The following is a 119329-nucleotide window of genomic DNA, read 5'->3' as shown; positions in this document are numbered from 1 at the left end:
GTACTATATTTGTGTATATAAAAAATACTTTTGCAGGGCTTTGCTTCAAGCACATTTTTGTTTTTTGTAAGATTTTATATTCATCTGTTGTGTGTCAACACAATGCCACCACTAAGCTACAACGCTGACACAAGTAATCTTAGTGTGTCCCTTTAAAGATACTGCCCCATAGAGGGAGCTATGGCTGTTCACTGGTGTAGCTAAAGCCCCGTGGATGAAAAGCTGTTTATGATTTAAGTAATGTTAACAAGGTTAAAGATGAAGATAGCGGATTTACTCCACCTCAGGTCTACTGGATTAAGTACGTCTGTCACACATTTCCCCAAGTATAGAGGCACTCTGAAGTGAATGTTTTGCCATTAATGTAAAAAATACTGCATTAAGCTGCATTTTCCTTGAGGTAGGGTAAACAGATACGCAATGTACAGTATGTTGCCTTTGCTGTCATACGTTGAGTTGTACCAGAGCTACAAAGAGATGACTGGGCAGAGGTGTATATCATTATCATGCTGAGTGGGCACAAAGCGGGGAGTGAGGCAGGAAGAGATAGAGATCGGAAGAAACGGACAACAGACAGCTGTGCTGAGGTATGCAGCACTGCAAAGTCAGGCTGTGGGTTGTCAGTGGGGCGGAGGTGTGTCTGCTGCCTCTGTAAGAGGACATGGAGACATATAAAGTTGATTATCAAACAAATGGCACATCACAGATCAGTTGGAATCCACACGTTGAAGAGGTACGTCGCAAGACCTGCAAACAACCTCTGAGGTGTCAAAGAAGTTCCCTCTTTTTTTTGCATTTTTAAAAATAGTTTTTAGTGGAAACTCATTGCATTGGTAGTATATACTACATCTAAATCAAATTGAATGATCCAGAGCTAAAACTAACAATTATCAGCAAGAAACAGCAGCAGACACTGAACTGAAATTAAAGAGAGTAGATATACATAACATAACTAAAATACTTCATGCATAAATCACATGCTTTGTGTTTTAAAGCCTGTATATAAAATATAAATGTAGTCACCAAGTTAAGCCAATTAGCAAGTTCCTTTAAGTAGGCACATTACCTCCAATAACCACTGATCTGATTTATCCTTTGGTGAAAATAACGATAATAATCATTTCATTAATTTATCTTTGTGTTTTAAAGTGGGATAATCACGTCTCTCTCTTTTTTACAATTCTTATTTATTTTGGGGGGTAGTCTGCTATGTCATCTCCCTTTTACACTGCATTATGTGAGGTCACTTGTGTGAAGGGACTTAGATGCTGTAATGTGCACACGCAGCTGTAACAAGCTTTTTGATTATGGCAGACACCGAGGGTGTGACTTTACTGTCAAAGAATACCTTCTTTCCATAACAAATGGCTGTTTGCTGCTATTTTATGTTAAAAATCTCATGGATGATTAAACATTTCAGAAAAACACCTTCAACTTTTTCTTTGGGGGTACTGAGGGTATTTCCTGTGTCTGGCCTGTGCTTTTGTGGCTATGAGCTGGTTTAGTGTTCAAATTACTGATGATCCAGCCTTCCTGTTGCTCTCACAGCAGCAAATTACCTTGATAAAGTGTCTTTTACAAACATGTAGTAGCTATCTTTCCTTTCATGTATTTACTAAAATCCGAAGTTCTTAAATTTGCCTTTTTCTTCTTCTAGCCAATGGAGATTTCATGAAAAGATCTGATGCTGTTAAATGACATTCTTACACTGGGAAGCAACACATTTCTTAGTTTCATTGTAAGCTTTTCTTTATTTCTCTTTTCTTTAACTGAGCACAGGGTTCTCCCTCGCTCTTGCTGTATTTCCTCAAACTGTTGCACGTTAAGAAAAAGGAAGATGAGAAATAGCTGGAAGGAGCAGATGGGACAAAAGGGAACTGGAGTGGAGAAAAGCTGAATATAGGGCAGTGAAGGGAAGACAGGCAATATCTTTTTGCTTGATTCCTTAGTTCATTTCAGGTTAATTGAATCCTTTAAAAGTGCAAAGACACGTGAAAGAGGAGAGCGGGAGGTGTGGGTAAAGAGAGTAAGAGAACCACCCATCACTGGTAATGGCCTGGTTTGTTTGTTTTCATACCCACGGTGGAGATTGTGACCCAAAAATAAACTTGGGTCAGATGCAGCGGCATTACCCTGACAGCCAAATGTCTCTGTTAGTGCTGCATGCAAACGAAAATATGCTCATTCCCAAGCTATATCTCCCTAGCAGAAGGCCACTTATGAAAACCTGTCCAGTCTTAATTGTGCTGAACTTTTGCTTGTCGATGCTTTATTGAAGTTGAGGAGTTGAAGTGATATCAGTCACTCTGCCCTATGAATTCAGTCATGCCTCAGTTCCTTCTCTGTTTGCATATTTCCCATTCTATTGATGCATCCTGTTTTCTTTCTTCACTTTCCTATTACGCTCCCTCCTCTCCCGTCCACTTGTGTTGCAGTTAGCTGATAAGGGAATTACTCCTTTCATTGATGGATCCTTTCATTCTCTTCTTTTAATCAAGCCTGTTAGTACTTCTTAATTAAGACATCACAGCAGCGTTTGATCACTTTTGCTTTTCTGTGAGAGAGAGAGGGGGAGGGAGGGAGAAAGACAGTGAAAGAGATCATGAAAAAGAGTGGGTATACTCCACCAGTCCCTATTCTGTGTGTGAAGATGACTGAACAGCTTCAATTGGGGCATACACACTTCCTTCAACTCTGTTCTGCCAGCCCTTGAGGCTTGTGGTGTGTACATCTCCCAAGCCAACAGACGTCAACCTCCAGAGATCCATAGTAGACAGATGGTATTGGAGGCTGGGTCGGATGGCTATCGAGCTCCCTACTGTCAGTTTGTTGTGATGATCACACACAGCAGGCTGTCAATACTCACAGTCCACTAATCAAAGAGTTTTAAAAAAGAACTAACAAAACTAACATACTAAAAGTTATGCTTGTATAGCTTGTGTTGAAACAGGGTATGGGACATTAGCCTATCTTTGGTCGTAGTTCCCACTCCCCCTCCTAAAGGCAGTGAACAGAGTGAGTGCTTCTTTCCTCTAATGGAACGGGTGGGTGAGATGTGCATTGGGTGTGAGGTCTCTACTGTACATACAGTACACTTACTGAGGGTCCAAATGGACGAGGTATGGGAACTCAACCCTCAGGCAAGGAGTGATGGAGAAAGGAGGAAGGGTGAGGGCTGATGACAGAATCCTTAGTCTGACAGCCATGACCTATATCGCTTTGAGTGTAAGAGAAAGACGTAATGCATAATTGGAAGATGCACATTTGCTCAGTTTTTGCTGAAAGTCTATCAACCCAAACTAATCTTGATTTCTCAGTGATATCCTAACATAATCGTAACACACGCATAGAAATCTGATGCAGTATATACACCTCTTGCACTCAAACGCACACACCCACATTCACATATATACAGTGTGTGTCTGTCTTTCTCGCTAACTGTCAGTTAATTAGTGAGTTGATGTGTGCTTGTGAGTCAGGGAGAATAAGGTACTCTCATTGTGCGTATGTGTATGTGCCTGTGTATGTGGTCCCCCTGGCATGTCCTGGATCCCGTAGCGGGATACGCAGCCCTTTCTGCCTGGTTTACTGATGGGAGCTGTTTGGCTTCCACACAATTTAGCAAAGGAAACTCTGTACAACAAACATAAACAGACAGAAGCTGATCCTGGCAATAACAGTGAGAGCATACACAAAGAAACACACAAACACACACACAGATGGGACACGTGTAGTCACGTTGGTGTCACATAAAAAGCTCGGATGTCATTCACCAGAGCAGCTTTGCAACTTTCTGTGTTGATAATTCTTCAAACTAAGAAGCAAACTCACGAGTCCTGTCTCGTTTCTCTGCGATGGCTCTCTGCTGCTTCACCCCTTTTCCATCTACGAGCTGACGATTCTCCTCTTCGGAGCTTGCAGCCTTTCTTTCTCTCAACAAGTAGTCCATTTGCCCCTAAGGTACATGAGGGTAGGAGCAACAAAGGGAGGGGACAAAGAAAGAGGAACTTAGATCCTTAGAGCGGGGCATGGGCCCGAGTGGTGATGGAGAGCTGGCATGGGGAAGCAGAGCATTGCGTGCGTGTGTGTTTGTGTTCCTCTTTGGTCACTGTAGTTCAAAAGCTGAACTGCATCCAAGCCTTGGTAATGATGCAGCCGTCCACAACAGACTACAATAACCAACAGTCTGTTGCTGGCCAATTACTGTCCGCAACAATTATATTTCCAATTCAGAGGTAACAAGGGAAAGTGGCCCAACTCAACTAATCATTTCGAGCAATTACTTTTAAAACTAATTAGAATGTCAGGTTTGGCTGTGCGTGCCTGAGCTTGGGGGAGGTTTTTGTTTGTGTTTTTGTTGCTGTTTTCACTTTGTCAAATGGGTGGACTTGAAAGGAGAGAGCAGGGGGAGGGGGCAATATCAGCAACAGTGCAAGCCAAACATCAACCATCACCATGGGTTGAGAGACTTGGTCATTACGGCAGTTCTGTGAGTTTGGGGAATCCATTGTGTATGAGAAAATGCTGTGTTCGTTCTGTCGATGCCAGGCACTTTGCTAGACTGGTAAAATGAGTTCTTGGTGATGTCAGCTGAAACGCTGTGAGAGACCTAACGGACCACAGATCTCTGGAGCCTCTAAGCTGAAAGAGGGGGATGTGAAGGGGCACAAGCTATTGAAGGCTAAAAGCTGAATGTAAAAATGCTGTTTCGATGAGCTGTGGCGAATAAGACATGTTTCTAGAAAGGATGAGAGAAGACAGGCTAGCCAATATCATTTGAGTGCTGAATTACATACTACATCCTCTCTTTCCTTTCCTTTGAACACAGGTTAACTGATTTTGTGTGATTTAATGTACTCTCCCAATATTGTGATTATTTTCTGTTGTATAAGATAAGATTTAAATTACTATTGTGATAATAATTCTTGCAGAAACATTAAACAGTCACAATCATTGTCACAATCAGGAAGTCAAGGTCAGTACTAATGCTATCTGTAATAGGCATATTTACAAAAGTGAGGAATAAAACTCACGTCTTGATCTGATGCATTAATCCTGATCCCTAAAGGGGTATTACACATTTTTAAAATGCATTTAACCAAGGGATACCTTGTGCAGAAAACAGGGTGTATATTTCAATAAATAATTTAGGTAACACTTAAATCAAATGAACCATCTCATGTCGCACAACTAAGGAATGTGACATAAAATGGAACAACAGACTCAAACGGTCGAATTTATAAAACTTGTTCTTAAATACATGATGGTGCAGCAGCATGTGAGAGCGCGTGGAGTTTGTGTGCACCAATGTTTCCAATTGGAAAATCTGCAAGATGGGCTGTGTTATATATTTTATGAGACCTGGGGGTTTCTTTTTATACCATACCGTTGTTAGACACGCAAATACCTTATGTATGTACAGCTGGTTAAGACGCACACACACGCACACGCTGACTTGTAAATGTAAAACGTTCGCCTTTAAAAGAAGCAGATTAGTCACATCAGTGGGACTGGTTAATGCATAGCAGGGTTACGGCAACTCACACGAGTCTGGTGAGAGTTTTTTCTCTTTGTGTGACACTTTTCTTCCCTATGATTGTTTCATTTGTCAATAAATGTAGGGTAATGTGCTAACTATTCCCGTTCTTTGCAATAAAATTTTCATGCGCATCACTGCAAATGTACTACAGGCCTTAAAAAAAATAAATCCTAGAAATTTGCATTATTCAGTGTTGGCTTTGGGTCACGAGTGTCCAAATATATGCAGACATGTGTTGTACACAACCACACACATACAAAAAAAAAACACTAAAATGCCTCTAGTAGTTGTCATAACACACCACCCCTGATGGAGTGACGTCTCATTACTAGACAGCTTGCAGCAGCAGCATGGCGTTACCTCTCCCACTTTTACAGGGCCATGGTGACAGTTGTGATTTTATCAACAAGCCCAATGAATGTGACATGAGTCAGTAAGTTTCTATTAAAGATTTTATAGAGTAGGCAGTTAAAGGTATTTGTAGCAAGCTGTCTTCATTTAGTGAGAATAAATTTGTTTTATTCTGCAAAGAAAACAGCTAGTTCCAGCTTCTATATCAAAAGTCACACCCTAATTGCCAGGACATTTAGAGAATGAAACCATACAGTAGGGAAAAATAAACGGTTTAAGAAGCATATGTCCAATTGCAGGCTTCAAGCAATGCTGGATGAAACATGCTGCACAGTATGAAGTGAGTTCTCTGAGGGAAGTGGACATTTGTGAAATGATACATTTCCACAAATGAGCCTAATTATATTGAGCTACTGGCCCTGCAATTATTTAGCTTCTGTACTTTGGCCTAAATAAAAAGAAATTAAATAAAGAAGAAAATACTGTATCACTTCAATTGATATCTTTGGATTTAAGATGTCTTGGGAAATTAATTCAAATTACCACTGCAAATTGAGTGGTTTGTTACTAAAACCCAAATGCATTTTCGCTCAAATTGTTGTTTAATCACCACTTAGATTACGCTTTTTTTAATGTACACACACACACACACAAAAAAAAAAGACAACAACAACATCTTTTGCACTAAGGCAGCATAAAATGGCAAAGACAGGATGATAACAGGTAAAGCTGTAGCTGGAACCATAGTGTACATGCACATTCAGGATGCCATAAAAGGGCTGTCTGATGACAGAAAACAAATCCTGTAGCACTAGGAGATAAGATAAAGAGTTGAAGCTACCAATGGGCATTTAATGCTCTGGTGCACTTATTGCACATGCAGTGGATTAAAACCTGTAACTAGACTCTGTAATGCTCACATATTCTGAAACCTACAACTCTAACTTCCCCAAGGAAGGAAATACATTGTAGTTAATCTGGGAAAAGGGAAATAGTAATGTATATGTTTTCCACAATCTCCTGCAGTCTGCAGGTAGGCGTTTTCAAAAACTGTTTATTCATCATACAGTTGATTTTTTTCTTCTTTTTTCTTTTTTTTCCCTATTTGCTATTTTCCTCCAAGTGAATAATTTAATTCTTAAAACATTTTTATGATTAAGTCTTGTATGAAACACAAGACTTTTTCCCTTTCTGCAAGGCAATGTGACTGCGTTGTTGTTTTTGGCGGGGGTTTTTTTGGGGGGGGGGGCTGACTCGTTTTCTTTCTGCTTGAATAATGCGCACACATTTCTTCGTTTTATTTTTTAAGCATTAATATCTGGATGATACAGACTCAGAGATACAAATTAAATTGAGAGGGGGAATGCACTTTATTCTCACAACAATTTGTTTCATGCCAAACAAGCACAGTCATGTAATTATCATCGTGGTAATTACTAATTAGGTAAAAAGAGATTCACAATGGTTGATTGTTATTTGTTATCTACGGCACTAAGGGACGAGATTAAAAAAAATCTTTGCAGAGTATATTCCAGTGTTTGTTTTCAGTTTTTGCGTAACTTTCTCATACATAATTAGCTGACCCCTTTAAAAGCCTGATTATTTACAATTACACATCTGTAATTGGTGTTTTTCCTTTGGTTTCCCCAAACACTCCTTGTCAGAACATCATGCCCATTATGTTCACTGTGATGATATCCAGGCTGGAGATTTAGTCCAGAATTTCCTTCAGTGGGCCTACTGCGAAGGAGAGAGACCAAGATGGTCAAAACAGAGGCACGTAGAGAGGAGGGGCTGTTGCCACCGAATGTGGAAAAAAGAGGAGAGTTACTTTGATTGACAGTTGTCTGGCCTGGTGCCTGCAGAGGTTGTTCCCCCCGCCGACTGCTATTATCAGCAGAAGGACTTCCCCATCGCCTTGGCAGCAACTGTGTCACCCCTCTCCCTTGGAGGATGCTATCCCATTTGGGAGGAGATGAATAGGGGTCCCCTCACCCCATATGAGGTCTCTGTGGACAGAATCTTTACAGAGGAAGCACAGTGGAGTAAACAGACTTTATGTCAACACCAACATCTTCAACATCTTTGAACACAGATGCACTCACACACACACACACACACACACACACACACACACACACACACACACACACACACACACACACACACACACACACACACACACCTGCACACAGAGAGAGAAAGAGAGAAAAAATGGTCTTCCAGTACTTGGGCTTCAAAATAGCAAATTTGGGAAATATTTGTTTTTCCCAAATATGATATCGATATTCTTGCTGTAAAAGGGAGACCTATCTAAATTATTGCCTTCCACTTAAATATGTATGATTTGAATGCATTGGGCTATTCAAATATAACAAATGTGAGTTTCTGGACTGATGTTAATGTTTAAAGATTCTCCACCTGTGGATTAACAGCAGTTGTTCAGAAACCGCTGTCTGTCACCACGATTTATTTCTTATTTTGTTTTTTACATTTTTTTTTAGAACATCTTGATATAAATCTTAAGTTTAAACTACAGTGAGGTTGCATGACAATAGCTAGCAGCCGAGCTGCTCTATATTCATTTGCGCACTCTGTGATGAATCACTGAGGTATAAATTTAACATCTTTTTGAAAATTCTGAGCATTAGTCATTCCCTCATGTTAATTAAATACCATCTCAGTGAGTCTGACATGTAACTGATGGAACAGCTTGTCGTGACATTTGTCCCCACTTTAGCATTTAAAGCTGCATGTCTGAGAGTGTTTTAGGTGCACAGTTAATTTCTAAAGGAATGCAGACAGCTCACAGACAACACACAGACAGCTGCAATGCTAGGTGATTGGCATGTTCAATGTACTGTGTGTAATGCAAGTAAATCCTTCACTTAGGCAGGTGTGTGTGTGTGATAGAGAGAAAGAGAAAGCACCAGGAGACGCAGAAAGAAAGAAAGTGTGTGTGCAGGTGTCATGGACAGGTTTTATTAAATTTTGTTCTTTTGACAACATTCCTGCAGCTGTGGGCATGGAGAGCCTCTTGACTCGCACTTAAATATACATGTATTGTTCTTTCTTACTTTTGGATCAGACGCGAACAGGCCGTGAGAGGGTAGATGCCTACATTTTTAAGTCCATGTCCAACATTATCTTATCATTCTCCTCCATTAAAGAGCCATCTGGGTAAATAGTAATGCTTTTATCAGTCGCGACTGTAATAAGTACAGACGACAGTATCCATGGTGAGAAACTGCAGGTGTATTGTGTACCTTATGTATATCAGTACACCTGAACTCACTCACCTGTGCTGTCATTCCAGCTGCCAGCCTATAGCTGACCATATTTGGCTCACACAAAAACCTTTATTCTTAGCCAGCCACACGCACACACACGCACACACACACAATCACACATCACTTCCTCACTCTCAATTTAACCTTAGTGTGATGGGGCCCATGTTTAGGCTCCTTGCGGGTGTTAATGGCCAATGGAGCAGATATCGTAATGAGTGATCAATCTAGTTGCTCACCGTCACAGCAACACATTAGCCATTCATACAAATTCAGTCCACTCGCCCAAGCAGAAGATCTGGATGCATATTTAATGTTTATCTTTTACAGATCTCATTTAAGCAGACCTGTTTGTGAAGCTTTGAAAAGGTGGCAAAGTCCATACATAGTCTGCTCCTACCTGACAGAATCAAACAAGTGTGTCTTGCATCCACGCAAGTGATGCTCTTTTTTAATGAAGACCCTGGAAACGCTGCATCTGTGAATAATAACTTGATGATTATTGTGATCAGTTGAAGCCATTTTACAATTAACACTCGTGCTTGGAAAAGAGGCATCACATCAATTAAACAAGAGCCAAAAACTAAATAAATAAAAATGGTCCAGAGATGAAAGAGAGCTGATGCATACAGTATAATGTCAGGATATAAAACGCAGCAACCCTGGAGATGGAGAGAGAGGAGGACAGTCACTAAGAGTGTCTGCTTTTAAGTACCTCAATCATGCACCTGTCACTCCGTTTCCTCACATAGACATCAGTGTTTACCAAAATGAGGGCTGACAGAAGACATCAGTGCTGGTTTGTGTGCAAACAGCTTGTTTGGACAGCCTCGTGGAGCCTGCCTGGTCTAGCACACGGATGCATTTTTCTTAAGATCAAATAATAATCCATTTAAAGTGTTTAGAGTAGGAGAAGCAGATAAGACGAGCATTAAGAACCAATGTTGTATTAGCTTTCTGAGACAGTATTTATATAGCTTATATATGAGATATATAAGCTCTTTCTCTGTCTTTATAGATAGATAGATAGATAGATAGATAGATAGATAGATAGATAGATAGATAGATAGATAGATAGATGACATTGTATATACATGCTAATATGTGCAGCAGCACTGTATTTCAATAGGCAGTGAAATGAAGAGTGAGGCACAGTCATGAATCACACTGAGTATTTGCGCAAGTTAAAATAACCCTGAATTCATTTGCAATGGATCTCCCGTTTCTAAAAGCTCAACAATTGCAGCATCATGCATCCCAAGTCACCCGAGCAAAGTCTGAAAGCAGGTTTCAGGCAAGGCTGGTTCCAATTCAACTGTGATAAATGGGCAGATAAGACAATCAGTGCGCACTGTGACATAGTGCAGCGTCAGACCAGCACTCTGCTCGGGAGTTCAGGTGCAGCCATGGTCCTGCAGCCAAGAAAGGAGGGAAAAGCATAGGCACAAGGAGATGTCTTGTACCTTGTGTGTATAAATACCCAAACTACAGTATTAAAGGTGACTATTAGTTTCATCTTGTTTGTCTATTCTACTGCCAGCTATGTGGTACTAAGGCCTCTAAACGTGAAGATTCACCTTTTTTGGGAATTAAAACAAGTATCTTAAGGACTTGTATCAACTCAAGCAGGAAATCACTGTGTCCTCAAGCCAGCATGGAAAACGAGTCTGCAGTTGAGAAACTTGTACCTGTGTGAAGTGGTGAGTTGGCCAGATACATAAATACCATTTGCTAGTTACTGATAAATGAAAACTGTGTTCTTGGCTGACTAAAGAATGTATGAGACTGTTTGACGTGTTTCTGTTGTCTTGTGCTGGGAAATGTGTACACGTGTACATGATTCACTGTCTCCAAAGGGTGCCAAGTCACAGCAGGGGAATGCCTGCATTGCATTTCCCTCATCCCTAGGATAAAATAATGAATCTAATTGTGTGTTGCTCACTTGTACAAATCATGAGACTATTATGGCTTCTCTTTCCAGCTTATTCTCAGGGTTGGAATGAATGCTGCTCCGCACGCATAGATCCCACCCACCCAGAGCAACACACCTCCATATAACATCCGTGCACACAAACTAGACCCTGAACAAAATACGTCAATGAGATGAATTCCTGGTTGTAAAGATTCTCCCTTTATTGTCTTCATTTCTGTGATCAGCTTTGTGTTGTTGTGGTTTGTACAATGACTGAGGAACCCTCTTGAACCAACTGAAAAGGTTTTTGTAATTGAAAAAAAAGATTTTAGACTGGATAGGTGAATGCAGGAGTAACCCAGGGAGGAAAAAAGATCCCTTTAATGTGTTTTTTATATACATGTTAAGTCATGGGTTTAATGTATTCCCTTTTTCAATAGCTTAAGCAAAATCTGCATTTTAAGCAGGAGGAAAAACACACAGGGAGATTACTTTATATACATATCAAGGAAGTGCAGCAGTTGTCCAAGTATACAGTGTGTTCAGATATCTGTGGATGTTGAAAGCTTGAGCATAGAGAGGTTGACATGGTGAAGTGAATATGGCAATACTGCCACCTAGAGGTGTGTGTGTGGGGGAGAGGAACGAGGTATAAGGACAGGACTGTTAACTCCAAGCTCACTTAGTTACAGTTGATGACAAAGTACTAAGTATAAGAGCAGATTCCATTTTACAGTATAAATCCTGGGTCACCAAAACGAATGCAAAGCCTTTATGTGCCTGCGTGCATTTGTGTGCACCAGCATGTGTTCACCTCTCGTCTGTGACTATCAAAAGAATAGAAAAAGCAATTCTGGCTACATTATGGTTACATCAGATGGGCCATCCACCGAATCCCATCTCCACTGAATCCCATCTGTCCTGCAGAAGTAACCCAGCACATGCTGACCTGCTCTCATTTGCTGTCAGAGAGACTGAGATGCGGGGCAGGACTATAAAGAAAAGACGAGGCAGTGAAAGAGAGAGGGCTCACCTGTGAACCAGAAATGCCCTGTTCAGGTGGGACCTGTTTTGACCTGTTGCCACAGGGACCCTAATGTAAAGGGTGAGGGGGGAGTGGCCATCTGGTGTGCGTTTGTGAGTGTATATGTGTGTGTGCTTTTGTTTATGTGCCAAAAGGCATTAATAGGCCAGTGGATGTCTCAAACAGCTGTTACCATAAACAACATGAAAGCATATTAAACATTTTCAAATGCTGTTGTCTACAATGTGAGAATTTGCTTTCAGTCACACATGACATAACACATACATCAAATTAAGAAATCTCCATTCCAGGGCATTGAGTACATTTGAAATATTCTTTTTGACGTGTGCAACTCAGCTAATGTGGAAACAGAGCAGACAGCAAAAAAAAACTATGTTACTCTATGTAGAGTCCATCTTACAAACTGTTTTAACACAAATATTGTCATCATCCAGTTATGTTGCGCATGTTAATATTTTCTGTTTCAATGGGGAAAGGAGAGGCTATAAAAACTCCTCTATATTCTGCTTGTCTAATAATTGGACGTTAAGTGTTTTTTTCTGGAATTATATACTTTATTTATTGATGTACGCTGTATAATTTCACGATCAGTTCTGACTTGCCATAAAAAATGAAATTGCCTGACAATGACAATAATGTGATCTTCTATCTTTTACAGTCAAAGGTCAGCTGTTTCTACAGTTGTAACAATAACAGTCAAAACAAAATCACACACACTAATCGGAAAAATGACATGCAACGACTCAGACGTGGAATGACCTTTGTTGTTTATAGAAGAGCTGGTTCTCTTACAATCCACGCTCATGCATGTGAACATACGCTAAAGCATTCAGGAGTAAATATGGACACACACTCACCTCTTGAGAGACTGAAAAATCTAATTGGGATTTAAATTGGTTAGAGGCCTGGGGCCTTGTTTGGCTGTGTGGCTCGTGTGTGTCTTATTCGTTGCTCTCTAAGGTCATTTAGAAAGCGCTTGTTTAGGGATGAGTGATTAGCAGAGATGTCCAGGGGCTTCCAACTCATAGGAGGCTTCCTGGAAAGGCGGGATAGACCTGCTACAGTGACATGGCTGAACAGTAAGGGCTCCAGGGCTTTGCCATCCAGTACAGTGGGGATTTTTGCTGCGGTTGTGAATCAGCGTAATGGATACTTATCTGTTTGAGCTGCATGTGTGAAATTACATATCAAAGGTGAGTTGCAGGATTCCTGAAGTGAAGGTATTTCACCCGTTTTATATTATTTCTGTGACCCGAACCCTTAACACCAAGAGACAACATGTTACCACATTTAAATGACAGCACTGAACATATTTATGTGCGCGTAGGGTGGCACATGCACACAAACAGACGAGCATTCAATGTAACAAAGTCCTCTGTTGAACCTGACATCCAATTTAACAAACACCAGTTTAAAGTCCTGTTGACAAGAAGCAGGAAGCGAGAAGAGAAAGAGGATATGACATGAGGAGAAATCGGCTCCTTCTGTTCCTTGTCACTCCAGATTATTGAAGACTTACCCAACATGCACCTGGGGGAATCAGTGTCTGTCCACCCAAGTCTCTCAGTCTCATGTTGCTCTGCTTCTCTCTAACACACAGACACATACACAAAACACACACATACTCTCTATCTGTCCTCCTCCCTCCTTTCCTCCTTATCAAACACGGGCCTACTGTACACCCTTATTTGCATTTTTTCCCTTTGTCTTTAAAAAAAATATATTATTCTATTTTTTTTCCAACCAAGTGTTTCCAAAGGGTTCAACGTGGGCATGTATGTCAGCCTTGGTATCCTTATACATATGTGTACATGTGTGAGCAGATGTTCGCTTGAGGCAGTCTTGCATGCTTGTCCCTGATAGCTCAATAGAAATATGGGACAAACTTGAAATCACAAAAGAACTTTGCGTCAAGACGTATTCGGCATACAAACTGAATAACTAATAGGAGTGAAATCAGTTCATCTCCATCAAATCGCACTGTCCACATTTTTGGCCTGACTATTCATTACAAGACAATTTATTATAATTTGTATTATTTCTACGTGTTCAAGGAGGAGGAAAAATACATCTGTTAATAGCGTGAATCCCTTGATAACGTCCCCGCAGAATAGGCTTCGGCTCTCCATCTGATATTAATAGGTCTTCGAAACACCGCTGTAGTTATTACAGTTATTTATACATTTTACTTCACAAAGCCAGCATACCTCAGTGAGCACCAAATACATTTTGTCAAACTCTTTAATGGTAATTTAATGAACCGTGACCTTTGGATGACAATTAATGCCAGATGTATTTCCACAATATTCATTTATTACTGGCTAATTTTACCTTGCCTGCGTTTTCTCCTGTGCAGATATTCATGCAAGTCTTGTTTAAATGAGCTTTTCATCATTAGTTAGCCTCACTGGGACAAAGACTTGCCTGTCCACTTGCTGGAACTGGATTTGAAAATCTACCTATCAGTCCTTAATGAATATGTTTATAAAACGCAGAAGCTCGTGCATTAGCTGCCCTTTCATCATGAGTGGTTTTGATAAAGATGATAGATCCAAATGGGTGCGTTCATTATTGGGGTACAAACAATTTCGAGCTGGACTTTGAGATGCGTGTCACAGAGCTTCTAAGAGCATCTAATGAACAAATGTCCCCTATTGATCGGGTTATTGACAGGATTGATGCAGAATCCAACAGACTCATGAAGTGCTTTTAATTTAAACCTTATAAGTCTGCAACATTTTTTTGGGATCAAGTGAGATAATAATCACAAGATCTCAGAAATATCTAGTTTCCTCTTGTTCTTTTTTTCTCCTTCTACCCCTTCTCACTATGTTTCCAGTCTATCATACATCCCCCCCTTACTGGGATCAGTGGGGCCATCACGCGCACACCTTTGATGTCTCCCAGAGTTAAGCTGGTTTTGAAGTCAGATTAGTGAATTGTAAACACCCTTTTAGACCTTCAGACTCTCTCCACAGAATGAGGGAGAGAGCGCGAGGGAGAGAAAGTGAAAGAGTTGTGGGATTAACCCATACGCCACAGCTCAAAGGTTAGCCGATCCAAAACCACGCTCCATATTGCCATGTGCACAAACACGAATTGAGGTGTTCAACTCATTTATCATCTGCTTTTCTCCCCCGTCTCACCCTTTTTCATTTCGTTTTATTTTGGTGAAGCTACGGAAAAGGCTGGATTGAAGCAGACAGTAGATTTGTGTGGGAGGAAGAGTGCCCTCTCTGCTCACACACACACACACACTGACGTGCATGCGCACACATATATACACACGTGTACGGAGAGAGGGCAGTGTTTTTCAGAGGAGAAGCCCGTCTGTCTCTTTCACATTCCATTAGTTCCTGGAGCTACATCAGAGGGCAGAGGGAGCACACAGACATTCCTGCAAGACGCAGATGTCAGGATCAAAAGTCAGACTGACTCCTGTACGCAGCAGGGGAGAAAGACAGAGAGGAAGAAAAGAGAGGGAGAGAGCAAAGGAAGAAAAAGAATTTATGCTGGGTACGGCGAGAAAGTGCGGCCGCATCTTTTTGAACATCCTGTGTGCTGAAACCCAGAAAGAATTATTCGCTCCTTCAACAAATTCTCCAATTTTCTGCAAACAAAGGCCCTATCCACTACCACGTGTTTCCATCTACACCTGTAATGCTTTGTGTATTTACTGTTCTCAGGGCTATAGTTGCTATTGTTACTTACTGCTCTCTTGCTGCCAGGCTGATGGGAAACCATGCACCATGCTGCCTACATCTTGTGCCTTGTTTCAGTTATTAAAAGGCACGGGACCAGATGGTGCGTGTGTGCCTGTGTTTTGTGCGTGTGTGTGTGTGTGTGTGTGTGTGTGTCTCCAGGTCTACACTTTGGCTCCAGGCTCTCCCAGAACTGGCACAAGCCCAAGTGGGTCATCCATGCAAAGATTCTCTCTCTCTCGCCTCCTCACCGAGAGCGCATCTGTGTAGGCCTTTACATAGGGAATGCAGGCGTGTGTGTTTGTTTATGTGTGCTTCTTGTGAGGATACATTATGGGTTATAGAAAGGATGTGGGTGCTGGGCAAACAAAACATAATTTCTGTTCTGCATATGTCCACCTCTCCTCCTGGGTCTTTCAGTTTCTCTCTTCTCTCTGTCTGTTTTCCATCTCATTTGTTGTTGTTTTTTTTATCTCTTCCTTTCTCTAATCTCTAGCCAGCAGAGAAACCAGGTGAACATTCAGTCAAGTGATCAAGGGATGTTTTTTTTTCTTTCTTTCCTTCCTTTTTTCCTGCTATTTTCACACGATAACCCTAGTATGAGAAAAAGAAAGAGAGAAAATAAATAACCTCGCCCTCAAGAGACTAAGAGAGGAAGCAAAGCAAGCCAAGGTGGGTAACGGTGAACTGCAGACATATGTGCAGGGACACTGAAGTAAATGGCAGAGGATGGGAGGGTAAAAGGAAGACAGAAGGAGTTAAGAAGAGCCATGGGCCTAGTAGAGCTGTCAAGACGGCCAGGGAGCTGCAAAACTACAGACTGTCAAGAAACATTGTGTCCCTCCAAGATCAACCAGAACTTGTCTCGGCTTACAGTGCAGTTGTGATTTCACAGATACGTCTTTAAGTAGACAAGCACTGTTTTTAATGCGCTCAGAGATTCCACTCCTTTTTTTTTCTCTAACATGTCACTATTACATTAAGCAGACTTGAGATCCAGCATCAGAGGTTAGGATTCAGCTTAGAGCATCGCTGCAGAATCTTCATCTATCATGTTGTGTGCATTTCTGTTACAAAACAAAGATTTTGTCAAGTGGGAGATTTTCTGTATTTGCTTGAAGAAATGCTTTCACTCTGTGTAACCTCAAAAGAAGAAGGAAATTTATGTCTAAATCTGTGCTGAATCTGTTTCCCCTCATGTTCTCACCTTGCATAATAGATTGTATTAACTGCAAATGTATCTTAAATACTTAAGAGATCCCCCACCGTTTCCCTCCATCCTTCTTTTTTCCCCCACCTGTCTCACTGCTATTCTTGCTGCTCACCACCTGCCTTTCAGCTTGCAGCGGCAGAGGGCACTGATTACATTAGTCCTCAGAGAGCTGCCCGGATCAATACAGAGCCACTGTTCAATCCCGTGCAATCACAGCCACTCGCTAATGAGAGAGGGAAAAGTACAGACGGAGAAAAGAAAGAAAAGAAAACTGACGTTCGCTTCTGTTTTCATCAAAGTGGAATTGTATTATAGATTTGTCCTTTGACGACCACACATAGTGGAAACTTCCTTGATCAATACTGCATCAGGGTTTTTCCACATGTAGGTGACTGTAACAAGACCTCATTTTGTTCCATCAGGTTTCTTTCATACGAAGTGCCCGCCCATCTTCCATTCTGCTTCCCCATTGTGTATCACACGCTCTCGTTTTTTGACTCCCTCTTTCTCTCTCTTGCACATCGCTGTTTAATGATGGTAATTTTCCACCCAGGTCCGAGTGTGAGCTGATGTGGTGAGGCTCTTGGCCCCCCGCTGTTCCTGATGAGGCATGATGGGAAATTACCCAGAGCTCTCTGTTGTCAGATTGTAACTCACTGTTTGGTTGTAATAAGCAGGCAAACCCCTGCATGTGTGTTCTCACACACACGTGCGCAGACACCTCTGATTGTGTGCATTAATTACACTGTGTGAGATCACCACAGTGACCACAGCTGTGTGGGCCATGCCTTGCTTTCCAGGTCACTTGGGTCATCGGCTCCCTATAACAGCTACAGCACTGTCACTGCCAGACACAACAGCACATAATGAGACTTCTCCTTGCTGCGCTCGCTGTTCAGATACCAGTGAAACGTTCTTCTCCATCAATCCATCACTTCCTTTCTATCACCTTCCCTACACTGTCATGTCGCTCCCCTTAACATGGTGATGTGAGTGCGTGTGCGCGGCTGCCTGCGGTTTATTGATGGACACGAGGGAGGTACAGGGCTCACTGGGGCACCACCGCTGGGTTAGAGTGGATGGTGGTGGAGAGTGTGGAGTGGGGGGGCTGCCCCTGTCACTGTGGTGTGTCACCTCTGCAGCAGCGCTGTCACCAACAAATGGCGCTTTAGTGGAACCCTGTAAAGAGAGTCCTGCTGAGGTACTGTTTGAATCAGCTTGGGGCCAGTGGGGGACTGCAGGTTCTGTTTGATCAACATCAGCGGATGTTGGGAGGATGTCCACTGTCAGCCTAACTACAGATGACCATCCACAGTCAATAGAGACAGTGGGTATATATTTTTTTTTATCACTGTATATTTTTCAAGATTTAACAGGACACAATATAAAAACAAAGGGAAAATCAGAGGTCAATAATCTCATATGTTATATACTGCATAGTCTTTCTCTGGCATTACAAAAATCCAGCATACATGAAACTGATACAATTTTAATTTCATTTCTGGGCGCAAAATATCTATTACTTTTAATTCAAAGTCAATTTTCAATTGACTTCAACTGAAAATTGACTCAATTCAAAAACTGAGTCAATTCAAAGTCAATTTTCAATTGACAATTTGCAGTGAGTTGGAGTAAGTGTGTTTAATTTTGGAACCATTGTTTTCCAAATGAGTGAACATACATGTCTTACCTCCACACCGAAGGTAAGTGGAGGCTTTAACAGATGGATTTGATAGGAGCTAACATAATTTTGCATGATGTGGATGAAACATACATGAAACACGACAATAAGCATTTGTGACTGGAGGCGAAAATGATTTTGTACATTTTTACTCCCCTAAACCTGTTTATGTTACACTTCATCCCTGCTGGGCACCAATGTTTCCTCACTGGATTTCAGTTTAAATGTAAAACACTTTATTTCCAAAACATATGCACATTTATATACTTCAGATCAATTGCTTTCGATGGCCAGCAAGTTTTAAACAATCAAAACAGCTCAAAGGAGACAAATCAAATCTAAGTTATTAATGGATATGATAAAAGTACTTACAATATGATACGCTGAGGCATACGAAGTCCAGTGATGTTAAACATTCTAACACACTAATTTCTCGAAATATGGAATAACTGGGGTCATAATGTGCTATATTGGCCAATGTGAGCAGAAGTCAGGATGTTCATTATATAATTATAATTATAACCAGTGTGCTGTCATTTTTTATGATAATTTCAAAGATTATTATTGTATATTGTATTTGGTATATTTAAATGACCATAATAGAGTATGGTATGTATTCAGTAAATTGGGATTAAGGATGATGGAATGATCCCCATCAGATTACCCGTTTAGTAGATACCCACATCAGATCTTTAAGATATCTCTGATCGCTATATCATATTGAGGGCATTGTAATTACTTTTCTCCCTGCAGCGCTTGCTGCTGTGCCGAGCACCTCCTTGCACTGCCGAGGAGATACCCTTCTAAGAGAAGCTTTTGCTAATGGATAACAGTCAGCCTTACCACTATCATAGTGCCGCTGGCGGAATGTGGGCAAAATGGCAAGGCCCAACTAAACTGGTGTGACTGAAAACATTCTCAGATAGGGCACAATCCATCCATATACACACATATAATTGCACAGCAACACACACACCCAGAGGCCAGGAGCTGACAGTAAATAAAACCACAGTCCCTCCTTAATTAGCTCTCTGCCTGAGGGTGAAAACACAGAGAGAAAGTGTGTCAGTCTCTCCCTGTGTTGGACGCTAAGCTGCCACTGCATTCCTCTGTCCATGTTTGCTAAGAAAAATGGCATTTCAGCACAATGATTTGGGTACAGATGTAATTGCACAGCCCTTTGTGTACAAAAATATCAAGCGATTGTTTTAAAGTTAGTTGTTCCTTACCTAATTTTTATCAATTCATTTTTAATGGTCTATTTTGGGACAATACAAATAGATAGTTAGACATTTACTCTAATTAATAGCAGTGAATTTGCATTAATAAAGTAAATGGAAATTTAGGTCATGAACGTCACGAGGCATGTGAGTGCAGTGATGCCTCACCCTTTTACTTGTGTCCTCATTATAATTTAAAGATTTGTGCTCTCCTTTCAATAGCTGACCCTAACCCACATATTAAATAGGTGCTGTAAGCATGAAATTATTATTATTGAACTGCATCTTATTTATTTTTCATTATTGCAACAGAATACGGAATATGATGTAAAGCCATGGAAATTTTTTTTTATATAATTTAAATCATCAGTGTAGTAATGGACAATTTTCCTGGTTTGAATGAAAGGCAGTCAGAAACTAGGATAACAGTGCACTACTGACCCCTGCTGGTGAATTGTTCGCTTGAAGAAAAAGGTGAATGGGACAATCCAAAAATACACAACTATTGACTTAAAATGACCTTTTGCTTTTTCACTATTTTCTCCAGCTCCTACCCACACTTGAAAAGGCAGGTACTGAAAAATACATGACACACAGTCCCTGACAAAATCTATCTATCTATCTATCTATCTATCTATCTATCTATCTATCTATCTATCTATCTATCTATCTATCTATCTATCTATCTATCTATCTATCTATCTATCTATCTATCTATCTATCTATCTATCTATCTATTATGCAAGCATACATTTTTCGCACATGCTCTCTCAGCACAAAATAATGTATTTGGCAATTTCTCCTCTACCAAACAGGCTTGTGTGTTACACCTGACTTAACTTCTTTAAGGGCAGCGGATTTACACCTCGTTGGCCATCTGATGTCACTAAGCCAGCGGTCAGAGAGAGGAGGAGAGTGCTTGTAAGTAAGACCACTGGGGGAGAGCAGCTTTAGGAGGTTAAGTAAATCTTGTAGTGGACAAAGGCCAAATCAGATGGGACACAGAGGGGGTTTGTTATGACTCACTTCATCATTCAGCAGCTGGAATAAAGGGATGAGGGGGGATGATACCTGCTTGAGAAGCACGAAACATATGTGCATTAGTATTTATCTCCTCCTCTGCCCACAGTTGAGCGTTGTCTAAATTCTTGCAGGACGAGGCCAGCAAGTGTATGAGATCAGACAAGCACAGGACGCACGTCACTAAGAGCGCATGGCAGTGGCCCTGGAGCCATGGCTAACTATGAGTGCACTATCATTCGCCACTGTAAGGAAAGACCCAATTAAGAACATTAATTATGCTTCTTTGGCACTAACTCTATCACTCTCTTTATAGCCTGGAGAGCATTTAAGTCTAAGGCCTTGGCTGCATGCTCCCTCTCATGCTTTAATCCAATCTAGTAGACGAAGTTTGTCATGTTTGGCAGAACTGGACTTTCTGGGATAAGTTGGGATATCCAGATGGACAGAGTAGGAGAGTTGAGCTCATCCACAGGGTAAGGATGTGTAGTCGCACAGAAAATGCAGTGTGATCTCAAAGACTAATTCTACAAGGTTCTCCTAATGCAGTGTGAAAAACCTGTGAGGGAGGCAGATGCAACATGGTTCACGTCAGCATGCCTCACAGCTCTTTGCTGACACAGAAAATGCTAAACTGATACAAGCCTAACGTCAATTAGAATTTCTAAATACAGTAAAAGTGAATGTGTGCATTAATCCTCTGTGTACACTAATATTAATTATAGGGAGTGAAATGTGCTTCCCTTGTTCAAATCTATATACTGCCTGAAGCATGCTGCCTTAATATATAAAGTGTTTTATTTGTGAGGTTTCTTTTTACTTCAGACTCTCTGCCTTTGCTCACTAATTAGTAACATAATTAGAATTACTGACTGTCATACAAAGATTTCTTTTTTCAGCTACATGGTGATGGTTTTAGAAGGGTTTTTCTCAGCAAGTAACCAATTTCCATTGTGACAAAAAACATTAAAATTTTCATACAAATGTGTCTCTGTAAGAGAGGGAATGACGGTCCAATTAAGGACACAAGGTTGTTTGGTTTAAGATTTGATTAAAACTGCTGCAAAAAAGAAAAAGATTTGCTATGAAGGAGATCTGTTTTGAATATGAAATCCTTCATTAGAGCCTGGACGATAGAGATGATACAGCTCTACACTATGTTAGCTGATTTCATGTCCTTGTTCAGTTAGTGCACTATGAAAAATGAATGATAATTGTGAATAGTGTCAGTCAGTGAGCGTTGCGTGTCTCAACCTGATGTTTAGTCTAATTTAGTTGTGAAAGTGGCTTCAGCATGAGCTCCTATTCTGGCCAGACCTGGACAATGTTTCGTTGATTTTATCCATCCAGTTTGTGTTTTACCCAGGCCTACACATTCATGTCTTAACCTCAAATTTGGACACCAATAGCATTAACCTCCTAAGACCCGAACTCTTCCACGGCATACATTTTTAATTTCTCTTTGATATTTGGGCATATTGGGGCCCGATGAATGTAAAAACAAAGAATTACTTTCTTTGTTTGTTTGGGGTTTTTTTTTTTACTGATTTTTTGTTTCTAAGAAAAATGAGAGCCACATATGAGGATATTCGTTTAAAATTTCGATAGACCAGTAGCAGTATAACGTCCTCGTAAGTGAATATCAGGCCCTTGTAGAGCAAAATGGAGTATTTTGGTCTAAATAACCCAAAATGTGATGTCCACATATGTGGACAACAGGTCCTAGGAGGTTAAAGAATAACAATGTGTCAAGCATTAAAAAAATCAGGATCAATAAGTACAAATGTGCTAGACATTAATGTCATCGTTTGTGCCTTTGGCAAAGTATCCTGATGGTCATGGCAAGGTCACGTCTTTAGGACATACCGTGTTATTGTGCTGTTACAGTTTCAGCAGTAATCAAATATCAACATACACTCGGATATTATAAAGTTTATCCAAAAAGTTTATCCAAAACATGTACATGTTCAAGTTCAAACAGTTCTTCTGCTTGCCTTCAGGGCATGCAGAATTGAAGCATTTTATTTCAGAGGTCTGCACTGAGCATTTCTGATATAACCACTGCTGGACGACATGGTACATGGATTTAAACTGTAACATTATCATAAGGAATGTGGTCCCTTAAACACCGCGGACTGAACAAGTTTGTCTTTTAAGAATGAATGAATCTTCTGCTGCCCCGACCTGTAGCTCCGAACCAAACACAACTCTTGAGATGATCCTGCTCATAAAATATTACCAGATTACCAGACCTCAGTTTTCATGGCCAACAGAACATTAACATGCTTATTGCTCTCGCCGATTATCCTCACTATGTACGGTACATTAGTGAACTGTACGATTGGCCAACCCCCTGCCTGTGCAATCAACAGAGAGCGTGAATGAATGATCAGCCATTAGCAGGTCGGGTGTGAACTGTGAAAATGGGCTCTCACACCAATGACTGCAGGAGGCCTTGATTTGCTTTAGCCTAGCTTAGCAACCTGCTAGCAAGGACCGAGCGGTTGTTAACACTGTGGCAGTGCGTGAGCTAGCGTTAGCCTGCCCAATGTAATGCAGTGGAATACGGACTAGTGTAGCGTGTTGAAGCCCAGTCTAGTGGAGTGCTGTGTGCAAGATCATAGTAAGACTCCTTGCTAGCATATGCTTGTGTTTAATGCAGCGACCTGCTTCTGCATGGTGAGTTTACACATACCCTGCAGTGAAGGTAGTGTGTGTGTGCGTGTGCGTGTAATATCAGTAATCAGTGTACCTCACACAGACAGAGTATAACTAAGCCCGGTGTGGTGAGAGTGGCTGAGACCAGCTCTCTGCCAGCCCAAGTTGACTGTTTCAGCCGCTTTGTGTGTGTTTGTGGTCATGGATACTAAGACTGGAGGCTCCACCTTCAGATGCCGTCTAGGCAGCCAAGGCCCCTCAAGGTCCAGGTAATAGGGAGAAGTGTCTTTGTTTGTGCTGTCTTCTCTTCATGGTGCATTTTATTTATTTATTTTAGAGAGTGGGGGGTCCTTTAATACCCCTGTGAGTTCTCTGTGTGTGTGTGTATGTGTGTGTCCTCCTGCCTGTGCAAATGTTAGTTTAATGCATTTATGACCTTTATGCAGTACACATGAGGAAAGCAAAGAGAGGAACTCGGTTATCAGTGTTACAGGAATGCTGCAGAAAGGGTGCACCGAGCTTTGTGTGTGCCTGTGTTTGTGTGGCTCAAGCAGTGTTGGTCTGCTCTCTGTGGATCGGATGCTATTAGAGTTACCAGCATGAAGGCAGCAACATGTCCAGGGTCAAGAGAAGCTTTCTGATGGACAGGGGAAAAAAAGTGCCAAGTGATCCTCGGTTGTGGTTTGTTGAAGTAAATGTAAAAAAAATAAAACACAAGGAAATAGAGAAGGGATTCACTTGTGAGGAAAGTAAAGAAAAATGGGTATTGTGTGAAATGTGACCCTTTTGTTGTATCTAATTGAAATAGAAAATGCTGGGAAAAGTAAGAAGGAACTTATTAAACCAGATTTTTAAAACTGTTTTATTCTTTTTAAACTGCTAGAGATAAAGGAGACGGTAGTTCAAACAAGCCAGAGCCAATGGCACATTAGTCACAATGAAGAAATCAAGAATCATGTACAATTTTCCACTTTATCTTGTTTGACAGTGTTGAGAGACGGGCGTGAGAGGGGTGAGAAAGCGTGATACTGTATTTCAGCATCATGCTTATTTGGTTTTTCCACCTTCACACCCCAGTCAAATTTCACGGCACAGAACCATAGCTGCATGACGGTTCATCGTAGTCCCTCGAATCAGTGGACCAGAGTGGACCCGAGGCCGCTGACTGAGCACACAGCTCGCTGGTATTAGCTCAGCGCGCTGGCGTCTGCAGTGTGCATGGTTAATTCGGCTGTTGTTGTCGCTTATGTGTGTCCCAGTGGAGCCAGGACGCGTTGGTTCGCAAGCCTGGTTTTAGTTCCACTCACTAGTCTACATGCACACATGGAAACTGATGTGAGATCCCTCTGGGCTCTTCCATCACTTCATGTGTGAAAAACCTGAAACTCTTATCTGATACTGACTACATTAGTTTGGTATTTTGTATTTGATTGATGGCGATGATTGAGGCTCAGAATATATATATATATATATATATATATATGCATATTTTGTTTTGTTTTTTTCTTTGCACGAGCTTCCAGGTTTATTTCTGAGTCAAAAATAATTGGCTCATCTATACTACAGGCTAATACATTTCCCTCTACATGAACATATTTTGAGACATAACTCAACTAATTGTAAATTATGCTTATCATTAAACTTTTAAATGATGTGTTTACATTGTATTTGTTTCAGGTGCAATAATAAAAATATGGATGTGTATTTATGGGGGCTGATGCAAGACAGTAAACATGCATATAACCTTACATTTCAAGGTCGAGCAGCTCTTTCTGTTTTCTATAATGATGACCTCTCTGTTCCCTGTCACTGAACAGCTCAAGGACCTCAGATCCAACTGTCATATTCACATCACAGCACTTACCCAGGCTACCCTGTCCATCACCAAAAACAAACATTTCATTATCATTCTAAATCACTGGCAGATCACTAATTTATCCCTCATGCACTCAGATTTAGGCATATTTTTGAATAATTCAGTGTTATTTGTTCATTCAGTGTTCTTCCTTACATTAACATCTCACTTTCTGCATCCTTACTGGCTCATCTTTGTGATGTGACCAGTGGCTGTGTGATAAGAAGGCTAAATAATGAGTAAGCTTTAAAACAAGTAATGGTTGAGCTTTACTATCAAACTCTCACACTGGGGATTTGTAGATTAGTGTTGCTTTTGATTCCACACCCTCAACCCGTTGATGTGGCGTTGCATAGATGTTGTTGCCCTGATCATCATTCAGGCTTGGAGTCATAATAATGAGCAACAGGATGGGTGCAGCAAGAGACGGCGAGACAAATACTGGGTGCATGTGATGTTAAGTGTAAACTCTCTTAACTGGATTCACCTGATTTGCGCCTGTTCATGCCCCAGTGTGCTCAGGCATGCTAGCTGTTCAGCACCCAGGCTCATTATAAGGCCTAATTCAATTGACCTGGGGATGTAAACACATCTGTACGCAAATATAAGCGGGCCAATTTGGAGTGCCGCGACACTGAGCTGCAGTGATTTGTTGTACCGAGAGGATAATCAGCACAGAGCCTGAAAAGTAATAGTGAGGAGGCAGTAGCAATAAAGTAGTTACTGTCTGCTCAGGGACAAAAAAAAAAGATTGAGGGGTGGGGGCAGTGCAAGCTCAGCTAGTGTCCCATGCTTACTTGGGTGTAATGACCCATCAGTGGTGACATCTTGTTTCATCAACTTCTGCTTCCTTTCACTTGTCTATCTGGGCTGGGTCTCTCCTTATCTGCTGCCCTTCTCCCCTCCTGCCTACTGAAATCTGTCTTCCTCTCTCGTGTTTTCATTTTCTGTTGGCCTGTATCCACTTCTCCTCTCGGCTAGATGTAAAGGGTTACCCTGAACCACATAGTGGAGGACGTACAGTTTCAGAGCATCTTGTATTCTGTGAGAAGGATCAAAGACCCATTGATTTTTTTTTTTGAAATCGCTGCAGGCATACAATCATTTAGTCAGATTTTGCTAAATTAGCGGGTAATAAATTTGATTGTGTAATTGTTATACAGATCAATTTAGAGCAAATAGCAGTATTTAAAAGTGGAACAAGCTTGATTAAGTTATCACACAATTTTGATAATCCAGTAATCGTGCAATTCTTTTAAAGCAAAATAGCAAAAAAAAAAACAAAACCTGTGGAACTGAAATGGATTGTGAGAAAACAAGAAAATGATTGCCATAATGACCAGTAATTAAAGTAATAGCTTATCAATTATTTGAATTCTAATTATTGCATGGTTTTAATTTAGCAAGCTGGCTTGACCTTCGCTACATGTCGTACCCCTGCTGTCTCTCTCCATGTTTTCTGTCTGTATCTAATACACAATATAAATGCACACTTTTTTATTTTTTAAATATCCTGAACAGACAGAAGTAAGATAGGTGAAGTAAGAGGAAGCAGTGTGAATCAAAAACAGTATAACGACATTGTAACTGTCTTTGTCAGATGTGTGTGTGTGTGTGTGTATGCGCGCACATGTACGCTTGTGTGTGTGAATGTGTGTATGGGAAGAGGCACGGGGGCCGAGCTGACGAGGCCTCTCACTGGGATACTGGCAGGCCTTACTTGCCGCAGGCCCAGCTCTCAGCTCCACCTCTGACAGGCTTCATACTTATTGCTCAATGACATTCGATGTTTTCCTTCAGTTTGCTGTAAGATTGATTTCTCAGATATGTTTGAAATATCTCCAGAGCCCTAGAGCGTGGTGACTGGCACAGTGGCACAGAGAAAGAGAGAGAGACAGAGAGGTGGTGCAATCGGGGAGTAGAGGAGAGGGTGGTGTGTTCGAGGCTAAGGATAAGTTGTAAGGAAGAACAACAATGTAGAATTCTCCAGTTTTGCATGAATGGGAGGACGTCTTTATGATCCTTTTAGCTTTTGAACTTTTTGCCGTCTTTGAAAATTTAGCCAACTGAAAATTTACAACACAACAGAGAAGCATGAGCCTGTTCATTCATTCAGTTCAGTTTTATTTTTATAGCTCCAAATCACAGAAACGGTTGCCTCAAGGCAAAGACAGTAAGGTAAAGACAATAATACAGTGAACACCCCAACAATCAGATGAGCCCCTGTGAACAAGCACTTGATGACAGCGAGAAGGAAGGAGGTTTTAACAGGAAGAAACCTCCAGCAGAAACAGGCACAGTCAGGTCTTGGGGGTAAGGGGAGAAAGACAGGACAAAAGACACACTGTAGGAAAGAGATGATTAATAACTAATGATTAAAGTTTGTGTGTAACCAAATAGTGCATTTGTAAATCTCATCTTATGTTCAGATTGTTCAATTCACATTATTAAATGCCTGAAAAAAGAGGGTGGCCCAGTGGTTGAGTGTCTGGAGCGCATACCTCAGTAGCATTCTCTTAGCAGTGAGCTTTCGGTTTCAGTTTTCACCCATTTTTCCTGCCTGTGTGCACTTCCAGTATCAAATGAATGCCTGAACAATCTTCCTCAAAATAATACCAGAAAACAGTAGAAATGGCTTAAAACATGGAGTCCTAGAGCTGTGGTTGAGGCCACGATGTGAAGTTTCCTTGTAACTAATAAAATGTATGTATTGCCTTTAGGGCTGCCACGATTAGTCGACTAGTCACGATTACGTCGACGATAGTCGACGACTAATTTAATAGTCGACGCATCGTTTGAAGCTTTGTAAGATCACAAAAGACGCAGGAATAAGTAGTAGGATTTAAGAGTGTAATAACGGACTGAAACAGAAGATGGCAGCACTACATGTACAAGGATGCCAGCTGCCGTTAAACCCCGAAGAAGAAGAAGTAACTCTGTCCCAGAATTCATAGCGCAGCCCAGCTCAGTTTCCAACAATGGCGGCAGCTAGTTAGTTTTAATGTTACTCTTATTATTCTTTCTGGGTCACAAAATAAACGTTTAACATATTTTCAGGCGAGAATGTAGCTGTGTAAACCTCAAATATCTGCTCAGTTTATCAAGACACCACATATTTTCAAAAGCGCTCCTACGTTTTCAGAGACGTCTGTTACCCACTAGCTCGATAGCTAGCCGGGGCAAGGCTCACTAGAGCCGTGAGAACACCGGACTCCCGGCTTCAAACCCACCTCCGTCTTTCGCTACTCAGGTTAAACATATATAAGTCACTTAGATAACTTAAAAATGTTATTGTTTGGCTTTTTTTTAGTATTTTATTTCTTCCTGAGTAAATCGGTTTGGCTGAGATCAAAGTTATAGTTTTTACACAGCTGAATACACGTCAGGCAGACAGCTGATTATCAGAAGTGTGAGATGCTCGAGAATTTACTCCGGTGTCCTGTTATATTTTAGATAGCAAGGAGTTTATTAAACTTCACCGAAACAATCTGCAAATTTCATTAAAATTTAATAAACTATCATCTTGTCTTTATTTTTAGTTAGCACCTTAAACACTTAAAGCTGTAAGCTAATGATAGTTATATAAGAGCAGATGCTGCTGGTGCAATAAGCTGTAGTTTTACGTCCAATGGATGATGATCTGATTAGTCGACTAATCGCAAAATTAATCGGTGACTAGTCGACTATCAAAATAATCGTTTGTGGCAGCCCTAATTGCCTTTCATGAAATGAGTGTTTCCATAAAGTTACATGACTGTGGAAAAGGGTGATACTGCAGAAAAATCACAAAAAAAAAAAAACCCATCGCTCTGTAGAGTTTAAAAGTCCTTTGTCTTGCCAAAGTCCAAAAGTTAAATATTTTCAGTGACATAAAACGCACAATAATAGTGGGTTCCTGAATGAATGTGAAGTTGGAATTTCCGAGTTCGAGTTTGGAATATGAATCTTGAACACCTCCTCAACTTGCATTTCCTACTCGGAAAGTTGGAACAGCCCCAGCAACCACGAGTTAACAATCCAAGATGGCGGCAGCAAACATAAACAGTAATGAAGCTGTAAAACTTAGAATCTGTGCTGCTGCTGCTGTGTATTTGTGACTCGCTAAATAAGCCGTACACCTTACTGCAACAAATTCCAAGTTCCGAGGTATTTTGAATCTCTCCATGGAACCTGATACCTGACAGGCAATTAGTCCAAGATCTGGAGAGGCCTGACGGTCCCTTTAGCTTGACCCCTGTTGTGGCATCGTACCTCTCTCTCTTCCAAGGTGTTTATCCTGTTTGCAGAGGGGCCTGTAATGAAATTTTCCCCCTTGTGAAAATGCATCCTCTGTGCATATTGCATTATGTCACATCTCATCAGTGAGCATTTGATCGCATTTACTGCTTTGTTTTCTCTGGAAGAAGGTGGGGGGTTGGGGTGGGGGGGGGCACAGATCAACTGTTTTAAACTCTTTAATGCAATTTAACAATGCCACATATTCTTTTCACGTTTCATTGGGGTCCTTTACGTGTGAAATTACAGAGCCTTGCCTAGCCTGACTGACACAGCGCAGCAGAGGCAGGGTCACACCGAAGCGCCAGATGTGGGAGGGAGAGCGAAATTAATTGCTACACATTGTTCAGTGGGTGTATGTGCACCTTTAGTGAATTAACCGCTCTCTGGGTGTGACTGTTTGAATAAGGGGAATTGGGTACGAGGCCCCTCGCTCACAGCTGAAGCCAACGCTAGGCGCTGCATCCAGTTTGCTTATCTGCCCCCTAAATTCACATGCTTAACTTGTCGTTTGTTAGTGCGTAAAGTAGGAAAATATTTCTATGAACAACTCGTTGCTTAGTTGTTGTTCTCAATTTCTTTGTGTTGCTCTAGCAGTTCATATCTAAAGTACATGTATGTCAAATGAATACTTTAAATCTGTTTTAACATCTTTTTAAAGACAAGGAAAATGGCATTTAAATGCAATTTGAATATTCTAGATACTCTGAATCTCTAAGAAAGAGCCACTTAATTTGCGTGACATATTCAGACAGACAGTTTTAATTGTGATGACCTGAAAGCTGTGCATTAGGTAAAATGGCAAACCAATTAGAGAGAGTGTCAGCATGGGCCCAATAATGTGAATCTTAATGTTGTCTCTACTGACTTGCATTGCTATTAGGTTAGACAATGAGATTGAGAGCACAGATAATGCACATTAATGACAGTTGGATGGCAGACATGAGGAGCATATGGTGCTCTCCTATGGCCATTTACAAAGTTCATACCATGCTTTCACCCATCTGGAGTATGGCAAGAAAGTCAAGTTTATATTTAAGATTTTGTGGTTTCTATAATTCAAAGAATAAAGCTTGAAATATATTTGATCTTGATTTATTTTGCTGCATTGATACCCGATTTTGTGGCAGCCATAAGATCTACAGAAAGGCAGTGCATCATCATGTTCCTCTGAGGTCTGCAATTACCATCTACACAGCAGATACAAGCCCTAACCCACGCTGCCAGCTTCATCCCTATCAAAGGAACTAACAGTGCCCACTGTAATCACGGGCCTGGCATAGTCTCCGGCATGGAGAGTTTCTCGTGGACCATCCCTGCAGAATAGAGTTCCTCTTCCCTCCACCTGGACCCCCCCCCTTCAACCCCCTGTCTCTCTATTTTTCTGGGCAATAGGAGGGTGGAAGGTTTGGGGATTTGATGGAGAGATGGTGGGTGAGGGAGGGATTGGGGAGGTAGTGGAGGTGGCGGGGGCACTCTGCTTCCCCTGGGGCTGCCTGCTGGAGCGAGGTGACCCAGCTTGTCGCTCGGTGACCTGTGAGAGGGACATTATGAAGTGTGAGTGGCTGTCACCCTAACCGCTTGTGACAGCACGGCTCCCGGCACAGCTGTGCCAGCCAGAGACCCAGGGCCCATGGAGAAAGGGGGCGGGAGAGAGGACGCTTTGGAAAAGGTGCGGACTTGGGGCGGGGTGTTCAGAGGGTGTCTGTGGTGGGGCAGGAGGTTGGGAGTAGAAGGAGAAAGAAGGTGAGGGCATCAAGGCTCCGTCTCTCATACTGGTGTAATGACTTCATCCCACTGATTCCGCTACTTAACGGATAGCCCTGCAGCTCTTTCATGTCAAAGCCAGTAGATTTGGGCTTTGAGCTACACTACATTATAGCATAGTGACGAAAGTCATAAGACCAGATGTTGTCCTTTAAGCGACCAGGGTTACATTTGTTCTAAGCCTAACTCTCAAAAACAAGGCGTTCTTTATTAGCGTTCCTATTATTTTCGCAGTTTACACAAAGAGCTTTCATTTTATTGTCTCTATTGTCATTTTCAGTGAATGATTTACTCAGCAAATGTTTTGCCCCATCGACTTCCCTCAGGATGGCACAGAAAGCAAACAAGAGAAAATGTTTTTTTTTTTTTTTTTTATTGTTGTTGTTCTGGCGCTTTCGTCTAAGCTGCTCTTCTTAATGATAGGTTGCAGGACCTTGAAAGGGTTTGTTCAGTGTAGTCCACTGCAAATCTTGAGTAGAAAGGTCAGAGACCTTTGACATGCCTGTGCTGTTATTTACCATCCAGTTAAACTCATTAGTTTGTGACTTGACTCGGGGGAACAAAGGTGTTGCCACCCAAGTCCCAGTCAGGATCATTAAGCTTTACTTCTTTTGATGGAGTAATTGGGCACGTTGAAAGATGAAGCAATGGAATTATACATAAGTTTGATTTCTAAGGTAATGCTTAATATATTCTCAGCACATTTTTTTTGCAATACATCACAGGTGAGTACAGTTCACAAGTAAACAAAGAGTATTTCACACTATAAAATGCAGATAGTATGTATGCGCAGCTTTGAAAGTATTCTGCAAAGGATGGATGTTCTAATAATCGCCCAGCTTTTCCATTAATCACCTTTTAACACCCATGATATCACAGCCCTAATCAAAATTATCTTTAAAAAACTGATGTGATTTGTGTATTGCATTGTGATAGCTTACATTGTTTATATGGCTGACTTCACAAAATCTTGTGAGGCTGTACAAGATAAACTGTGCGGGCCTCTAGGCAAACACTGTGAATAAATGTTGGTGGTCAGAGTCAGGCAGATGACAGTGACTTTAAAAGATGTCTTGCACTGGCGGAATTCTGACTGATTGAAAGAAAAAATTGAAAATGTACTCCTCTTCATTTCAGACCTATGCAGTTTTAAAACATGACTTTGGTTGTTTGACAAGAGTTCAGTAGATTATTGACAGGAAGATAAAAATTTAGGGGAATCAACTGTTAAAAGGGGTTTCACCTTCTGCCTCCCAGGAATATTATCTCATGCCATATGGAAAAGTCCCAAAGCCTAGTGTCAGTGTCTGACAGTTGTAGACAGCAATAACCCTACTTCCTTGTGGCTGAGCACGCAATGTGATTTCCCTCAGCAGGTCTCTAATTTCCCTAATCACTGTACAATGCAAATAGTCTCATTTACACATGGATGAGCAAACCAAGAAACACAGAGCCTCATTGATCTTAAGGCGTTCACAGGAACCAAATGAACTCGTATGTCTTATTTTCTTTTCTTGTGTATATCTTGAACGTGCCAGAATAGAATAGACACATACTTTTTGTTTATAGCTACAATTTGGATATCTTTGCCAACCTTAGTTTATGTCATCTGTTACCGAGAAGACTCATTTGTCACACCTCGCTGCAGGCTGCAAACAAAAAAGATGATATGAAATTGTGCTAATTGAGTAATAGTGCTGGGAAAGAGTCATTATCTCACAGAAACACAGCATCTAGATTAAAATATCCCAAGTGAAGCTCACTTAACCAGTCAGCCTAGTTGACTACAGTGGCTAAAGTTAAAAAAATAAAAAGAATAAAGATTTTGGTAAAAAAAAAAGTTTATCACTTTTTGTTTTTTCTAAAGAACAAAGAGCCTATAAAGAAAGCCATACAAGGCAATACAGCCATGAGATATGATTGTGAAATATCTTGGCAAGTTTTATATAATTTTTTTCTTCACCTTGTAGAATAAATTGTAACCTTAGTAAATTCAAGCAAATACTATACATCTCTCGGGCAGCTGGTCCAAAGTGAATGTATGCACTATTGTGTTGAGAAAAACCTTGTTAATTCATAGTTAATTTTATTTTAGTTGTGTACTATTACCAAACAATGAAATAGTAGTTAACATTTATTAATTGGTTATTAATTGATTTGTAAAAAATGTCTGTTTGAAAAGTTGACACTAATATTTATAGATGTTTCGAAATGGTAATTAAGTGTGGTATAATTTGATAAAATAAAACTAATTTGATAAAAAAAAAATCACATAATCAAGTTTTTACAAGAATTTACAAATTATATTGTAAATTCATTTGACTGTTCTGCCATAATAACCTGGACACCCCAACAAAATGACTGCAGAACCACAGACTGTAATACAATGCCAAGTCCCCTATGCAAATATCAAATGCATCTAAATGATATGTCATTAAAAGAACCAGAAAGGTTACCAACTGTTAGATGGTTAATGCTGACACATCAGATTTTCTCAGAATCCACCTTTTGACATTGGGCAAGTAAAAGTGGAAGTAAATGCTACTTTTCAGGTATAAAATTCAAATTGATGTTCAGAATGTATAAGTGGTTTACATTAAACTATCAGACTTTTGAAGTGAATCCCACCTCACACACATGTCACAGGACAAACACAAAAGGTCATCTTATGCCTATAATGACAACCCATTTTCATCATAATGTCATCGTTTAATAGTAAAATATTTACTAAAATTTAAATATCTTCTTGCTTTGTATTCAGTCTTCTTTTAACTTTCTATGACTATGCTGTATCCCTCTATCCCCGCTCTGTATCTAAACCTTTCCCCTTTACTCCACACCTCCCTCTCTCTGCATCCCTCTGTCACAGCTGACCTGTGTCCTCTCTCTGCAGGGCCTCTCCTGGTAGCGCCCAGCTGGCGCGCTGGGCAGAGGCAGGAGGTAGTGCCAGCTCTACTGGTGCAGAAAGGGGCACACCAGGCAGACAGGCCCAGTGTCAGCAGCAGCAGCAGCATGCTATCCCCCTGGCTGCCATGTTCACAACACACACATATGCCCACATATATCTATATATTGCCGTAGCCTGAATGCATGCACACACCAGCATCAGTGGACCAATGCCAAATGGGTTTGGTCTGACTGGGACCTAGTTAACTGGGACAAAACATTTGTTTACACACTAGACTAGTGAAAACAGGCACAGAGACACATTGAACCACGCACACATTCACATGGGAGGGCATGCAGAGACAATGCTGCATAAAGGAAAACCAGCACTATCTTTTCCAAACTCCTTAATGATTCGTTTGACAGATCTTCAAGTCAGCCTGTGGCCCGTTGTCCCTGGATGAGTGTGAGTTATACGGTGCAAGTAATAGAACACATATTGAACTGTGTGCATGTTATTGACTTGTAGAAGTCTTCAGGGTCAGCACTGGAAGCTGGTTGTAATTAAGAAGATGGGGACTTGGCCTCCTGCCTGTAGTTACCCCTGCAAGACTTCAGCCCAGGGTTTGCCTATGCTCTTACTATTGATTCAACTTGACCTTCTTCTGCCAGCAAGTGTATTAACCCAAGTAAAACCTTACAGCCCTGAGATCAGATCTGCAGTAATTACGATCAGCAGGGAGAGGAGGAAAACATATTGCACCTCGACGTACATCATTTTGAAACTTGCGAGCTCAGGTGGCTTGAATTTAAATGTCAAGATGTATACAGACTAATGTGGCAACACTGTGACATATATAAGTAATGTGAGGTTCGGAATCGTTCATAGTGCAGTGTATTTGTACTCTTAGATTCATATGGCATATTGTTTGTTTCTGCATAGGATTTGGCTGATTTGCATACTGTTTGATTATCAGAGCCTTGTGTATTCAGCCAAACTTCCTTACTGTTGTTTGTATGTGTGTGTATTTTGACCTCTTTCACACAGAGAGGCCCCCAATTGTGCCCCAGCAGCCAGCCGAGCTCAGTCAAGCAAAGCCTATATGCTCACTGGCATTTCACACACCCAAACGCGTGCATGCAAACACACATGAATATCACTTATCCAGCTGGGCTCGAATGCCACACACTCTCTCACTGTCATACACACACACGCGCGCGCACATTACTTTAGATATGGAAATAGTGATTAGGGTGTTATTCCCTAATGTACACCTTGTATAGCACCTCTATCCAACAAAAAAACCCAACCTCAGTCACATCTCCACTCCAATCAGTCCAACTCTTGCTTCACTCTGCAGGTCGGTCCACCCTTTGCCATTACCAGGATTTGAGGCACACTTCCGCATTAAAAGTTGTACACCACTACCTTTGATAATCAAGATGGAACCTAATTGAGCTCACCCATGCAGAAGATGCTCTCGCCTTTTTCGCGCACACACACTTTTTGAGGAGATGGGGGCCTATACTGTTTCAGCTCATCCAACTGTGAGATTCTCCTTTCCCCTTTCCAGTCCTGCCATCATCTCACTAATGGTGTTTCTATCTCTTCTCCATAGGAGGTAAATGAAGCTTTTAAGCAGGGCGGAGGGAAGGGGGACCGCTGAAAAGATTAATTGACTTTCTGCAGAGCTTCACTTATCCTCCTCTGGCACCTTTGACTTGTGAGTGTATTTGTGTTTGGATTACATGATTATATCACCGTCATTGCAGCAATTTGTGGTTTGTTCAAAAACTGTTTGAAAATATCAAACTGTGTCCCATCAGCCATTTCATCCACAGTGGCTACTTGATAACTCTCTGTACAATTAGAGCAAAGATAGGTGGCATTCGTGGTTAAATTGTTTGTGATTATAAATGAAATGAACTTTTCTCCAGTTAAATTTATATGTGAGTGAAGCAATACGTAGAGTAACATCAGTCTGGTATTTCTTATTGTTTCTGTTCCCTTTTAGGACCATAATTCTGGCACAAAACTAGCTACACGAATGGATAAGTGCAGGTTTGATGCCTTGATTTAGCCTGAGTATCCTCAACACTATTAAAAAACTTTAATGCCACTGTAATATAGAATTGAATTAAAGAGCCAGATAACAACCCTGCAGCAGTCCATAAAGTTTGACGTCACATAAAGTATGTACAGAAATATACTGCTGAAGTTGAGCACTTGGGACTGATGGTGGAAAAAATGAATGAACAATGTATATTTTAATTTTAAAACTTCTATAGTAAGACACTAATATAACTGAAGAGTTTATACTTAACCCTGTTGCACCTAAATCTTTTGCTGTGTTGCCTTCATATTGCTGTACTTATTTAATTTCTTAAAATTTGCACAGGATTTCTTACAAATTTAATGGGTATAAAGTGGTAAATATTTTTTCCATTTTTTCCCTCCTTTGATTTAGCTGCTGTGCACCAGACACCATTGCTACAGCAGACATTGTTGTTTTATTCAACACTGTAACATATCCTTCCTTCAGAAGCTAAGTTGGCTTGAAATTGCTTTGATGAGCAGTGCAACAGAAAAAGGCTGTGTGGAGTCTACTGCATAGACTACAGTGTGCCACGTATCGCACCTGTTTGTAACAGAGCTCTGGCATATAGCTGGGAGATGTAATTCGTATTATATTAATTGTAAGCTACAAAGGGTGAATTATAGCATAACACCAATACAAGAAAAGTTCTCACACAGTTTAAAATGACAACAAATCTTACACTTGGACTCCTTCTTATGCAGAACCTCTAATGTACAGTTAACTGATTTTAGAGTCCCTCTCTTCCGGCCTGACACATGTTCATGGACACACACACATGTAATGAAAGGTAATGCATCTGCTACTCATATAGAGAGAATTCTGACTATGTATGCCAGTGTGATGAGAGCGCGAGGGAGAGAGAGCAGAGGAGCCAAATGTGTGAAAGTACTGAGTTCACTCCCTACCCCCATCTTCCTGCTATAAACTCTACCACCCACAGCTGCACACACTTCTCCTGTCACGGTGATAATCTCTTTGTCAGGAGCCGTCTGTTAGAGATTTGTCCGTCTGATTCGGTGAATGTCCGAGTGGCAGGTCGAGCTGTAATGCCACAGGGTGTCCAAGGGTCTGTGTCTCTGTGTGTGTGTGTTTATATGCATGTACGCACATCCAGTGCCATAGGTGGTGGGATATCTGTCCCTGTCAGTGTGTATATCCCTTTTCTTTGGACCTCTGTTTTGTGACAGAAGAGGAATGTTGGAATATAAAGGCAAAGATGTGACTAAAGAGGAAACTGTTATAATGTGAATTATTAGCTGTTCTAACTTTGCTCACTTTTTTACTGTAGGAATCACTTCAATGTGAAGCTCCAATTTGGTGACATACTCGTTTAGCCATGTTATGGCCTCTAACCCTCGTGCTAACACGGTCAATTTGGATTTAACCCAGATGTTAGCGCTACCTACAGATGGCATAACATGTCATCCTTTTCCAAGAGGCTATGGTTATAGCTGCTACCCCAGCAGGACCCCTTCTTGTCAGCCACTAATGCTGTGACTGACATCCATCAACTATGAGCCACCACAAGCTGTGCAAACATGATAGAGGACAAGAACTGGTTGTGTCCCGGCCATTTGAGTGACTCCTCAACTGAAATGAGGGTAACCTGGATGGCGACATCAACACAGACCTCCTCGATTTAGACAAAATGAAGGAGGACAAGGATGACACCACCTTCCAGCAGTTGACCTGGCGTGTATTTACATTTCTCAGGAGGTGCACATCAGAAGAAAGGGTTCCGGTTATGTCGTAAGTTACGATGTACATCTGACGCAGAAGTATAATTTATGTGTTACTGCAGATTGATCTCACTATACAGCAAAGTCAGCATGTTCCCTTAACATTGTCACACTGTTTATCAAGAAAAGACTTGGAAGATATGAATCCAAGCCTTGTACTCTGGTATAAAATGTATGTAGTTCATACACTTATTCCATGCTCTTCCTGGGGAGGAGTCCAAGGCTGTGGGTGAGCCTTGCAGTCTCCGGTGGGACAGTCTTGTGGTTAAACCTGTCAATCATGGACAAAGAAGGCTGGAGTCATGGACGTACCCTGTGTCCCACCAAAGGTCTTTTGTGGCCCAGTCTTGGAGAAAATGAAAGACAGAAAGACGGAGAAGCTTTCATCCTCTGCCTACCACAAAAATCAAATTCACAACCCCACCAGGTGCATAGAGCTAGCATTGCAGCTCCAGCAGTGGCAGTGAGGGATAGGCAAAGTGGAGTTAAAATGCAGAGAGAAGGAGAGTGTGTCCCAATCTGCTCAGGAGGCCAAGGCAGGCAGAAACCACAAGGCTTTGGGGCAAAGCATTTATTTCTAGTGGTGGCTGCAAGAAACTTCTCATGCCCAAAGGAGGGTAAGAAGAAGCGTTTGACCTAACGTTTAATCAGTATTCTGTATCACCTTATGAAGGGATGGAAAGGGTAAACTAACGCCCTCATAGTTTATGATTCAGGTACTTCTGCAGTTCCCAGTTTATCAGGAGGTCTTTCTCATACTGCTTTCCATTTGAATTGGGAAGCCAGAAAGTTCAACTTCTAAATTAGAATTTGCAACTGGAATGCCCCCTCAACTCAGATTTCCAACTCAGAAAGCTGGAGAGCGCTTCCAGCCCTGATTTCACAATCCAAGATGGCAGCAGTGAACATATACAGTAAAACTGTAAAACCTGTAATCTGTGCTCACACTGTTGTGTGTGACTCATTACATAAGCCATGCACAGCCAGCTTCTATCTGTGAGTGCACACACATTGCAAGTTTTGTGATGTATTAGTGGCTCCAACTTGCCTAGGGAGCATAAAAAATATGTTTTTTTTTTTCTTTCTCTTCTGACTACTACTGCTACTACTACTCTTCCCAACTCCAATATCTTACTTAGGTGGATGGAATCCAGCATCAGTCTCCATCCCCTCTAGTTCAAAGAGAGGAGATGCTAGGACAAATGACAGTGCCACCAAGCACCCCTTCAGCATCATCAGTCACTTCGAAATACTTTGTTAGTGTCACCAAGTGTGACCACTTCATTTTGCTCAGGGGGGTAACAAAACAATGAAAGTATTCTGCAGCCAGGCAGTTTGCCAATTGTAGGGTGTCCAACCAAAAACAAAAACATAACAAAAGAAACTCCCTTTCCCTTCATCCCCAGCAGGAGGAGCTCCTGTTCTTTTTAAGGGCAAGGAAATGGAAAAGGCCCCCACTTCTTGGCTTGGCTTGAGCATATGTCATTTCTCATGTCCCAAAAGCACAGACTACAGTTTGCTGTGAAACCACTAAAATGTTTTACTTCAGTAGCCAGCGGCTATATTTCAGACTTCTCTGCATGCAGGTGATCAGCAGAGGTCTCCCAAAGAGGAGGCTCAGAAATGGCATTTAATATTGCCATTTAAAAAAAAAAACAAAAAAAACCACCCCAACTAACTAACAAACAAACAAACAAACAAAAAAACTCTGACAAAAAAAAGGGTTATCTCTCGCTGAATGTATTAAACACTTACAAAAGTACATGTACATTGAGAAAGAGTGCTGGGGCCTGTCAACCCCTCCATCCAGGCTGAAAGCTACACTGGCTCAGCCAACGCTGGAAGTCAGTACCTCAGGTTCGGCCTGAGATCCTAGCATACTGTAGCTCAGCTTCTGGAGGGCTGATGCAGTCTGGTTGTGGGGTACATCTCACATAGAATGAGGATGTGGATCTAGGACTGCAGCTTGACTGGTTTGTCATTAAAAGACATGGTTAAGGTGACTGTACCAGGTGATTTCCTAAGCGGAACACTTCACTTCCCAGGGATTTCATAAAGTAACAGTGTTTCTTGTTTTGTTTTGTTGAGGTTTTTTTTGTTGTTGTTTTGTCTTTGCATCCATCGTGGTCTTCCTCATCTTTATGACAATATGAAATAGCTTTTTTTTTTAAAATAATAATGTAGCAATGAGGCAACCAAAATACTGCAAATATTAATGTCTTAACTTTACCTTTACAGAGAAATGTCCCTTTCAACAACACCACTGTTGGTACTAAATCAGAAAGTTGCTTACATAGGCATTTTAAAACTTGCATATTACAGGGTGCTAACCTATATCAGGTGCTAACCAGTTTTCCAACTCGTGGTTTACTTAAATATCCACAGATTTAAAAAAAAAAAAAAAAAAAAAATATGATATAAAATCCTAAGACCAAAACCAATCATTTGTATTTTTCCATAGTCATAAGGTAAAGGTACAAAGATTTCAATAAATTCAAAATGGCGATATACTCTTAAGATTCTAAGTACATTTTTGAAGTTCTCCCCTTATGAAAAGATAACATAAAATCTGACAAAGCTGTAATTGCCGGGTTGAGTTATTGTTTCTCAAAGCTCTTGTTCTTTCTTTTGCCTTTCATCTCTCCCCTCCCGACACCTTCTCCTTGCTATGTCTGTTGTTTGGTCTCCTCTTGTCACTCCACTGCAATCATCTTCGCAGGGGGGCTTGTCATCTGTATCTACTCATATCCTACAATCCCTTTTGCTCCGAGCACTACTGCACTTAAATGTCAGGGCTGATGAGCCCACCACACCCACCTGACACATCAGCTCAGTGCCTGCTAAAAGCTTTTATGGTGTGCCTGGTGGTTGATATAAATTAAAGAGTTTTCCTTCTTCTTTTTCAGGGATTATGGCTCTAAAGGGACAACTTCAAGTAAGCAGTGGAAAGAGAGCAAAAGGATGGACTATGATTGGTTGCCATCTAGTGGCTTTAACTCTGGCTTGCTGCTGCTGCACCATGAAGGTTTAAAATGTTGGGTTTAGTAGATTTCACTCCTTAAAAAGGCAGGTAATAAGAGATTTCCTGTACCCTTCACAGGCAAGTTGGTGTCAAACATTTTTCTCAGTATTTGTAGATATTAGGAAATAGTTATTAATGACTGGAAAAATAATTTCTTTTGGTGTGACCCTTCTTATTAAATATAAAACTACACTGACTTCACAGCAATTAAATGGAACAGGACCTTTTGTTTATGTTATGAAAATATAGATTTTTTTTTACAAGCCAAATCCTTATTAGGCAATATCTGATTGATTGCATGCAGGTTAATGTCATCGATCACGTTACTGGGAGCGCTTCTGTCACAAGTCAGAATAACAAATCAAACCAGCTCTTTATACACTTCAATGTCATTTTCCGTTCTTTTCCTTTATTTGTAAAACTTTGGCATTCTGGCCAATATCTTCAACAATTGGCTGGGTATAGACAGTATGTACATAGCAATGGATGCACAACACAATGTAATATGTACAGTCCCAATATATTTGCTAAACAATATATCGGTCTTCCTGGTTGCTGACAGTTGTACAACCAAGCCTGCTGATACAACATACTGTTGGTTTTGCACAACAGTACGTACAGTCTAAATTAATAAACAATATATACAACATTACTTTTACGGTTGTACAACACACATACTCATACTGCATACTTATTCATCAGTTCGCCAGCCACACCTTTTGCCGTTGTGCAGTGCAACAAAACCCACAGTTTTTGAATTGGCAAACAAAACTGTGTCCAGAATGTATTGTCTCTACTACAGTGCTTATTTCTTGCACGTCTCAAAACGTTTTACCTCTGATCAGCAAGTATGTTTCTAACTTGTGGAGCATTATAATCTACATTGCTACGGCTTAACTGTACAACACAAAGTGCTACTAGTATCTGCAAAAAACCCTGTTCTATCATACCTCGTCTTTATGAGTGAACATCTCATTAGATAAAATCAGGGCAGCAGCATTAGACAGTATATACAAAAATCTGACACAGTGATTCTCCAATGTTTTGGCTTTCAGATACTAATGGCAAACATAAGCCTACTGATAAACACATTTGAGCACATGCAAATTGATGAATTATGCTGGACGTTGTCTAAAATGTATAGACTGCAGAGTGTGCCATGTTTCTTTTAAAGACTACTCAGTGAATCAAAGGCTGTGGAAGACAATTATGCAAGAAAAATCTTGATCACATTTTCTACCAATAAGACTAAATGGCATTGCTATAGGTTCTGTAAATAGTCACAGTCTTCCTGTGTGTTTTGAAATTTGAGCATAGCTGTTCAGTATCTCAGTAGCTGTATATTCCAGAGGAGCAGAACAGAAGAGACATGGGTAAAGTGGAAATGATGTTACTCCAGTTGAATGACGACTTGCTGAGGACTAAAGTCTCCCAACAAGTGTTGCTCCACCTCAGACATGAACAACACCATATGAAAGCAGCTGAATCTGGCAAAAAAAAAAAAAAAACTGGTACAGAAAGGTGCCAGTGGCCTCTGGTGTTTTTAATTGTACTATACCTCAGCCGTACAATATATATATTTACGCTAGGTTGTTTTGTTCTGCTGGTGCTCGAGTGCAACATCCAGTGGTTCTTAATGTAGATGGCATTTTTAAATAAATAATTCCCTTTGGTATGATATTTACATTTTTAACAGGCGTGAGTCTGAGGATTGGAGTAAAATATGCTAATCTAAGAGAGATGCTGTGTGTATAAGTTACGACTTTGGAACAAGAAACGTTATGCTTTTGTTGACATACAAAAATATATAAACCATACTGCTACTTCTATGTTTGTGGCACCGAATACTCCTTTTTTCAGTCTACTGTTTCTTACTTTGAACTGCAGCCGTTCCTGCAAATATACAGTAATTCAAGGCAGATAAGAGTTTGTCTGTGTGTATTGTAAGACAGCCTTGCCACTTATATGATCAAGGATGTTAACCAACTGAAATCAAGGCCAGCTTCCAAAGGACGGGTAAGTTAGAAGCAAATTTTTAATAAAATGTATGTTTGAATTGAAAATTCTCTTTTCAAAATTAAGAATAATTTATTTTAAGGTCTATTATTTGACTTCCTCAAGCCACTCAGTTTCACAGTTTTCAATGAAGGTGCATGTGATGAATTTTATATCAGTGCATCAAGCTGTTAAAATTGAAACAATTCACCGAGTGACTCGACACTAATCCTGGTGCCAGTACAAGTAGGCCTCTATATTGTCATGTTATAGTTTATTAGATGTGATTTGTGCTTTTTAGAATGCAGGTCTACGATTAAAAGCTAAAATAATATTTGTGCTGCATTCAAATGGTTGAGGCTATTCCTTTTCCTTAGGATCTGAAGTGAGTTTTGGACTCCCGAGTTTCTTCATCCCTCTCCGCTGAGCAAGGCCAGAAGACTGAACAGGCTCCAGGACAGGGGCAGGAGCACAGCGCCTCAGAGCAGAATAGGTGGCAGATAGAGCCCCCTAGTGGAATAAAAGTAGAATGCATTGTATTGGATCAGTGTTTGTGTAATTCAGGTGACACCTTTACTATCAAAAGAGCCATTTTAAAGCAATTCTTGACCAGACAATCTATTTGATGGTTACCCATTTAATTATATTAGATATTAGCTATTAAATATATATAGTTTTTGTAATAATTTTTTACCTGTTATAACAAAAGAATTCCCAAGCTTTAAAATAAAGTGCATCTTCTCTTATGTACCTTAATAGCCTATGTTAAAATGTATACTTAAACTATGTATACTTAATCTATGAGGTTAACCTATTAGAATTACTAATAAATCATTTACTACATGTGGCTACTCTGCAGTGTTTATTTAGTACTTTAACTATGCCTTTTCAATTTAACAATAACAGATTTTTGTGGCATGTATGAAATTATAGAATTATACTTACTAAAATTGTGTACTTATATTTATTATCAACTAATCAGACCTTGAGGACTACTCTGAAACAGTTATAAAGCTATGCATGCAACTTTGAATCCTACTTCTTTTTGTGCAAATTAATCAGTTTAATAGGAGACCACTCTAATACTGAAAATATGGACATACCAGTAAATCAGCACCACTACTGGTAAAAATTTATAAGCTGCATTCCTCTATCCAAATACATCTGATACTTTCAGGTACAATTTAAGTGTTTTTTTCCCCAGATACTTTTTAAGACTACTCTGCATTAAACATCGAAGATGAACCAAACTTCTGTTTTAAGGTAGAATTTCAGTGGGACTTCCTGGTTAAATAAAATGTTAAAGTTTCTTTTACAGTGACCTGATATAGGTAGCAGCCTTACAAACTCAAAACATTAATAGCATAAAATGTAAGAGCTACAGTATAAAAATACCCACCCCAAAAAACTATAAACATCCACTTTTCTTTGGGGGTCTCCTTAGAAGATTTTAGATTGAGCAATAGATGTATAAGTGATTTTTCTATCTATATTAGCACGATACAGGGGATAATATGCTCATCTCTATAGTAATCTGTATTTGTAATTACATACAATACAAAGGGTCTGACCTTGACAATGAGTGGATCTTGTCTGGTGAGACATTTGTCAGAGAGCTGGTCTCTCTCAACAATCCAGGGGTGACGAAGAACCTGAAAAGCATCACAGTGAAACTGATATCAGCTCTGAATGTATATAATGTATATAACGTGGTAACACCACAACCATGATACATTTGTAGGATTGCAAACAGTGTAGGTATATAGTCAAACACATGATATACTGTTGTGGTTTGAACGTCAGGCTCAGTGCACATGTGTACATCTGGGGTAAAGGAAATGATATGTATGTAAAATTTCTGTTTGTATACACTTTTGTAATCTATTGCTTTGTCTAAATTAATAAAATTTATATCTATAGCATATTCATTGGATGATGGACAAAAAACTGTCAAGGTGGGACCTGCACTATACTAATAGCACAATATGCCATATGACAGGCCAGTTTATGTTATGGACTAATGGTACCTGTGGGGCAGTCAGACGCTGGTGGGGATCCACATGGAGCATCTTAACCACGATATCCTGTTAAACAAATGGGGACATGAACAGTTAATATATTTGTTCTGCACTGATACTACGATGCTAGAGGCAAACATTTCCATTTTATGCAAATCAGAAAGCATTAAGATGTTTGAACCTTGGCTGCTTCTGACACCAGCTCCCAGTTTCCTCCTGCGATAATGAATTTCCCACAGCCGATCTGAGCCAGAATCTCCTCTGCTGTGTCCTCGGGACTGCTGGCAAATGGGCTGAAACTGACCAACAACAATGCCCACTTACAGAAAGCAATTCAATCTAATAAAAAATGCATGACTCCAGAAAACCATGACCTCCGATTTGAGACATTTTCTCTTATTGTCTCACTGTTATTTCACCAGGGGGGAGGGGGGTTATTTAGACATCCTGTTTATTGCTGTTGCGGGAGTCTTTGAAGAAAATCGCAACATTGCATACAGTTTACACCTGAACTGTATCACAACCTGTGAGTGTGAGTTGTATAAACTCACCCAGCTATCATAGTGTAGAGCAGGATCCCCAGGCTCCAGATGTCACAGGCTGCATCATAACCCTGTTTCCTCAAAATCTGCACATGTACAAAGAAAGCAAAGAAAACCACTCACAGATATCTGTTAAATAATTTGTATAAGTGATACTGAGATGCATTTTGTAATGACTGCTGATGTACCTCAGGAGCCATGAACGTAGCTGTGTAACAGGGAGTCATCAGCAAACCATTTTCAGCTCTGAGCTGTTTGGCAAAACCAAAGTCGCATATCCTGATGCATTCTGGGAGTCCACTGTCATCTGCATAGCGGATGTTGCTGGGTTTCAAGTCTCGATGTACAACCTGGAAAAAAATAATAACAAGTCACCATTAAGCCTTAATAATGTACATACATATAAATATACTACATGGACATTGCCATTGAAGCTCCTAGCACACAGCTTTTGTGCTGATGTTAATGGCCTCTGAAGTTATGGAGCTTTGGCAATGTATATGCACTATGTTATGGCACTGAGACTGACACCCCCCCCTCCCCCCACCACACACACACACACACCTACCTGAATTCAAAGATTGATTTTTAAGCCCGCCTTTCATCCAGCTTACCCCCTGTGAGTGTAAATATTCCACAGTTTTGGTCAGAGCGCAGATGATGTCTGATGCATCTCTCTCAGTAAAATTTGTGTGCGTCAGAGCTTTGTCCAGCAACTCGTCCCCTCTCAGTAACTCCTGAACCAGATACACACACTGGCCATCGTCAAACACCTATAGGTAAAGGTGAATGCAGAAGACAGATACAAACAAATGTCTTTTAAAAAAGAAAAAATGCTTAGGAAAAATTACATGCAAATTAAAAATCACTATTCTGCAGGCTCATGTGCTGTACTTACATCTTTCAGGGTAATAATATTTGGATGCTGTCCATATCTTAACAGAATCTCAATCTCTTCTGATGGATCTCTCCTTGCTCTGTCAATAATCTGACATAAATGTGCACAGCATATTAGCGTGATGGATCACCAGTGATTTGTAAACATACCTAAAAAATATGTTGTGGTTTTATTATATATTCCCAAGCTGAACTTCTCACAATGACTAACTCTGAGTTACAGCTCAGGAAGCATGCAAGTTTTGTCCAGTTTGACTACATTTTATTTTAATATGTAAGCAGCCCCAAATAGTCATTTCACAAGCTAACAAATAGCCCTGTTTACATTCAACACCATCATAGTAAAGAATATTACTGCTGAGGCTCTAAAGGCAAAGAGTAAATCAATAGTGTATTTAAATAAATTGCAGTTCAGGTTAAGTGTCCCCTACCTTCACACAATACTCCACTGAAGTAATTCTGTGCAGACATCTTTTGCAGACAGAGGTTCCCGTGTGTCCGATTTCTTCTTTCAGATCATAAACATCACCGAAGGCCAGATCACCACAGAGATGCTATGGAGAAAACACATAATCAGGTGCACAAACACTACAACATTACACTTAATGCACATATTATAGAGTCACATATTAAATGACTTGTGTAGTTGCTGACAGGGAATTTATTTGAGGTAATGTTTGGAAAGGTCAGAAACCTAAATACATAAACTGTGTGCTAGTCTGTGATTTAATTAGATGTAGAGTTATACCTGTGCGATGGGGTTGATGTTCAGCTCTTGAGGAGTGGCCGCTACTGTAGCAACACTGGACTCCTGAGTTTGGTTAGTTGCAACGAAGCTAAAACCACGAAACAACTGGTGTGTGTTCGCGCTGGGAGGGATGCCTGGAGAATCTGGATATCCCAAGACACATTGAACCAAACGTCTGCAGAGTGCTTGACAGTGTTTTAGAAATATTAAAGTTTAGTAAAAACGATTGAGCAGTATGGTAGTTTTCTTTTTTTTCTGTTCCTCATTGTACCCAATCGGCTATAACCTATACATTAATTCTGTATTTGCATGCTTTAGTTACCAGTAGGTGTTCTGGAGGTGAACTCAGGGTCAAAATGGAAAGTGTCTTCAGGTCTGCCAACGGTTGGTTTGAAAGGAGGCCTCACTTCCTTCTTGTACAGCTTCTATGAATGAGGACAACAAAAACGAGAAATAGGAATACTGTTACACCAGCAGCTGAATTCAACACAAATGACACATGATCTGTAAAGGAGGTATAAAAGTCAGAAGAAAACGCAATGTAAAAGTTTTGACTATAGCGTGTTTGGGGGGAAAAAAATATTATTTTAGTCAGATCTGATAAAAAATGGCCCACAAGTTTGCTGAGTTTGCACACAAATAAGGCAAATAAGTAAAATGTATTTATTTAAACACGGAAAAATAGTTGTCCAAAGTGCTATACTAAACAATTAAAAGTTGTAATATTACAAATTAAAACAATTTTTTTTAAAAAGAGAACAACAACCAGTTTAAGAGCATTTTCTTTATTTTTTGAATAAGTCTGCCCTGCTCCAGTTCATCACTGTAACCATTAAACTTCCCAGTTTAGCCTACACTTACAGTCAAGTATAAACTTTGATTGACACGGACTTTTCTTTTAATATATTTTCAGAATTGGAAATATCCAGACAATATATGTACAGATCCAATATCCAATTAAAAATATAAAATGATTTAGGACAACTTTATTTTGTCATATTATAATATGACTTGCTAAGGAGTGCTTACCTTAGAAAATAATCTCTCATCTTCCTGTTTTTTCTTATACCTTTCTCTGTCTGGAGTGATATTATCCCACTTTATCATTTTTCCCTCACTGGGTACAGCCACTCTACCATTAGCTAGCAGACAGACACTGTGCAAAACTGTAGCACTTGTTACACCATCCATCCATTCATTCATTCATTCATTCATTCATCCATTCATTCAACTCTTCTGCTTATCCTTGTCAGAGTTGTGGGGTGGGGCTGGAGTCAATCGCAACAGTCATAGGGCAAAACGTCACAAGTCTATCGCAGGGCTAACACAGTGAGACAGACAACCATTCACACTCACATGGGCAACTTCAAATCATCCATTACCCCAATAATTGCATTCCTTGGAGTGTGGGAGAAAACCAGAGAGAGCCCACGGAAACACAAGGAGAACATGCAAACTCCACACAGAGAAGCCCCACCCAGATGGTGGAGCTGAACTCAGGCAACAGTGCTAACCACCACGCAACCATCCATCATACACAATATTTTGTTCTTCACTGCCTATCATATTCAATTATTCATTAACCGAAGTAAAAAAAGAAAAGAAAAAAAAAGTAGAGCAAATTAGAATGTGACAGAATACAACAAAGTCCTTCTAGAAGCAAGCGCTGCAACTTGGCACCTATCTTGAAACACCTCTCAGGACTTCTGAATAAATGTGAATATCCACTAATGGGAAAAAATTCTAAAAAAATAATATGAAGTAAAGACTGGTGGCTGGTTGTATAGCTATCATACAGCAACAGAAAGGCACATGCTGTAATACTGAGTATTGCCTGCAGATGTCACCATTGCAGTGCCCATTAAAGGGAACAATCTTTCTGGGTTCCTATTACTAGCAAAGTAACCAACAGAGACTATTAGAAATTGGGAAGTGTTGATGCATTTGAGTATTTGGTTTTCATTTGATAGTGTTGAGAAAATGAGGCTACAAATCTTTACCATTTCAAAGATCAAGACATTAAAGAAAGGCTAAGACCGCAAAGTCAGAAAAGGTTCTGATGAATGATGTGGAATCATTCTGCCTGATAGAGTACAGTGATTTAATTAGCATAGTGCAGAATAGAGCATAAGCCTCTTACTGACAGTTGTCACATCAAGCCAGCAACACCATGTGTAAATGGGAGCATGTTGTTTGGAAGTGAGCAGGTAGTAATGTAGTGAGGAGGGCAGCAATGGGAACCCGCGGTGAGGGCAGAGATTAGCGAGCATGTAAAGCCGATGATAGTGGATTCTGATAGAAATAAGAGCGCCATAATTCACAAAAGCAGATAAATGAGAGTCCCAAGCCTTCCAAACATCTGTGATTAAAAAGGAAGGGTGCTTTAAGAGATCAGAGCAGATATTTATAGGGAGGATGATTACAATCAATAAAACAAATGAGTCTATGATTGCTTTGCTGAGATTTCTGCTTTTAAAACTGATTTAAAGGAGAGAGAAAAACCAAATCCCCTTTTATGGCAGTCAGCAGGCTTGGTGGTGTGTAACCAACACGAATATGTGTCACTTTTTTAAAGTAATGCTGGATGAATGAAATGGGAATGAAATAGCCCTATTAGAAATGCAATCTTCAAATTTATAAAAATGACATGAATATTTTTTCTGCTTCTGTTGACAAATGTTTCAGCCCACAAATAGTGTAGGAGGGCTTTGTTTTCTAACATGCAATAAGCACAGCTTGCATTTTGAAGAACGCCAAGGGGGCAAATTGTTTTTCACTGTACATCCAAAGGAGCTGAGGTCTCAAGGTTAGATAAAGATAGTTAGGATAAAGACTTTAGTGAAAACATTTGCACATGAGCCAACTTTCTGAGACAAAGGCTATTACAGATAAGAAGATTAGTTGCAAAAAAAGTTAGGCAAGATGGACAGAAAAGGAAGTTAGGGGTTTTGCTGCTAACCAACATCACATGAGCATGTTAAAGTGCCGTGACTGTGGACAACTCTTGAGGAAGTGAAGGAGGAGTTGTCTTGACAAGTCATACCAAGTAAACCTGATCCATGTGATGCTGATTTTAAGTTTAACTCAGGTCAATAATCTCATTACTGCACTTTAAAACTACAACAGCAGTGTAGTTGATGCAGTAAGAAATTATTGTTATTCGTAAATGTGAGAAAGACAGTGGTTATAAGACAATAACGGTATAATACAAGTTTATAGTACCCAAATATCTATATTGCAGAATACTCTTAATAAATTATGCTTACATTCCAGTCTATTGATGCAAAGAAGCGATGCCTTTTTATTTCTTCTACTCCATCTGGTCCTGCACCTATAAGTAACACAGATTAAGAGAATCAGAATCAATCGCAATGCCTTTTATTGTCATTAAATCATAAGATGTAATAAAACTGAAATGCTACATCCACATGTACCTCCAAAATAAAATCAATTCACACAATTCAACAATCATTCACACAGTAAAACAAACCCTTTCAGTTGAAGATAATAAATAATTATGAATATGAAGGAGTAAAAAGTAAAAATAAATAAATAAATCCGCCATGCCATGGTGCATTTAAAAAACTGTTCTTTAATCTATTTATCCTTTATTTTGGTGGAAATGTAACATCTACCACAGGGCAACAGGTCAAACGGCTGTTTCCAGGGCGACGACTGCCCTTAGTGATTTTTTTAAGGCTCTTGAGAGCTATCTCACTCTTGCATTTAAATCACCGTTAAAATGATCATGAATTTAGCAGGTGAATTTCTTGTAAACCATGAATGGACAAAGTATCATTTCTAATGTTATATGTGGTACATTTGTAATATGAATAGATTTTTTTTTTTACCAAATTAGAATCAATTTTGACTTTTACTTTAGATTGCTAATGCAACTACTGGACACATTATTAGGTACACCTTGTTAGTGCTGGTACTTTTCCCTTGAGAATTTTCTTAATGCTTCACACTACAGACTCAACAAGGTGATGGAAACATTCCTCAGAGATTTAGATAGGATCACACAATTGCTCTAAATCTCCCGTCCCACCACATCCCAAAAGTGCTCTATTGGATTGAAATCTGGTGATTATAGAGGCCATTTGAGTACAGTGAACTCATTGTCATGTTCAAGAAACCATTTTTGATTATCTGAGCTTTGCGACATGACACATTATCCTGCCAGAAGCAGCCATCAGAAGATGGGTACACTATAAAGCAGCGGTCCCCAACCCCCGGGCCTCGGACCGGTACCGGTCCGTGAGTCGTTTGGTACCGGGCCGCGAGAGTTGAGGCTCAGGTGTGAAATGTATGGTTTTCAGGGTTTTTATCAGTTTTCAGCGTTATTTTGTTATCGTTTTTATCGTTTACTCGGTTTTCCTTGGTCTTTCCACGTGTGTTATGAATAAATTTTCTTTTTTTCGGTACCGGTACTAGTTTTATTTTGTTGTATTTATCCGCGACACCTTAAAGGCCGGTCCGTGAAAATATTGTCGGGCATAAACCGGTCCGTGGCGCAAAAAAGGTTGGGGACCGCTGCTATAAAGGGATAAAGGGATGTACATGGTCATTAACAATATTCAGGTAAATGTGATATGTTGATACTAAGGGGTCAAAATGTAACAAGAAAATATGCCCCACACTATTACACCATCATAAGCATCCTTAACCCTCCTATAAGGCAGGATGGACCCATGCTTTCATGTGTAAATAAATTTCTGACCCTGTCATCTAAATGTTGCAGCAGAAATTGATACTCATAAGACCTGGAAACTTTTTTCTTCCAGGCTTCTGTTGTCTAGTTGGGTGAGCCCGTGTGAAGTGTAGCCTCAGTTTCCTGTTCTAGCTGACAGGAGCAGCATGAGGTGTGGTCTTCTGCTGCTGTAGCCCATGTGGTTCAGTGTATTGTATATTCATTCATGCTCTTCTACATCAACAGGGCATTTTTGCTCAGAGAGCTGCCACTCACTAAACATGTGGGAAAATCCCAGTAGATCAGAACAGTCTCTGAAATATACAGATCAGCCCATTTGACGCCAACAACCCTGCTACAGTCAAAGTCACTCAGCTCACCTTTCACCCCATTCTAATGCCACATTTGAACTTCAGCAGGTTATCCTGACCATGTCTACATGCCAAACATGTGACACGTGATGCAATTTTCTGCTGAATTGCTAAAATATTTGCCCAAATGAGGTGCTGATTAGGTGTACCTATTACAAGAGACCAGAGAGTGTGTAAAATAAGAAGTGACTTCAAAAGTTAACCAAATGGACACAAACTGCTGATGTTTAAGTTTCTAAATTTATTCTAAAAACACATTTAATTGTCATTGTTCAAGGTTTTTATACATACCAAGTCGATTAGCAGGATTTCTCTTGAAGAGCGCTCTTAATAAACTCTGCACTTCAGGACTGAGGAACTGTGGCATTCCCAGCTTAGCCCTGAACACACAAGCCAAGAAACAGGTTTATGCATGTTTATGTCTGCTGACAGTTTATTTTTATGTTCATTCAGGTATAGTGGATCTCTTGAGGTTAATAATTGCAGATTTATATAAGCAGCTTATCCTATAAAGCAGAAATCAAAGATATAATATAGATAATTGAAATGCAGTTGGAAAATGGGAAACAGATAAGAATTTTTAAACATTACATCCTGTAAAAGATGTGAAGGTTCAATAAAATAGCAACAATAATTAGTCTTACTTTAGAATAAGTGCCATTGTTTCTTTCCGATCTTTTCCTTGAAAGGGTAATGATCCCGTCAACATTTCAAACTGGAAAACACAACATAACAACTGTCAAAACACGTCCGCCCAATAATGGAAGCTGTGGAGGTGGATTATCTCATTAGCATGCTTGCTTCAAATTTTATTAGTCATTTGACTTCCACTGCAAACGGGCCAAATCAGAAACAAAGCGGTTGAAATGAACGCATAATACCATGACCTAAATCACATTTAACTGGAAAAGGCTGAGAGGCATAAAATAAAGATATACACTGGTTAACACTGTAACAAACCTAACCTACTGTGCACCCTGATAATAAACTTTGCCACACCCAATGGTATTCGCCCACATTAAAGATTGGATTACAATGTGAAGGAGTTCTCTTTTTTTCAGTAATCTCTTTTACTTTTCAATATCTCTACAGCACATTGGGAAATCTTCAGCTATTTATTTGTTTATTTTAATATCAGTACATTCCTAACACCAGACAAGGGCAGACAGGGTTGACATCTTCCCCCGGTGACCTAATGTAGCTGCCAGCTGTCAGTGAATGTTTAACCTCTCAGTATTAGTAAAGTAAGCCACCAGGCTAGTGAAACAAGCAGCATCCGGCAGATGCACGTTTGCTGAAAATAATGGGACCTACTCTGCCAGATACAGTAATTAAAGTTGTTTTACTGCCAGAGGAAAGCCAAACGAAGAAATCAGTGCACTGGCATATTATCTAAGAACTGAGTTTGCAGTTAATTCATTATTAGATAAAACATACAAGCCAGCAGAGTGACTACATGCTCAGAGGGAAAATTAGTCATGCATGTCAGAAGTGTAGAGAGACTATCAAAGTAAAAGACTTACCATAAGCACGCCAAATGACCACCAGTCAGCGCTTTGTGTATGACCTCTCCTGTTTACAACCTCTGGAGCCATGTACTCTATTGTTCCACAGAAGGAATAAGCCCTTTTATCATGGTCAATAGCTTCCTTACTCAAGCCAAAGTCTGGATAGTGAGACAGAGACAAAAGGGGATCATAGTCAAAAGACAAATAGAGACAGAAAAGCAGAGAATTACAGTTTTCAGTCAGACGTACTGACCTGTAATCTTAATATGTCCTTCTTCATCCAGAAGAATGCTTAAGAGGGAGAAGAGAACTTTAAAATCAGCATCGAAATATTTTTTCTAAAATGCATAAAAGGGATGTTTATGAGCTAGTACTTTTCAGGCTTGAGATCCCTGTAGATGATCCCCAGACTGTGTAAATGGTCCAAGGCCAAAGCCAGCTCTGCAAGGTAAAACTTCACATCCTCTTCTGTGAACATTACCTAGTACAAATGAACAAATGTATTAAATATAATGTGCAAAAAAGAAAAGTAAGGGGAAACTGGTCTGTTATTGATTCGCATATTTTTTTTTGAGCTCTCTCTTATGAAATTCGCTTTTCACCAGAGCCAACCGAACTATGGCACATTGTCTCAATATGTGTGCCTCCTTTAAAGTAAAAATGACTGTCTTTGATCTATTTCACAGGCGAATGATGGGAGTTATACAAACACCTTCCCATAACAAACAGTGAGCAGTGGATTATGATTTGAACCAGGAAGCCTACCTCCTTGGACAGACGAGTAAAAAGGTCTCCTCCTCGGAGGAAATCCAGGATCAGGTAGAGCTTCCCTTCTGTCTGGAAGGCTACACAAATACATAAGTACATACACAAACAGAAATGCAAGTTAAACACGTCTTGAGGCTTTAATTACTGTATTGAGGACTATAAAGTATTCTATTATTTTGTGCACAGTCTGCACATTTATCTGCAGTTGTGTATAGATACAAATAAGGGCAGACTACAATGACATGTATGCAATGAAAAAAATGACTTGTGAAATGTCACCTTGTCTTTGTGTAACAGATCAAAATGACTAAGTAGCCAACTGCTCTGCTGAAGTCCCCCAACAGCACACAGCCCCATTTAAACAGACACTAGCTGTTGATTTAGAACTACAGGGATGAGGAATATAGACAAACTCAAAAAAGGTTTTTTATTTATTAAAAAAATAATGACTTACCCAACACAATTTTTCTATGCTCATTTCTGGTTCCACACCTTTATTCCTTAACTCTATTAAAGTAGCTTTGCACGATTCATAGTTCAACAATATCCTTATTTGGCCTGTACTGGGCTTTACTACTAACCCTCGGTTCATCTACTGTCTGAAATAAGCCATTTCAGCTTTCTTTCCCCTACTTAAACTCAATTTTCCCTTTAAGTGGATGCTATTCGGAAAACAGCACACAACCAAGAAAAGAAAAAAACTCTGAAATAGAGCATTTAGGGCAATCTGAGTTTTTGCCTTATTACTTGTATATGCTGACCTGATTACGTCAAATCATGTTTAATGGCCAAACATTCACTATTAACACTATATATCATTCTACATGTATAATTAAAATAGATTCCAACACATACATGCTGAAAAAGCATAAGTAATTCATACTCACCATAGTGAAGTTTAACTATAAATGGGTGGTTCACTTCTGCCAGTATATCTCTTTCCATCTTCGATCGCACACGATCCCGAACTGAGTAGGAGATAGAAGGCAGTCTTTTTAATGAAGTTTCAGCCAGTTCATTCTGTAAAATGTCACAAGTCTAATAACACGAGTACGTGTTATGTAGGATAAGAATGCATTTCCTTGAAATTAAGGTAAATTAAATCCAGTGTAGCTGGTTTATAGTGAAATGAAAACCACAATAACAGTGTTATTGCAACATCTGTCTGCTTGACAAGATGACAGTGTAACTCTTTAGATTCCAGAGGTGCAGGTTAAGAGGATTAAGGCTTGTACAAAGTCACTAAATCAGCACATGACATCTGAACCTGCTTTTACAGTACACCCCTGTTTACAATAATCTCAGCTGACGCAAAACAGTTTATCTGAATCAAAAGTACAAACTAACCTCTTTTACCCAAAATCCCCTTGAATGTAGGGCACTGTGAGAACTTGGGCAATGATATATCTATTGCTCCTCTACTAAACCAATAATAATTTTAACAAATGACCATGACTCAGATCCGATCCTCTGTGGAGCTGTGCTTGTTTTGTTTCTTTCTTTAAATATAGCCGATAACAAGAACATGATACAAAAGGGCTTTGTTTGAAAGAAACATTTTTTTAAATTATTATTACTATTTGAAATGATGCCAATGGGGCAATATGCCAAGTGTATTTGCACTAAATCACCTTTTAGCGTTGCCTTCTTCAGGACCTTCATGGCATATAGCTGTCCTCTGTCCACTCCTCTTATTTTTCTAACCAGAAACACCTGCAATGATAATTACCATAAACATCACATTTTGTACAACTGTTCTTTCGTAGTGACGTTTCTGAAACAAAAGAAAAAAACAAACTTGTCATTTATATTTCACAACATTAATTTGTAGGTTACCAAGCTGGAGCAAGTTACCATCACGTTACATAAAAGAGCCACATCAATGTGGTTTCGGTACAACAGAGACAACAGCTACGATTTAAACAAGGTCTGCAATAATTTAGCAGACATATAGCAAGCTATGTAAACATGCTGTCTAAGCCACACTGTGACGTGACCTTTTGTCCATGCCTGCAGCCTTGGAAACGGCAGCCACATGCCAACATCTGCTGATGTTTCATGTAAGGCCCATTCCGACCTCTACAGTAACATTAACAAATCAGTGGGCCTTTACTAATTTAAATAAACTTGGTGATCTGTGAAACCGTTGTCAAGGCAGCTAATCTACAGATAATTAGAACTAGATGGGTTATCATTAGCAGATGATTGGCTGGTAAAGCATAATCAGCTGCGGCACTGAAATCAGACACGCATATATTTACTGTGCCAAAAGGTAAGTGGACATCTCCTGGCTCATTTGAATCTAGTTTTTTAGAGTTAAGCAGGACCTTGGTTCTAACTGGACTGAACAATAGTGCACTTCTTTTTTACAGTTACATTTTAAGAAATGCTCGCCACTTTTCAATAGCATAAAGCAAGTACAAAAAAACCCCCACGATTTCTTGAGTTTGTGTGAAAAGCTTTGACCAATCTGCACAGACCTCTCACTTCAACTGAATCCAACACCTTTGGGAGGACTTGCAGCACTGACTGCGAGGCAGACCATATTGCACCACATCATTGTCTGACCTTAACGTTCTGGTGTCTGAGCAGGAGCAAATTCCTGCAGTGTGGTTTCAGGCTATCTTGGAAATACTTCCCACAGGACTGGAGGCAATTATAGCAGCATATTAATGCTGATGGTTTCTGGATGAAGTGCTCAACAGTCACACGAATGTGCACTTACTTTTGGGCATCATCAAGTGAGAAGTCCACATATTCTAATAAAACCGAGAGGAATAAAAATATTAACATGATCATTATACCAAATACATGTAGCCTCAGAGGTGACCTTCTAGACCTTTTAAGGTTATTTATGTTTTTTTAATCCGGTATTGTCAACACTGATATTTTCCGTAAGGTCAGTGTCCCATCACTTTTATCAGATTAAAGCCTTAAAGCTGCAGTAAGTAAATGGTTGCACATTGTACCTTTCCATAGGATCCCTGTCCCAGCACTTTAAGCAGTTGGAACTGTGAAGGGTCTGCTTTCTCACAGCCCTCCTTAACATGGTGGCTGATGTCAAACTCCTTAAGTACACTGTCATCCTGATGAAAGAAAAGATAGAAGTCATTATTGGTGGATTAGGGTTAAGGTGAGATTTGAACGAGTTAATAAATTACACTTTACAACATATGAGCAATGATTAAATTGTGTCCCTATAACCTCAATGTGCATTTAAAAAGGCCATCAATGTAATAATTACTCATTAAATCCATACCTAAAGATAGATAGTCATCTACAAGCCATTATATTGCTATCAAGATATTGGCTGAGGTCACTGGAAATCATGCACAGTGTAAGCTGCCTTTTTCAGTCTGCTTAATGAAGTGAATGACCAACTTTCAACAAGAGGCAAGGCTTAGACTGGATATTGTGAGAATATGATATACACTGCAACTTCTTTTATACTGTAATTCTGTACAAAACACTATCAGGACTTGGTAAACATGGGTAATGGTTATAAATCGATTCTTCTAGCCTCCACTTGTTTGATGAAACCTGTTAGATAACCTTCATTTTTAGTATATGATAAGATTCTGTCTGTCCTGAAGAATCACTTGGCTGAGGTATTTTCATACCCTTTTATGCATTTAATGCAGCTTGTGATCAGCTACTAACCCATCCTCATGGAATAGTTTGATAAGAGAAAGAAATTCTTCCCTCGATCTGGGAGCCAGAGTGACTGAACGTTCACATGAGGCTGAAAATAATCACATGGTCTCATTTCTCCAGTGACGGCAAGTCTTTTGATGCCATCTCCCTCCTACAGTTCCCCTTAAACCAGAAACATCCACCAAAGCAAGTCATGAAAATAAATACAGCCTTCAAATGTTATTGTCATTATAGCAAGGATAAAACAGCTGGTTTCTCCAAAGTATTTTCCTAACTATCAGGAATTCAGAGTTAATTGCAGTCTGATTTTCCAGATTGATGTACCATCAAGAAAACAACATAGGAAATGTTCTCATCTTGATAGTACAATAATGACTAATACGAACTATACCATACCAGTGTAGACAGTGGAAGTCTAAAAACCATACAATTACTGACATAAGTGAATAGCAAGAATGTAGATCTATAACCCACAACACACGTACAATAGATTCAAGGAAGATGAAGGGATGAAGATCTCTTCCAGTTTGAAGATGAAAAGATAACATTTTTACAAATGTGCAAAATAGGTTATATTTAAGGGCAATTTTGTAGATTTTACTGTTTAAAACTGAATTGAATTAGAAATGGGTGACTGAAATATCAGTTTGTATTATATAGTATTTTGCATGTTGATGCACTTCGATCAAATCAATCCATGACTAATTTACACACATAAAAATATAAAGTCCAACTTATTGTAATGAGATTTTTCACCAGTCACTTTGAGGTCATAGCTTCAACTGTAACATGCTGGAAAGTTTCAACTCATACTGAGCAGATTGCCCCCTTCTTTTCTTTAATTGCTGGTTTATTCCTTAAACAAGGTCGCCTGAGTAATTTCCACCCACTCCTGATGGAGCATCAGAGCATCCCATTCCAGGGACAAGCGACTAGACAGGTAAACAAACTCAAGCAGGCAGGCATTTGCTAAAATAAAACAATCACGTTAACGGGTAGCCTGTAAAGATGATTCATCAGCACTCCTTTACAAAGAAAAGGGAGGGATAAGGTGAGGTTTTGCTCCATCAATATCCAAAACATTCAGGTAGATCTGCAACAAAAGACTCACTGCCTCTCTCTGCCCTGCTGCTTTGTTTGGGCTATAAATAAACCTCCACTGCTGAGGTTGACCGCCGAATCAATCTGTCTGTATCCATTTATCTATCAACCTGCCTGCCTTGTTGCTTGTTTGCCCGTTAGCGTTTCTGTCTGACTATATTTCCATACAACTTCTCTCTCTCTCTCTCTGTGTCCGTCACAGCACAGTGACTCCCTTCGTGTTCCTCTATTTTCTAGCTTCCCCACGGCCAGAGAAAGCAGCAGCAGCTGTAGAACGACGCAGCAGTGACTCCTGAAACACTCCAAAACAAACCAAATAACACACATTCTTTCCACAGTCATTCCCATGTGCACACGGACTGTTCACACACACACGCAGTCCACTGTCTGCTGCACATGTGAGCTGGTGTCTGGGCTGTTACATTCCCACAAACGCACATGGTGCAAATGTGATGCAGCCCCCCTTACAGCAAACATATTTGCATTTGTGTCCAACTGATCTGCTAAGGCCACTCACCTCCACCTGGCAGAACCCAGCGGTGTTTTTGTTTCTTGCCGCCTTGTTCTTCAGGTAAATAGAAAACCATCTCCTCACCGTGAATTTTCGCGTGCTGGTATCCATGGCAACGAGCAGATTTCTCTCTCTCTCCCCCCTTTGTGCATCTATCCCATAATGATAATCATGTCCCCTGCCGGGGGTCCTAGGGTAGAAATGGATCTTTTATTGGTTCGTTTATTTGTCTCGCAGCTTCATCACTGGTCCATCCTCAATGCGGTCCTCGCTCTTTAGGTTTCCCATCATTCGCATGCGCCTCTCGTCCCTCCGGTGGCTTCTCAGACGGTCCCGTGTCCCTTAGCTGCAGTGGACACCGACGAGCACGCAGACAGAGTTGTGACAGAGGCTTAAAGCTACGCAGGCAGACAGCGGGATGATGAACGGGACCTGTGCTGCTGGGTTTGGGGTTGCCTTGTGTTTTGCATCAGGCTCTCTGCGTAAGGCTGCAGGGAGAGGTGACGAATAAATCTGTTCCGCTGAATCAGGTGGTGCGTGTGTGTGTGAGCTCCCTCTTCACATCTCTGCCCGTGCATGTGTTTATTCATCCCCTGCTCCCTACCTCCCTCTCTCTCTCTGCAGACCAAGGGATTGTCACCAGTCACATTGTGTGCCACCCCTCCCTCTCTTATTCTCGCCCCTGCTCCTGGCCCTCACCTCCCTCTTCGTTTCTCCCAACAGCATACAGCAACAGCTGGTGAGGTCACATGGTTGTAACCCAGCTACCTCTCCGTCTCCCTCTTCTCCTGTCCCTTCTTTTTTTGTGTGTGGCATCCAATTCCACACACACAGGCAATGAAACAAATGACAAAATAACATGGGCTACAGTGTAGGCTGCATACCAGTAGATGGGAAAAGAGTGGCTAAGACCCAGTCACATCGCATCAGAGTAACAGTGTTCAATAAAATCCCGAGGGCAGCAGTAATCAATGTTGGGATCAATAATGATGACAGCAACAAGGACAACAATCACAGAAAGTACAGAGGGATCTGGTTGATCAGTGGGTGTGGGTGTCTGTGTGTGTAGGTACTTGGATCTGTCACATCAGCAGCTTTGCAGAACTGCAGTGTTACATAACAAGAGAGAGAGCAAAGGGGAGGGAGATGGAAATACAGACCCAACTGAGAGGGAGGTAAGGGGTAAATGAGGACTGTGTTCTACCTAGGTCAAGTGTCCATGGCTGACCAAGGCTTAATTTCTTCTTCTTTCTTTGTTTTTTTTTATTAAGTTTAAAATTCTTCATCCAGGCCAACTGTGATCTCTAAACCTGTAAATGACTAAAAATGTGGGGTTTTGGCATCGTTTCATGTTAGATCATATTTGGATGTAACTGGCACAGAATGTTAGGTCACTTTACCGCTAATGAAAATGTAATCAGATGTGTTTTGTCATGCTGCTGTGCAGTGTTGTGGGAGGAGATTCAGGATTATGGACTGGTGTCTTTGTCCGGTTGGGATTAAGGATCTATAAGTAGATCACCACATTAATATTTATACACACCGATATAGACAGACACTACTACGACGCTATACTACACTACATGTCAGGATGCATGTTAAAACCATCCCATGTTTTGTGGCATGTAAAAATTTTTAAAGCAAATAATACATCATATCAAAATGACATTTTACATAATGATTATAGCAGACACTGAATAGATATTTAAGGCTTTATTGTGAGAGAAAAAAATGATACACATAGTTAGCTTAGTTCAGAAATTTCACACTACAGCATTGATCTACTGTAGATACAATAAAATCCATTAGATTTAAAACGATTCATCTATGCACAAAAAGCCACAGTCCAACAACATCAATAGAAACAAGTCTGTGTGCAGATCGGTGAGGTGTTAAATAACCTTTTCCAAAACAAGTGCTAAACCCTATTCAGGCCATAGGTCAGCAAAAACTGATGTGCTGTGAACTTGTATGACATCTTGTGTAATGTACTGTGCTGATACTCACATCTCTTAATGAATATTGAAAGAAATAAATGAAGGATTTACTGCATACTACCTTATATTTATGGAAACAGACCTAAAAAGGAAACATCAAATACACATACTTGGCAGTTATAAAGTGGTTCATAAGTGGCACTGTGGGCTTACAAAGATGGTCCTCAAAACATGCATATCATCTATTTCACTGTAGCTTTTACCATACAATACAAAGCACCTTGAGGCGACTGCTGACTGCTGTTGTTTATATGTTTATATATATATATATATATATATATATATATATATATATATATATATATATATATATATATATATATATATATATATATATATATATATATATATATATATATATATATATATATATATATATATGTATATATATATATATATATATATATATATATATAAAAATAAAAAACTGAATTGCCAGATAAACTTGGTTATCATGATTCTGAAAACAAAACCAAAACAAAACAAAAATGCCTTACTGTATACAAAGAAATGCCAAAACAGGAGAGAGGACACGCAATAGGTGGTATATAAGCACATGTAGCAATGCAGAAATAAATATGCCTACCAATAATAAAAAAAATACACACTACGAAGATTTATAAATGTGCAGCATATTAAACTCCCTGCCCATCCTGACTTGAAATTACCATAATGCCCCCTGCTGTGCTGCAGAGAAACCCATGCTGCGCACTGGCAGTCTTATCTACTTGTAAGAGTCAGAAGGGGATATAATTCCAGCAAAGCACAAAGTGACAGTGGAGTGTGCCTGAGTGTGCGTCCTGGTTTGTAGGACGTAAAAAGAACATTTCAATCAAAGGCAGTTTTTATTCAAGTCACAGTCAGAATTTCAATGCATTTGAATAAAAAAAAGAATCATCATCATAGTGTGTTGTTCAATTTCAATTTGTGAAAGTATTGGGTTTTTGTATTATTCAACAGGTGGATAGTAAACTGGCACATCGTGGTTGCACACAGATAACCCTGATCCCTTGCCAACATTCATGGGATAGTCCCAACCTCTATCAGGATCAGATTCCGTGGAAACTTGTTTCTCACAGTCCATCAGGGCGAAACTACTGTTGAAACACAACTCAATTTGCCCCAAAACCTGGAAACTGTCGTTCTGTCAAAACAAACAATCAAAAACATACCAATTAACAATTTAACAGCTGACGTGTTAAAACTCATTTTGAAATAATTTCAGTGAAACTGGAATGTACCTTTGTTGAATGGCCACACTGGATCTTAGGTTTGACGTGGTAGAAGTTTTCTATTACTCCTTCAATGTATGAAAACTACACAGACACATCAGGAGCAAAATAAGAGAAGCTGCAGTTATGACCTTTAACATTGTGAGGTACTTCTAACAAGATTTAAGCTGGGATTGTACAAATACAATCAAACTTACATTATAGTATTGCGGAGAAGGCGTGATGGAAAACTTCTTCAGGATGCTAAAATAACAAAAACAGACATTTCCATACATAAAATAACTGTATGCGTTTCTCTGGACTGGACTGCAGGAATCAGGTGTTCATATGTATAAACGTGTAAATATGCAAGTGGTTTGTACCTGTCCAAATCCAGTGTATGATACAGATCCAGTGCCTTGCTGAAGTATTTATGTTGGCTGTTCAGAGAAATGGCTTTGGCTGCGCACGTACCATGTTTCTTCCACTCATATTTCCTAAAGCACACAAATAAAATTATTTGGAAATGTTCATATTATCTTAAAGATTCACTGGACTGTTCAAACAGACCATGTAGCAGCATTCGTATAAGGCAGGGGTGTCAAACATGAAGCCTGGGGGACTCCAATCCTACCACCTGGATAGCTATGATAAATATGAAGAAACGCAGAAAATTTCCTGCTGAAAAACACCTCCTCTTTGGCCAAAAGAATAGATAAACAGTTGCATGACAATTTCTGGGTTTTTTTGTTTTGTTTTGCACATCGAGTCCACAGTAAATTAAAAAGAAATTGAACATTTTCTGTGAATTAATAAAAACTGGGTGTAATTTAAAAAAACAAAAAACAAAAACATTTTGGTATCTTATTCCTCACACTGTTTATCGGCCACTATGTAAAATTAATGTAATTAATTTCACAACCCTGAATTAAAGCAACACTAAAGTGGTAGTAGAAGTGCTCTATAGTTCCAGCAGCTCAGACATACCAGAAGTCATTAGACAAGGGATCAAACAAGTCAGGCCAACTCGTCTTCATGTCTGGGAGCAGGTCCTGAAAACATACAAGCAAAGGCATGCGTTGTTTTATTCATCACTAAAAGGTCTAAAGTATAAAAACAGGAGAAATTCACCTTTTCAAATGGTTTCTATGCTTATTTGTATTTTTTTAGTTTTGGGTGCTTCACTTCAAAACAGCTATTTGGAGACTTGTGTATTCATTTCATGAACTAATTCCAGCTTTTTTTTTTTAAATATGTGCAAACTGGTATTTAAGCTTGTGTTATATTATCTTCTGTGAGTTGCACACACCTAAGAAAAAATATATTTAGAAAAAGACTCTGAATAGTGTTTTACCTCTATTTCAGAAGAGTTGAAATGCCATGAAGAATTGCAGAAAGCGCCACCATCTGGCCTGAAAAAAGAAAGATTCAAACTTCATTTACTCACAGAAAAAAGGGGATATTGACGCAAACAAATAAACAAAACAGAAACAAACAAACATAATTCAGCCAAGCAATAACAACAGTGGTAATGAATGGTTTGGCCAAAGATTTCATTTTTTTCACCAAGTAAAAAACCTCATTATTCACTTAATATAGTCAGTATGGTGGAAAACATGTAATACATCCTTGTAATCAGGAATGTATTACACACATACACACACACACACACACACACACACACACACACACACACACACACACACACACACACACACACACACACACACACACACACACACACACACACACACTTACCAGAATCCATGTAGTGTCCACTGGCTAATGTTGCTTTGACAGTGCTCCATCTAAAATATATAAACATTTATTTAGACAACTCTAATAATCATTCCACATCGGAAACTGAAACCACGTATTCAACGTATATACACAGTCAGGAACTTTGATGACTGATGAAATGAGGAACCCCTTTAAAGCTACAGTGTGTGTGATAAGTTGAGAAGTTGATTTGTTTTGTTTTGTTGTTTTTTAAAGGTCATTTGGGACCTGCAGTTTGTTGTGTTGTTGCGCTGTATTTTTCTTTGTAGTGGTGGATTTTTATTGCTTCCATCTTCAGTGTAGATAAACGAGAGCAGCCAGAAACGCGTCTAGGGCAAACTGACATCCTGAGCAAAATGCCTAAATAACAGTACAACTAATCGAGGGTCATCGATGTTACCAAATCAGACATGCCCTTCTGACACAGTCGTGTATGTGACATAAACCCTTATATAACACCCACAGACATGCTCAGTCAGAGAAGTTCACAAGACAGAATAATTACCAGGAAAAGTGCTTTCAAAAACCACAAAAAAGGGGATGTTCATTTTGTGTCGTCAGTTGTGGTAACTGCGTACTTGTGATCACAATGAAACTCTTACTTCGACAAAGGAGAATCTCAACACGTCCGACCAAATAGCTCGCAAAGATATCACATGATATTTGAGAACTGCAAGCTCAGTCTGTTCACTTTGCATGATAATAATTAAGCACGTTTTGAAACTCTTACGACCAAATAAATAAATAAATATACAAACAAATGCCAAAGACTCAGATGTTGTGACTACTTAACAGGATTGCATAAAAAAAAGCTTCAAATTAACTGCAAACAGCTTAAGACAAATTACAGAGCTATCAGGAATTCACTATCCTCGTATTTATTTCCAGATAAATATGAACTCTTAGGACTGTTTCAGGTCAGTATTTATGCACAAATTTACAATTTTTGAATGCAACTGTACCCTAGTACATGGCGCGCTTTTCCATAAAAGCTACATCTACCTCATAAATCACACATAAATCTACTAAAGAATGACTTGAAATGAACAAAATCTGCCTTTTGGAGACTCAGTCCAAAGCTTGACAATAGAGATGCAGTGGGATATGAGAACTGTTCTGAGGCCTGTCCTAAAGGAAGTCAACATACCCAGGATAACTTTCTGTTATCTGGTTTCACTTCCCCTAACACTAATACTCAGGCTGTGATCACATGAAGGTGGCCATTAACTTGATAAGCTGACCCATGTTTTACAGTCTATTTACAAGTGCATGAACGGGGTGGCATTGGCAGCATCTGACCAATCACGATCACAAACACGGACAGGCTGAGTCTACAAAGGAGGGTAAAACTAATAGAAATGTACGATGAGGTTAAAGACATAATACAGACTGAGTATAACACAGCTCACCAATCAGCAGGATTACAATTACAGTGTCTAATTCAAAAAATGAGCTGTGCAGTAGTATAGTATTAACTCTTTGAATTTTTTAAACTTCTGCATCATTACTGTGACCCCTGCCCCCTCAAAATAAATAAATAAATTAATTAATTAATAATAATAATAACTTGCACAATAAATGTTTAAGGAACAAACTGCACAAAAATGGCTGATGGGATGGGATACAAATGAAAAAAATCATACAGATTATAATATTATTTTCATTTTTTAAATAAAAGGACTTTTCTAGCAATTGTTTCATAATTCACGCTTTAAAGGGCTTAAGGTGCAGTTGTGGTAAAACTGTTTGTAGTCAACACGAGAAAGTCATTGTGTTATGTTGTGTCTACGAGAGCTTTATTACTGATCTACTGATGAAGAAAAGACTTCAGCTGCTACTGAAAAACTAGAACACGTTCTGTATCATGTTAGATACATAGTGTTACCCAGGTAAGAAGTGATACTAACCCTGTGTTTTCATAATACTGACCTTGAAACTACCTTGATAAGCTTGAATCAAACCCAGCATACTTCAAAAGTTTTGGAAAGGAACCAAAAACTAAGAATGGAACAAGTGAAATATGAGGCACTTGGCATTAAATAATGACACTTTAAATAAAAAAAAAGTCAGTCAGCAGAGTTCAATCTGGGTGTGGCTGCCATGAGTGCACTTTTTCCTTTTTTATATAAGGTTGCTTCACTTGGAAGACAGGAACTGGTTCTGCACAACTACGATAACTAAAGGGCAATGATTTCATTAATTATACAAACTCACCGAGCAGAAAGTGGTTGGCCAGTGATGGGTGAGGATCATTTTGGTCCACATGTGTCTGAAATATAGAAAGATTTCTTAAAAAACAAAAACCAGGAAAACAAATCCAGTCTATCGTTACAGAAATCTATACGTTCTAATCAACCACCTTCTACGTGTTTGTCTGTACTTACTTGGATGAAATTATGAAAGATGAGGACATGGTTAGGACCAGGCATATCAATAAGGGGTAGCAGAGCCTCATGGTTGTCCTAAAATAAAATAGCAGGTTAGTCAATAAATGGCAGCTTATATGTAAAACTAAACATCCACGTTACATTTTACATATACAGTGTGGAATCAGTAAGCACGCAGATTTGTGGATTCTGATGAAAATATGTAACTGACACACACAAACAATCAAAAAGCACAAAATAAGACAAAAACATTATCCCGGCAGTTTTTCTCTCGCTCTTCAAACAGATATAAAATGCTGTTTAAATAACTTCAAAGTTTCACAAACGTATTAACTGGGCCTGTTTGGACAGCTACTTTAATATCTGTTTGTTGTTCCTGGTATGAAAAATACAGTCGAGAGAAATGTCTATCAACACAAATATTGTTAAAAAAAATTATATATACACACACTTGTGGGTCTTTTATTGACTCAGTTTACCTATATGTGAAACTGTATTCTGATTAAGGGAACAACCTTGCCCTCAGACCAAACAAAACATTTGGAAGCCCAATGTAAAATCATCTGGAGTCACCGCTGTTGTTAAGGAAATAAAGAAATGGCGACAGAGAACTTTTAACGACCCTTTTACGCGGTGTGATTAGATTGTTTACGGTACTAGTTTACATTAACCAAAATTAGCTGCAGTAGATGCATTTGCAAAAACTATAATCCTAGCTATCGACGTTTAAAAACAATACTTTAGCGTAAAACGCCCGAGTCTTTTATGTCAGCAAAAAGATCGTATTACACACATAACATATTTTTAAAATCTCTCACCTTGCGTCAAAAACGTCACAGCCGAAACTCGCAATAGTTCTCAAATGTGAAACAGTTTCCCGAACTAATAGCTTGTGTCGGTTAAAGTACTTCACACGATCTATAACCGACAGCCCATTGTTTGTTGTTTATGTTCCACACTCGCGTCACTACCTACCTGTTCACTTAGCCAATCAGAAGCGATGTTCCGCTCATGCGTCATCACGCAGCAGAACCGGTGGCTTCATTTATTCTCCGGAGTCTGCCGGTGATATTTTCAAATGTGGTGCGTTGATTCAACAGTGTACAGACGTCCCTATCCTCCAGTCAAAAATATGTTGAGTATATTATTAATGCCATCGTCGTCATATTAGAATTACTGTACAAAAGTATTACACAGTCATTAGCATTACAACTTTTTCAGCCTCAGTGTTAACCATGAGGTTGATCATTCTTAGACACTGAGCTAAAGCGAAGACAAAAAAGAAAGAAAGAAAAAGAAATATAGGCATATTTTGAGTTTGTACAGACACGTTTTACAGATATTATTGAGACAAAAATCAAAACAAGAACACAAAATAAATTATTCAATCTGAGTCATTTTGTTTTCTTTAAAACATATTTCTTGACAGATAGCCTGGTGGATTGATTATGCGTGCTTATGCTAGGCTTAGAAAAAAACCGGGGAGTTTACTTCACATGTCATTTGCGACTTTGTACATTGACATCTGCTTGGGATTTTTTGACAAGTTGGCACCAGCTATGCAGAACACGAAAACGGAAGCGTGTGACAGCTAGTCTGCGGATTAAAAAGCCCAGAGTGAACACGCGAGAAAGCTGATTTACTCTGTCAGCACCAATGACTGCATGTTTTCAACAGAAATTGGTCAGCACTGGCAAAACTGTCTTCAACATAAAGTAGGTTAAATGTAATGTATACAGTACGCTTTACTTTTCACTTAACATCTAAATGAATGGGCCAGCCATAATAAATATGAGGCCCCATTATTGGCCAGTGTGTCAAACTAAAGGTATGGAAGGTACATTTCTAATTTCTTCACTCTTGTCTCTTCAGGCTGGCTGTTAAAAAGTGTTTTCCATCATAAACAGAGCCTGATTAGACTTCATATGTCTGCACTGTCTGTTTTTAGCTTTCAAAATCTGTTTTTCAGCCTCAGTGATGTAGTAAAATGATCAGGGAGAGTATACTACTAAATGACCAACAGGGGGCTCTTTTCCTACCACAAAAGCTTATGGTTTTGTTTTTACCCCGAGCACCACCACACAGATAGACACAGACACGCACACTTTTTTTCTGTAATTTCTAGACCATACTTAAGCCATTCTACTTAACTAGATGAGTCACAGGATATTTAAACAGTTATTATTATTATTTATACTGAACCATGGCTTTAGAGATTAGAGGTCAGGATAAAGGGTATTACTGACTGTCTGCTTGACATGGTCATATGTAATAATATTGAAAAAAACAGGGACTGGTCCTTGGGAATTCATCTTTTTCATAAAGAGTTTAAAATTAAGGATTATGAGATCTGTTTGTTGCACAGGTCAGTTTTTCTTCATTTCAGGAGCTGCTGATTGATAGAAAAAATTGACCCCTGCAAATAGAACTTGTTAAAAACAGCATCTCTCTGGAAAGCATTAATCCCCAGTCACATCAATTTTAAACTGACTAGGTGTTTGTCTAAATCAGCTTTTCTTGTACTCTCATCTTTTGTTTGGCGTATTCATTCTCCTGTCTATGTCATCAGTACCACGTGAAACCACAGCCATGCCTCCCTCTCTCTGTCTTCCCTTTTTCCAAATGTGACTTATGCTGTCCTCTCATGTGATTTTGTCTCAGATGTGAAATGTGTTTCAAAGCTCCTCCACTGTGTCAGGAATAGTCAAGCTGTAACTGTAGCTATTTTTATAAATAGACCCTGGCCAAAGTTCAGCATGTGGCACAGTGTCTCAAGACATTTCCCAGCACAGAATGGTGAAAGACCTTAGAGAGGGTCTAGTATTAACTAATATGCAGCTAGATTTAAATGTAGCTATAAACTCATTCTCCACCGTATCCAGCCATTGCAATACAGAATTTAAATCTGTTTTCCTCAGTTTGAGTGTGCATGTTTTAAAAGCTCTATAATGATGCATACAGTGACACATTTTATTATTCATTAACATGTTATTGTGACATGGTAAAACTCATTAGTTAAGTGCTACTTGAAAGCTCTCCATACTGCTGTCTAGTCTGTGGGGCTAAAAGTGCTGCTGGTGAAAGTGTGGTATTGCCCCCCCTCCCAAAACATAGCATCACTGTTGTCAGATTCTCTGCATTGTCTGTGTGCTCTCGTATACTTAAATAACTCATTATTAAGCATGCACCATTAATTTGGAATACCAGAAACAAATCGGTTGGCTTCCATTACAAAGTGTAATGAATAAACTCTATTAATCAAATAGTTTACTGGTTCCAGTAATTATGAGTCTTGAAGGATACTGGTTATATATAGGCAGCTCTGTCTCCTTTTAAGGCCTCACGGAGAAGCAGGTGGGGAACAGTTGAAGACGGGTGGTGGTTTTGTTGGCCCTGTACTTGGTTTAGGCTGACTCCCTGTGGATTCAGCTTGACAGCCGAAGTCGCTGCAAAGGGAATCTCAAGGGGTAAGAAAATCAATTTTAAATTCAGTTTTATGCTCCTCTCTCCTCTGGATCTGCAGCTTTGTTTCAAATCCAAGTATAGCTGGTGGGATCAGTGGGATGGCATAGAGAGAACAGACCGAGGCACAGCCAAGAGATGTTTCATGCTCCTTAGTCAGAGCTATTAATGATACTCAAAGTGATGAGTGATACTATATATTAATTTCATTTTATTATGAATATTAATTACTGCATTCACGATATGTGGTGATTCATTTGGAGTGAATGAGTGACCAACAGAGGGCTGTCTGTCGGTGTGCAACGCTTGGACTTTAAATGTGTTGGTTTCATGTATACTTGAGCTCATTTATCCGCTAACAAAGATTACGCCTCAAGTTAGAAAATGTACAAGCACTTGAACCAATGTTGAGCTACTGTATTGTTGCTACCACTAGTTTTGCATCTAGGTAGAAGTGTTTATGGTCAGACTGGAGAAATTCAAAGGTTTGCATTGTTCTGACTGAGATCTATAAAGTTTTACAGCTACAATAGAGATGTTTGGGTGTTACCTGGTGAGGTAACACCCACAGTATGTTTGCTAATACCAAATAGTCAGACAGTTACAGTAAGACTGTGGTTACCCATTTCAGGGAAAATATAATGACTGTAAAAGGGCAAAATACGGGTGATGGACATAAATAAAATATTGTGCTCCATTATTCAAATGAGAACGATTATTTTTGATGTTTGGGGATAGAGGTTGGAGGCAAGGGTTTTGTTTTGTTTTTTTTACTGTGGCTGACTTTCTGCTTGGATGATCGCCTTGGGCCAATAAAAGTGATGCATACAGTGACACTGAATCTTAGCAGTGTGTTTCAAAGACATGGAAGTAGAAATGTTTTTGCCGGTGCAGCACGTCTCAGTTGCCTTCAGGGAGGGAGGCTGGGCCGCAGTATCGCTTCACGTTTCATCTGACCTTATTTCTGGTCCCTGAGGACTATGAGGTGATGCAAGGCAGTTATACTCCCCTGTGTGTGTGGATGATGTAAGACAAAGCTACTGTATTCTCTTGCCTTGAAGTCCACATCTACTCTGTTTATATGAAACACACAACAAATGAAAAGGACTTCAGATTATACATGAGACATTTCCTGAAATGTTCTTAATAATGAACGTTTTAAATAAGCTGGAGCCAGACAGGCGTAAGCAGCATGCACATAGTTGATGACACATTTAAGGATGCTGAACTGTCAGGGATACGTTTGTATGGCAACATTTTTCTGTGTTTTTAGTGTCAGTTTTTACATCCCTATCATCAATAATGGATTAATGCCGTGCTGTCTTAGTCACGTTACAGTAACTGTCTTCCTTTTTGTCTAACTTATTCAATTTATCTGTTAGAAAATTATATTTATTGGCAATTGTTAAACACACAAGCCATTACTGCTATCAAACTGGTACCACACTCTTGGCTGCAGCTGTACTTCAGTTGCTATTCTTGTCCATTCCCTTTGTTTACATTTGTGCCCGTGTGTTCCATCAATATAGTGTCATCTTGTCAGTCCTGGAGCCGACAGTCCGCTATGTTTATGAATTTGGATGTCGGGGAATAATGCCGACTTCAAGTTTCCAAAGTTTAGGAGTGTTTTTTTTTCCTTTTAGGGTCGAGTAAATAAAAACATCATGCTGAAATGTAATTGGAAATGACTATTTTCAAAATTTCAAGCGTCTCTTCAAGAATTGTTCAGTGTTTGTCTTTGTGTTGCAAGTCTGACTTGTATGCATCAATCTTGTAATGTGTGGTGCTGATCCAACAGGTCAATATCTACGGCATCATCATGTCAGCGTGGATCAAACGTGGAAGTTACAACCATGAATACCACCACAAACAGAGCCAGTATGTGGTTAAAGAATATAGCAGGTACCAAGAGACTCTGTATTATTTATAGTTTTAAGTTACTTAAATTGTCCTAATAATATTACTAATATTAGATGTGTAACAGTAGTAAGGTTTTGTACAACTAAACCTGCAAATGAAGCCATGTAAGCAACAGAAGGACTAACCAGGTTAACATAAAGACTATGAGGTGGTTAGTAAAAGCTTTATGAAAAGATTTCATACTTTTAAGATTAAGGAACTCCTATGAGTAAGGAAGATTTTTCATTGTAATTTTCTTGTTAACTTTATGATGAGTTTCCTAAATTTGATTAGGTTTGATAGTGTAAATGAATAAAAAAGCTGCTACTGTAAAATCTGTCCTTAAATTAGTGATTTTTCTTATTATTAGTTACCATTTCTGTTTTCATGTCTGCTTGTGTGTATGTGCGACTCAAAAAAAGAGTACTAACAGGTACTCTGGTTGCTTTGTTCATTCTTTACTGAAACTATTTAAAAAGATTTATTATTTCCATTCCCTACTTATACTCAAAATTATATTATTTTAGATAAAACAGCCATTCCAGGTGCATTTATACCACTAAAAACAGAAGAGATGCATGAATATGTTCCCTTTCCTTCCTCATATGTTTACCCAATCTCCTTTAAAGTGCACCACAAAATTTGCATGTTTAGCTATTTTAAGGCAAATCTCTGTGTGACACAAATACTAAGAGTCACTCCCGGTCAAGGTCAAGGATAGACTCATCTCCCTGACTTAAAATGCTGCATTGCTGCTCCTGCCCCAGATGGCAGATCACCGTACCAACTGTTGTTTGTTGCTGCCAGCTTTCAAGATCCCCTTGACTTTAGGGGCTGAAGGGCACTTCTGGTGGCAGTTGTGGAGTTACTTTTTGTCTGAAGGGTTTTGTTTTGTTTTTTTGAATGAACACTGCTATGGAGTATCCATAATGTTATATACAAATAATATTACATCAGACTTTAGCCAAGATCTTATATATTTGGCAAATAAGCTGCTAAAAGTGAGAGTTGTGCAATGGCTGTGTGATTAATCAAGATCTAGGCAAGTTTAAAAAAAAATACACACACACAAAAACTGCAGGTGTCGAGCAGTGAGGTGATAATCTGGAATTTGCCCTCTGTTCAGCGTGACTCTTAAGACTCTGACAGCCGTGATCACACTGCCAGAGGGGTCATAGATTCACAGATGAGTGTATGTTGATGGCCTGTTGATAGCTTCCTGTTTAAGGTCATGTTTAGATGTCTTTCCCCGTCCTGCATTATTCCCATAATTATTCCCTGTGTTTCAGGGACATAGACTGGGAAGCATGCATAAAATAAGTTCAGGCTAAAACCCTTTCATTCTGTAGTAGTATTATAGCACTATATGCTCACATTTCAGGAAGTACAATGTATGTTTGGTAGGTCAGTACTGATTAATGAGTAGAAACATGCACCATGTCCCACAGTATGGACCAAATACTATGAGGCATTTTTTAAATTACAGCTGGGAAGCCAGTGCTACTTACTGTAAGAGGTTTTTTGGCAGGGACGGTCCACATCTCAAAGTAACTGATATCTTTATTTATTTTATATTAGATGCTCAATTATCAGCTTACAGGGCTCAGGTTTATCATGGTTTTAGGAAACTGACTTATTGCTGTCATTGTCTTTAGCTCTGAGGCGATGGAGGAAAGATATGAGCACAAAACAAAAACCCGCATCCAGGAAGTGGTAAGAATCTTGTAACTGTTTTAATCAAGACTTCTATATTCGTTGTTTAACTGTCCTGTGGATTTTATTAATATTAATGCTTTATAGTACAATGGATTTTAAAATGATCTGTCATATACTGGTCTTATTGTTTGCCTGTCTAGGTAAGAACAAAATTGGATGACAAATATGTGCGTGAGGAGCCCATGATCAGGGGACCAAAGTTCCTGGTCCGACTCAGATCCCACATGGTGTTTGAAAACACTCCAGTCAAAATCTTCTGTACTGTTGAGGGCTTCCCCATGCCTGTTGTAAAATGGTAAGTCGGTCTCTACATGATTTGTTGACTCTGACTGTCACTGTGGTCTGCATAAAATGAACTTACGTAACTTAAAAAAACAAAAAAACAAAACAAAACACCCATGCTCCCAGGAGATGTAGCTTCTGACACTGAAAATCCATGATTAAATTAAAAGTTCCCACTGTCGATATATGACTTCTTATTTGTTAGTTTTCTTTCCATATTTTGCTACATTGTAGTACAAACTAACCACTACATTTTTGACTATTACGCTTAAGTCAGTATGCTAGCAATGGTTACTCCACTGTGTTTGTGACACACACACACACACACATCATTTTCTATGTGTGGGCATGGTTGTTCTTTCATTGCTGTTTCACAGTCACTGGGAGTTCACATGCCAGTTAGGCATCAACAGACCCCTGTGATGGATGCTGAGAATCTCCCTCCTCATCTCAGGAAGGGTTTGAATAATCCCTGTAACACAGTTTATGATCTGCCTAAGGAGGAGTGACTATGCCATGGGCCCAGGGTTTGCAGCTCTGTGCCTGGTATGAAATGAGAATGCTCTCCTGATAGGCCTTGTCATAAGTGCTCTCATGTGCATATCTTAGGCTTATTCATGACTTTGCATTCCAGCAGCAGATGGCTATGAATCAACATTGAGGACAGCATATTAAGAAAACAACAAATGTAAAATCACCGAAGTCTTCATTCAATATAGACTGTAGACATTTGGCTAACGCCTTATTCCCCGTAAACCTATTTAAGGGATAGCATTGTCTGCTCTAGTACAGACTATAATAGCAGATTTCAGAATCAGAATACTTTATTAATCCCTAATGAAATTATGTATGTATGTATTTGACAGTCTTTTAATGCTGCTGCATGTGCAGCATGTATGGCCAGTAACTTGGCTGTCCTCATAGCGACCTTGAGGAAATAGACGATCAGGATTTACAAGTTTCTACTGATTTGCATTATCACCTCACTCGCAGTTGTGCTCATAGTCTGGTCTTTGTGGAGTCAGTCACTCGGCTAGATGAGACAGTCCGCAAGACATTTAACAACACAGTCTAATACAATTAATTATTATCCAACGTGAAAGATCTTTTTAAATTAGTGTTTGGACATAAATGTTGACATTTGCTTCTTGCCGTCTCAAATTGCACCAAAATAAGGCAGGAAGCACAGTTAAGGTCAAAAACTTCTTGTGGGTCAGTTTCTGATTGGATCTTCAGTCCACATCACATGCTGTGGGCATCAAGCTGTGTTTTTTATGTTTACCGCTGATCTTAATGCTGATGCAGACATGAGAGTTCTGTCTCTCATGAAGTGTCATTCCCAGCTTTTTGTCTGTTGTGGTGAGGCCAAACTACAAGGTAAGAAGATGAAAAGGAAGCCAGTTTTCCAGGGTCACAGGTTTCCATAAAATCCCAAGAATAAACGTAATGAACAGCATCATGCTGTTTAGACCATAGTGAATGTCATTTTGTGGTCTTGTGGATACATCATTGCATTCATACCTTTTATTACTCAATGCTTCATGAAGATAGCTATTGTTTTGCTCAATTTTAGGTATAAAGATGGAATGATCCTGGACTTGTCTTCTGGAAGATATCTGGTTGAAGCCAAAGGTGGAATCCACTCCCTGGAGATCCCAAGGTACATTAAGTTCAATAAAGGTTAGAGTTTTTGAACATATTTTTATTTATCTGCCACCAATTTACTAATAGCAGTCATCTCATGGGATTTTATATTGTAAGGTAAAGACCCAAAAATAGAAGAAAATCCAATAATACAGCGGTCCAGCACAATAATGGGAAAAACGTTTCCCACTATGGTGCATCTTTCTCACAAAGGACTTTTCCTTTAACTTGGAACTTTAAGAATGGGTCACAATCTAAAACTCCCGTCTCTTTCTGTCCATGTCTGTATGGCTTTCTCCCTCTCCTTGATGTTACTTTTTAAAATTTACATTTTACAAGACATCCCAACTTTTTTGGAAATGGGTTGTAGTTTGCTTGTACTTGTCTGCTTCTATGTTTTCTTAAGATGAAGTGCACTGAGTTACAAGGCCACTGGTCTCACTGCCCAAATATCGGGATTAAGAATATGTAGCGAGCCACTGGAAATCTCCTCCTCCTTAATTCTTTCAAGCCCCATGCACAAAATTAGATCAGAGATGTTTACCGTCTGTCACCTGAAGGTGTGGGCGGGCTGTGTAGTTACAGTCAGGGGACTGGAGCTTATCCTACTCTCCCTCCAGTCTGTGGAAGCTCAGCTGTTCAAGTGCTGACCTCAGTGGTACGTGATACTCCGGGAATCTTTCAGGCCACCGCTGTTTCCTTACTTACACACTGTACAGCCAGCAGTTAATACTCCTTGGAGAAAAAACACCCCTGAAGCACATCATACTCTTGAGTACTGCATTCTTACCATGACTCATGACTTTTTAAAATAGCTAAATAATTAAAATAACAGTTATCGCAAAACTTTAGCATGGCATTAAGCAGGGTTAGAAATAGACAGCAAGAAGTTATGTTATGTATAGACACCTCACGAGTCCTACACCTACACACTGTTTAGCTTAAGTTATTTGTGACTTAATGAGAGTACATTTGCTGTTCTCCCCCACATTACTTCTGCAATTTATGCTAATAACATCCTCTTTCATGACTATATCAGTTTATGAATTTGTCAAGGGGTCAAAGTCTCATGTCACATGCTAAAGGTGTAACATACGGCTGTGGAAAAGTGAGCGGTATGAGCAGAAACAAAAAGACCACTTAAGTTTTGCAACTTGCCAGAATGGCCAAAGATCTGCAGCTACACTGCTCTAAAGAAAACAAATCCAGTAACCTCTATGTAAATATAACGTAGAGAAAGCTTAGCAGACACAGTGTTTGTGATGAACTGCATTGCAGCTCTAACATATTGGCAGATTATAAAATCCACTCACTCAGAAGATACAATTAACCCCCTGCCCTGTGGCCTTGTTTCCAACTCAAAGGACTATGCATTGAGTATTCTGCAAGCATTACTTTGTTTGTCAGGTGAGATTTGGCACATGGTGTTTCCTAAAAGGAAAGCTGTGGTCTAAACCAAAACATTCTCTGAATAAGTAAACCAAGCATTGTTAATTGAAGTGTGAATGGGGCTTTACACAATCTGTACTCTGTCTTCTCCACTGCTGATTATCCCTGGCAACATGAAGCATTCATGTGGGGAATAATTGCTCATTTGGTGAAGTGGATTCATATACGCTGTAGGAGAAAATGCACAGTGGCAATGTGTCAGTAGAGAGCAGTTAGTCCTGTCAGGGCAGATCTTCTAATATGTAGCTCACCTGCTATTTAGGCAGTTTCGGTAATTTCACAGATGACTGTAAAATCCATAAGATTGCCATGAAGTCCCAGAATTTAGCTAAGTATGCTAAGTATGACACAGTGCTCAATCACCATTTCGTTTATGCTCTAATCTGTTGCAATCTGTTGGGAAATCTTTTGATCAAAATGCAACTATTTTATGTTTATTCTGTGTTGCAGATGCTCAACTGATGATACAGCTCAGTACACTGCTATGGCTGTAAACCTCCATGGACAAGCCTCCAGCCAGGCCTCCATTATTGTGAAGAGTAAGCCATTCAATCTGATAACCAGAGGCTTTAAGTGTAAAGCAATGGACGTGCAACAGGGTTGCACACGCTGACTCTCATACACACACAAGCCAACCCCCAAACTCTAGACCAGATGCAAGAATGTAAACATTTGTTTATAGTTTAGTGTTGCTAACTGACTTAGCCAAAGTACCAAAACACCCCAAGTCTGCCACCCATTCTCACGATCTACCACTCTGTTGCTACGATCCATAGCTTGCCTCAATCAACTCAATAAAGACTTTGTGAAACCAGTGCTATACTTGTGACACTGAGAGGTTAACTTACATCAGGGACTGTACACTTGACAAGGTGTACACAAACTCTTGATATGGAGCAGGCAACATGCCCAGACCAATCAGAAGAAACCACAGTGATGTGTGAGCAAAAGCGCCGCTTGTACTCCATAAATCAAATTCCAGTAATTATTTAATTGATGCTGCCTCATGATCATATGCTATGCCTCCAAGCAGAGAATATCCAACTTCCTTTGGTAATGATATTTCAAGTTGGGTTGATAACACTTTTGTGATTATTGTGGCAAATAGCGATGAGACTGATTGCTGTAAGCAAATAGGGAACTCTGTGACAGGAACTAGGTCTAACTAGGAAACCATGGACGTGGTTTTACAGTAGCAACCTATTAAGCACAATAATCAAAATACAATCACACCCCAAATCATGACCCACTATTCTCTAAATAGGAAGGCTAATTCACTATGGGACCATATGTTACAAAATCAACCCTAATTGTGCAAAACAGGATTTAAAATTAGCAAATTAAATCATAACTTAAACTTGGGTTAACATTTGTGTCACTTCCCCAATAAACCTCCATACAATCAGACCCCCACCCAACACAGACACACACACACAGACCACAGGATTCTCCTTTTGCTGACTTTGGCTTCACTTCTGAGACTAGAGGCTACTTCACAAAGTGTCTATACCTACAGCTGAGTGTTTACTATGAGGAGTTACTTGTGCAATTAGCAACATTTCAACAAATTTCATGTAGGGTTATTTTACAATAAATGTTATTCATAAAAAAAAAAAAGTAATCATATTTAGATGAATCATACAAATCTGTAACTGCACATCTGTATTATTTCAGCTGGCTGTTGCTGCCAATCACACACAACGTTGACTGTTTTTTGTTGTTTTTTTGTGCAGGATTCAAGCAGGAGGAAGAGTCCTGTTCATATGCATGGCTGCCTTATGCAGGTAGGCAAAGTAATTACCTCCAGAGAACATCAGCACTAGATTTTAAAATACTCATAAATTACAACTACAATTATATTATTTAATACGAGTTAACATAATATTCCTCTATTCTCCTTTCAAAAGAGTGTGTGAAGCAACATGCTGTTACCACCAGTTCTACTATCTCTTTCATATTATCTCTCTTCTTTGCCCCAGCTTCTATGCTTCCAAAGATCCATTACACTAAAATCCACATTACTTTTTTGGAGATGTTTGGACCAGTGTTCGCTACCGAGAGTGAATCTGCCACCCTTTCGGCTACCATGACCCTGGAGCCCAACCTGGCAAACCTACAGCCTGAGGCACAGTGGTACAGAGATGGTAATTGATATAAAATAGCACTTTATGATACAGTAATTACCCTATAATTGCTAGTAATATATGCTAAATGCCACAGTGACTGCCTGACCCAATCTAGCCGACATGCAGCCAGAGGCACAGCAGTGGAAAAATTAGAAAATGTTATGGACACTATTTTTATTGCCTATTAATTATACCAAAAGCAGTTAAGTAGACTCAAGTAATATCACCCCAAATTTGTGAGCCGTTTCATTTGCTATGTGTGTGTCTGAGGTATAAAAGAAAATTCTAGCTTATTTTTGTTGTATGCAGAAAGGCTTTATTTACTCAAACTTGATGTTTCATTATTTTTGCATTTTATAGTTGAGGTTCATAAGAGTTATGCAGTGAAGCTGAGTCAATGAGCCTGTCTCATTTTCCCTAGACACTCGTCTGTTTGACTCTAAATGGGTGAAGATTGAAACTGGTAGAGGATTCAGCAAATTGACTCTTCCAAATCTCTACAAAGATGACGAGGGTCTCTATACCCTGCGCATGGTCACTAAAGGAGGCACCGCAGAACACAGCGCCTTTGTCTCAGTCGCAGGTAAGATGAGCCAAGCGTCGGACTGGATAAGATTAACGTATTTCTAAATCCAGTTTGGAAACTGGAGCTTAGATTTTATGAAACTGATACGGTTTTGCTGTCAACATAATACTTATTCTGCTAACTGCTAATGCTAATTATTATTGCTTCTTATTTCTTATGAATAATGTAATTATTAAAACAATGTACGTCATCACTTCCTGTCTAGATGGTCCTCCTCCAGTCCCTGCTGCACCTGGTGCTCCTATGGACATCGAGATCCATGATGCCAACAGAGACTATGTCATTGTGTCATGGAAGCCTCCTAATACAACTACAGAGGGTCCAATCCTGGGATACTTTGTCGACAAGTAAGAGTTACTGGTATAAACGCCATAAACAGATAAACTGGCCAGCATAAAGACAAACTAATTACTTTAAGTAATCCTATTGAGCTTACTTGAGTATCAAATTACTGTTTTTTTGTCTCAAGGAAGAGGAGCAGTCCATGTTCTCTTTATTGCACATAAAATACACAGCTGCTTTTGTTTATTTATTCTGTCCCTCATATTTTAACCTAAACAGAGCAGGAATGGGCATGCTCTGCTACCTATCGGCTACATTTTTTTGCTTAGGAAGCTCTTTTCCTGCTTATGTCTTTTTTTTTTTGTCTAGCATCATAATGAACAGATAATTTCAGCACAAGTGCTTTCAGTGAGGCTCCAACAGGTACACTGTTCTGATCTCATATACCTATCAGCATTTTTTAATAATATGGTAGCATACACAAAAACATAAAACATCTATTATAAACTTGTACACATATTACTCTTTGCAATAGTTACATGTTTATAATGACTCCATGCCATACCAGTATTTTGTCAGATCTTTCTATTTGCATTCATCTCATTAACTCTGCGGCACTCTCATCTTTTCTCTTCTTAGATGTGAGGTTGGAACTGAAAACTGGACCCAATGTAACGATCACCCCATAAAGATCTGTAAATATCCGGTGTCTGGGCTGTTTGAAGGGCACTCCTTCTACTTCAGAGTCAGAGCTGTTAACTCCCATGGAATCAGCAAACCTTCTCGTATGTCTGATCCCATCACTGCAATGGACCCCACTGAGTTTGAGAGGCTTCACGGTGGGTTTAACTACACTAATACAGAGAAATGTCGAAGCTCACCTTAAAAATACAGTGTTTTGAAGTTTTGCCATGTGTCATGTTGTCATTATTGTAGTCACTATTGTTTGAAATTATAACTGTCTTCTTGTTGTTATTCATCTAGAATTACAATCAGCCCTGATTTAAAGCACATAGTTACGTAATGTGTTTTTTATTAAATTATGTCATATTGTACTTATCTCATGCTTTTATTTGGGGGCAGGTTAGACTTGTAAAATACACACTAATCAGTCTATTTTATAGCATTAGATACGGTACATGTTCAGCTCCTATATAAACAACAAATTTGTATTTAAAATGATCTCAAAAAAAGTTCAGTATCAATCACAAACACATGATGATCATCTCTTTATCTTCCTGTAGCCAAAAGGCTTGGGGGAAGACTGGATATCGTGTCTTACCATGACGAAGTTGAAGGTGGGTTTGAATTGAAGTTGATACATTCAATTCAATTCAATTCAATTTTATTTATATAGCGCCAAATCACAACAAAAGTCGCCTCAAGGCGCTTCATAGATACAGAGAAAAACCCAACAATCATATGACCCCCTATGAGCAAGCACTTTGGCGACAGTGGGAAGGAAAAACTCCCTTTTAACAGGAAGAAACCTCCGGCAGAACCAGGCTCAGGGAGGGGCGGCCATCTGCTGCGACCGGTTGGGGTGAGAGAAGGAAGACAAGATAAAAGACATGCTGTGGAAGAGAGACAGAGGTTAATAACAGATATTATTCAATGCAGAGAGGTCTATTAATACATAGTGAGTGAGAAAGGTGACTGGAAAGGAAAAACTCAATGCATCATGGGAATCCCCCGGCAGCCTACGTCTATTGCAGCATAACTAAGGGAGGATTCAGGGTCACCTGGTCCAGCCCTAACTATATGCTTTAGCAAAAAGGAAAGTTTTAAGCCTAATCTTAAAAGTAGAGATAGTTTCTGTCTCCCGAATCCAAACTGGAAGCTGGTTCCACAGAAGAGGGGCCTGAAAACTAATGGCTCTCCCTCCCATTCTACTTTTAAATACTCTAGGAACAACAAGTAGGCCTGCAGAGCGAGAGCGAAATGCTCTAATAGGGTGATATGGTACTACAAGGTCATTAAGATAAGATGGGGCCTGATTATTTAAGACCTTGTATGTGAGGAGCAGGATTTTGAATTCAATTCTGGATTTAACAGGAAGCCAATGAAGGGAAGCCAAAACAGGAGAAATATGCTCTCTCTTTCTAGTCCCTGTCAGTACTCTTGCTGCAGCATTTTGGATTAGCTGAATGCTTTTCAGTGAGTTTTTTGGACATCCTGATAATAATGAATTACAGTAGTCCAGCCTGGAAGTAATAAATGCATGAACTAGTTACATTCTAGTTACATTCTGATGCTCTGTTTAAACTTCAGCAGGTTGTCTTGACCATGTCTCCAAGTTGAAATGCAATAAGTTGCTGACTGGTGATTGGCTGATTAGATATTTGTGTTAAGCAATTGAACAGATGTACGCAAGGAAGCGACTGGTTCGTGTATTTGTTACGCCACATATAATATGTATTATATTTTTAACGTTTTCAGTCTTGTTTCTTTGTAGCTGAAGGAAAGCCTCCAGGTGTTCCATCAGGAATTAATGCCTCAGAAACAGACAGGACCTATGTTGTTTTGAGCTGGAAAGCCCCAGCGTACACCAGCAGCGCTCCCATGTGGTACTACATAGAAAAGGTAACAAACAATGTCATATTCTAATTCTCTGACTTCCCCCTCAACAGTTGTTTATAGTTTGACGAAGCAGTAACAGCAGTTTTTTTCTCCTTTATATTATGCAGCTGCATTAACTTGTGTGCCTAAACTATTTTTACAGGTCTTCTGTATAACACATATAGAGACAAGCCTTGAAAAAATAAAATACATTCTTAAAATGTAAACAAACTTGCTTCCATGTCTCCGTCTCTCCACAGTGCATGGCAGACAGTGGCGCATGGCAGCGCGTTAACACCCAGGTCCCTATTCGATCTCCTCGTTATGCTGTCTTTGACCTGGCAGAGGGAAAACAATATAAGTTCAGAGTTTTGTCTGCCAACATTTATGGGACCAGTGAGCCATCAGAGCCAACTGGACCTATTCAGACTCAGGAACTCAAAGGTTTGCCTCCATTTTTCCTTTCCTGTTACACAGCAGTAGTGTTTGTTATTACCAATTACAACACCTTTAATTGTGTTTATGTGTTACTTCACAACAAAATGTGGTGTGGGTGATCTTCTGAACTGCTTACTACAAAAAGTTTTCAATATGTCAGCTGAGAGATTTGTTTCAAATGTTTCAAACATGAAGCTGACATAAAAATTATGGTCAGGTGTAAGAGGGTTGTGGTATAGATACTGAGTAGCAGCCACTTGAAAACCAGAAGATTCCTAATATAAAGTATCCTTAATTGTAATTACAGTATTATGTAGCTATTTTTTATTTATTTTTTAATCAATTGCAGGCGTACCATCCGCTCCTGGTCAGGTGATTGCGACAAGGGAAACAGACACCTCTGTCCTCATCCAATGGGCTCCTCCAAAGGAACCTAATAATTTGATTGGTTATTACATTGACCAGTGTGTGCAAGGATCCAAGAACTGGACCTCAGCCAATCACAAACCTCACAAGAACACCAGGTATGTTTCTAGCGACACACAAACACACTGTTGGGCTCAAAAATTGATTTTTTTCTCTGGCAGCTTATTACACAATGGGCTTTGTGTCACGTTTGTGTCTCTTCAGGTTTGTGGTTAGTGGTTTGACCACAGGAGAAACCTACGTGTTCCGCGTCCAGGCTATCAATGAGCTGGGTCTCAGTGATGAATCCCAGGAGTCTGCACCTTTGACTGTCAAGGCTGCCCTTAGTCAGTAATGCCAAATATTTGCTCACTACTGCAGATGTTAACCATGATAACTGCCCCAAACCTTTTCATTTTAAAGAATTAAAACTCAATACTGTTCTTACAGCCACCCCATCTGCTCCTTATGACATTGCACTGCTGTACTGCAACGGCCATTCAATGATCCTGAACTGGAAGAAGCCTCTTCGCTCTGGAGGAGCAAAGATCAAAGAGTATTATGTGGACAAAAGACGTAGTGGAACAACCATGTGGAGGGAGGTTCATATCCCACCAATCACAGAGAGAGTTTATAAGGTATTTGGACTCTTTTTATAACATTCAAACATCAAAACAAACAGAAGAGGGCCACAATTTTGCATACATACTTGCATACTCTTCTTATTATATATCATACAAAAGTTAAGATACATATTATTTTATTTGGGATGGTCTGATCATTTTGTGCATAACTGGCCTGTTCAACTCTGAAAGTGGCATGTCCATTTTGTTTAAATTGATAATGATAACTAGGATTTTAGTTAACCATGTAACATTTTATTAAAAGGTGGAGAACTTGACAGAGGGAGCAGTCTATCAGTTCCAGGTTTATGGAGCCAACCTGGCTGGTCTTGGACCAGCGTCCAAACATTCAGAAGACCTTACATGTGATGCCTGGACAATGCCAGAACCTGGTTAGTAAATTTCACTTTTTAGTGACTGACTTTAAACTCAAAAGTGAAGCTTTTACACTTCTAGAAAGATAAATATGGAATTGTTGTTCTTCTCCTCTCATCATCTGGCTCATATAGGCCCAGCCTATGACCTGACCTTTTGTGAAGTGAGAGATAATTCATTGGTGGTTGAGTGGCAAAAGCCTGTCTACACTGGTTCTGAACCAATCACAGGCTACCATGTTGAGTATGCCAAGAAGGGTACTGCTAACTGGATCACAGCCAATGAAAAAGCTGCCAGTCACCGCTTCCTAAAGGTGAGGGTATCACTGTTCCAATCTATGAATCATAGAGGTTACCCTCCACCGCTCATCAAAGATTTTACTCAAGCACGCAAGACAAAAGAAATTGGAATAATGCTTTCAATTTACAATATAACATATAGGTTAGACTAAATGTTGGCACTGCTTAAACAAGTGTAAAATGCAGTGCATGATGTTTATTATGTAACAGTGTGTTTCTTCGTCTTTACTGAACTTTTTTTCCCCAAAACATCAATTTTCATCCACTTTTTCCAGCACTTTATTTACCACTACCAAAACTGCAGCAGTGTAGGTACAAAAAACTGTGTGACGCTGACATCTAGTGGATGAACCAAGTAATTACTTGGTGAAATAGCTCAAAAAGAAAATCTTTTAAAGGTGAATCACTTATGTGTGATAATGGAAAGTCAGTAAAGTAAAATAAGACAAGAATAATTATAATAATACTAAGACCATTTAGTGATCTAATAAAAATATGCTTTGAAACAATACGGATTACTCATGCATTATTAATATTTAGGGTAAGTTGCCTAAAAGAACAAGGGGAATTATAATAATAGATCCAGCTGCTGCTGGGCTAAAGAATCATATATTTTACATTCATTCACAACACCAAGTGATCAACAAAACAAATAGTATTGTTAGATTCAGAATAGAATATGCTGTTATTATGTCATAATTTATTTACCTGTCAATTTTGCACAGGTTGAAAGTTACCACACCCATTTACAGACGTTCACACCTCCACTCCCCCTAGCAACAGATTGTCTGTTTGTGTCCTAGGTAACAGGTCTGGAGGTGGGCACTACCTATGTGTTCAGAGTGCGTGCAGTCAATGCTGCTGGAGTGGGTATGGCCTCAATGGCCTCTGACCCTGTGACTGCCAAGGCCGTTGCAGGTAACATTTAACAGCAGACAGAAACTGAATACCTTACTATTAGAATATTAGGGTATTAGAATTCATAAATATGTGTCTCCAAGTTCCTCTTTGTAAAGCATACAAAGTGCTATGGTTTTGCTTTGAGTGAGTGTTGCACTATTGTTGACAGTGGTGAAGGCAAGAGTTTAAGAGCGAGTGGACACATGTGATATCAATCCATCAAATATCAAAGCTCACATTAATAGCTGTTTAGGCTTTCTGGGCATTAACTGGAGACAAAAATGAGTCTAAAAACTATGTTTATCTGTGTATTGAAGGTTCCCAGGAGGTGTCCTGTGTGGTGGATGAGAAGTCAGGTGACATTGTTCTGTCATTCGAGTCCTGCCAGATAAACGAAGGCTCCAAGTTCATCTGGAAGAAAGATTATAAAGAAATCACAGATTTCTCTAAAGGGGTAGTGATTAAATCCGAGGGCACCCAGTAAGACCACAGTCACACACATATATAACATGCATATGACATCAAACATTTGCATTCAATTTCAGCTTGAACAATCTCTCTGACTGTGTGTGTCTGTGTTTCTCTTCCGCCCTCCACTGCAGCTCTAAGCTGATCTTCAAGAACCCAGATAAGGAGGACTTTGGGACGTATTCTGTTTCTGTCACAAACACAGAGGGAGTGTCATCCAGCTACACAATCTCTAATGAAGGTAGGTTCTATTCATTGCTAAGTAAGGATGGCTCTGATGCTTAGGCACCCAGTCAACTGTCATGCAAAATTTGAAAATCTGTAAGAGAATCTGCAACTTAGACTTAATGAAATCTCTCATGTTTATGTTTATTTGTATTCTATACTCATGGCTCATTTGCCCTTGTTGACATATGGTAATTTGCAATGTTGCCATTATTATCTTAATCATCTCAACGCATTAGTTTGCCTTCCATATCCGTTTCCTACCTCTGTTAAACTATTGCATGCAAATACCACTCATGCCTTGATCGTGAAAATTTGAACAGCTGTAGAGCAACACCCTAATAACTACATCAAAAGCGCAGACTTGAGCCAAAATCAAAAGAAAACTGTATCGGAGAACCAAGGCAGTGTGTAGAATGCTATAAAAGATGAAAGCAGTGAGAGCATACTTAAAAACAATCAGCCTGGCATGTAGGCAACAAACAATTTCATTACACATCTGATGATACTAGCAGAGCGCATTATTTCTCCAAGCTTGGGGCACTGAACATGTTTTACCACCAGATCTTCGTGGCAAAAGGATTTCTGTCAGAAAGCTTCACAACGCTTTTCCTTCTATTGCACCAGTTTGCTACGAGGCTATAATACGTGGCTTCCACTGATTGCTTCCCATTCGGCCTACAGTTATTCCACTGTAACTCGCAATAATTTCTGAACTTCTAGCAAGGATTCATTTATTTCAGTTATATCACAGGTACTTGGTGAGGCTCCAATAATACAACTCATAATACAGGCTGTGTTTCAGGGTAAGCATTCAGGGCCAGTTATGAGTCACAATGTAATGTCGTTCTTTCAGCTTTAATCTTCAGTTTTAATGTTTTTGTTGCTTGATTTTCCTCTCCCTGACTTATCTGGTACCTCATCGAAGCTAATGGTAAAATTAGACCAATGCATAAAATGTCACATGTATGATAACTGCATGTCTGTGTCTATAAAATAATGTGTCTGTGCCTTATAGAGTTGGCAAAGATGCTGGCGCTCAGTTATGATATCAGACACCCAGGTAGGTACCTTTGGCTGACTCTTTCAATCTCTCTGAGTTTCTCTCTTTGTCCTTTTTAATCTCTTCTTTAAAACTTTCTCCTCTGAGTCTTAATCTGTCTTACCTGCTCACTTCATTTCTCGTTCTCCCTCTTTTATGCTTTTATTTTTCTTTCTTCTTCTGCCTTTGAAGATTTCTGATTTCTTTATTTTTTTAGGGGCAGATTTCTCTTTTTATTTGATCCAAAAAAAAAAAAAGTCTTACCTGCTTTTGCATCACATTGCCTGAGCTCTTCTCCTTCTCCTGTCCTCTCCTCCTTCGTCTCCTCATTAAACAAGGACAATAATGTTTTGAAACCCCTTACCCTTCCTCCCTCTTGTCCTCTAGTCATCCCGCTGAAGTCTGAGTTGGCCTATAAGATTCTGGAGAGAGGCCGAATGAGGTTCTGGCTGCAGGCTGAGGAGATTTCTTCCAATGTCACCTACAAATTCTTTGCAAACAACAAGGAACTGTCTGGAGCTGACGTAAGATACATCTTAGTTTACCCGCAGATTGTAGTCAGTTCCTACCTATGCCACTCTCCCTATGCAGTACTTGAAATTCATGGGTATAGAAAGTCATGCAAATGGAAAATGAAGTCCGGAAAATGATATATCAGTTAGCCAGGTAGTCTTCTTTCAGCTGTAATTTTTGCGAGGCTCAAACTGAAAGGTCCCAAAGTATGAGCTAAACCATTTAAGTGAGCCTTGCAAATAAAAACAGAAGAGATGAATGATTTATATTCTAGCTTCAAGGTGAACAACCTACTTTTCTATCAAGACAATAGTTCAGTCAGCTGTTTTTAACTACACAAAAGTTATGATATTCACAAAGTCTGTCGTCAAGTAGGCTTTTTAAAATTACAACTCTATTTTTCTGCAGCCCAACAAGATGGCTCATGACATCGCTACAGGGATCATTGAGTTCATCATGGATCATTTCACTGAGGAGAATGAGGGGACATATACCTGCCAGATCACAGATGGAGGAGGAAAGGCACAGAGCTCACTGGTTCTGATTGGAAATGGTAAGAGGGGCCAAGGTTTACTGCTGTTCTACGATCAGCCTTTCAAATGTGATTCCAACCCAGTCAGACCCCACAAAACCTGCAGTATCCGACTACATTCAACAAAAAAAAGAACAATACCCTCTGGACTGTAATTTTTTTTTCTCTTGGTTGGATTGTATCAAACCACAAATGTATATTAAGTGGATGTGTGCAGAAAGAACTTATCACAACCTCTTATTTTTCAGCGTACTAATTAGGGGGTTTGCTGTCAAGCCTAAGCCAGGAGAAACACAGACATGTAGCAGAGAGTGTATAGAATGGGCTTTTTTGTATGACAGTAGACTTAGCATCTGCTGCATTAGAGATCCCATTATGGAAAATTATTAAGCCCGTTAGTGTAGAGAAGGGTTTGAACTTCATGTCTATAGGACTCCCTAAGACTCAACTAAAGATGCTTGATTTCATAAATTATGATTCTGCTCTCATATGGGGGACCACTAAAAAAAAAAAATCTATAGCAACACTTTGATCTTTTAATTATTCTTCGTTTATGTGTATCTGTATGTGCACATAGCTTTCAAGGCAGCACTGGCTGAGGCTGATTTCCAGAGGAGAGAGTACATCAGAGTCAAAGAGGGTAAGAAATACAAAACATCATCCAATTTTAAGCTTGTAGGAGCTTTGTTCTTAATTTAGCCTGAGACCAGCACAACACTATGTTGCCCAGGAGATAACTAATGAGTGAGCATACAGGAGAGAAGTAGACTATCTTTACATAAACTCTCGAGCTGCAACCTTAAAACCACACATCAGTTAATACAGCTTATAACAAGGTTCCTCAAGTGTTTTGTAAAAGCTTATGTCCATTTTCAAGGCTTCCTCTCATGTTTCTTTTCACTACAGGCCCCCACTTTAGTGAGTTTCTATCACTTCAGATTGGGGATGACTGCTCTGTCACTTTGGTCTGCAAGGTAAACACAGTGGTACTCGATATTTATTGAATATTTACAGTCTGACAAATGGGAGGCTCACTTACTGAGCAGATATTCTATGGAGACTAAGTGTGGATGCCACAGTGCTGCGTAATGATAAGGTCCAGACAGATAATAATAATAGATAAGGTTTTTCGTGCCCTTGTTAGAGTGAAGCATATTATCAAGAACATTTTAAAATTAAAGTGGCCGTTTATATGCTCGGGGACAGTCAAGTTGACATCAGCATATCTTTGGCGATCGTGGCTCAAGAGTTGGGCGTTCGCCTTGTAATTGGAAGGTTGCCGGTTCGAGCCCCGGCTCGGACAGTCTCGGTTGTTGTGTCCTTGGGCAAGACACTTCACCTGTTGTCTACTGGTGGTGGTCAGAGGGCCCGGTGGCACCAGTGTTCGGCAGCCTCGCCTCTGTCAGTGCGCCCTAGGATGGCTGTGGCTGCAATGTAGCTTGTCATCACCAGTGTGTGAATGTGTGTGTAAATGGGTGGATGACTGGATGTGTAAAGCGCTTTGGGGTCCTTAGGGACTAGTAAAGCGCAATACAAATACAGGCCATTTACCATTTATGCAGAGATATAGTAAATATATGCATGCATTATTTGACTGTTAAGTATCAAAACAGAGCAAGCTTAAACATCAACCAGTTTTCAGAAAAATGCTCTACTTCCAATTTGGGATCATTTAGGGTATAATATGTTGCAGAAAAATATAAACAGCCTCAGGTTTTTTTGGTTGAAAGACAGGATTTATGTTTTAATCCATCAAGTGGGTGAGAATTACTGCAAAAAGTCGATGAGGTACAGTTATATGCTAACATTTGGGAACCTCGTGCTGACTTGTTGACTTTTGTAGGCAAGAATAAGTGTACTTGTCCTGCAGCAAACAGGCATTTTAAATAACCTCTTCTTCAAATGCTAATGCACTCTTACCATTTAGTTCATTAACTAAACAGCCAAGCATTAAACTGTGTTTTACCATTTTCTCCAATTAGTATTATTTTTATATTCAGAAAACAAAAGCACCAATGCATTAACATTTAAGAGATTTGTTTTTCACTTTAATCCATTTGCTGCAGGCATTTGCTTCCTTTGTGTTTCAAAAGCCTCGTCGACATCTCTTGATCTTCCTAAACTACCACATAAACAAGACTTTATATACAGCACATCACTGGTCATCTGGATTTGCATTGTTCGATGAATTGTATAAAATATAAAGTGTGTGTGTGACAATAAAACTTCACTTCCTGTTTTTCAAAAATAATAATACGCAATTTTAATTGATTTTAACAGGTCGCTAACTTGAAGAAGGAATCAGTGTTTCACTGGTTTAGAGAAGACACGGAGATCATCCCGGATGTAAAACCTGACCTGGGATCAGGAGTCTGTAAACTGCCAATTAAAGAGGTAAGAGCACACTGTGGCACTAAAGACTATGTTTTTTTGTTTTGTTCTTTCCAACGCTGTCCTCATGGTGTGTTCAAAATTGACAAATCTGCATTCCCTATGTCGCACTGTTTCTTCTCCAGTTTTCACTGAAGACAGCAGGAATTTACAAAGCCACCATCAGTGATGACAGAGGAAAAGATATGAGCCAAATAAACATTTCTGGAAAAGGTAAACATGTTCTCTATTTTTGCAGTTCATCTTACCACTTAATAAAAATGACAAGTTCACTGTCTGGATAGTTAGCTTGATGTCTTACTGAGAAAGTATAATTGTTTACCTACAGTATATTATTCTTATAAAAAGAATAAATAAAATGCTTGACATGGGGAAAAAAATGTATAATGTTATAAACTATTTATTTTTTTCACTGATTTTTCCTCAAAAGCAGCAGGATACAAAGTAGATATATTACCATACTGAAAAACAATTGTTCCTATTTTTTCTAAACAAAACCACAACACAAGAAAAAGGAAATAATAAAAAAGCCTCGGTCTACAAATTACATCTTGAATGATTCATACATTATGATTGGTGCCAAAACTGTTAAAATTAGTCAGAAACATTTTTTGTCAATTCCAAAAGGCAGCTCCTCTCCAAAAATATCTCATCTCCCTTTTTTATTCTACGTGTCACTTGTTTGAATGTAACTATTTTGCATGCAGTTTGATCTGCTATTCAAAATAGCTCAGATTGCTTGATTTCCAATGCGTTAATATTGTTTTACATCCTGATGTCATAGCCAGTGGGACTCATAACCTCTTCATTTCACTTGGTCTGATATTATCTGGTAACAGACCCAGAACACTTAAAACTGGAGACTTGGTCAACTGTGAGTAAAACAACTGATTCAATAGGTATAATAGCTTCCCAGAATAACACAAAACCCAAAAAACCCCACTTTCTCAAATTTCTCACAGATGTTGACGTGCCTAAGTTTAATATGTTTGATATGTGAAGATGTTTATATATGAATTAACTGAGACTGAGCTTCACATGAACAAGTATGCCAAGAAACAATCTGCTGAAAGTGTACTTCACAAAACAAATGCAGGTATTTACACTGTTTCACTATGTTGGGTTGGGAAACCATAGAGTAACAGATTCCCATGTTTTCATTAAACCTTCCTTACTGAGCTCTGAATGCAGCCACCAGAGAGCAGCATCATGCCTTTCCATCCTCTTGGCTCCGTCTCTGACCCCATGTTCCTCTGCCTTTCTTCTAGTCTTTGACGATGCCATAAACAAGCTCAGCCAACTGGCTGGTAAGTCGCTGCATTCTGCACACAAACACACAAACACACACACCAATAATCTCATAAAGAGACATCCATGTTAAAAACGGTACGACACACCACCAGCACCACCCTCTACCCACTGTAGGGATCCAGTTCAAATTATCTAAATTTAACATGGCACCATCAAACCCCAGTGATGAGAGATTTGGTAGATCCATCATCAGGCTGATATGGGTCTTGTTTTAAAAACCCTCTGCTACATACACACACACACTTATCAGCGTGTGGCAGAAGTTGTCATGCTGGAAGCATTTGGCCATCGTGCCATCATGTGGTGAAATCACTTTAAAATTCCACTGCGCTGTCACAGTGACAGTGTGGAGGAGCATCTTACTCCTATTTTAAGAGACAGTCACTTGACAGCTCTGCAGCAACTGTTACAGCAGTGGTTGCAGAGAAGAAGAGGGTTCATTACTGTGATAATGGGAAACCATGGTGATGTGACCAGGTGGATGACACACTTGCCCACTTGTAATGTGCAGTGAGGAAAATCCGACACAGACATTGTGGAGTATAAAATGCCCTTTTAGGTATAACGGCTTAAAAAAAAGTTATGGTTGAAGTGCTTTACTGAGTGCCAGGATATAAACAATCTGCCCTTTGCTTCATTAGCAGAATTTTCCTCTCCAAGCTGGACAAAAGGGAATTTCAAAATAGATCCTACAAATGGCTGAAAATGGAAGTTTGTTTTTATTCAATTAATTCATCTCTGCATGCAGTAGCTTTCACAGCATAGTGAGGTCACAGAGTCCAGCAGCTGCAGGAAAACATGTATTTTACTTTGATTTCAAACGTGGTCCTCACAACCTCCATCGCCTCCATTACCTCCTCCAGGAGCCAGTGCAGCAGAGCTTGTGATAAACTGCACAGCAACAGGCATTCAGCTGCAGTGTCACATGAAGTATTACACCTCAGAGATGAACATCACCTGGTATCACAGGTAAGGAATTAGATTAAACACAGAATTAACACCGCCTCACAAATACAAACATAATACCAAATAGTTGGAGTACGAAGATGAAGATAAGGAACGGAGGAAGAAAATACGCATAACTCCAGTATTTGTAGTCCTGGTAGTTGTTTTACTAGAGTATTCTTTTAAGTCCACCTATAAACATGCTGACCACAAACGCATTATTCTGGTTTTCCCTCAAGTTAAACTGCCGCGAGTGGGAAAAACAATAAGCCGCATAATAAAACTTCTGATGGGCTATTGGCAAGTGGTTTCATTATCCCTGTTATTGCAGTAAAATTGCCCCGTTTTGTGACAGAAATCACACAGCTATTATTTTCTATAAAGAAGGAAGGCTTTTCTGCACTTAAAAGCACTCCAGTTCACTCCAGAGATTATAAAATGGTAAAAAATGGGTTCATGAAAGAAAAACAAGTGGACAGAACAATGAAGTAAAACTGAATAAAAATTATGAAGCTTTTATTTTAAAACATCTCACTGTCTTTTCTGTGGGTTTGTGTAAGAGCAAGAGGTCGGCATAACATTAGCGAGGCATGTAAATATGATTTTCATTTACCTCACTCGCTCAAAAAGAAACCCCCACCACACAAACACACACACTAACCTCTCTTTTCTTCTCCTCAGTGAGACTAAACTCTCCCACAGTGACAAGATTGTGATTGGTGGAACCCCGACTATGGCAACAATGGAGGTATTATCATCTTTTATACAAAGCTGAACAGTATATGCTTCGGAGGAATCTCACACATCAGTAGCTTTATGACAGTAAAGCACCTCAGACATTGGTGCTGCTGCTCGTCTGTGTTGCTTGTAAAAGTCCTCAAAGTGTCTTTGCAGAGACGAGGAAACTTTGAGATAAATTAAAGGGATAATCACAAGGGAAAGCTAATGAATAAAAAGGGTTTAAAATTCATTAAAGTTGATTAAGTAGCATGTCTTCCGATCATTTTGTCAGAAAGCTTTATAATTGTAATTAGCCTACCTATTAAATTAATCTCATTTTAAATCATAGCTCAAAACACGCAAAGCAGAAATAAATACCAAGACACTGAGTTGATGCCTCTGTCGTCATGTGGCTGATCATTTTTTCGCTGATTGATTCACAGGTAGTTGAACCAGTGGAGAAGGACAAGGGCAAGTACTCCATCGTGATCACTGACCCTGAAAACTCACATAAACGCGCACTGGACCTCAGCGGTGATGGTCAGTACTTTCAGTACTTTTCCTCTCTTATTTCCTTCCCTCCAGAGTCAATTCCTGTTTTTATCGATAACTCTGTAAAAAGAGGGTAGAAAATAACACAGTCACTAGTTTTTATGGCTGTCTTTCAACGTGTAGTCTCTCTGGTTATACTTCAGCTAGTCTTTGAGTATGAAAGTCTCCAGTTTCATACTGCTGCTTGTGAGTTACATACATTTGTGGGGGCGATCGTGGCTCAAGAGTTCGAGCCCCGGCTTGGACAGTCTCGGTCGTTGTGTCCTTGGGCAAGACACTTCACCCGTTGCCTACTGGTGGTGGTCAGAGGGCCTGGTGGCGCCAGTGTTCGGCAGCCTCTGTCAGTGCGCCCCAGGGTGGCTGTGGCTACAATGTAGCTTGCCATCACCAGTGTGTGAATGGGTGGATGACAGGTTGTGTAAAGCGCTTTGGGGTCCTTAGGGACTAGAAAAGCACTATACAAATACAGGCCATTTACCATTTTAGTGTGGATTGGATTACATACACAACAATGCAAAAGTCTTGAGCTACTCTTTATTTCCCTAATCGTTTGAAAGACAGAAAGCCTTGAAAAGTTTTTCTTTGGACATTAGCTGCTTTTCACTCATTTTCTGGCTAATTATAGAGGAATGTTTTTTTGGTTTAAACCACCCAACACTGACCTATGTATCATTCAAGCATAAAAATGGCCCCCAACTCAACGGTTGAAGCAGTGTTGTGTCTACACATAACAGATAAATTAGCAAAGAATCATTTTTAAATTGTACCTTTACTAATCACTGCGGCTCAAAACTTTTGCACAGCACTGTATGGAAAAAATCTCCATTAAAACTTCTCAAATTAACTTTTTTGATTTATGACACATTTATGAGTGTTATAACTGAAAGGTGCATTCCTGTATTACCACCATTTTAAAACTATTATTTTCTTTAAAAAAAATGTTACCATGTTCATTAGCAGGAAAAGGGAAAGATTCTGTTTTGATATTATAAAGACTATTTTGGTTTTAGGTGTGTCCAAATTTAAAGGAAAGTAAACTGGCATGTGCTGTGACAGTGACTGTTTTCTGTTTTTGTGTTTAACAGTATATGAGAAAGCCTTTGCAGAGTTCCAGAAACTAAAGTAAGACTATATTCTCAAAGCTGTTTTCTTTTTTTTTAATCTTGTGCCTTTATGTGTCAGACTGGCTCGCCTAATGATGAATCACTGCTTCCTTCACATTTGCTTCATAACTGTGAGTTTGACATCTAATAGTTCAAAGTAATGATTTCCCAGGCTACACTGTGTTCATATACAGAAAACAATAGTCTTGTTTTCCTGCTTCAAATAATGTAAAGAATGAGGTTTTCTATAAATACACGTATATTCGACTCTCTCGTTCTGATTCTATTTGAATAGTAAAACATCTATTGGAAATTTCATTAACATTTGTTTCTCCACATTTCAAACAGTGCAAAGCCTTCAGATCATTTGAGACACTGCAGAAGGATTGTATGAGCCTTTGTAACCACTATATGCTCAGTGTTAATCAGTGTAGATCCATTCGTTGATTAGACTTGTCACTTTAAAATATCAGTGCACTCCTAACTCCAAACTGCTACACTAAAACTAACTGCTTGTTTTGAATATTTTAGTTGTTTAATTAGCCTGTGCTTTGCCCTGTAAGGACCTGTGCACTTTTTTTCAAAGGTCTACTGTGGAAGTCTGACTCAGGATTTAATCCCAGAATAAAGTTATGATTTTCAGATTAGGTCACTATATTATTTAATGACTTATTCTCCTTTTTCTGTGACTGAAGAAACTGTGTGTATGCTTTAAATCACTGCTGCATGAATGTAGCATGCTGCAAATTGAATCAGACGCTTCCCTGGCACTATTGCATGAGCAGAATCTAAAGAGCTCCAAGAGGTGTAAAACTTCTGCATGCAAGTATGTTTTTTTTTTTCACCTACAGCTACAGTTTTGAAAAGTCTTGTTAAATCACTGCAACTCGAGTTGCATAAATGATCAATACAGCATTAGGAAAAATTACCCTGCATCTTTAAGTTGAGCAAATTCAAAAACTCCAAGGCTGGCTGTCTGGAAAGAGTCCAGCGCATTATAATTTGAGATAAAAATCTTGGTTAAAAATAGAAGCAGTCAGGTAGCAGAGGTCCTTTGGGGTCTGTGGGCTAATTGGGCCAAAGCAAACCCCACACCCACACACACATTTTGCAAATCCTTTTGGGAAAGGGATTGAGACTGCAAACACTAAACACTGCATGCAGTGTGGAAACCATCCAAATCCCTTTTCTAATTAACATTCAAAGAGAGACATTTAAGCACAAGACTTTACAAACACATTGAAACAAGTGACACGCTGTTACCCTTTTGATTGAGCATCAACTTGCCAAGAGGAGAGCAGAGTTTCCCCAACCATCTGGTCCTGTGGCTGACCTCTGGTCCTGCCATGCTGCTCCAACAGCCCTCACATAACAATATCATTTTTCCCCAGGAAATATACATGAAACTCCTGAAGTAAACAATATTAAAAGGAGGTTTGGCTGTAAATCTAAAGCACCTTGTGGCACACCATCTGACCACTGTTAGTTAACCGAAAGGAAAAGGAAAAAAACAAAGAAAAAATGATGTGTGGTCAGAGCCAGGTAATGAAAGCTAACCAGAAATGACTTGGCTAAAGTAAAACTTGAACTAAATAAAGATTTGCTAGTGACAGAATTTGTATAATAATACAAAACTGCTTTGATTTTTCAGGGCCGAGGCATACGCTGAGAAGAGTAAGTTTATCCTCCTGTTCTCCTTTATATAATAGCTTAATATAATAAACAATAGGAATAACCTAGAATGTTAACAACTGTTTGTTTTAGACCGTGGTAAGGTGGTGGGAGGACTGCCTGATGTGGTCACCATTATGGAAAAGAAGGTAGGCGTGTAAGTGTGTGAAACTGCATGCTTTCGGTCTCATTTTGCTAATAGGTATTTGTTATGCTTTCTGTAGACTTTGAGTTTAACATGTACAGTGTGTGGAGACCCCAAACCTCAGGTGTCATGGCTGAAGAATGGATCGGAAGTCGAGCCTGATGATCAGGTAAATGTGTAAATGTGTTATTGGAGTTATGTCAAAATAAATTTCACAACTTGTTTTCAACCAATTAAATTGTGTTTGCAAGTCACATATACAACCCGTTCATATTCAGATGGGGCTTTGTACTTTTATTTGATTCCTTCCCGATAAATACTGCCTTATTCTCTGTTTAACCTCTTCAGAAACTCAACTCCTCCCCTCCTGTCTCATGATTAATTGTCTCATTAACCATACACAATTACAACATAATGTTTCTATTAACTTGTCTTGTGGAAATTTCACACTCAGTATGTGTCTACTAAAATATGCTTCATGATGTCATGTTATTTTGAGAACTCTCCAGATTCATTTGATCAGATAATGTCTGTTCAAAAGTCAATGTCTATAATACTTACCATGATATTAAAACCAGTATTCATATAAAATAATGAAATGGCAGTAATTCAAAAACTATTTCTAGTAATATTGAAAGTGGTAATGAAGTACTTTCTAAAAAGCATGCTTCATGTATATTTAAATTAGTACAAATGATTAGTAGTAATAAAATGCACAATACCCCAAAACCATTGATATACTTTAGTTCCTTGTTAGGAACTTCATGAATGTGATGTTGTCCCTATTGTGTCAAAGCCCTTTTTATACATTCATCAGCCACTTTAGTAGGTACACCGGTTCAAGAAATTATTAAAGTAAATATTTAATCAGCCAATGACAGCAACGCCGTACATTTAGGCATGTAGGGGGATCAAAAGGGGGAAGAAAGGTGAGACTCTGAATGTACATGAGCAGGGTTATTTGTGACAGACGAGCTAGTCTAAGTATTCTGGTGCAACCAAGTATTCTGATCAAAAATAGAAGATCAACAATGGAGTACGTTTGGGATGTGGTGGAGCATGAGATTAGCAGCATGATGCCATCATGTCAATATGAAACAAAATCCCTGATGAATGTTTTAAGCATCTTGCTAAAGATACACCACAAAGAGTTAAGGCTGAAGACAAAAGGATCCAATCCAAAACTAGCAACGTATACCTAATCAAGTGGCAGGTGAGTGTATTTACCACTGAGAGCACCAAGATTCAGGGAACTACACTACGCTTCTATACTGACCCCAAAGTCAGTATTATCAGCACAATCTTAGATCAGTAATGGAACAACTCTACCTCTCATAACTCATTAACCTACTTGCCAATCAGAGTACAGTAAGTCTACAGTCTGTCGTTAGTCAACGAAAGCTCTTTCAACAGCATCAGAATCCTGCAGCTTCTACCAGCTTTGAAGATTTAAGTTTGAGAAACCCCGGTCCAGGAGGAATTTGTGTTCAAGTTTTCTCCTTTATTCATTCCCTCACCTGCTAATAATCTGTCTAAAACAAGAAGCGAGGCCCTTGCTGATGAGTTTTCCAAACCTCTGGAGTGTCTCTCATGCACTTAGTTACAACAGAGGCTTCTGAGGATGCATGAAGATAAATGAAAAACAAACATGAACATAAGAAGATCCAGAGAATTTTATATCTAATCCTCGTGTTTGACTCTGGAAGTACACAGCATGTCAATTCGAGTAGTGTAATAAGCAGAAGTTACTATTTTTTAGACATTTTGTCAGATTTTATAATATCTGTATCACAGAAATGACTAATTAGAATTTTTTTTTTTCTGAATAATACACAGCTTAACCTACATTGGTCTAGTAAATTAATGCATTTAACCAAGAACACATAGCACGCTAATGGCTACCATTTTTAGGATTTTAATCTAATAGACCGTTTTATTTCTTGTAATTAAAAGGCAAGTGTTTCTCTTAATAATGTAATTAACCTGCTGAAAGTACCACTCCATAAAATGTATAAATGTCCAGACCTTACAAGTGAGTGGGCAGGTACAAGAGGCAATTTAAAATGTTGGGCTCTTGTCTGCACCACTCGTAGTACATGGTACAATTCAGAATAAAGTACTCTGTGTAGACTAGAGTATCAGAGACAATATACAGTAGGGTTTTTTGGGTGGTCTAAAAAAATATAGATCGGGCACATTTGTATTGCTTTTCAATTTCACCATACTTTGGTTGAGCGTGGTTGAGTGCAGCAGAACAGATAAGACAGGAATACATCATTAGTCCCTTTGTCCATTCAGCCCATGCACCAGCGCTCAGCTTTTGCTCATGCTGCCACTTTGAGTAAAGCATTTTAAAGAATAAATCATGCTAAACTCCCTCCACTGGCTTTCTCACTTTTTTTTAACCTCTGAATTCATTTCCCAGTATGTGGTCTCCCTGGACCAGGGCAAGTTTGCCAGTCTGACGATCAAAGGCGTTTCCATGGAGGATTCTGGCAGATATACCATGATTGTCCAGAATAAATATGGAGGAGAGTCTGTGGATATAGTGGTGAGTGTTGCCGCTGTGTAACACAAATGACTGAATTTACTCTGAGCCGTCATCTGCAGCAGAAATATTTTCTTTTCATTGGTGCCCAACATGGGGATATATTTTGATCGCAGCAACACAAAAACCTTACACGGGCCTGATATTTGACCTTGTTACTTTTGCTCACCCTGATTTTGACAGAATTAATATAAAATAATACAAAATCCAAATTTCTCTAAAATTAAAAATACCTAAATAATTTCTATTGATGATGCAATGTGCTGCAGCCCTTTAAACAATCCTTTTGTGTTCACCGCTGTAGTAAATGCATGTATGGGTATTAACATTATGTCCTTGTCTCGCTATTTTTATCTCCAGGTCAGTGTGTATCGCCATGGGGAGAAAATCCCTGAGGCAAAACCAACTCTGACCCCTAAAACAATCATCCCACCTAAATTACCAATCGAGATCCCTCAGCCTAAGACCCAGCCTGCTCCGAGCGCTGCCCCTTCAACTCCTAGCCCTGCCGCTCCTAAGGCAGCACTGGGAAGAGGGGTGAAGAGTCCTACTCCAAGTCGGAGGAAGTGAAAAGCAAGGCAGAAGAAACGCAATCACTGGTGCACAATTAGAACACACATAGCTGAGAAGCCTTTATTGGTGTTCTCTATCTGGATTGAAATGGAGCTAATACTCTTTGCATTAAATTAGAGCATCAAGAAAACCCTGACATATGAAATAAATCTTGCAATTGTGATGGAAAGAAAAAAATTGTTTCAATGTGAAATCATTGTATAAAATCAGCAAAATTATACTAGAATAATAAAAAGCTAGGCACTATCTAAACATGAGGAAATTAGAAATTAATTGAAATGAACTCGAATAAAGCTACAAATTGAATAAAACTTTCTGAAGAAAGAGTGAAATGTGTTTTAAATTCATTCTTGAAGTGTACAAATGACACCGCATGCAGTATAATCAAATATTAAATGGCTTGCAAATTACAGGAACATTGCCCAAAGTTAACTGACTTGAAGCTTCGATGCACCTTGGCACAATATTTCATATTTATCATAGTTAGGGGGAGTTTAACATGTTAGTCAAAACTTTTCCATAGGTATTAAATTGGGTTAAAGTCTAGTAAGTACAAATCCCAAAAGAGACCAGTAAACATTAATTTCATGCCCTATGGATGTGGGTTTTGTCCCCTGTAACCACGTGACCCATCCATCTTTGTTGTCATGCCACCAAAATACCCCCACAGCATACCAAAACCATGGGATCCCCTCACTGTAGAGTTTAAGAGTTTTCTCTTTAAATTCTTATCTGTGTCACAGAATATTTCAAGTAAACCAGAGAGATGGTCTGCTCCATCAAGGATTACTCTAAACATAGTTTTAAAAAATGCTGTGTTATGTTACAAAGTTGCGAGGGCCACTAGCTTTGACATGCCCTCACATCACTAACCTGCTGACTATTACCTGCATTTTTGATGGTGTCTAGCACCAGATGTTCTTGGTATAATCACATACACACCACTCCCATTTGCCTTTGATTATGGGGCTGAGGCAAGTTTCATTATGAGCCAGTGGAGAGAGGTGGGCCCTTCTTGTCTATATTTTTCTGAATATGATCAGTGGTTTGGCTCAGTCTCACAGTCATTTACATATTTAAATGCACAAAAACAACACAGGCTTAGTATCACAGCTCACAAGATCAGTGTTCATTTTATGTTGTTTAAAGGGAGAAAAAAAAAAAAAAAACACAGACACACACCTTTCACGAAGAAAAAAGGGACAGAGAGAAATAGGTCAGGCTGTACAAAGTAGTCATTATACTGCCACCTCAACAACACGGTCAACTGATGACTGCAAATGTATAACACCATCCTCCTTAAGATCACCATGGTGAACACGCTGAAGATTAACTGGCAGTGAATCACCATTAAGTAAACCAGAGCTGTGAAGCGAAGCTGCTGCCTCTCAAACCGTCATTACCAAATTTTACCTAATATTAACTCTGACTGTTAGCAGAAGATATGCATTCTGCCTTGCAGTCAAATATGTTCAGTCCTCCTGGTCATCAGCCAGAAGCAGAAACAGACATGCTATAAGTAGTCAGGTTTAAAGACTTGAGCCCAAGTGCAGGAAGTTGTGATGGCAGAGCTGATGAAAGGATGGCTGATGAGATTTGTGGTTCATTAAAGCTGATGAGAGGAGCAGACGGAGAAGAGGGAGGGAGGGGCGCAGGGTAAAGTCATTGTTTCTGTGTTTGCTGTTGCTAATAAAAGAAAGCGATTACACTTTGCTAGCCTGTTTATTCATTCTGTCAGAGGAGAACAAGAGACGGGTTGTGAGAGAACTGAGTAATGGAGAAGGCTGGAAGAGAGAAACTGAGACTGTTAGGTTCCTCATTTTGAGTGTTACTTTTGTTGCTGATGCGTCTGCTTTGGCAGCATGAGGCGAGTCTTGTCATGCTTGTTAAAAACTTGTGAATGAGCTGAGTGATTGGATGGGGGGGGGGGGGGGGGTGTAGATGCGGTGCAGTTTGTCTTATTTTCCGTGCTGTTGTGTTTTGCTTTGTTTTTTTTATCCCTTTGGACATGAAGACAAACTTCATCATGCCATAAAGTGTTTATATACACTAAGTGTGAAAGGAAAGGAGACAAGCTTGTGTGAGCGATGAATGCAGATAATTCAGTGTTGTGTGGCAATAAAGGACTTCTGAAGTGCGACAGAGGGAGACAGGAAGGGAAGGCTTGAGTGTATCAGAGAGAGCAGGAGGAAGGGAAAGAGAGACAGATCTGAATCATTTTGATGTTTTGCTGATCATCTGCTGTGAGATCATTTTCCTGACTTTTTAATTAATTTTCACATTTTTAATCAACATAATTACAGAGAATCCAAATGTTGCCATGGCAACCACTTTTTAATTTCAATAAACTTGGAAAATGACTCGTCTCTGCAAGACACACGGGTGAGCTGTGCACTCACAGAAATGCAATATGCACAGACACACAACCTGATCACAAACACACTTAAACACACAAATATATAACACACACACACACACACACACACACACAAATTTATATATAGATGGCTGCTATCTAAATGGAATAGCTAGCCAGCACTGATAGCATGAAATTGTGTTTCCAAATATAACACCGTGTCATTGGAGTGTACGAGTGTGTGTGTCTGTGTGCTAAGAAACCAGACTATAGAATATATATTTCTTTGCAATCCTCCACATGGGGGCACTATGGGAACATGCACACACACATGAAGACTGTGACTCACTTTTAGGCACATGCACAGCCTTGGTCTTGCTCTCTCGCTCGCTCGCTCTCTCAAACGCACACAAACACACACGCACACAGATAGACAGGCCTGTCCTAATTAAAGCAGCGCTGTTCAAACAATGAGATAAACTAGGAGCAGAGACATTTTGTGGGTGTGCACTGACACAAAGCCACATTTTAAAATACCACTATTATCCACACATATATGTGGCTATAAATGCGCACACACATTTTTTGATTTTAATTTGCAATCACAATTATTGGGGGGGGGGGGATACTTCATTTATTGACACTGTGATGATAACTGCTGATTTTGGCTGAGAGGGGAGGAAAGAGGTGCACACAAGGATGTGAAAGAAAGAGGAATAAGAGGAACATGGGAAGGAGGAAAAAGAGGAAAGAGGACCTAACACAGGACAGCAGTGAGAGCAGATCCGTGCTATACTGCAAAGTTGTCTAGCCTTTTCAGCACAAATGATCATTTCTTTAGTTCACTGAGTGGTAAGGGCAGCTATTGGTAAAAAGGGAAGAAAAGCAAGAGTAATGTGGAGAGGGAGTGAAGGAAAGTTAAGAAAGAGCTGAGACTGAGCAACAGCAGAATGGGAAAAGGTGTGGGAGACAGAGAAGAGGGAGGGAGAAAAGCAGGAAACAAGCAGAGAATGAGAGGGAATGAAAAAACTTAATAAGATGGGCTGATTAAACCCGAGGATGTAAAATAAAGTTGCCTTTTCACAACCCATGCCAACTAAGTATATGCAATGTGTAATGGCGAGTAGCAATATATCAAATTTGACATTATCAAGACAGTCATGTCTGCTCATTGATCAGAGAGGTGAAGAGTTAATTTGTAAACCTCTCACACTAGGAGATAATCTTAGATGACCATCAGTTGTGTCTTACCTCTGGCTGGGATATCCCTTCAGGTTGGTGACAGATTCAAAGTAAATCAACCCAGTAATCCTTCAATGCGCCTTCATCCTTGCTACTGCAACGTTTGTCCTGTGCAATACAAATCAAGTATCAACTAGAAGAATAACCATACTTTGATAAGAAAACCAGCAAAGGATTTTCAACACGGGTTAGGATAATGACACAGAAAGGAAGACTTAAGGCATGACACTGTGAATGCAGCGGGAGGAAGATACACAGCTAGTGAAATTTCCGCACCACAGCTATACTTGGCTATCGAAATAGTTTGAGTTGAAGTTGTGTTCGATTATATTATGCATATTTGACCAATTAATGGTCTTTTCCTCAGGTGTTTCTTTTTCCTCCAGACACCTGTGTTCTATTTCTGTCACTTAAAACCATCCGTGAACTTGAAGGCTGGATTTGCAATCAGCGTGTGTTATGACTCATCTTAACAAGGAAGCAAATTTAAGATTCACATCTGGTATATTTCCAGTGAAACTAAGCGATGCTTTGGAAGGTAAACTTCTGTCTCTGCTGGGAAATCAGGCAGCTCAGCTATACAGCAGCCCCCCTGGAGCTTGGAGTGACTCAGTGTCTGGCTGTTGGAGGCTTCAGCATGGTGGATGGCTGACAACATGGGGACTTACACCCTGAATATCTGGTCCAAGGACAACATGCCTATTTGCCATTCTGCACTGTAGCCATAATGCCACTCGGCTGCTACTGTGGGTCCTAACACATTAAATCCAAAGGCATTGTTTGTGTCAACACTGCTATAAATCATCTTGTAGAGTGAAAGAACCACAAGGATGTGCTTTGCTCTGGGAAGAGGCATGGTGTAAGTGGCTCATTGTTTTACAGAAATCCAAAACAACATGCAGGCTCTTGTATCCATGTTCAGGTTTCAGTTTTCAGTATAAATGCAATTTTTTTTTGGGTAACTAACAAAGCTATTTATGCTGAAATACACATCTATGTGCTCACACATGCAAGTTAAATACAACATTACTAAAACAAGAGAGGAAAGAAAGGTTCAGCTTTTACAGCTCATCCGAGCAGTACCTGTACCACGTCTGAGCACGAGTTGATCTCCACTGTTCCCTGTTTAAAGTAGTTTGAGTCAAGTCTCTAAATTACTCACATTTATGAATGGGATTCCTGATCTATCTGCGACTATGTGACCTTACCATCAATGGAAATGGGAAAGAGTGGCCAGGGAAATCAGTTTCAGTGCATGTCTCTGAGAATGGGAGACAATGAGCATGACGTGTGATTTTTAACTTCAGTTTCTTATTCCTGAAAAGCTTACATTTTTAAAAATGCAAGACTCTCATCTGGCAGCAGCGTCTTCTCCCACTCCACACTCAATATTATCATACTCTCCTCAGCCTGCCTGTCTCTCTGCTTCTATCTTCCTTTGACTCCTATCGTTCTACTCCATTCATTTCAACTCTCATTTCTTCTATGTCCTCTTTCTTTTTTAGCTTCTCCTCCTTCACTCTTTTCACTCCTTCTCCAATCACTGTGAAATTGCAAGGCGGCTGGTTGGAGACTTCTCTGACAGAGAAATTTGGCTCAGATCAGAATCACTAGCGAGTATTCCTGCATTCCTTTCTCAATCTAAATGATTTTGCAGCTTAACAGGCACACCCACTCAGAAAGCCAGGCAGACTCACTCTAACCTTGCTACAAGTCTCCTACCCTCACTTTCTCTTTTGCATGCACACTCTCTTTCATTCACGTCTCAGTTTCTCAGTCACGTGCATACAACAAAGCAAATGCAGGACAGTTGCGTTACTATCGAGGTACCACAGGTAACATTTGGTACTGAGAGAGACAGGAAGTTAGACAGATGGAATGGCATTTTAGCAAAGTCGATCATTAAAAATGAACATATATTATGCGTGTTGCATAATGCACAGTTCTGGGAATCGTACCATTATGTACCTTATTTCTTTATAAATCAAACGCAGATGAAGTTTGAGCTTCAGCAGGCACTAATGCATGTCAAGATGTCAAAGTCATAGAGACAAAGGACGATGTCGACTCGAGTCTGCTGGTAGTTTTTTTTGTTTTTTTGGCTGTCTGTGGGGGCCAGCTGTCTCACTGAGATCATTATATGAAGGCAGAACAATAGGTTTGACTCACCTCTTTCCATATATCAGGTGCTCTTCATGACTTTTCATATGGAACTACCTATTACACTGAACATGTGTCTGCATCTCCTCAGCCTGAGCGGCTGACTCAGAAGAAGAAGGTACCGTCATAATCAGCTGCTTCAAATATTTATTTATTTATTTATTTTTTGTTTCACACATGGTACAGCAGTAATGCATTCCCATACACAACCTTCCTTTCAATTAAAGTAACACTGTTTCCATGCATGAAAAGGAGCAGGAAGAAGAATAAATTCTTATTGATACCTGCCCCCTATCTGTGATAATACAAGTAGGCAACCAAAATTACACTATGACAATTTTCTGCACATAACAAAACAAAACAAAGCAAACAGAACAATATACTCAACAATGAGCAATACCACTAAATATCAAACTAAGAGGGTCATTTTTCTACAATTAAATTCTATTCTTTTCAACTTCTTCATATTGGTTTATCATTTTATTCTTATAGCAGATTTTAAATTGAGAAACATTTATACAACACTTAAGATGATCACTGAGAGAATTCCAGTTTCTTATGCCTATGACTGTTGGACACATTTGCCTTTGTGTGGTTCGAGCAAACCGGTGCTTAAAATAAAACTTCCTTCTGCCGTCCCCATTTTCTGAACACAATACAAATAAACTTTGTAACTTAAGAGGTAGTGTTTTATTTTTCGCCCTAAACATAATAGTTAAAGTCTGTAATTTCACTATGTCTTCTAGTTTTAACAATTTCGATTTTATAAACAAATTATTGGTGTGTTCTCTATATTTAACATTATGCATAATTCGAAGCGCTCTCTTCTGTAATAAATATAATGGTTTCATATTAGTCACGTATGTATTCCCCCATACTTCAACACAATAGCTCAGATAGGGTAGAAACAATGAAAAATATAATATTCTCATTGTCTTGTAATCTAATATATATCTAACATTACCCAGGATATAAATACTTTTAGCCAACTTTTTTTTAACATGTTCAATATGTGATTTCCATGTTAACTTGTCATCCACTATTACACTGTCACTCTTTCAATTAATACTCCCTCTATAGATAATACTATCTCTTCCTCCTTTACATGGTTTCCGAATATCATAAACTTTGTTTTTTCCAAATTCAGTGATAACTCATTTACATCAAACCATTTTTTAATTTTTTCCATTTCAATAACCATAATTTTAGCCAATTCTTTCAAGTTCTCTCCGGAACAATAAAAATTTGTATCGTCTGCAAACAAAACAAAATTCAACATTTTTGACACATCACAAATGTAATTTATATATAAATTAAAAAGTTTTGGTCCTAAAACAGAACCTTGAGGGACCCCACATTCTATTTTCATTCTATCAGATGAATTGCCTAAACACTGCACATACTGAAACCTATTATCTAAATAGCTGCTTAACCAGTTCAATACTATTCCTCTCACACCATAAGTTCTTAACTTAGAAATCAAGATGGAGTGTTGCAGAGTGTCAAAAGCTTTTCTTAAATCAATGAATACCCCTATAGTATATTTATTATGATGTGTTGCTGATGAAATGTCTTCAATAGTATTCATTAATGCTATTGCTGTTGATCTGTTCCGTCGAAATCCGTACTGACTTTCGCTTAGCAGTTGATGTTTTTCAATGAAACTATCAAATCTTTGTGCAAAGAGTTTTTCAAGCACTTTAGAAAACTGTGATAGCAATGATACTGGTCTATAATTATTAAAACTATGTCTGTCTCCCGGTTTCACACACACAAATCAAAATGTAAAAGAACCCACCCACCACTTTAATCACACTCTAGATCTTGTTTTAACATATGGCATAGAAACTGAACATTTAACAGTGTTTCCTGAAAACCCTCTCCTGTCTGATCATTTCCTGATAACATTTACATTTACAATAATTGATTACACAGCGGTGGAGAGTAGATTTTATCAAAGTAGATGTCTTTCTGAAAGCGCTGTAACTAAGTTTAAGAATATAATCCACCCACTGTTATCATCTTCAATGCCCTGTACCAACACAGAGCAGAGCAGCTATCTGAACGCTACCCCAACAGAGGTTGATTATCTTGTTAATAATTTCACCTCCTCACTACGTACGACTCTGGATACTGTAGCTCCAGTGAAAACTAAGGTCTCTAATCAGAAGTACCTGACTCCGTGGTATAATTCTCAAACACGTACCCTAAAGCAGATGACTCGTAATCTGGAGAGGAAATGGCGTGTCACAAATTTAGAGGATCATCATTTAGCCTGGAGAAATAGTTTGCTGCTTTATAAGAAAGCCCTCCGCAAAGCCAGAACATCTTACTATTCATCACTGATTGAAGAAAATAAGAACAACCCCAGGTTTCTCTTCAGCACTGTAGCCAGGCTGACAAAGAGTCAGAGCTCTGTTGAGCCAACCATCCCTTTAACGTTAACTAGTAATGACTTCATGAACTTCTTCACAAATAAAATTTTTATCATTAGAGAAAAGATTACCAGTAATCATCCCACAGATGTAATATTATCTACAGCTACTCTTAGTACCATTGATGTTAAGTTAGACTCTTTTTCTCCAATTGATCTTTCTCAGTTAACTTCAATAATTACTTCCTCCAAACCATCAACGTGTCTTTTAGACCCCATTCCTACAAAACTGCTCAAAGAAGTCCTGCCATTGATTAATTCTTCGATCTTAAATATGATCAACCTATCTATAATGGTCGGCTATGTACCACAGGCCTTCAAGCTGGCTGTGGTTAAACCTTTACTCAAAAAGCCATCTCTAGACCCAGCAGTCTTAGCTAATTATAGGCCAATCTCCAACCTTCCTTTCATATCAAAAATCCTTGAAAGAGTAGTTGTCAAACAGCTAACAGATCATCTGCAGAGGAATGGTTTATTTGAAGAGTTTCAGTCAGGTTTCAGAGCTCATCACAGCACAGAAACAGCTTTAGTGAAGGTTACAAATGATCTTCTTATGGCCTCTGACAGTGGACTCATCTCTGTGCTTGTCCTGCTAGACCTCAGTGCAGCGTTCGATACTGTCGACCATAATATCATATTAGAGCGATTAGAACATGCTGTAGGTATTACAGGTACTGCACTGCAGTGGTTTGTATCATATCTATCTAATAGACTCCAATTTGTGCATGTAAATGGAGAGTCCTCTTCACACACTGAGGTTAATTATGGAGTTCCACAGGGTTCAGTGCTAGGACCAATTCTGTTTACATTATACATGCTTCCCTTAGGCAGCATCATTAGAAGACATAGCATACATTTTCACTGCTATGCAGATGACACCCAGCTCTATCTGTCCATGAAGCCAGATAACACACACCAATTAGTTAAACTGCAGGAATGTCTTAAAGACATAAAGACCTGGATGGCCGCTAACTTTCTGCTTCTTAATTCAGATAAAACTGAGGTTATTGTACTCGGCCCTGAAAATCTTAGAAATATGGTATCTAACCAGATTCTTACTCTGGATGGCATTACCTTGGCCTCCAGTAACGCTGTGAGGAACCTTGGAGTCATTTTTGACCAGGACATGTCCTTCAACGCACATATTAAACAAATATGTAAGACTGCTTTCTTCCATTTGCGCAACATCTCTAAAATTAGAAATATCCTGTCTCAGAGTGACGCTGAAAAACTAGTTCATGCATTTATTACTTCCAGGCTGGACTACTGTAATTCATTATTATTAGGATGTCCAAAAAACTCACTGAAAAGCCTTCAGCTAATCCAAAATGCTGCAGCAAGAGTACTGACAGGGACTAGAAGGAGAGAGCATATTTCTCCTGTTTTGGCTTCCCTTCATTGGCTTCCTGTTAAATCCAGAATTGAATTCAAAATCCTGCTCCTCACATACAAGGTCTTAAATAATCAGGCCCCATCTTATCTTAATGACCTTGTAGTACCATATCACCCTATTAGAGCACTTCGTTCTCGCTCTGCAGGCCTACTTGTTGTTCCTAGAGTATTTAAAAGTAGAATGGGAGGCAGAGCCTTCAGTTTTCAGGCCCCTCTTCTGTGGAACCAGCTTCCAGTTTGGATTCGGGAGACAGACACTATCTCTACTTTTAAGATTAGGCTTAAAACTTTCCTTTTTGCTAAAGCATATAGTTAGGGCTGGACCAGGTGACCCTGAATCCTCCCTTAGTTATGCTGCAATAGACGTAGGCTGCCGGGGGATTCCCAAGATGCATTGAGTTTTTCCTTTCCAGTCACCTTTCTCACTCACTATGTATTAATAGACCTCTCTGCATTGAATCATATCTGTTATTAACCTCTGTCTCTCTTCCACAGCATGTCTTTTATCCTGTCTTCCTTTTCTCACCCCAACCGGTCGCAGCAGATGGCCGCCCCTCCCTGAGCCTGGTTCTGCCGGAGGTTTCTTCCTGTTAAAAGGGAGTTTTTCCTTCCCACTGTCGCCAAAGTGCTTGCTCATAGGGGGTCATATGATTGTTGGGTTTTTCTCTGTATCTATGAAGCGCCTTGAGGCGACTTTTGTTGTGATTTGGCGCTATATAAATAAAATTGAATTGAATTGAATTGAATTGAATTTATAAAGAGGAATAACTTTTGCCACTTTCATTCGGTCAGGAAATACACCCGAATAAAATGAAAGATTAAAAATATAACAGAGAGGTTTGATTATACAATCCAAGGTCTTTTTTACGATGACCATGTCTAACCCATCACAGTCAGTGGATGTCTTGTTTTTAGATTCTGCTACAATAGCTATGATTTCTTTTTCAGTGATTTCCCCTAAAAACATAGACTGTACCACTCTGCTATCTCCTTTCCATTCTGAATCATCCTGTTTTCTAATTAAGTTTGCCAGGTTAGGCCCAATATTTACAAAAAAAGAATTAAATTCATTTACCACTTCATTCATATCACGTACAACCTTATTTTTCTTATTAAAGTAAGTAGGTAGATTTAAAGATGTATATTTATTACCCAATACGTTTTTTAAGATATTCCACGTACCCTTAACATTATTTTTGTTTTTGTAAAATAATTTATTATAATACTCTTTCTTAGCCTTTCTGATAATTAATACTAACTTATTTTTATAAACTTTATATTTCATTTCAGCAGGCTTTGTTCTAAGTTTTATATAATCTCTATACAATTTATTTTTCTTTTTACATGCATTTTCTAATCCTTTTGTTATCCATGGTTTACCAGTAGTTTTCTTTTTCTTTTGCTTATATAATACCAGTGGACAGTGATTTTCATACAAAACCAAATAAGTTTTTAAGAATGCCTCATATGCAGCATTAACGTCATTTACATAAACCTCATTCCAATCTTCTTTCATAAGATCTTGCCTGAACTCATTTATTGCATCATCATTTCTAATTCTTATATATCTGTCCACACACACTTCCTCCTTTCGTGTCATTTTATAATCTAAAGTAACAAAAACAGGTAAATGATCACTTATGTCATTTATGACAAGACCACTTATAATGCTGCTATCCAAGCAATTAATGAAAATATGATCAATTGAAGTAGCTGACTTTTCAGTTATTCTACTAGGTTTAGTAATCAGAGGGTAGAACCCTCTTCCAAATAATAACTCAAAAAAATCTGATGATGCCTTATGATTGGACATTTTAAAAAAATCAATATTATAATCACCGCAAATACAGAATGTCTTATTTCCCTTTACCTTGCTCAATAAATCTTCTACTACATCTGTGAATGTTTCTATCAGTGTTCCAGGCCTTCTATACATACAAGTAACAATTATATTACTCTTTCTTTCCCTTTCTATTTCTACTGTCACACACTCCATTAAATCATCAATAGCCACAGACATATATTCAACCTGTTTACATTTCAAATCACTATCAACAAAAAGTGCCACACCTCCTGCCTTCTTATTAGATCTATTTATATGATGTAATTCATACCCATCAATGTGAAAGTCCCAACCCCTTTCCTCATCTATCCATGTTTCTGATAGTGCTATCACTTTAAACTTGCCTTTCAGATTATTCAAAAAATCATAGATCAGAACAAAACTTTTATAGAGGCTTCTACAGTTGAAATGAATTAATGAAAATGTATTGCCTAAGTCAACATTATCCCTAAATTGTTTCTCAGTATAATACTCGCATGTAACATTAATTGCATTAAGCACATTCCTTTCTGGATCGATATTATTTTCAAAATCATGTAATTTGTAATCCGAATCTTCAGTCATTATGATTGAGTATTCTTTAAATGTCTGTTATCCTTATGACATACCCAAGTATTTCACAACATATTTTGAAAAACCACTCATAGCTATACAGTTCTTTCCGATCCATAAATAACTGCGGCTCAGATCTATATCTCGTCTTCGCGCATAATTGTAACACCGTCGGTCCCAGTTCCATATCCACCTGCAGCTTCACAGTAATACTCTTCCAGTCTACTGTCTCATACCTTGCCATTTTCCCCCTCCTACAGTCGGAAATAGTGTCTTTCATTGAATAAGTTCGGCTAGTTGTTAGCAAACACATCATAACAGACCTTCTGCCGTCCGACCGCAACAGTGTAATCATCCCCCGTAATTGTCCAAATCATGAAGATCCCTGATCATTACAACCTTGGCTTCTTCTGGTGTTCCGTTGAGCTTTATCATCACTTTGCAATTTCTTGTCCATGTTGCTTGGATTTTCTTTTCTTTACACATAATACGGGCTTGTCTGGCAATGTCGGCGTTCTTTTTCGTGAGATGTTCATTCACATATACTCCACTCCCTTTCAGTTGTCTGGACTGCCTCAGTAGCTCAATTTTGTGTTTTCGATTCACAAATTTTACTACTATTGCTGGAGGTGCCCTGGCATTCTTTCTGGGGAGGGTATAACACGCCGCGATGTTGTTGCTATGCAGGGGAAGTTTTTTACTCGCAAAAAACTCCACTACCTGACGCTCTAGTGTTTGTTGCTCCTCCACCGGGGGCTCATCTCCGCCAGACCTCACACCACTCCCAATCTCAGTAACTCTTGCGTAGCTCCTGTGTTTGGTTTCCAAACCGGTAATAATCACGTCCTCCAGTCGTGCATGCTGTTCTAAATCCTCCACTCTCCTTTCTAAGAGCTGGATTGTTTTATCCTTTTCCTTAATCAAGCTTTTTAATTCTTTGATTTGGTCCATTAAAGTTGTTAACATTCCTTGTTGCTTAACTATTCTTTCGACTATATAATAATATAACTTCACACTGCCTCAGAAACCGCCAAGTCCACCCGCTGCATGCCAAATATCCCTGGACAAGATACTAACCTTAGGTTGCTCTCTAATCCACTGGAGTCTGAATGTGCCTAACTATTAGACAGAAAGCACTTAAGCATGTTGTATAAAGGCCTTGATTTCTCAGAACTAGAAAAGCACATTGTCCTACTTTAAAAAAAAATATCAAATATCAAATATCTCAAATCTAGTCTTCAGTAGGGCTGTGCGATATGACCAAAATCTCATATCCCGATATAAGAATTCTATCGTCCGATAACGATATAAATCACAAAAATGTAAAAATTTTCTGTAAATTCTGTGAATCTCGGGCAGCTCGTCTTGCGGGAAGTGTTTCCAGCTGCGCGTCATGTAGCTGGAATCGATTGTTTTAACCGATGCATTAAACTATACATTTTTAGACATAAGTTGTAACGGCCGCCGTTTTCTTTGTGAGTATTTATTACACGGCGTGCTGCGGGGAAAAGCCTGTTCTAACGTTTGAGTCTAAGGTTTATTTTTTAGCACCTGGCGGCTCTTTTTTACTTCTCATCCGTAAATAATCTGCTCTTTCACGTGATTCAGTTTATTTTGAAAAGTCTCAACAGGATCTTGAGCTTTATTGTGAAAGGTTTATGTGGTACATAAACAAGCGGACACACGATGCTGTTACCGTCATTGTTGCTAACCACAACGCATAAAAACAGGCGCTTGTCCTTCGGTAGTGTGGTTATATAAAATATAAGAGAACGAGAGAACTTTAAGAAATTAATATAGCCACTACAGTGACCATCAAAACGATGAAAAAATATTGCCGTAAACAGCTTATTTTGCGACACCACGAAACAAACGATAGCGTAAAATGAAACGATAAACGTTTTTATATCGTCATCCGATATATATCGTTATATCGAACAGCCCTAGTCTTCAGTAATGTAAAGTGAGCTTCTTGAGTTCAACAAAGAGCTATTGCCGCTGTTTTAAAGAGTCTTTTAATATGCATTCATGGGCATGAGAGGGCAGTGGTTGTGACCTTACAATCAGAAAAGAGGACTTCCACCCGCAAGGTCGTGAGGATCAAAATCACCAGTGGCAGTCTAATGAGAAGCTCAAATCTATTACATACTGGTTACTGCCATGCATTATTCTTTATGGAAAATGGTCAAATTCCAAAAGCTGCGAGTCAGAGTACACTTTATGTAGTAAAGCCACTGTTTTCAAGCTGCCTTATGGTCAATGTCATTCTGTTTTTGTTTTTTTCCTCCTTATTTCCTCTCTTTAATCTTGCACTGCTCTGAATCATCCATACAAAAGAAAGAACTGACTTAAAAGTTACAACATTTGAGATAAAAGCCTTCAGGTTGTCTCCACTCTCTGTGATCTATGTTTCTCCCCTTACAATATTAAATACAATTATTTACTTTGAACGTTTTCACCTGTTGCAATCTTCTTTATAGTTTCAGTTTCTAGACCTTGCAAGTATTTCTCTCCCTCTCTTTCTCTTTCTTGCTTCCTCCCCCTCAAGCTCATCTGTGTACAATCAGGTCAGACGGTGGTATTTAATTTAACCTTGGTTTTCATTTTAAATTTACCCGAAACTTAGAAATCACGCAGACTTTAACATCTAAAATCCTTTAAACCTCTGGACTATTGCTCAGTAGGAAACATACCCATTTCAGATTTGATCATAACCTTATATTTCCATCACAATCAGTGTTTTGGGGTTTTTATCCTGATATCCTACACCCTTTTAAATTGACAGGGTTGAATGTAGGTGTAGCTGCTATCTGATAAAACCAATGATGATTTTATACATAACATACCTAAATGTTAAGGTTAAGGTTGACATGCCGACACAGCTATCAGGAAGACTAGATAAAAAGCCTTGAAAAGACTAGTAAAATATACAGTTCCTTTACTGTGAAATTCGCTTCTGCGTAAATAGTTTATATAAATTAAAATGTAGACAAACTGTAGACAACTCTTTGATTCAATATGATTCCTATACAACAATAAGACTTTTGTTAAATTGTTTTAAATACATCCCTAATAATGGAATGTGGGATGATCAAAACTGAATTCCAACTTGTTTCATGGTTTCATCAAACTTCTCCCACACCAAAGTTTTTGCTTTAGCGAATGCTCTGCTTGGCCTTCTGGCACCTGCCTCCAGAGACCCACAAGCCAACCAAGCAAACCAGTCAATAGGACTCCTTCAACTTGACTGAGCCGTGCACTTCATAAATCTACCAGAGGTTGTGGTCAAATGCTGTCCACGGTCTGCCACAGGTGGGAGTTGAAGATCTCCCAGATAAGAGCTGCTGCAAAGTGGTCCTCTACACTCGCTACATGTTTGGGAATCCCAGCCCTATCCATTACCTCTCCACATGATCCGACTCCCTACCAGGTGGTGATCAGTTAAAAGCTCAGTTCCTTCTCTTCAGATCGGATGGTATGATTATAAATTACTGACCTTGGTTGTCCTGATCCCATGTGCGCTTATCGTCAGATATGGTGGTTGTTACTATGTGAGATTAACATAATAGTCCAACAAAAACAAAACAAACAAACATAAAACACCACTTTGTTACAGATTGGCAGCTAATTACACCCCTCTGGTCTCCATGGTCCATGGGGAGTTTTTGTTTCACATCACAACTTGCCTTCTGGACATCAAACTAATTTGAAACTAAATGGAGAGAATAAGAACACATAAAAACAATCCTATTGGTGTATCCATCATTGGTGTTTATCGCACACTACAAGATGCAAAACCATATAATTTATATGCATGATTCATAGCTCTATAACAAGTACTTAAAGTGTGCTTAAACAAGTCACAACAGTGTTTCTTGGTGCAATGTCCATAAGTTAGAGGAAGAGGAATTAGCGCAAAAGGCATAATTTTTTCAAAGTAGCAGACAATTTTCAATGCAACTTTCAAACACCTCAACAAATATCAGCAAACACACCGTTTCTGCGCAGTTTGTCACACTGTGTGTCTGCTGCTTTTTTTTCTTTCTTTTTTTTTTTGCAGGGTTAGAAAAGAATGTGAGATAACTTCACTCAGAGATGGAAAAAGATGTAATACAGACAGGACAGAGGAAGATGAGAGATTATTTTTAAAAGGAGACAACTGCTCACTTGACGTTTGATAGACTGGAAATGTAAAGCTTACATGTAATGTGCCAATTCATTTTTGAAGTTTTTTGGACTGTCATTGTATCTATACAACATGTGTTGTTGCTGAAGTTCAAACATCGTGTAAAACAAACTGAAGTATACCAACTTTGCGTTATTCAAAATGGGGCTGTACAATTAAGCAAATGTTAATCTTGATCATGACTTTGGCATCACACAATTAAATCAGCATGATCAAGGGATATTCCAAATGTGTCTTCCACCATTTAAACACAAAGCAAAGGAACCAGAATCAGCTTTATCGAGTATTTGTGCACGCAAGGAAATGGGCTATGGCCATTTAGTGTACAGAGCAGAGTAGACAACAGACAATTCTGACAACATGGTATCAACAAGACACAGACAATAACAACATGTATAGCATATTTACGGTGCAATGATGCAGAGTGTGAAGATGTTGGAATAAATTATGGAATAAATAAGGGATGGATAACAAGTTACTACACACACACACACACACACACACACACACACAGTGTTTACACAATGATTAACTATAAATAGATGCATATGGTATATTGATATATATATATATAACAGAACAAAACATGATTTAAAGAGTAAGTTAGTTGTGTTGGTTTGTGGTGCAGACATACACTCTTTGATTGTGATCCAGTTAACATGACATGGACCAAATCTTAACTATTTCCAGTGAGGATGGTCTGCTTCAAGGGACAAGCTCTTGACCTTCTGCTGTGCCAGACATTTGATTTTTTTTTTATTATTATTATTATTATTATTATTATTTTTTGTATATTAGCTGTAATTTGGTGGTAAAATGTAGTGTTACTCATCCAGACTATAAACTTCAAGTTCAATGTGAACACGCAGGCATGTCAGGATCTGATTTAGGGAGCATGTCAAAATCGTAAAATTTGCAGATGACATGAAGATCATCAGACTCAAGGACGGTTATGAGGCTGCATACAGATGTGGGGTTAAACAGCTGGACCTGTGGTGCAGTCAGAACAACCTAGACCTCAATATAATATATAAGATGTGGAGATGACAGTGGACTTCAGGAAGAACCCCTCTGCATTATCTCCCCTCACTTTATTCAACACCACTTCAGGTTTCAGGGATTCACGATCTCCCACGATCTGAAGTGGTCATCCAGTACAGATACAATCATCAAAAAGGCCCAGCAGAGGATGTACTTCCTGCACCAGGAACATTACTGCAGACCCCTGGTGACAACCTGTTCCAATTCCTCCCCTCTGGTAGGCACTACAGAGCAGTGTACACCAATACAAGCAGCTATCTGAACACTTTCTTTGCACAGGCTGACACTCGATAAACACTTAGGACACTCACATAGTCTCTCTACTTAAAACATCCATTATACCTTCTGCTGAATCAAAGCATTCAATCACTTGAAAATACACCAAACTGCAGTATAATTAATGCATGAAGGCCAAGAAAAACAATGCAATGGCTGCCAACATGAGTCCAACATGTACTCAGACGTCCATAAAAGCGAGCCTGGACAGCACGTCTGTGTACCCATCCAGCTCACAAAGAAACACTGAAATCACCAATGCAACCAAACTCCATTTGGCCAAAGAGTTTGTGAGTAATGAAGGTTTCGGGAAAATAGTAAACATACTGGACAAGAGAGTTGTTATCCCCTTGCACAACTATTTTTCTAATGTGGCAATGCCTACACTGTATGGAAAATGTTCCAGAGGGGAAAAAAGAGAAGGATCTCGCAGCTGTCGAGTAGGTATTATTCACATTTATCATGTAGGAAAAATAAAGGGAGTTAAAGACACAAGAGAATAATAATAAGAAGAATAATAAATCTGAGGAATAGTAATAAGTGTGCCTCTTGGCATAGGCACACTTAATGATAATAATAACAAAAACAAAAAGACGAATCAATGGCTCACTAT

At 39.3% G+C, this 119329-nt stretch overlaps 3 protein-coding genes and 1 long non-coding RNA gene across 4 annotated transcripts; 2 read left to right on the top strand and 2 right to left on the bottom strand.

The window, feature by feature from the left end:
* The first annotated feature begins 23418 nt into the window (after positions 1–23418).
* Positions 23419–42274, top strand: LOC146393621 (uncharacterized). The gene is made up of 3 exons (XR_014800539.1): positions 23419–23648; positions 36030–36134; positions 41155–42274. It is a non-coding gene; the product is annotated as an uncharacterized LOC146393621 (long non-coding RNA).
* On the bottom strand, positions 41658–60885 carry rps6ka2 (ribosomal protein S6 kinase, polypeptide 2). The gene is made up of 22 exons (XM_084931994.1): positions 60083–60885; positions 57780–57896; positions 56442–56523; positions 55698–55778; positions 54808–54887; positions 54417–54523; positions 54296–54333; positions 54058–54200; positions 53179–53249; positions 52826–52914; positions 50737–50801; positions 47793–47895; positions 47471–47613; positions 47154–47276; positions 46724–46813; positions 46440–46598; positions 46014–46175; positions 45835–45911; positions 45465–45582; positions 45293–45349; positions 44837–44917; positions 41658–43775 (listed from the first exon to the last, which is right to left on the bottom strand). Exons 1-22 carry the CDS (start codon positions 60185–60187, stop codon positions 43626–43628), a joined length of 2241 nt encoding a protein of 746 aa, XP_084788120.1. The 5' UTR covers positions 60188–60885; the 3' UTR covers positions 41658–43625.
* Positions 60886–62480: 1595 nt separating this feature from the next.
* On the bottom strand, positions 62481–68426 carry rnaset2 (ribonuclease T2). The gene is made up of 10 exons (XM_084931982.1): positions 68269–68426; positions 67448–67525; positions 67278–67332; positions 65043–65092; positions 64639–64696; positions 64272–64336; positions 63668–63781; positions 63503–63548; positions 63315–63389; positions 62481–63217 (listed from the first exon to the last, which is right to left on the bottom strand). The coding sequence occupies exons 2-10, from the start codon at positions 67516–67518 to the stop codon at positions 63023–63025; spliced, it is 729 nt and encodes a 242-aa protein (XP_084788108.1). The 5' UTR covers positions 67519–67525; positions 68269–68426; the 3' UTR covers positions 62481–63022.
* Positions 68427–70815: 2389 nt separating this feature from the next.
* On the top strand, positions 70816–101555 carry myom2b (myomesin 2b). Its single transcript, XM_084931972.1, has 39 exons — positions 70816–70917; positions 72711–72814; positions 74467–74524; positions 74668–74822; positions 76383–76469; positions 78353–78441; positions 79636–79686; positions 79882–80046; positions 80450–80611; positions 80820–80961; positions 81536–81735; positions 82141–82194; positions 83352–83479; positions 83716–83899; positions 84243–84417; positions 84524–84645; positions 84749–84936; positions 85187–85313; positions 85431–85609; positions 86399–86513; positions 86813–86975; positions 87098–87204; positions 88207–88251; positions 88618–88754; positions 89152–89296; positions 89853–89915; positions 90182–90249; positions 91556–91669; positions 91792–91879; positions 92935–92973; positions 93841–93946; positions 94604–94670; positions 95086–95182; positions 96280–96316; positions 97949–97971; positions 98062–98117; positions 98193–98282; positions 100539–100664; positions 101022–101555. The coding sequence occupies exons 2-39, from the start codon at positions 72732–72734 to the stop codon at positions 101229–101231; spliced, it is 4245 nt and encodes a 1414-aa protein (XP_084788098.1). The 5' UTR covers positions 70816–70917; positions 72711–72731; the 3' UTR covers positions 101232–101555.
* The last annotated feature ends 17774 nt before the right edge of the window (positions 101556–119329 follow it).

This window comes from Perissodus microlepis, chromosome 1 (genome assembly GCF_051167445.1).
Source record: "Perissodus microlepis isolate ML-2025 ecotype Zambia chromosome 1, ASM5116744v1, whole genome shotgun sequence".
Taxonomy (NCBI): domain Eukaryota; kingdom Metazoa; phylum Chordata; class Actinopteri; order Cichliformes; family Cichlidae; genus Perissodus; species Perissodus microlepis.
The sequence above is the reverse complement of the archived record's forward strand: the minus strand, read 5'-3'. Positions and strand labels throughout refer to the sequence as shown.

Bases quoted from the DNA above. Each gene is read 5' to 3' on its own strand.
- rps6ka2 (XM_084931994.1), bottom strand. From the start codon at position 60,187: ATGGATACCAGCACGCGAAAATTCACGGTGAGGAGATGGTTTTCTATT. The intron at 46,814-47,153 runs GTAGGGGACACT...CATTTATGTCAG, and splicing joins CAGTGGAGTATTGTGTGAAG to ATTATTGACAGAGCAAGGAG. The intron at 44,918-45,292 runs GTACCATTAGTC...GATGCTTTTCAG, and splicing joins AGCGTCTGACTGCCCCACAG to GTTCTTCGTCACCCCTGGAT.
- rnaset2 (XM_084931982.1), bottom strand. From the start codon at position 67,518: ATGAGGCTCTGCTACCCCTTATTGATATGCCTGGTCCTAACCATGTCC. The intron at 65,093-67,277 runs GTGAGTTTGTAT...TATATATTTTAG, and splicing joins GGCCAACCACTTTCTGCTCG to ATGGAGCACTGTCAAAGCAA. The intron at 64,697-65,042 runs GTAAGTGTGTGT...TTCTTTTTTCAG, and splicing joins TGGACACTACATGGATTCTG to GCCAGATGGTGGCGCTTTCT.
- myom2b (XM_084931972.1), top strand. From the start codon at position 72,732: ATGTCAGCGTGGATCAAACGTGGAAGTTACAACCATGAATACCACCAC. The intron at 84,418-84,523 runs GTATGTTTCTAG...GTGTCTCTTCAG, and splicing joins AAACCTCACAAGAACACCAG to GTTTGTGGTTAGTGGTTTGA. The intron at 88,755-89,151 runs GTAAGATACATC...ATTTTTCTGCAG, and splicing joins AGGAACTGTCTGGAGCTGAC to CCCAACAAGATGGCTCATGA.